Below are 144,179 nucleotides of genomic sequence, written 5' to 3'. Positions count from 1 at the left end.
CCATGGGTTGATAAATTTGATTTCCATTGATAATTTTTGTGTGATTTTGTTTTCAGCACATTCAACTATGTAAAGAAAAAAGTATTTAATAAGAATATTTCATTCATTCAGATCTAGGATGTGTTATTTTGGTGTTCCCTTTATTTCTTTGAGCAGTGTAGTTCAATCAAACTCAATTGTTGTATAGGAAATGAACGTGAGATAAAACAGTGGGTTTTAACTTTGGATGTTGTCTTTAATTATGTGTTTGATGTGTCCCTTCATAAGACAATGACCGGTAACTAACTGGGTTTTTGAGTGCTTGTTGTATTCAGCAAATGATCAGTATTTTATTCATACGAATAATCAGTTATCAGTTTAATGTGGTTGAATACTCTGAAATTCCAAAATGCTCAACATTGTAGTTTCATTTGATCAAAGGATGTGCTAGATGGTGCCAGAGATGCATGGGAAGCACACACAATTCAGAAAAAAGACAACAACAACAAAAATAAAAGTAAGAGACAGCAGGCAGTGATTATAGATCTCAGATTCATTTAATTTGTTATTTTGTTATGTTAAAAAGTCAATTGACACAAATTATGTAGGTTGTTGAGAAAACTGACAAATAAATCTGGTCACAACATCGTTTCATTCCAGTGGTCATAAAAAGCTAAACCAAGCACAGAAGAAAACTATTTACAGGAAACCTCTCTAAAATGTAAACCTCTGACAACAATGTATTTCCTTTAGAGTTATGCGAGTGAAGATTGACTACAGGCTCTTCTGCATGGCTACTTCAGTACACTATGAAAGAGACAGGTCATGTGTTAGTAACAAGGCCTATTTTTGTTTACGAGAACACATGACATAATCGCTTTCATATCATTCATAAATCACCTTAAAGAAATATGAGGGTATTCCCACAAGGGTGGGAGTGTTTTCTCCGTTCAGCTGCCAAATCAGCAAGTGTCCATAGTTTATTGATTATGTCCATGGCACTGCCGCCTATGAATTGTGACGCTAGAACAATATGCCCAACAACCACTGATGCATTTAGATGCAACATACAAGCTGACAAAGATACAAGGAGGATCCCGAGCAAGCTTTCTTTATAGCTGGTTTAAACTTTTCCCTCAAGAGTTTACTCTTTTTTTTCTCTTTTTTTTTCTTCCTAATCCTTATTCGTCAGTGCAGAAAGATAGGAATGTAGGCCTTGTTAAACATGGTGAAGAGTACATGTGAATGAGGGGAGAACAGCTATTGATCCTGGATGAACACATTGATACATTCATTGTTTTCCAGCGAATCACTGTCAAGGCAGTATAATTCAATGTCCCTATTCTTATTTCTCTGTCCTGGGAAGGATTGAAAAATAAACGTAAATACATGTCATCAATCTCATTGCAAATCATCAGGTTCGCTAGACATTCCCCCATCACTTTTAACTCAACAGGGATATTGCTGTGTCTAAGAGTACTGCGTACCACCGTGGATTGGTACAGAGTTGAAGGTCTCTAGAAACGTCTGCTGGAGCTGGTGGATGTCACAGACTTGGTGATGGTGGCACCTCCGCCGCTGCCAAAGCTGCTGCCGCCACCAAAGCTGCTGCCGCCGCCAAAGCTGCTGCTGCTGCCGCCAAAGCCGCCGCCGCCGTAGCTTCCGCTGCCGCCGCCATAGCCGAATCCACCTGAGCTTCCGGCGGAGTAGTCTGGGTACAGAGAGATAGAGTGGGATCAGTTTAATCGGCTGTAAAGCTAAAGGATATTTCGGTTTCAATGATGCATGGCAAAGTCCATGTGTATTCCTCAGCATAACGTAAAATGATCTGAACTAGGGGACACAGTTAGAAATGAAATCAAATGGTACTTACTGCCGCCAGAGGTCTGCTGCACATGGATTGTTGCAGACGTACCACCGGAGGATATTCTGTAAATAGATACGTCCAATGTTATTGAAGTTTGGATGGAAAGTTGATCAAATATGCTAACTGTCATTCATTACATGCTAAGCTAAGAGGCTAATGTCTCAACTATCCAGCTTTAACTCACCTGCTTTCCTCTCCTTCCAGCAGCTTCCTGTAGGTGGCAATTTCAATGTCCAGGGCCAGCTTGACGTTCATCAGCTCCTGGTACTCACGCACCTGGCGGGCCATGTCCTGCTTGGCTCTCTGGAGGGCATCCTCCAGGTCCTTGATGCGGAGCTTGGCGTCCTTCACCGCCATCTCACCGCGCTCCTCTGCCTCAGCGATCTGAGCCTCAAGGTTGGCCCGCTGTGGTAAAAGAGAATGGTGCATTAGCATTAACCTCGAGCTATTAGCAATGCTCATTATCATTAGCCTGTATCCACTGTAGAAGCATGGATTAGCAGCTAATGGTAATACGCTAGTGCTATGAACCATCTTGCTTGGACATCAGCTATTTATGGACAATCCTCATAAAAGAGGTTCTGAAATTAGCTGGCACCCTCACCTGTCCCTTGACAGACTCAATCTCATTCTGGAGACGAGAAATCATGCGGTTTATCTCAGCAATCTCAGCCTTGGTTGAGCGGAGGTCCTCACCATACTGTCCAGCAGAGCTCTGCATCTCCTCATACTGAGAAAAGTGAGGAAGAAATGTAAGAAAATGTAAATGAGGGAGGTGAAGATTGCAGAAGCGCTCACAGTAATTTAGCTTATTTTGGCCAAAAGTGTCCTGGTAAACTCTGTTCATGTTCAAACTCTGCTTACCTTCTGCTTGTACCAGGTCTCGGCCTCAGCTCTGCTGCGGTTGGCGATGTCCTCGTACTGGGCGCGCACTTCAGCCACGATGGAGTCCATGTCCAGGTTACGGCTGTTGTCCATCTCCACCACAACAGAGGTGTCCTTGATCTGGCCCTGCAGCTCATTTAGCTCCTGAAGAACCAAGAGAGGATAGAGACAACATCTGATTCACTGACTATCATGTAGTGTTGAAGCTCTCCAAGATTCAGATATGGAAGACTTATGTGTTGCATGGTAAATGTGAAAAAGTTAATGATTGTTGAAAATGTTAATGAATGTTGAAAATGTTAATGAATGGTTCGTACCGCCTCGTAGATGGCCCTGAGGAAGTTGATCTCATCCTGAAGCGCGTCAACCTTGGCCTCCAGCTCCACCTTGTTCATGTAGGCACCATCAACATCCTAGAGAGAGCGAGAGAATGTGTGTGAGAGAGAGAGAGAGAGAGAGAGAGAGAGAGAGAGAGTAGTTAATGGAATGGAATTGATATGGGTTCTAACTCTGATATGAGTTATGACAAGACATCATGTTATATCCTGCACACCTTCTTCAGCAGGACAAACTCGTTCTCCACTGAGGCACGTTTGTTGATTTCATCTTCATACCTGATGACAAAGCAAAGGGCAATATTTCATGCAAAGTCATCACTCTGGGTGGCTTCTTACACTGAGGTTAAACATAAGTTATTGCTTATACCAATACGGCTACTTTTGAAGCACCGCCGACATATCGACACCTACTTGTTCTTGAAGTCCTCAACCAGGCCCTGCATGTTCTTCAGCTCCCCCTCCAGCTTCATCTTCTCGTTGCCCAGACCATCAAGCTGTCTGCGCAGGTTGGAGATGTAGGCCTCAAACATGGCGTCGATGTTGGAGCGGGTGGTGGTCTGGTCCTGCAGGAGGCTCCACTTGGTCTCCAGCATCTTGTTCTGCTGCTCCAGGAAACGCACCTGCAGGGACAAAAGAGAAATGGTCAGTGAGTGAGTGAATAAATGGATGCGTGTTCATTAATGAATGAGGATGTGTGATGGATGGCCCATGAATAAGGCTTTATAGCCTCTAAATTCAAATTCAATTGTCAGCCTGAGTAGACTGAGTAGATCAGTTCTGTCAATTTTTAAAAGGGAGTAGAACGAATTGGGCTCCAATGGTGTGGCAAAAACATAACTTAGCTGAAGTCAACCTTGTAGCAGACTTGCAGTAAAAGCCACACCAGTACCTGCATAGCTGTGTAAATAGCATCACAGGGTTGGGCTTGAACAGCCGGTCAGTGTCCAAGACCTTGTTAATTTAACCGATGATGACATATGGCAATCTACATGTATACACCCAGGCTGAGAAGCCTACATCCTGGGAGGCAAGACGAAACCTGATCCCATCGATAAACTGCCCTGAGATGTGTAGCTCTCATTGTTCACTCTCAGAACAAAAGATAGGCAAGTAAAAGAGAGTTTATCGGCATGCCAAAGCATATCCAAACTTTCTCTGCCTAGGACAGACTCACAGTGTGTGTATGGCTTTAAAATGTTTTACCTATCTCTCATAGTTATGAGTCATCTCCTTTTCGCTCTGTTTCACTGTGAAGGCCACGCATTCATTCCAACCATAAAAAAAAACTAGGTGTGGCAAATAAACCACAGAAGACAAAAGCAGCTTTGAAGGCTTTACAGAGGTGTTTACATTGTTCTTTGCCTTGCTTGTGAGAGTTGACTCTCTGCCCATTAAGGGGGTGTATTTTGTTCTCTACCTCAAGTAAGGCATATAGGGGGGTGTGCAGGTGGAAATACCTAGAGACTGGTGGAAACATGGAGTTCATCTTTCATTGGAAAAGACAAAAGGGAAAGTTGATTTACTGTACTGCAACTGCACTGGACATGCTCATCTCCCATGACAACGGTGACAGGCATAGACTTTGGACTGTGGGCACTCTGTAGAAAGGTCCACACGACCACACCCCACAGGTATGAGATTGGGTGAGTCATGGGGTAAGAGACGGGTCTCCACCCTTGTTTAGATAGCAGCCAAAGAGACCGCTACAGTCACAGGACGGGCTATCAACTCCTGGGTAGAGACCTTTAATAACTTTTGTGAAAGTTAAACACAGGGCCAGCTTTTGCACAGATTATAAGAGAATCCCAAAGGTCGAAATTCATTGACGGATTCAACATTAGAGATAAGATTCATAGCTGCCCTGGTGTCCTACCTCTCTCTTTCTTTGAACCAGAGTGTAAGATTATTGAGCTCACAAGGGGAGTTGTGACATAAGGGCTTAGTCTACAGAAAAATAAACATTCCTGCATATTGAGATCGTCTTTTCTTAGCTATATACAGCCAGGAAATCCTGTTATATTAGGATGCTAATATGTGAGGTGAGAACAAAGGCTTGTATTTGTTGCCTTTCTGGTTTACTCCATTGATTCTGATCATTGCACAGTGTCCCTGTAGTCAATGTCAAATATCTATTTGGTTAGAGTTTGACATGGATGCCCGCAAATAGTACACACAAGCAAAGCAGTCTACACAAGCAAAGCAGTATAATATAATTCTGCTTTAATACAGGCTTGAAGCTCACTTTCTTTAAGAATAAATTCAGTGCATGAGAAAGTCAATGGAAATGTGTACTGGTACTTATCTGGCTCATTACATAATATATAGTAAAATAGCATGCCATCAATGTCGATGTGAATGCTCAGTGTTTGAAGTGCAGGCGTGGTGGAGTCATATAGAGTTAACAGGAACTGACCTTATCGATGAAGGACGCGAAGCGGTTGTTGAGGGTCTTGATCTGCTCCTTCTCGTGGGTGCGGACCACCTGGATGTTGGGGTCGATCTCCAGGTTCAGGGGGGCCAGCAGGCTCTGGTTGGTTGTGACAGCTGTGATGGGGTATCCGCCACCCATACCACCACCGAATCCAGCGCCGAGACCGCCACCGTAGCCACCTGCGCTGCTGCTGCTGATGTAGCTGAAGCCACCGCCGCTGCCCCCGCCCATGCCCATGCCACCGCCGAATCCGGCTCCGGAACGACGGACGGATCCGCTGCTCATCCTGGTGGAGCCGGGGGCAATCATAGACTGGCTGGTGAAGCTCCTGCGAATGCTGGTGGTGCCGCCGCCCATGCCGCCGCCGCCGCCGCTGGTGTAGCTTGTCCTGCTGAAGCTCATCGTTGAAACTTTAGGGGAGTGTTGACTCTTCTTTACAAGCCTGGAATTCTCGAAAAATTGAGAGGGGTAGAGAGCGAAAGAAGTAGGACAGAGGACAAGGAGGCTTCAAAAGGAGAGTCAAGTCCCTCAAGTGATGATCTGTCTGGCACCACAGCGGTTTTATCCTACTCTAGAGCCGAGGGGAGGAGCATTCACCTGGAACATACCCACTTTTACCTGCACTTCTCTCCCTTTCCCTCCTCCTTCCTCTCCCTTGGTTCCCTTGAGGCTGTGGCTGGCAGGAGTGGCCTGTCCTGTCAGACTGGTAGAAAAGGATTGAGAGGAGATCAGCCCTGACACACCCTGTTTCTGGCGAAAGGGTTGAGAGAGGGAGTTGTGGGGGAGGGGGGGGGGGTGAGTATACACGGAGGGTGAGTCTTTTAACCTTTGGGATTAATTGCATGTTACGAGAGGTCTCTTCAAGAGAAGACAAGTGCACTATCTTACAGAGCTCCGAGAAAGGGAATGAGGAGAAATGCACTAAAATGTGGCTACTTGGAGATAATTTACTGTCGTGTCACTACCGTTTGCCTTTAATATGTATGGCAGACATGTTTGTGTCTACAAAACGTAAATAAAAATAGCCTATCGGAAAAGGCAAGCCTACTGTACAGCCACAAACACACCCATATGCATACACACACACAGACACACATATCCAGTGTTCATCGGACCTGCAGCAGAGTGGCTCATTTGATTGACCCAAACCACATGTAAAGCCTATGTGCATGTTCTTGTTATTTTCAGTCACTTTACAAAACTGCCCTAGTCTCTGACACAAACTGTTATACTATGAGTATACTGATGTAGAGCCTTAGGGGGAGTAAAATAGGCTTGTGAAGGGCGGCACAGAAGGATTTGCTTAGGGCATATGCATATATTATAGTTTCTACATGTCTACAGCGTAGCCAAGTTCACACTCCGGGGAGTACAGTCTTGCACATGAATGAATTACGTATATTACAACCTCTTCCAGTAGTATAATCACTTACTCGCTTCGATTATGCCAACTGGCACAACACCCAGTGGATGATTTTAATGACAGTTGATGCCAGTGATGTGATTTCCAGTATACTGTACTCCTATGGCAATTGGAAACGGTACACTTTATTTTCAACATACAGTAATGTTGTACACCTACTTTCAGGGAGAGGAATTTTTAGCTCTGCCTCTTGAATTCTCGTGAATGTGTGTGAGAAACTGTCTGCAAACCTTGTCTCATAGCAATGTTGGCCAGATATGCGCAGGGCTCTTCTTGGCAACAGATGTTGATGCATGGGTAATATCTCATAGAAGGTGTGTTGTGCGACTCCTGACCAGTTCCTTAGGTTGATTGATTGATTGATTGAATTTGAAATCAAGACATATTCAATCAAACCAAACTGCATTTCAAGTGCATTGTAGACATATGATAGAAACAGTACAACAGGGCCAGTGATGTATGCCATGTTCCTGACTCTTTACGGCCTGTAGGACCTCTTATAGTAAAAGTGACATCATTTACTAACCGTGAGTGAATGTGTTAGTGAGCTCTGACTCAACCTGTCCCAACACGGTTGTATGCGGTCTCGCACTTTATCTGTCTATCAATCTCTCCTCCACTTTCTCTCGCTGACTCGCTCCATTTCGAGTTGTAAATCTCTCTTTCACACACCTAAACACATATGTATTCATGCCTCTCTGACAGCATGACATAGGTTTATAGAAATATTCAAACTAGTGTATGCATGAATGAATCACAACGATACAGTACAGTACATATCTCATACAACTACACCATTCAAAATGCATTCATGCATTACGTAAGGGATAGTCAACGAGGGCCTATGCATTCCATGGAAAATAATGAATGACGTAGGAAGTGGAAGATGTGTTCCATGATGTGCTAGCGGATTGGAATTGACCTTCCATGGAGTTGCATTATTTTCTAGAGAACGCATAGAGGCCCTAGTTGATTATCCCTTTCATACCATGGCTATAATTTAACACATTTGTCACTAGCAATGCGCTCATTTGCCGGTTGAAATGTGTTCAACATCCAGTGAAGTAATGAGCAATTTTACAAGATAGCTACAGTCATTGCTGTGGTAACTAAACAAGCCATCAGCCCTAGCTTGCCATTATGAAAATCTAATTTAACAATGCCAATAATGTTTTCAATTTATGCTGCAGTAGTTTATGTGTCGAGGGGCTAGGGTCAGTCTGTTATATCTGGAGTATTTCTCCTATCTTATCTGGTGTCTGGGTTGGCGCCCCCTGGTGTCTGGGTTGGCTGGGTTTCTGTACAGCACTTTGAGATATCAGCTGATGTACGAAGGGCTATATAAATAAATTTGATTTGATTTGATTTGTCCTGTGTGAATTTCAGTATGCTCTCTCTAATTCTCTCTTTTTCTTTCTTTCTTTCTCTCTCTCTGAGGACCTGAGCCCTAGGACCATGCCTCGGGACTACCTGGCCTGATGACTCCTTGCTGTCCCCAGTCCACCTGGCCATGCTGCTGCTCCAGTTTCAACTGTTCTGCCTGCGGCTAAGGAACCCTGACCTGTTCACCGGTCGTGCTACCTGTCCCAGACCTGCTGATTTCAACTCTCTAGAGACAGCAGGAGCGGTAGAGATACTCTGAAATGATCGGCTATGAAAAGCCAACTGACAATTACTCCTGAGGTGCTGACCTGTTGCCCCCTCGACAACCACTGTTGCCCCCTCAACAACCACTATTATTATTTGACACTGCTGGTCATCTATGAACATTTGAACATCTTGGTCATGTTCTGTTATAATCTCTACCCGGTACAGCCAGAAGAGAACTGCCACCCCTCATAGCCTGGTTCCTCTCTAGGTTTCTTCCTAGGTTCTAGCCTTTCTAGGGAGTTTGTCCTAGCCACCATGCTTCTACACCTGCATTGCTGCTGTTTGGGGTTTTAGGCTGGGGATCTGTACAGCACTTTGAGATATCAGCTGATGTAAGAAGGGCTTTATAAATACATTTGATTTGATTTGAGAAGCAGCTCAAACATAGAACATGGAAGAATGAACTATAGCCATTGAATTCGACCTTGCAAATATAACGCCCTAACTACACCTTGCCAAGATATCCTCCAAACACGGGTTTCTCTGGCATTATCAATTAAATAATGCATGCTTTCAAATGCCCTTCAAGACAATCCGAAACAACTATTCAACAATGCAATGGTATAAACATAAATGTACATTACACACACACACACACACACACACACACGCTCATTTATTTCTCAATGTATGAAGGAATCAGAGCTATACTATAGAGAAAACAAAAGAAGGAGTGTTGTAATGGATGTACTGTATATCACAATGTATATATATCATAACGGTCTGACAAGCCTCGCGGGTAGAAGTATTCACCTCCAGGGCTACATACAGTAAGAGGAGGGAAATGCTCGTAAAAAGAGAGCGCAATAGAAAAAGAAAGGGAAATAATAAAAGCCTGAGTGACACAGAGATAATAAGTGTAGAAAGTAAGCAAAAAGGAGGTCAAGAGAGCGAGAAAGACAGTAAGATGTGGAAAGAACAAAGGAAAGAGAGTAAGAGATATGGGAGGTAAGAGCAAAATAAAGAGAAAAAGATTAAGTCATGCTCATAAATCTATGTGTGGTTTCTGTCTGTTGTGTTGATCCTGTAATTGCAGTCAGTCAGAGCTATGCTCTGGAATCTGGGATTTTCTAGCCCAATGACACACAGAGGAGAGGGTGTGAGGGTGAGTTTCGGCAGGTCAAGACAGAGATGGACTTGGCCTTTCAGGAAATCTAAGAATGGAATTCAAGTGTTGTGCCTAAGGGCAGTGTGTTATACTGTAATAAAGCCATATACAAGAGTAAATGTCTGTGTGTGTGTTTTACAATGGGTGGGTGTGTCTACTGTTTGTATGGGTATACCCTGTGTGTGCCTGCATGTAGGCCTATAATAGATATGTGTGAATTGTGTATGAATTATTGTGGAGACCAAAGCGTCTTAGGCCATCATGCACCAATAGGAAGAGAAAAGAAAAGTAGTGTCCGTGTCCTGACTTGCTTTAGTTTGCTTTGGTGTGTTGGATACAGACCTATCAGTAGTGAATCTCGGCTCTCGGCTCTTCCCAAACAGAAGTCAAATTCAACAAGAAAACAATATCTATTATGAAAACCATGAGAGCTTAATAAAGAGAAAAGATGCCTGCCAAAAAAGAAGATGGAATGAAAACAGGGATGCTTGCCAAAAACACGAGCACACACAAGCCTCCCTTTGGAACAGTGAGAGTGAATGAGTGATTGAGTCCCTTAAGGGAGAAAAGCACTCTTTTATCCATTCATTTTTACAATAATCTCCTTTTCTCTACCCTCCTTCGTTTTGAAATGTTATCCTCCTCAACTGACCTCATCTTCACTCTGCACTTCTCACTAGCTTGCTCATTCTTTGGCACTAATTAAGAAATGACAAATCCTAGTTTCAACTATCAATCTTTGCGATGACTATTGCCTTTGCAGGTGTCGCTCTTTGGTGTGACAGTACTGAATGATTGATTGCCAGCGGCACTCTTTGTTTAAATGCTAATGCTACATGGCAAACTAAAAGCTATGTCAAATCAAATAAATAAATGAAATGTTTGTCACATGCGCCAAATACAACAAGTGTAGACTTTAATGTGAAATGTTTATTTACGAGCCCTTTCCCAACAATGCGGAGTAAAAAAAATACGAAAGATTAGCAAAAAATGTCAAAGGAAATAGTAGCACAATAAAATAACAATAACGGGACTACATACAAGGAGTATTGAGTACTGAGTCAATGTGCAGGGGTACGAGGTAATTGAGGTAATATGTACATATACCGAAAGTTGCTGATAATGGCCAGAATGGAGCAAATGGAATGGCATCAAACACCTGGACACCATGTGTTTGATATGTTTGATACCATTCCACTGATGCCGCCCCAGTCATTACCACAACCCTGTTCTCCCCAATTAATGTGCCACCAACCTCCAGTCACATGTTGGTCAGGGTAAAAATGACTAGGCAATCAGGATAGATAATAAATAGAGCATGAAGGGTTTAAATCCAAAACGCTATATATCTATTTTAGCTTTTATTGTTTAAAGAACTTAGGAAAGCCATGTACGGAATACGCATGGTATATACCATCCAACGAAATGCTTGCTTGCAGGTTCCTTCAATCTAGACAATGTAACAACAATGCATTGGTGCATGGAGTTGTTCAATGACAGACAATGTATTTGTTTAAAATCTATCACTTGATGGTTTCATTTCAGAGAGACAAATAATCATGTTTTGTTGAAAAACGCTCTATATCCCCCTCACTCTCAGAGAAATAAGTAGTACTGCTAGATTTTACCCAGTCAAATGACACATTTGTGACATCAAGATAAAAATAAAATGTTTTAAAATGAATAATTACAGTAATTTGACATCTGTTTGTAAAATACTTACATTTGACATTTTAGTCATTTATCAGATGCTCTTATCCAGCGACTTACAGGTAGTGCGTTCATCTTAAGATAGCTAGGTGAGACAACTACATATCACAGTCAAATATACAGGAAACAAATATTCCAATCAAGCTAAAAAATGGATATACAGTTGAAGTCAGAAGTTTACATACACTTAGGTTAGAGTCATTAAAACTCTTTCAACCACTCCACAAATGTATTGTTAACAAACTATAGTTTTGGAAAGTCGGTTAGGACATCTACTTTGTGCATGACACAATACATTTTAGATTACTTAACTTATAATTCACTGTATCACAATTCCAGTGGGTCAGAAGTTTACATAAACTAAGTTGACTGTGCCTTTAAACAGCTTGGAAAATTCCATAAAATTATGTCATGGCTTTAGAAGCTTTCCAAACGTCTGAAGGTACCACGTTCATCTGCACAAACAATAGTACACAAGTATAAACGCCATGGGACCACACAGCTGTCATACCGCTCAGGAAGGAGACGTGTTCTGTCTCCTAGAGATAAACATACTTTGGTGCGAAAAGTGCAAATGTACATATTAACTGAATTACCTCAACTAACTGGTGCCACCGCACATTGGCTCTGTACCGGTACTCCCTGCATACAGCCTCGTCATTTTTATTTTACTGCTGCTCTTTAATTATTTGTTACTTGTATTTATTATTTTGGGGTATTTTTCTTGATATAGGAGTTGTAAGTACACATTTCACTGTAAGCTTTTCGGCGCATGTGACAAATATAGGTTTATTTGATTTTGATGGTGCTGCATCAGATGACACAATCACCCGACCTCAACCCTCAACCTCACTCAACACAACCCAATTGAGATGTATTGGGATTAGTTGGTCCCCAGAGGGAAAGCAGCCAACAAGTGCTCAAAAAATGTGGGAACTCCTTCAAGACTGTTGGAAAAGCATTCCTCATTAAGCTAGTTCAGAGAATGCCAAGAGTATGCAAAGCTGTCATCAAGGTGGCTACTTTGAAGAATCTAAAATCTAAGTCCGGGCTCTGGCTGAGCCACTCAAGGACATTCAGAGACTTGTCCCGAAGCCATTCCTGCGTTGTCTTGGCTGTGTGCTTATGGTCGTTGTCCTGTTGGAAAGTGAACCTTCGCTGCAGTCTGAGAGCTCTGGAGCAGGTTTTCATCAAGAATCTCTCTATACTTTTCTCTGTTCATCTTTTCCTCGATCCTGACTAGTCTCCAAGTCCCTGACGCTGAAAAACATATCCACAGCATGATGCTGCCACCACTGTGCTTTACCGTTGAGATGGTGCCCGGTTTCCTCCAGACGTGACACTTGGGATTCAGGCCAAAGAGTTCAATCTTGGTTTCATCAGACCAGAGAATCTTGTTCCTCATGGTCTGAGTCCTTTAAGTTCCTTTTGGCAAACACCAATCGGGCTGTAATCTGCCTTTTACTGAGGAGTGACTTTCATCTAGCCACCCTATCATAAAGACCTGATTGGTGGAGTGCTACAGATATGGTTGTCCTTCTGGAAGGTTCTCCCATCTCCACAGAGGAACTCTGGAACTTTGGAGCTCTGCGTACAAATCCTTCGACCTCATTGCTTTGTTTTTGCTCTGACATGCACTGTCAACTGTGGGACCTTATATAGACATGTGTGTGCCTTTCCAAATCATGTCCAATCATTTGAATTAACCACAGGTGGAATCCAATGAAGTTGTAGAAACATCTCAAAGATGTTCAACGAAAACAGGATGCATCTGAGCTCAATTTTGAGTATCATAGCAACGGGTCTGAATACTTGTGTAAATTAGGTATTCTTGTTTTTTATTTTAAGACATTTGCAGAAATGGCTAAAAACCTGTTTTTTTGTGGTATTATGTGTAGATTGATGAGTAACATGTTTTACCTCATTCAGTTTGGAATAAGGCTGTAACGTATCAAAATGTATAAAAAGTAAAGGGGTCTGAATCATTTCCGAATTTGCTGTATTACTATCACATTACTTTGAACTCTTCCAAGACGCCGATTTGCCTGCTGTAACTTTCCCTTTCACTCACTCATATAATGAACATGCCTTGGCTGGCGTGCATGAGTATACTGTCTGTAGACAAGTGTGGTCAGGGTGTTGCGGAGGTGAGGAATGATGGTAGCTGATTTGAAGACTGTTCTCTCCCCGTCACTCACTCTGGTGTGTAGCCACCAGTAAGAGAGGTTACTGTCAAGCAAGCATATCGGGTAGCCCATGTGCCAACGTGGAGTGGGTTATTTATTATCCTCGAGTGGCAATTCATTTTTAGCACATAGTAAAAACAATGGACACATAACAATAAATAGGTAGATTATCCATTGTACACTGTCATCAAAACAGTAGATGTCGTGGAATGTACCATTTGGTCAATGGACTGCACCCCATTTTTGACCTACAGTATTGACATTTAAATCTGCTCAGGAAGGTACTTAGGCACCATAATTGAGGCTAAACACCATCATTCAGAAAAGGTCAGGAAATGATTGCGGGGTTACTGACATTCAGAGAAACAGACAGGCAGAAACTTGTACTATACCTGTTCCATTCACACCAGAATGTGTTCACTCCTGGCATATGTGCCAATAGCTAGATCACAAGGTGCATATCAAACATGATCAGCTTCCCCCAGCCAGTTTTTACATAGCAGAGTGTGGAAAAGGCTAGCAGTGAGAGACTCATGTTGCTTTTGGTAGTGCCACTGTTGAGGTGTTCCCAGATGAGGTGTAAAAGAGACTTAAGAGATGTCATAGATTGCAACGTAAAACAACAGTAACCAAATCCTGAAACAGTATGCACAAAACATCACAAACAACGTATTTGCATGACAAGACTGTCAGACTGGCTTAATATGAATGATTTATCATTTTTTTAATAATTTATCATTTTGAATCACTCATTGAATATTTTGGGACGTTAAAACATTACTGTGAACTTATTGTGTTTTTAGGTGCAATAATACCGTGACAGTGGGACTGATAAAGTATGTAAAAAGTTTTACACCAATTTCTTTTCATCAGAAATTATTGCTCATGAGTACCTTCTTGCGTGTGAAAAACATTACTGTTCTCAAATGTTTTATTCATAGATTTTAGATGTGTATTAAATTGGGTTTTTGTTGCGAAACGCTATACAGTTGAAGTTTACATACACCTTTGTCAAATACATTTAAACTCAGTTTTTCACAATTCCTGACATTTAATCCCAGTAAAAATGCCCTGTTTTAGGTCAGTTAAAATAAAGTGGTGATCCTAAGAATGTGACATTTCAGAATAATAGTAGAGAGAATGATTTATTTATTTCATCACATTTCCAGTGGGTCAGAAGTTTACATACACTCAATTAGAATTTGGTAGCATTGCCTTTAAATTGTTTAACTTGGGTCAAACATGTCAGGTAGCCTTCCACATGCTTCCCACAATAAGTTGGGTGAATTTTGGCCCATTCCTCCTGACAGAGCTGGTGTAACTGAGTCAGGTTTGTAAGGCCTCCTTGCTCGCACACGCTTTTTCTGTTCTGCCCACAAATGTTTTATGGGACTGAGGTCAGGGCTTTGTGATGGCCACTCCAATACCTTGACTTTGTTGTCCTTAAGCCATTTTGCCACAACTTTGGAAGTATGCTTGGGGTCATTGTCCATTTGGAAGACCCATTTGCAACCAAGCTTTAACTTCCTGACTGATGTCTTGAGATGTTGCTTCTATATATCCACATAATTTCCCTGTCTCATGATGCCATCTATTTTGTGTAGTGCAACAGTCCCTTGTGTAGCAAAGCACCCCCACAACATGATGCAGCCACCCCCGTGCCTCACGGTTGGGTTGGTGTTCTTCGGCTTGCAAGCGTACCCCTTTTTCTCCAAACATAACGATGGTCATTGTGGCCAAACAGTTCTAATTATGTTTCATTAGACCAGAGGACATTTCTCCAAAAAGTACGATCTTCGTCCCTATGTGCAGTTGCAAACAGTAGTCTAGCTTTTTTATGGCGATTTTGGAGCCGTGGCTTCTTCCTTGCTGAGCGGCCTTTCAGGTTATGTCGATATAGGACTCGTTTTACTGTGGATGTAGATAATTTTTTACCTGTTTCCTCCAGCATCTGGCAGTAATGCAGTGATGCAACAAGTCAGGATGCTCTCAATGTTGCAGCAGTATAACTTTCTGAGGAGCTGAGGACCCATTGCGAGTCTTTTCAGTCTCCTGATGGGGAATAGGTTTTGTCGTGCCCTCCTCACGTCTGTCTTGGTGTATTTGGACCATGTTAGTTTGTTGATCTGGACACCAAGGAACTTGAAGCTCTCAACCTGCTCCACTACAGCCCCGTCGATGAGAATGGGGGCATGCTCGGTCCTCCTTTTCCTGTAGTCCACAATCATCTCCTATTTCTTGGTCACGTTGAGGGTGAGGTTGTTGGCCTGGCACCACACAGCCAGGTCTCTCACATCCTCCCTATAGACTGTCTCGTCGTTGTCGGTGAGCAGGCCTACCTCTGTTGTCATCGGCAAACTTAATGATGGTGTTGAAGTCATGCTGGTAATGCAGTCATGAGTGAACAGGGAGTACAGAAGGGGACTGATCACACATCCCTGAGGTCCCCCGTGTTGAGGATAAGTGTGGTAGATGTGTTGTTACCTACCCTTACCACCTGGGGGCGGCCCTTCAGGAAGTCCAGGATCCAGTTGCAGAGGGAGGTGTTTAGTCCTAGGGTCCTTAGCTTAGTGGTGAGCTTAGAGGGCACTATGGTGTTGAACGCTGAGCTGTAGTCAATGAATAGCATTCTCACATAGGTGTTCCTTTTGTACAGGTGTGAAAGAGAAGTGTGGAGTGCAATAGAGAGAAGTATGGGAGGTATGCAAATTGGAGTGGGTCTGGGGTTTCTGGGATAATGGTGTTGATGTGAGCTATGACCAGCCTTTCAAAGCATTTCATGGCTACAGACATGAGTACTACAGATCAGTACTCATTTAGGCAGTTTACCTTAGTGTTCTTGAGCACAGGGACTATGGTGGTCTGCTTGAAACATGTTGGTATTACAGACTCAGACAGGGTGATGTTGAAAATGTCAGTGAAGACATTTGATAGTTGGTCAGCGCATGCCCGGAGCTCAAGTCCTGGTAATCCGTCTGGCCCTGTGGCCTTGTGAATGTTGACCTGTTTAAAGGTCTTACTCACATCGGCTCCGGAGAGTGTGATCACACAGTCATCCGGAACAGCGATTGCTCTCATGCATGCTTCAGTGTTACTTTCCACGAAGCGAGCATAGAAGTTATTTAGCTCATCTGCTTCCCTTTATAGTCTGAAATAGATTGCAAGCCCTGCCACATCCAACGAGCGTCGGAGCTGGTGTAGTACGATTCAATCTTAGTCCTGTATTGATGCTTTGCCTGTTTGATGGTTCGTCAGAGGGCATAGAGGGATTTCTTATAAGCTTCCGGGTTAGAGTCCTGCTCCTTGAATGCGGCAGCTCTGCCCTTTAGCTCAGTGCGGAAGTTGCCATGGCTTCTGGTTATGGTATGTATGTACTGTCACTGTGGGAACAACGTCATTGATGTACTTATTGATGAAGCCAGTGACTGATGTGATGTACTCCTCAATGCCATCAGAAAAATCCCTGAACATATTCCATTCTGTGCTAGCAAAACAGTCCTGTAGCTGCTTCATCTGACCACTTTTTTATTGACCGAGTCACTGGTGCTTCCTGCTTTAGTTTTTGCTTGTAAGCTGGAATAAAGGATAGAATTATGATCAGATTTGCCAAAAGGAGGGCGAGCTTTGAACAAGTTTTTTTTCTCTGGTTGCACATCTAACTCGCTGGTAGAAATGAGGTAAAACAGATTCAAGTTTCCCTGCATTAAAGGCCCCGGCCACTAGGAGCTCCCCTTCTGGATGAGCGTTTTCCTGTTTGCTTATGGCCGTATACAGCTCATTGAGTGCGGTCTTAGTGACAGCATCGGTTTGTGGTGATAAATAGGTGGCTACGAAGATAATAGATGAAAACTCTCTTGGTAGATAGTGTGGTCTACAGCATGTCATGAGATAGTCTCAAGGTTTTGCTCGCCTGAGGAAGACTTTCTTAGATATCGTGCACCAGCTGTTGTTTACAAATATACACAGACCGCCACCCCTTGTCTTACCAGAGGCTGCTGTTCTATCCTGTATCACGCACCGGCTGTATGGTATTCAGGTCGTCGTTCAGCCCCGACTCGGTGAAACATAAAATATGTCCCGTTGCTAGGATATACGTGCTTGTAGTTTGTCCACTTTATTATCCAACGATTGTATGTTTGTCCAATAATACCGATGGTAAAGGCAGATTAGCCGCTCGCCGCAGTATCCTCAAAAGGCACCCTGACCTCCTTCCGCCATACCTGCATTTCTTTCTCCTGCGAATGACTGGGATGAGGGCCTTCTCTGGTGTCTGGAGTAAATCCCTCTGGTCCGACTCGTAAAATAAAAATTCTTTGTCCAGTTCAAGGAGGGGTAGTCACTGTTCTGATGTCCAGTAGCTCTTTTCGGTCATAAGAGACAATAGCAGCAACATTATGTACAAAATAAGTTACAAACAATGTGAAAAACAAACAAAATAGCACAGTTGGTTAGAAGCCCATATTTCTTGGTCAAATAGCCCTTACACAGGCTGGAGGTGTGTTTTGGTTCATTGTCCTGTTGGAAAAACAAATGGTAGTCCCACTAAGCGCAAACCAGATGGGATGGTTTATCGCTGCAGAATGCTGTGGTAGCCATGCTAGTTAAGTGTGCCTTAAATTCTAAATAATTCACAGACCGTCTCACCAGCAAAGCACCCCTACACCATCAAACAACCTCCTCCATGCTTCACTGTGGGAATCACACATGCAGAGATCATCCGTTCACCTACTCTGCATCTCACAAAGACATGGCGGTTGAAACCAAAAATCTAAAATCTAGACTCATCAGACCAAAGGACAGATTTCCACCGGTCTAATGTCCATTGCTTATGTTTCTTGGCCCAAGCAAGTCTCTTATTATTGGTGTCCTTTAGCAGTGGTTTCTTTGCAGCAATTCGACCATGACGGCCTGATTTACACAGTTGAGATGTGTCTTGTTACTTGTGCTCTGTGAAGCATTTATTTGGGCTGCAATTTCTGAGGCTTGTGACTCTGTTGAACTTATCCTCTGCAGCAGAGGTAACTCTGGGTCTTCCTTTCCTGTGGCAGTCCTCATGAGAGCTAGTTTCATCATAGTGCCTGATATTTATTTTTTTACTTCAAAATTGCATAGATGCTTAGGGCCTGTAAATAAGCATTTCACTGTATGGTCTACACCTGTTGTATTCGGCGCATGTGACAAATAAACTTTGATTTTATTTGATATTTGCAACTGCACTTGAAGAAACTTGAACTTGAAATTTTCCCGGATTGGCTGACCGTCATGTCTTAAAGTAATGATGGACTGTTGTTTCTCTTTGCTTATTTGAGCTGTTCTTGCCATTATATGGGCATGGTCTCTTATCAAATAGGGCTATCTTCTGTATGCCACCCCTACCTTGTCACAACACAACTGATTGGCTCAAACGCATTAAGAAGGAAAGAAATTCCACAAATTAGCTGTTAATTGAAATTCATTCCAGGTGACTACCTCATGAAGCTGGTTGAGAGAATGCCGAGAGTGTGCAAAGCTGTGGCTACTTGGAGAAGGAAAAGGGTGGCTACTTGGAGAATCTCAAATATAAAATACATGTTGATTTGTTTAACCCTTTTTTGGTTAATACATAATTCCATATGTGTTATTTCATAGTTGTGACGTCTTTACTATTATTCTACAATGTAGAAAATAGTAAATCTAAAGAAAAACCCTTGAACGAGTAGGTGTGTCCAAACTTTTGACCTGTACTGTAATACAATGCAAAACAAGAGATACCACACTAATACATAATTGACAGTATTCTCACGTTGGCATAAATGATTCCGGAGACAGACGCAGGAATGCGTAATAGGCCAATTTACGGCATGCCACGTAAAGGCACAGGGACGAAGACCAAACAAACACATAACAAAAACACAGGGTTGAAACCCAACCAAAAGACAAAGGACCTCGAATAAATACACACACACACACACACACACAATGATTAACACACGGGACGATGCCCGTAATCATCTGCGCAATCCACAATTGCACGAAAGCCAAAACACACAGCACAGGTACTCACAGGCACCAACGGACATTAAAACAATAGTCGACAGCCCAATAGAAATCAAAGGGCACATACAGAATATACAAATACTAATCAGTGGGAATAGGGGACAGGTGTGCGTAATGAAAGTTTTGAAGCGAGATGGTGACAGTCAAGAGCCATTTCTTAAATGGTCAAGAAGGTACCTGACTGTAATTAAGTTTGGTGGGATCATCTTTAATGCCCAATGCTGAGTGTGGACATTCCTATCAGTCTGGTCGGGTATGTTGTAACATTGACATGTGTAGCAACACCAATATTGCACATCCTTACTGGTATTTGTTTATTTAACTAGGCAAGTCAGTTTAAGAACAAATTCTTATTTATAATGACAGCATACCCTGGCCAAACCCTAACAACACTGTCCAAATTTTGCACCACCCTATCACACCTGATTGTGATACAGCCTAGAATTGAACCAGGTGATGCCTATAGCACTGAGATGCAGTGCCTTAGACCACTGCGCCACTAGGGAGCCCCACCCCTTCTCCCATACCCCACCCTTCTCACCAGTAACAAGTTGCACACAAGCAGGCCTATGCATACTCCAAATGTTGCACAGCCCTGGGATGATAGCATTCACTTTAAGTAATGTTCAAACATCACATTTTAGTAATTTAGCATAGGCTCTTATTAAGAGTGACTTACAGCAGTGAGTGCGTGTATTTGTTGTGTGACTTGGACCTACATCCCTGGCATTGCAAACACCATGCTCTACCAACTGAGCAACACGGGACATTACCTCTACTTCATTTAGGCTCCAGAAAATATTGTAAAGTACAGTTATTGTGCCTTTTAAATACTACTTAAGTTGGTCAATGCCCAAATGAATGGGCATATTGTATAATGAACTGACCATGCATTGTATTTGTTCTGAAGTGGTTAAACTGGTGGAACTTACTGAATAATTGGTTGCTTTTTCCATAAATATTTGTAACGGAAAGTTGTTCAAGAGCTCCAGTGTCCATTGGGGGTGAGATTTACACCACTCCAGCCGATGCTTGGCTTTGCACATGATGATCTTAGGCTTGTGTGCGGCTGCTCAGCCATGGAAACCCATTTCACGAATCTCCCGACGAACAGTTATTGTGCTGACGTTGCTTCCAGAGGCAGTTTGGAACTCGGTAGTGAGTGTTGCAACCCCCTAGAAAAGGACAGATTTGAAGGATGCTTCAACACTCGGTGGTCCCGTTCTGTGAGTTTGTGTGGCCTATCACTTCGCAGCTGAGCCGATTTTTCTGCTAGATGTTTCCACTTCACAGTAACACCACTTACAGTTGACCGGGGCAGCTTTAGTAGGGCAGAAATTTGACAAACCGACTTGTTGGAAAGTTGGCATCTTATGACGGTGCCACGTTGAATGTCACTGAGTTCTTCAGTATGGTCCATTCTACTTACAATGTTTGTCTATGGAGATTGCATGGCTGTGTGGTCGATTTTATATACCTGTCAGCAAGGGGTGTCCACATACTTTTGTATATATAGTGTAAATTTCAAATTGTACCATAAAAGGTACTTGTGGAAGTACCGTAGTATTTGGCATTCCTACTGTACTGCCTTCAGTCAAAATTCATTAGATAGAGTAGAACACATTTGCCACTTTGGAGGTGTTAATACCGTTTGTTACTTTAGGCGTGAGGCCATACATGTATTAGGTGTTTCACTTAAGTTGCCCTGAGACAGTCTGGGAGGGCCAAGCTAATAACAAAACCGCTCATTATTTCCAAGAGCCAGGGCAAGTTACCAAATATGCTGTAGCTAGCAGCTTTTCATTCTCAGTGTAACTTACACACGTTTTACAATTACCATTGTCAACATCCAATAATGATCACTGATTAAGGGTTTGATTAGTGGAATCAAATGTGTTAGTTCCTCACTGGAACACACCCTGTGTGTCCCCAAGACCAAGATGAACAAATACAGTGACCCAAAACACTCCAATTACTCTTGCACTGTGCAGAAACAAACCCCTAACTCATTGGCAATTGGATCAGAAAAATGATAATAATCAGCAGCATCATCAGAAGGCAAGATTGCCACATCGATTTAGAGTTCTCTGGATTACAGGGAAAGGCCACACCTGTTTGTATTACCAAATAAGACTGCTTTCCTGTTTAGCAAAACTGATTTAGAAAAAACAAATTACAATGGCTACATCTTGGGGTAGTGCCAGACCCATTGTGAGTACAGTGGGTTGTCCTCAGCCTGCAAACCTCAACTTAACCAACAATATAGTACAATAAAGTCAACTTCCAACCAAAGTACTTGATCTGAATGAAAATAAATCACACCATTCATTGACAATGGGTATTAAAAGCCAACAAAGCCAACAAAGAGTGCTTGAACCCTCGCACTTTCAACACACCCCTCTGAGTTTGCTTTGGCATTTCCCTTATGTTTGTGGGTGTGTATCTGCGGGGGCGTTTTGTGAACTGGCTGCACTGTGGGAGTCATACTGACACCACCTGTAAAGGTACACACCCTCGCACTTCACCCGTTGCAAGTCAAATGTTTCACTCAGCACCATGATAGCACAAGCTATGATAGACAGAGGGAATGCTGTTGAACTACACTCCAATCTATGGCTATCCTGAGTATAAGCTTGGCAATATGCAGCAGAAGGTGGAAACTTGAAAATGGTTCTGGCAAGCGATCTACAAATTCCATTGCAAGTGCAGTTCCATGGAAGGGTTTGGTGTGACAATATGTAAAAACAACTGTGTGTGTGTGTGTGTGTGTGTGTGTGTGTGTTCGTGCATATGTGAACATTAGTGCCCACCAATGCCATGCTGGTATCATGTCTGCTATCTTTGTGGTTGGAATAAATTAGGCATGCTTTGTGTGCTCACACACCTTATCGCTGTGGTATTATCGTGTGACTCATCCCTAATGTGACACTGTGAGAAGGTCAGGCGAGGTGTGTAGTTGCGGTGCATACATATACACAAGTGCCTTCTGGAAGTGTGTTTTTACACCTGCATATGTATGGCTATGTGTTTGTGTCATTGTCTACAAATGTCTTTGCAGGTGTAGCAGGCTGGTGTTCCCATTGTTCAAGCAATGATTTTTATTTAGATATTGCAAGGTACTCTCAATGCAAGTTGAAAGGGACAAATGGTTAGACCATTGTAAATGTAGCTAAACATCAATAATCATTCGGACAGATTTTTCAGTATTTTGGAACATGTGTATGGAATGGCAGTGCACTGATTTACACAAGCGGAGAAGTGTGTTGGTGTGTGTTGTTTCATATCCTGGATATTTTTGTTGTTGTTGCTAAATGGGTCTTTTGAAAAACAAGTTCAGTCCTTGACAGCTTGGTTGAACGAGTCCAACCTCAGTCCAGTCATCTCCTGGAACCTTCTCTCATTTCAGCCCTTCTCAGAGATCCCTCACATGACCTAACCATTACTGAAACCAGCCATCTTGATGAGTGCATCTTTCTCACACTTTTTCCATAAAAGGTTCTCTGTCAAATACCCTGATTTTGATTATATTAATGTCAAGATTAACATAAATATGTATATAATCCACCCACAGCTGCAGATGCTACAACAGTTAACTAGGGAATTACATGGAATGTATAGCTATAGTGCAGCTAAAGGCTATATTATCGACTGGAATCCTCAATCAAATTGTAAAAGGTGAGGCAAAGTAGTCTCGTCTTCCTTACATCCCTGTTATTTATATATAGATTTAGTGCAGTGTTTCCCAATCCTGGCCCTGGGCACCCAAAAGGATGGATGGAATTACCGTTGAGGACAGTTGGGTCTCTCGATCACAAGTGAAGGACCTTTTAAACAAACAAAAATAGTTCTACAAATAGTTGTAACAACAACAAGAAAACACCTTCAAGTGTTCTGTGGAGTCAACTATTAAAAGAATAGACGACCTGACCAGAGAGGTCCAGGACCTGAAGAACAGTTTGTAGTTCTTCCTGGGTCAGCTCGATGAATTTATACATGATAACGGGAAGATGACAGCAATCTGTAAGTCTCGTGGAACAATCAAGGCAGAACAACATTGTTGTGGACGGAATTGCAGAGGTAATAGTTCTGGGAAGAGCCAAGAACTTGCGAGGAACGTATATCTTCCTCAACGAGAACTATCCTGAACCTGTGCGCCAGAAGAGGAACTTATCCCAGCCATGAAAGCTGCCAAAGCGCGTGGGGACATTGCTTACATCTGCTATGACAGGCTCATTGACCACTCTCCCTCCCAGAAACCTGGAAGCGAAGAGAGAGCCAAGCCTATGGGTTTGTAACTTCAAACTCGGAGGACACACCCACACACACACTTACACACACCTGATAAACTGATAAATGGACTGCTGGATGCATATTTTTTCTCTTGCTTTGTTTGCTCTATTCCATATTATGTCTATAGGCTAATAAACTACCCAGGATAAAGAATAAATAAAGAATAAAACTTGCTAACATCAGATAACATTCATATAGTAGCCATTGCTGTGCCTTGTTTTGGTAAATAATTTGATGATACAGCAGTTGCATTACAAGGACATAACATCTATAGAAGATACACATGCTTATGGGCAGGGGTTGCTGTATATATTCAGAGCCATATCCCTGTAATCCCTAGAGAATATTTTATGTCAAGTGTTATGGAAGTGTTTTGGTTACAAGTTCACTTGGCACATTTAAAGCCTTTTCTTTTGGGGTGTGCTAACAGTCAGTATCAAAATAATATGTGTGAAATGCTTGATAGTGTATATTATGTAACCAGAGACGTCTACTTTCTTGGGGACCTGCATATTGACTGGTTTTTCTCAAGCTGTCCACTCAAGAGGAAGCTTCTCACTGCAACCAGAGCCTGTAGTCTGATTCAGGTTATTAATCAACCTACCAGGGTGTTTACAAACACCACATGTATTGATCACATTTTTACAAAAATAATATAACTTTGTTCTAAGCTGTATCTGTACCCATTGGATGCAGTGATCACAATATAGTGGCTATATCCAGGAAAGCTAAAGTTCCAAAAAACTGGGCATAAAATAAAATAATAGATCATAAAAAATATTTAGCTGGGACTCTTATGTGGATGATGTTACACATATTTGTTTGTCTGATGTGATTAGTAAGGAACATCCAGACACTGCACTTGAGGAATTTATGAAATTATTGATAAACATGCACCTGTGAAGAAACAGACTATTAGAACTGTTAAGGCTTTATGGATTGATGAGGAATTTAACATCTGTATGGCTGAAAGAGATGGGGCAAAAGGAGTGGCTAATAAGTCTGGCTTCACATCTGACTGGCTGACTTACTGCAAATTGAGAAATTATGTGACTAAACTCAACAAAAATAAGAAGAAACTGTATTATGAAGCCAAGATCAATTATATAAAGAATGATAAATAAAAAAATGTGTGTACTTTAAAATAAATTATGGGAAGAAAAACAAATTCAACTCCATCTTTCATCGAATCAGATTGCTTATTCATCAGAAAACCATTTGATGTTGCCAATTATTTTAATGATTATTTAATTGACTAAGTGGGAAAACTAATGCAGGAAATGCCAACATTGAACAGTGAGCCATTGTACTCATGCATAAAAAACAAATAATGAAAGAAACCCATTGTAAGTTTCAATTTTGTAAAGTTGGTGTGGGAGAGGTGGAAAAAAATTGATATCGATCAATAATGACAAACCTCCTGGCATTGATAACTTAGATGGAAAGCTACTTAGGATGGTAGCTGACTCTATAGCCATTACTATCCCTCACATCTTTTATCTGAGGCTAGAGGAAAGTTTTTGTCCTCAGGCCTGGAGGGAAACCAAAGTCATTCTGCTACCCAAGATTGATAAAGCGGCCTTTACTGGTTCTAACAGCAGACGTATCAGCTAGCTTTCAGCTCTTAGCAAATTGTTGGAAAAAAATGTTGCCTGATAAAAAAAAAAAGCTATTTCTCTGTAAACAGATTAACAAAACATTTTTAGCATGCTTATAGAGAAGGGCACTCAACATCTACTGCACTGACACAAATGACTGAAATTGATAATAAGATGGGAGCTGGGAGCTGGGAGCTGTACTGTTAGATTTCAGTGCAGCCTTTGAAATCATTGACTATAACAACATCTGTCATATTGTGGATTCAGAACTATCTATCTAATAGAAATCAGAGGGTTTTATTTAATGGAAGCTTCTCCAATGGCAAACATGTATGGTGTACCACAGGGCAGCTCTCTAGGCCCTCTACTCTTTTATATTTTTACCAATGACCTGCTACTGGCATTAAACAAAGCATGTGTGTCCATGTATGCTGATGATTCCATCATATATGCATCAGCAACCACAGCTAATGAATTCACTGAAAACCTTAACAAAGAGTTGCAGTCTGTTTTGAAATGGTTGGGCAGTAATTGTATTTGGTACAATCATTCCCTAAGTTTTAAACTTTACTTGGTGTTACAGTGCCTTGCGAAAGTATTCGGCCCCCTTGAACTTTGCGACCTTTTGCCACATTTCAGGCTTCAAACATAAAGATATAAAACTGTATTTTTTTGTGAAGAATCAACAACAAGTGGGACACAATCATGAAGTGGAACGACGTTTATTGGCTATTTCAAACTTTTTGAACAAATCAAAAACTGAAAAATTGGGCGTGCAAAATTATTCAGCCCCTTTACTTTCAGTGCAGCAAACTCTCTCCAGAAGTTCAGTGAGGATCTCTGAATGATCCAATGTTGACCTAAATGACTAATGATGATAAATACAATCCACCTGTGTGTAATCAAGTCTCCGTATAAATGCACCTGCACTGTGATAGTCTCAGAGGTCCGTCAAAAGCGCAGAGAGCATCATGAAGAACAAGGAACACACCAGGCAGGTCCGAGATACTGTTGTGAAGAAGTTTAAAGCCGGATTTGGATACAAAAAGATTTCCCAAGCTTTAAACATCCCAAGGAGCACTGTGCAAGCGATAATATTGAAATGGAAGGAGTATCAGACCACTGCAAATCTACCAAGACCTGGCCGTCCCTCTAAACTTTCAGCTCATACAAGGAGAAGACTGATCAGAGATGCAGCCAAGAGGCCCATGATCACTCTGGATGAACTGCAGAGATCTACAGCTGAGGTGGGAGACTCTGTCCATAGGACAACAATCAGTCCGTATATTGCACAAATCTGGCCTTTATGGAAGAGTGGCAAGAAGAAAGCCATTTCTTAAAGATATCCATAAAAAGTGTTGTTTAAAGTTTGCCACAAGCCACCTGGGAGACACACCAAACATGTGGAAGAAGGTGCTCTGGTCAGATGAAACCAAAATTGAACTTTTTGGCAACAATGCAAAACGTTATGTTTGGCGTAAAAGCAACACAGCTGAACACACCATCCCCACTGTCAAACATGGTGGTGGCAGCATCATGGTTTGGGCCTGCTTTTCTTCAGCAGGGACAGGGAAGATGATTAAAATTGATGGGAAGATGGATGGAGCCAAATACAGGACCATCCTGATGGAGTCTGCAAAAGACCTGAGACTGGGACGGAGATTTGTCTTCCAACAAGACAATGATCCAAAACATAAAGCAAAATCTACAATGGAATGGTTCAAAATAAACATATCCAGGTGTTAGAATGGCCAAGTCAAAGTCCAGACCTGAATCCAATCGAGAATATGTGGAAAGAACTGAAAACTGCTGTTCACAAATGCTCTCCATACCCCAAGCGACTTACAGCTGTAATCGCAGCAAAAGGTGGCGCTACAAAGTATTAACTTAAGGGGGCTGAATAATTTTGCACGCCCAATTTTTCAGTTTTTGATTTGTTAAAAAAGTTGGAAATATCCAATAAATGTCATTCCACTTCATGATTGTGTCCCACTTGTTGTTGATTCTTCACAAAAAAAATACAGTTTTATATCTTTATGTTTGAAGCCTGAAATGTGGCAAAAGGTCGCAAAGTTCAAGGGGGCCGAATACTTTCGCAAGGCACTGTACCTTAGATTGTTAACTGTCATGGTCAAACATATAGATTCAGTGGTTGTAAAGACGGGGAGAGGTCTGTCCGTAATAAAGAGATGCTCTGCTTTTTTGACACCACACTCCACAAAGTCCTGCAGGCTCCAGTTTTATCTTATCTTGATTATTGTCCAGTCATATTGTCAAATGGTGCAAAGAAAGACCTAGTTCAGCTGCAGCTGGCCCAGACAAGAACGGCACGTCTTGCTCTTCATTGTAATCAGAGGGCTAATATTAATACTATGCATGCCAGTCTCCCTTGGCTGAGAGTTGAGGAAAGACTGACTGTGTCACTTCTGTTTTTATAAGAAACGTTCATGTTTTGGAAATTCCAAACCGTTTGCATAGTCAACTTACACACAGCACTGACACACACTCTTACCCCACCAGACATGACACCAGGGGTATTTTCACAGTCCCCAGTTCCAGAACAAATTCAAGGAAACGTGCAGTATTATACAAAGCCATGACTGAATGGATCTCCCTTCCATATTATATAGTGCAAGTGAACAGCAAACCTGGTTTCAAAAAACAAATATAGCAACACCTCACGGCACAACGCCTCTCTTCCATGTGACCTACGTATTGTGTGTATGTACTGACATGTATGTGTAACAGATGGATGCATACACAAACTACATGTTCATGTTTTTAAATGTATGTCAAATGTAAATATTTGTTTTGGTCTGTAATAGAGGTCGACCGATTATGATTTTTCAATGCCGATACCGATTATTGGAGGACCAAAGGGGGCGATACCGATAATGACAATTACAACAATAATGAATGAACACTTATTTTAACTTAATATAATACATCAATAAAATCAATTTAGCCTCAAGTAAATAATGAAACATGTTCCATTTGGTTTAAATAATGCAAAAACAAAGTGTTGGAGAAGAAAGTAAAAGTGCAATATGTGCTATGTAAGAAAGCTAACATTTCAGTTCCTTTGCTCAGAACATGAAAACATATGAAAGCTGGTGGTTCCTTTTAACATGAGTCTTTAATATTCCCAGGTAAGAAGTTTTAGGTTGTAGTTATTATAAAGAATTATAGGACTATTTCCCTCTATACCATTTGTACAGTGTGTATAGGTACTCCCTTTCCAGGTTCTTGTTGTTTACCAGAGCCTTCATAGCATCGTAACATCTTCATTATCTTCATAATATCATTAGAACACAGATTATGCATCTTTTTCATCTGAGTTGTTTCCTGAAACTGATCAATACAACATTTTGAAAAGGAGAGCTCTCTCTCTTTCCCACCTATCAAGTTGTTTCATCTACGTAAGTGGCTAGGGAGGAGGCATTATGGTTTCTTCTGGATAGTTAAGGGCTTCATTAATACGATAGGTGTGTTGTAACTGTTGAGAAAATAATTACATTAACATATATTGCTAAGAATGTGAGAGCAGAGTGACTCCCCTGGCGGGTCTCAAAATGAGGCCACCAGCATCAATGACAAACACCATAACCATTGTCCCAATAAGGGATATCTCTAGGATAGGTGCTTATTGAGCCAGTATAGTTGTAGCCAGTGCCCTTGCGCTCTGCATGGTGTTCATTACACCCTCGTAGTCCTAACATGGACCATTGGTGCTGTTCAGCGGCCAAGCCTACAGACTGAGGTGGTGCGGTCTTGGATGCCAGATTTCCCCCGGCCTGAGAGGGACCCTTATGTGGCTTTCAAGTCTGCATCAAAGACGCTGGGAGGTCCCGGCTTCAGTCACGGGTTCCACCCTATAATCTCCTGGTCCGGGACGACCATGGCAGCTATCATGGTGTCCATGGTCGGGAACTCCCGGAGGCCGAGTGACTCTGCGCCCGCAACATAACTCCATGGTCTAGTCTCTGCTGTGAATCGGAAGCACCCCCTGGCAGAGGCCCAGCTCTCCTGCAAGGCCTAGCAGAACTCAGCAGAGATGGGGACAGATGGAGAGTCATCACTGTCCACCAGTTTGATGTCCAGTGCAGTGGCTACCCAAGTGAGTAGGGTCCTCATGGCCTCTCGAGCCACTGGAGGCGATGGAGCCCCGCTGCCGGCTTCTGATGGCCTGTCAGCCTGGTAGCACCGCTCACGGTGGTGAACAGTGCCAGCATCGTCCCCCAGGAACAGCCTATCACTGGCCAATAGGGAACAGCTGTCGTCGCAATCGAACTCTTGACGCAGGGCATGTGCCCTCCATTCAAGGTGGTCCCAGAGGTCCAACTCCTGCCCCCATCCAGGACTGCAGCAGATCAAATCTGCCTCCGGTGGCTCCGGCCATGATTCCTGGGAGGGGTACTGGGCCCAGTAGAGGGACTAATAGCTCGCTGGTGCACCACTCCTGAGGGAGGGAGCTCGTCCCCAGCCTGAGCCCGAGCCTGGCCGAACCACACAAAACAGACATCCAGTAGGGCACTCCACCACCATCTCCACATGGCTCAAACCCAGGCAGTGAGTACACAAGGTATGCGGATCAAGAGGGGGGGGGGGGGGGGGAGACCCGTGTGGGAAAAGCAGGTAGACAAAAAACAGCAACCAGATAATGGTTTTGATTTATTTGTTTTCTTCTTTTGTGCCAACTGCAATATTACCTAGCCGGTTTAATATCCAAGCAGTAAATACCGCACCATATGATGGAGTAACTCTGTTAAGGAACTCCAAAGTTAATGTCTCAACGTAGTGGAAAGCCCAGCACCATACTCTTGCACTCTGCAAGGGAAAGAACAAGAAAAAAACCTGCAGGGTAATTAGCAGAGAACCCGCACTTACTGCGCAGTGAGCAGCATGTGAAAGAAATTTACAACACACACATAGAACAAGCCAGTCGACAAGTACATTACAGTTTGTAGCAGCAAGAGTCACCATACTAAAGGAGGCACACAGAGTCATAGTGTAGAGGAGCAGTAACCCACAGCCACTCGGCCCTCCATGAAATGAGTGACACCTGTGGCCTACATTATCATTCCTTTTAATTCCATTTTTTTGTTTACCATAATTTACTTCCTCTTTAAACGCTGTCGCAGCCGTGTGGTTGTTTCTGAGGATCATTAGGAACAGTTGATCATATTAAAAAAATACATGTAGGCTAATTAAATCGTTATGGAGCGGAGTGCAGAACATTCAAAACAGTTTGAACGCAATGCTTGGCCATGTCATCACACAGTTCCAAGGTTAGTGCAGGCAATAGATGAGGGTATAGCCTACTATTGTACACTATTTTCCCTATCATAATTCTATGTACACTAGTCTTCCAACATTACCATGGGTTGAAGAACCGAATGTGTGTAACGCTCATCTGATGAAGAAGGAGTGGACCAAAGCCCAGCGTGGTACGTGTTCATGATATTTCTTTAAATCTGAACACTAGAACAAAAATAACAACGTGCGAAACGAACAGTTCTATAAGGTAACTAAAACTATACAGAAAACAACTACCCACAAACCCAGGTGGGAAAAAGGCTACCTAAGTATGATTCTCAATCAGAGACAACGATATACAGCTGCCTCTGATTGAGAACCACACCCGGCCAAACACAAAGAAATAGAAAACATAGAAATACAGAAACTAGAATGCCCACCCTAGTCATACCCTGGCATAACCAAAATAGAGAATAAAAGCCTCTCTATGGCCAGGGCGTGACAATGTGTCAATTTTCAGAATGATTCAAACCACCGTTTTCTTTCTATTGTGCGTAAAGGCTCACCAAACCATTTTTTAATCATAAATACTTTCCTAACCCTAAATAATCTACAAGATCCGAGTATTTTTAAATCTACCAATTGGTGCTGAAACAGAGACAAATATGCATAAAAACTCAGTCAACAGCATTTATTTTCAGCAAACTTCAAATGTGTAAATATTTGCATGAACATAACAAGATTCAACAACTGAGACATAAACTGAATGTGACTACACAAATGGAATAATGTGTCCTTGAAAAAAGGGGGCTCAAAAGTAACAGTCAGTATCTGGTGTGGCCACCAGCTGCATTAAGTACTGCAGTGCATCTCCTCCTCATGGACAGCACCAGATTTGCCAGTTCTTGCTGTAAGATGTTACCCAACTCTTCCACCAAGGCACCTGCAAGTTCCCGGACATTTCTGGAGGGATTGACCCTAGCCCTCACCCTCCGATCCAACAGGTCCCAGATGTGTTCAATGTGTTTGAGATCCGGGCTCTTCGCTGGCCATGGCAGAACAATTACATTTCTGTCTTGCAGGAAATTACGCACAGAACGAGTAGTATGGCTGGTGGCATTGTCATGCTGGAGGGTCATGTCAGGATGAGCCTGCAGGGAGGGTACCACATGAGGGAGGAGGATGTCTTCCCTGTAACGCACAGCGTTGAGATTGCCTGCAATGACAGCAAGCTCAGTCCGATGATGCTGTGACACGCCGCCCCAGACCACGATCTCCACCTCCACATCGATCCCGCTCCAGAGTACAGGCCTCAGTGTAATGCTCATTCCTTTGACGATAAACACGAATCCAACCATCACCACTGGTGAGACAAGACCGCGAATCGTCAGTGAAGAGCACTTTTTGCCAGTCCTGTCTGGTCCAGCGACGATGGGTTTGTGCCCATAGGCAACGTTGTTGCCAGTGATGTCTGGTGAGGACCTGCCTTACAACAGGCCTACAAGCGCTCAGTCCAGCCTCTCTCAGCCTACTACTTACAGTCTGAGCACTGATGGAGGGATTGTGCATTCTTGGTGTAACTCAGGCAGTTGTTGTTGCCATCCTGTACCTGTCCCGCAGGAGTGATGTTCGGATGTACCAATCCTGTGTAGGTGTTGTTACACATGGTCTGCCACTGCGAGGACGATCAACTGTCCGTCCTGTCTCCCTATAGCGCTGTCTTAGGTGTCTCACAGTACGGATATTGCAATTTATTGCTCTGGCCACATTTGCAGTCCTCATGCCTCCTTGCAGCATGCCTAAGGCACATTCACGCAGATGAGCAGGGACCCTGGGCATCTTTCTTTTGGTGTTTTTCAGAGTCAGTAGAAAGGCCTCTTTAGTGTCCTAAGTTTTCACAACTGTCACCTTAATTGCCTACCATCTGTAAGCTGTTAGTGTCTTAACGACTGTTCCACAGGTGCATGTTCATGAATTGTTTATGGTTCATTGGACAAGCAATGGAAACAGTATTTAAACCCTTTACAATGACGATCTGTGAATTTATTTGGATTTTTACGAATAATCTTTGATAGACAGGGTCCTGAAAAAGGGCCGTTTCTTTTTTTGCTAAGTTTATTTAGATGGCTATCTTTCATTGATCCCTAATATTCTGGACCAGTTCTCTTCTGTGTTGTAGTGAGTCCATCACAAAATCCAAAATAATACACGTATTTAAAGGGATGGCTTAAGATAAATGTACTGAAACCCCTGTTGAATGAGAACTCCAGGTGGATATCTGTTGGCCAGTAAGTGGCAGGGTTTTCAGGACTTGAATGAAATGTACTCAGAGAGCAAGGTTGACACATGCAGAGCACGTTACCGGACTGAATAAGGGAAGTCTGAATACCAAATGCTAAGAGGTGCTTAGGAAAAGCGTGCATAGGAAAGGTGTACAGAATCGGCCCCTTAGTCTAGATAAGAAAGAATTGGCTACTGCAAAGAAATTAAGAAATTATCATAGAGCAGGGTGGAGTTACTACCATATTTTGAATATCTAATTATTTTGGTATTGGGACAATGCCCCACTTCTGCCAGACTTTAATCAGAGAGGCTGAAAGTGTTTCCTGTTTTCAGACCAGCCCCGTTTCAGTTCCCACAGTGTGTTATGACTTTCGGCATCTGGACTCCACTTGTTGTTGTTGCCATAGCTTTGCAGTGCCTAGCAACCACTATGAGCACATGACACTCTTGCAGACTGTGGCACACAGGAGGTGCAGGCTTGTGTTAATGGCTGGAACGGAATGAGTGGAACGGTATAACATACATCAAACACTTGGTTTCCATGTGTGTGATGCCCTTCCATCCACTCCATTCCAGTCATTATTATGAGAAGTCCTCCCCTCCCACTGGCGTGGCGCAACCTTTGGCCGCAGCTGTCTGTAAAGGCGCCCACATACTAGGTTCGGTTTGCTCCTAGCAGAACCCGGGCAAGGCGAAGCAAATGTCTGTGTCTTGCAATACTCCCTTAAAAGACTTTCGCCAAAAATGTTTTTGTATTAATGCTTGTCCCTCTTAAGACAACAAAGCAACAACATAACCACTGAGCATACAAAACATTAGGAACACCTTACTAATATTTAGTTGCAACCCCTTTTGCCCTCAAACAGCCTCAATTCGTTGGGGCGTGGACTCTACAAGGTTTCGAAAGCGTTCCACATGGACACTGGCCCGTGTTAACTCCATTGCTTCTCCTCCCCTTCATCGACCCCTTCATCTACACTGATTGAAGTGCATCAATAAGGGATCATCGTTTCACCTGGATCCAGTCTGTCACTGAAAGAGCAGGTGTTCCTAATGTTTTGTACACTCAGTGTACATTTCCTCAAAATAGTCCGAATGAATCTAAGATTACTCAAGAAATCTGTAATTTTACATCTAACTCAGATGTTTGGTAGAGTATTTCTCAAGTGAAAAAATGTGCATGAAAACGAGTCATCTCTCGTTGAATGACAACAAAGACTTCATTGAAGAATTCCATCCATAGTTCCCACACCTACTAAGAACAGTATTGTTGACCAATCACTGACGAATGGGCATAGACTTCGGCTACCGAACTTTGACTTGCTTCTAGAACAGCCCCCCCCCCCAAAAAAAAACTGCCAAACACCAATAACGGACAAAATGTCCATCAGAATATATGTGCAAACTGTTTCGACTGGGAAGCATGCAGCAGACTTTACACTCCAGCCCCATAGACAAGGTTTAATGGCCATATAGCCAATACTGTATTTCATTCATGTCTATAGCCAACAGACAAATATGGCTTCAAATACTGGTGTAATTGTGAAACTAGGGTCCATTTTGTGATGCTTAAGCATATTGTTGATAGCATTGCACTGCATGTGTACTCTCACGGTTTGTTTGTCCTGGTCTTAATTAGCAAGGAAACTATGGCAAAGTGTTTTGAACGCAACACAACAAAACAACTCAAATATAAATGTATTTAAATTGCATTTAAAATATGTCAGACTGTGCTGTTGAGTTCAGTTAAAAAACAGAGTCTAGAGTCTTTTCTTGGCATAAAGATAGCTTACTGTGCTCCGCCCCTCTCTCTCTCTCTAACACATACACACACACACAGTGAGAGTTGTCAGAGAAACCATTTGTTGTTTTTCTCCCCTCGCAACTCTGTCTATGTCTGTGTTTCCAAAGCTATAAATCCAGTCATTCCAGTACTCACTGAGATAATGTCTCATTCATGTACTGACTCCATATATGGAGGTCCCCCTCCCTGTCTATCTGAGTGTGTTCGTGCCTGTGTGTGTGTGTGTGTGTGTGTGTGTGTGTGTGTGTGTGTGTGTGTGTGTGTGTGTGTGTGTGTGTGTGTGTGTGTGTGTGTGTGTGTGTGTGTGTGCGTGCGTGTCCCTGCACTGCATAGTTACACCATCCCTTACACACATCCCCACCCTTAATAGCCCTATTGGCACAGAGACACAAAGCCCCATGTGGGTAGTTGACTGGCAGTGGGAAGGGAGAGTGAAAAATGATTAACCTCAGTGAGTGGAGACTATACCGTACCTGCTGGGAGTGCCCTTAACCAGGTCAGGGTGTGCCCTTATTGTGCCAGAGTCTAAGCCAGTGAGTAAAGAATGGATGTGACAGTGACACAGAAAAGTTTGTGTTTGATTGAATACATACATGCAATGGACCAGAGTAACTTAACAGTGGCCAGCTTTAATTTCCATAATGTAATGGAAAAACACAATGCTGGTTTGTTTTCCTGTGTTGACAACAGTCTACGAGGGGTGGGCAGACCCCAGTCGACAGTTCTTCTTCTTCTTTAGCCCGTGAGAGAGAATGTTTTTGAAATTTTACCCGTAATGTTCCCTTCATGTTTGAGTGTCCCATTTTCCATCTGTTAGGGGAACATTCTATGTTAGCAAAAACATTCGGAGAACATTTTTAGCAGGTTTTGACCCTATAGTTAGAAGAACATTCCCTTGATGTCAAACAGAACATACCCAGAACATGGTTACCATGGTCGCAGAAAATAAGATATTAATGTTCTCGACAGGTTTCGTGGAAACGTTGAAAGAACATTTTCCGTGTCCAGTTTGATGAGGGTTAGGAAAATATTCCCTTCACGTCAACCTGAATTTAGCCGAAAAAAAAAGAAGAAACCCGCCCACTGCCCTTCAATAAGCTTTTACGTATCGGCCTCGTGGCCTTCGTCAGAGCCTTTGACGAAGGCATGAGGCCGATACGTAAAGCTTATTAAAAAGCAGCAGTACTATCAAGAGAGGTGTGCGGGATTCATATTTTTTTCTCATTTTATTCAACTGTTACCATGCACCTGCAAAAAAAGCTCAGATATATTGTATTAATGAACGTATTACTGTTCTATGATATTAATGACACATTTCATTGGACCGTTGCAAGAACATTCCTGTGTCGAAGGACTTTTGAAACATTGTGTCATGGTCCCCCGGACGTTTTTGTTTAGTTCCCAGCTTGTTCTGGGGACGTCCAAGGTTTTAGGACGTTGCCTGATGGTCCCAAAGATATGTTCTCCCCAAAAAATGTCATTGTTTCATTACACATTTGTCACGTTCTGACCATCGTTCACCTGCCGCCTTCTTTTAGTGTTGGTCAGGACGTGAGCTGGGTGGGCATTCTATGTTGTGTGTCTGGTTTGTCTATTTCTATGTTTGGCCTGATATGGTTCTCAATCAGAGGTAGGTGTTAGTCATTGTCTCTGATTGGGAACCATATTTAGGTAGCCTGTTTTGTGTCGGGTTTTGTGGGTGATTGCTCCTGTCTTTGTGTTTGTGGCACCAGATAGGACTGTTTCGTTTTTTTCACGGTTCTTGTTTTGTAGATTGTTGTATTTTCATCTTTATTAAAGATGTACAAAACTAACCACGCTGCATTTTGGTCTGCCTTTCTTTCACCAGAAGAAAACCGTTACAGAATCACCCACCACAACAGGACCAAGCGGCGTGGTGACAGGCAGCGGCAGCAGGAGCAGCGAAAGGAGGAATGGACATGGGAAGACGTTTTGGACGGCAAGGGTTGTTACACTTGGGAGGAATTACTGTCTGGAAGAGATCGCCTCCCATGGGAACAGGTGGAGGCACTTAGGAGAGCAGAGGCAGCCGGAGAGAGGAGCCGGCGATATGAGGGAACACGGTTGGCAAGGAAGCCCGAGAAATTTCTTGGGGGAGGCGACACCAGGTAGGAGACCTGCGCCAACTTCCTGTGCTTACCGGGGGGCTAGAGAGACCGGGCAGGCACCATGTTGTGGAGCGCACGGTGTCTCCAGTGCGGGTGCATAGCCCGGTGCGGTACATACCAGCTCCTCGTATCGGCCGGGCTAGAGTAAGCATCGAGCCAAGTGTCATGAAGCCGGCTCTACGCATCTGGTCTCCAGTGCGTCTCCTTGGGCCGGCTTACATGGCACCAGCCCTGCGCACGGTGTCCCCGGTTCGCCTGCATAGCCCAGTGCGGGCTATTCCACCTCGCCGCACTGGCAGGGCGACCAGGAGCATTCAACCGGGTAAGGTTGGGCAGGCTCGGTGCTCAAGAGCTCCAGTGCGCTTGCATGGTCCGGTCTATCCAGTACCACCTCTACGCACCAGCCCTCCGGTGGCAGCTCCCCTCACCAGGCTTCCTGTGCGTGTCCTCGGCTCAGTACCACCAGTGCCAGCACCACGCACCAGGCCTATAGTGCGCTTCGCCTGTCCGGCACTGCCAGAGCTCCCACCCCTCATTCCAGAGGCGCCAGAGCCCCTCATTCCAGAGGCGCCAGAGCTCCTCAGTCCAGCGCTGCCAGAGATTTCCTCTCCAGCGTTGCCGGGGGTTCCCGTCTGCCCAGCGCCGCCTGAGTCGCCCGTCTGCCCAGCGCCGCCTGAGTCGCCCGTCTGCCCAGCGCCGCCAGTGCCGCCCGTCTGCCCGGAGCCGCCAGTGCCGCCAGTCTGCCGGGAGCCGCCAGTGCCGCCAGTCTGCCGGGAGCCGCCAGTGCCGCCAGTCTGCCGGGAGCCGCCAGTGCCGCCACTCTGCCGGGAGCCGCCAGTGCCGCCACTCTGCCGGGAGCCGCCAGTGCCGCCAGTCTGCCAGGTGCCGCCAGTACCGCCAGTCTGCCCAGCGCCACCAGTACCGCCAGTCTGCCCAGCGCCACCAGTGCCGCCAGTCTGCCCAGCACCGCCAGTGCCGCCAGTCTGCCCAGCGCCGCCAGTGCCGCCAGTCTGCCAGGAGCCGCCAGTGCCGCCAGTCTGCCAGGAGCCGCCAGTGCCGCCAGTCTGCCAGGAGCCGCCAGCGCCGCCAGTGCCGCCAGTCTGCCCAGCGCCGCCAGTGCCGCCAGTCTGCCAGGAGCCGCCAGTGCCGCCAGTCTGCCAGGAGCCGCCAGTGCCGCCAGTCTGCCAGGAGCCGCCAGTGCCGCCAGTCTGCCAGGAGCCGCCAGTGCCGCCAGTCTGCCAGGAGCCGCCAGTGCCGCCAGTCTGCCAGGAGCCGCCAGTGCCGCCAGTCTGCCAGGTGCCGCCAGTGCCGCCAGTCTGCCCAGCGCCGCCAGTCTGCCCAGCGCCGCCAGTGCCGCCAGTCTGCCCAGCGCCGCCAGTGCCGCCAGTCTGCCAGGAGCCGCCAGTGCCGCCAGTCTGCCAGGAGCCGCCAGTGCCGCCAGTCTGCCAGGAGCCGCCAGTGCCGCCAGTCTGCCAGGAGCCGCCAGTGCCGCCAGTGCCGCCAGGATCCGTCAGATCCGCCAGTCTGCCAAGATCCGCCAGATCCGCCAGTCTGCCAGGATCCGTCTGATCCGCCAGTCTGCCAGGATCCGTCAGATCCGCCAGTCAGCCAGGATCCGTCAGTCAGCCAGGATCCACCAGTCAGCCAGGATCCGCCAGAACTGCCAGTCAGCCAGGATCTGCCAGAACTGCCAGTCAGCCAGGATCTGCCAGTCAGCCAGGATCTGCCAGAACTGCCAGTCAGCCAGGATCTGCCAGAGCCGCCAGTCTGCCAGGTTCCGCCATTCAGCCAGGATCCACTAGTCAGCCAGGATCTGCCAGAACCGCCAGTCAGCCAGGATCTGTCGGAACCACCAGTCAGCCAGGATCTGCCAGAACCACCAGCCAGCCAGGATCTGCCAGATCCATCAACCTGCCTGAGCTTCCCCTCAGTCCCGAGCTTCCCCTCAGTCCCGAGCTTCCCCTCAGTCCCGAGCTACCCCTCAGTCCCGAGCTGCCCCTCAGTCCAGTGGGGCCCGTTGTTAGGGTTCCTAGGCCAAGGTCAGCGGCGAGGGTCGCCACTCAAGGGACGCTAAGGAGGTGGACTAAGACAATTATGGAGTTGGGTCCACGTCCAGCGCCAGAGCCGCCACCGCGGACAGATGCCCACCCAGACCCTCCCCTATAGGTTTAGGTTGTGCGGTCGGAGTCCGCACCTTGGGGGGGGGGGGGGGGGGTACTGTCACGTTCTGACCATCGTTCTTGTGTGTTTTCCTTGTTTTAGTGTTGGTCAGGACTTGAGCTGGGTGGGCATTCTATGTTGTGTGTCTGGTTTGTCTATTTCTATGTTTGGCCTGATATGGTTCTCAATCAGAGGCAGGTGTTAGTCATTGTCTCTGATTGGGAACCATATTTAGGTAGCCTGTTTTGTGTTGGGTTTTGTGGGGGATTGTTCCTGTCTTTGTGTTTGTGGCACCAGATAGGACTGTTTCGTTTTTTTCACGTTTCTTGTTTTGTAGATTGTTGTATTTTCATCTTTATTAAAGATGTACACAACTAACCACGCTGCATTTTGGTCCGCCTCTCTTTCACCAGAAAACCGTTACAACATTACCCTTTGTAACTGGTGCTAAGCCCATCAACTACCTGATTAATGAAGGTAAAGGAATGTCATATGTGTACAGGCATGTAAAATATGCAATGCGCCTGTATAATCAGTTTCGTAGTTGCAAAAAATATTTGCAGACATGACAATAAATGCAACAACACTAGCAAGCAGGTAATGTAATGTGTGAATGAATACAACAATACTTGCAAACATGTAACTTGATATGTTAACAGTTTGCGACCGGTGAATCTTCTATGAATCAAAAGTACCTTTGCCTTTCTCAAATCGGTTTTGGCACTAATTTAGGACTAGCCTGTACCAAAATTGTTGTAGTTACGACGTAATTGAGGCAGCCGTGTAGCTGCAATATGGGCAAAAGTGACTAAGCAACAGGATAGATAGTAGACAGTAGCAGCATGGTGTGTGTGGCGTCAGTATGCATGTGTGTGTTGGGATGTCTGTGTGAGTGTGTGGGTAGAGTCCATTCTTAAGGGAACGTTCTCTCAAGTTGTGGGAACATTTGGGAACCATTGCTTCAACAAGAGTTTGAATAAACAAAAAATACTGCTGAAATTTACAGTACAGTACATACACATATCTTACTCTTTTGCACTGTATGTGCAGCAGGAACTATACTGGACACGCACTCTCACAATCCTCTCGGAGGGGCAGGCGTGGGAGATGTGTGTGACTGACACTCAGATACTCTGCATGCTCCAGTTGTGTGGGGCAGATCGATATGATAGGGAGGCAAGCGATGGGCTGCAAACAATCAGATTCATCTCTTGTCTGAGTGAATTTGCCAAAGACTTGACATGTCCAAGCACATCTTCTCAACACATTTTAAGTTAAGATGTTTCCATAATGTGATCGGGTTTGTAATATTTGACATCTGGCACTTGTTTGGGAAGCATATGCATTGTAACAACATGAATGAAAATGGCACAGAGGTCAACATTAAAAAAGTTTGACTTGACATCTGTAACAAGAATACAGTTTCGGGCATCTGGAAGGTATAAGCTCCCACACACACACTGATAGATATGTACAGTATTTTGTATAAGAGCAATGCATAGATGTTGTATAATATAATTGAAGAGACAAGACGGATGACAACCACATTGTAATGGGCAAAGAATGCCATAAACCTTATCTCACAGTCTGGATGTTATCAGATGCTTTACTTGTGCCTTGGTCTGTTTAGGAGATGGAGATGGTTGTGAAATGGGATGATGAGGGCGGGGGAAATGTCTTTCATGTCCTCCTTATCACCACGATAGGCAGGATATAGGGTATGGCCACAGCTGCTTGTTAGCCTTGCCCTCAACCTAGGCCTTGTTTGTTGACACTTGGGGCGGATGGAGTTGCACAGAGAGAAACAGAGCTGTTCAAACATATTTTGTGATGAGACACTTGTATGTTGAATTCTTTTATGCTCGCTTTTGTTTTAACCCTAAGAATGGAGCCCCAACCAAATGCATTTCATGCTCCAGGGAGGGAAACTTGCAAAACCGTAGAAAGAGAGGAGTTGGTGAGAAGAACAGTGTTGACCCATGTTCCGTGAAGCCTTCCACAAATCTGCTTGCAGAGGTCTAGCTCCCTCAATCTAACTAAAATGACACACCTATTGTGGAGTAAGGGATAGCTCCCCTTGCATGTAGTGAACCTGGGGCCTGTTACACCAAAGAAAACATGCTCTTGAACTAGCTGTCAAAGTGAACTGGACCAGCCAGCTAACAGGCTGAACCAGTTCACTTAGACAACTGAGTCAAGGTGGGTTATGCAGGGACGTCAGTTCAATCCTCTTAGGACAGGTTACGTACTGTAGTCTGTCTGACCATCCATGCTTTTGGGCCATGCTTTAGGCGAAGGCCAAACTTTACCCTTCAATCGATGTCAAAACGAATGTGTTTTCCATTGATACCCCTGCAGAAAGTGTTTTTATCACTTGTGCATTATGTGTTGGTGCTACATGTTGCTTTTAAATCAGATTGTTTTGTTTCAATGTGTGGGATCTGCAAAGGACCACATCATGCAGTGACAAAACAATTACTGAGAATAACGCAAAAGCATCGACCTAGCAACCTAATCTCAACTCCGGCCCCATTGAACATAATTCCCTTTGATTTAATTTGCAGGGCCACTGCAGAAACCAAATGGCATACATCTTAAATGGAAGACTCACAACGTAATGGAAAGCGCTGATCTCTACAACTCAAAATCACTGATTTGATACCCTGACATTCGGCGATCAAACAGACTTTGGTGTAGACTAGACGTCTAAGAGAAAAGGAAAACAACCAGCCTATCCTTTGTTCATTCGGCCAACGTACGCCTCCCTCCGATTTTCTTTTATCTGATTCCACACTTAATGAAAACCTTGTCACCTCTCACCTGATCTCCAGCTTGCTAAGTGAAGGACCCTGCCCCGATCCTCGAAAGACAACTATATTGTACATAAGCTGAGTATTGTAAAAGCAACTCAGCAATAGGGCCTGAGTTTGGACAGGTGTTTCTATTAGGTCATTCAACCCCTGCACATGGGACACATGCTGAGAATTGTAATAGACCTTTGGCTATGCATTTGAGAGGTACACGTTAGTATTAGCTTTGACAGTTACAAGTTAACTCATAGTCATAATGATAGCATGGTGCTAACTAACGCCTGCAAGACGTTTTTGACAAGGTCATCAGGTAGAAGCAGTCAAAAGACCTGCTCGTTTCGTTTCCCACACTGTTGGAATGAGACACACCTCTGCCAAGCATCCAACAGCTTATGTAAAATACATATTTTTTTCCAACGGCTCAGCCGATTGTGTTCCGTCATATGTCAGTGGACTCATGGGGAAGAATGCAAACTTGTTACTACAGCCACAAGGCATGATGGAAAAAAAAGACAGCAAGCAGCCTACAAAGTTGTAAAAAGTAGTTGTCATTGTATGCTTTATGTCGAGTCCTGAGGCATCGAAAGAGCTATGATGATTACAAGTCAACTTGCCAGTGAATTACCAGCAGTATGTCATATTATGCTTTAAAATAAAGCTGTTAAACAAGATTTACAATTTAATGGCCTTGTACATATGTCTTGCTCCTTGTGTAACTCAATGACTTTAGTAGACCGCCACACGCAGTTGTTAGTTAAGTGGAAATGCTAAATGATTGGCGCACAAGTTGAGACAAGGCATAGATTTATGAACGAGTTAGTTGGCTACAAGACAAAAAGAAGTTGGCAAGGAAATTGAATGGAAGGTTTAAAGTGAGTTAGTACATGTCTTTTATGATCTCTACACACATTGCAATTAGTGATACTTAGTCCACCTATTATGGACTAAGAGACAGCTCCCCTTGTATGTAGGGAGCCTGTTTTCCAGGCCCTAGTATGCCCATTGTCATCCTAGGGCCTGTTACACCATCGATAACAGGCTCTTGACCCAGCTGTTAAAGTGAACTGGTATAGCCAGCTGAGAGCCTGGAGGTTTAAAGTGAGTTTGTGCGTGCATGCGGCTTGGATGATGGTCCACGTCGAATACACAAATTGCAATTCGAATGTCGTGGTCATCGAGTGGTTCTTCAATTGACGTTCCTTGATTGCTCGCGCCCTCTCCTCTCGTCCTTCTCAAAGCGCAATGGAAGAGGGGGATCAACTGTGAATCTTCTGGAACAATGTGTTCTGAGAAGGATGCAAGATTCTGTAGTGAGAACTAACCCTGTCCTTCACCTCCGCCTGCATGTATTGTACAGTATACCATAACATTTTCTAAATGCGTACTTTAGCATGTGCTAAAGGCCACAGTGCACAGTGCACAGTAAATCATATAAAACTTTACTGACCTGAAATGAGTATTGAATGAAGGTAAAACGGAGTACTGTATATGTTGTACTCTGGAGCTGGGTTTCCCAAATTTGGTCCTGCCCCCCCAGCTTTAGTGATACCACCCACTTTTTGTAGGCACATACCTGTTCCCCACTGCCCTAAACACCTCTTGTGTAACCTGTGCCCCCCTCCACCCTAAAACACATCAAATCCATTGTGTATGTGCTTAACACAAAATCCTACATATTGATTTTACAATTAAACTATCATCACTTTGTTTGCAATAAAATTAAAATATACATTGTTTGCAAACGTTGTTTGCAAACATTGTGGCAAACGCAACTCAAACAGAAATGGACTATTCCATTGGCATACTACAAGTGCATGATTTATGCCAGTTTCTAGTTGAGTTAGAGGAATCCAATAAGCCCTTAAGTACACCGCAAAGCATGTTGTGCAGTGTTGAAATATTTATTGTTTCGAGTCATAACAAAAAAATAACTCTGTGGAATACACACAAATGTCTTGAGAAAAAAAAACACAGGTAAACCGTGGCGTTCATTGTCATTTGACAAGTCGTCAGGAATGCATGACCTTAAAACATTTAGCATTATAAAGATGATAATACTAGATACTGCAGGACTCATCATTATGCATTAATTGGTCTCTCGGGTTTCTCCCACTGCTAAGACACATGAAATGTCAAATGCAGGCCCAGTTTGGGCTTGTCAGAGGCTGCAGAATGAACTGTGGATCCAGTGTACTAATGAGCGCAATTGTTGGTTGTGCTTAACTCACTCTGACAGTACATGATGACACATTTTCCATGTTAAGAGAGAGAGAGCGAAAGAGAGAGAGAGAGAGAGAGAGAGAGACCTTCATCTAAAATGTATCTAAAAAAAATACATTCCCACCAATCTACACACAATACCCTATATTGACAAAGCAAAAACAGGTTTTTAGAAGTGTTAGCAAATGTATTAAAAATAAACAAAATAACTTCTTTACATAACTATTCAAACCCTTTGCTATGAGACTCGAAACTGACTTCAGGTGCTTCCTGTTTCCATTGATCATCCTTGAGATTTTTCTACAACTTGATTAGAGTCCACCTGTGGTAAATTCAATTGATTGGACATGATTTGGAAAGACACACACATGTCTAAATAAGGTCCACAGTTGACAGTGCATGTCAGAGTAAAATCCAAGCCATGAGGTCAAAGGAATTATCTGTAGAGCTCCGAGACCGGATTGTGTCGAGGCACAGATCTGGGGAAGGATACCAAAATATTTCTGCAGCATTGACGGTCCCTAAGAACAGTGGCCTCTATCATGTTTAAATGGAAGAAGTCTGGAACCACCAAGACTCTTCCTAGAGCTGGCCGCCCGGCCAAACTGTGCAATCGGGGGAGAAGGGTCTTGGTCAGGGAGGTGACCAAAAACCCGATGGTCACTCTCACAGAGCTCCAGAGTTCCTCCGTGGATATGGGATAACCTTCCAGAAGGACAACCATCTCTGCAGCACTGTACAATCAGGCCTAAAAGGCACATGACAGCCGGCTTGGAGTTTGCCAAAAGGCACTTAAAGACTCTTAGACCATAAGAAAAAAGCTTCTCTGGTCTGATGAAACCAAGATTGATCTCTGGCCTGAATGCCAAAGTCACATCTGTTTTCCCTTTGTATTATGGGGTACTGTGTGTAGATTGATGAGCATTTATTTTTATTTCATCCATTTTAGGATAAGGCTGTAACGTAACAAAATGTGGTCAAATTCGGAATACTTTCTGAATGCACTGTATGTTGGTCACTGAAACCTTAAGAAAAGGTAGGGGTGTGGATCAGACAACCAGTCAGTATCTGGTGTGGCCATAATTTGCCTAATGTGGTGTAACACATCTCCTTCGCATAAAGTTAATCAGGCTGTTGATTGTAGCCTATGGAATGTTGTCCCACTCCTCTTCAATGGCTGTGTGAAGTTTCTGGATTTTGGCGGGATCTGGAACACGCTGTCGTACATGCCGATCCAGAGCATCCTAAACATACTCAATGGGTGACATGTCTGGTGAGTATGCAGGCCATGGACAAACTGGGACATGTTCAGCTTCCAGGAATTGTGTACAAATCCTTGCGACATGGGGCCGTGCATTATCATGCTGAAACATGAGGTGATGGCGGCGGATGAAAGGCACGTCAACGGGCCTCAGGATCTCATCACGGTATCTCTGGCACGTTGTTCACAATGTTGACATCAGCAAACCGCTAACACACACAACGCCATACACTGTGTCTGCCATCTGCCTGGTACAGTTGAAACCAGGATTCATCCGTGAAGAGCACACTTTTCCAGCGTGCCAGTGGCCATCGAAGTTGAGCATTTACCCACTGAAGTCGGTTACGGCGTCGAACTGCAGTCAGGTCAAGACCCTGGTGAGGACAACGAGCAGGCAGATGAGCTTCCCTGAGAAGGTTTCTGACATTTTGTGCAGAAATTCTTCAGTTGTGCAAACCCAAGGTGGCTGGTCTCAGACAATCCTGCTGGTGAAGAAGCCAGATGTGGATATCCTGGGCTGGCGTGGTAACACGTGGTCTGCACTTGTGTGGCCCGGTTGGACGTATTGCCAAATTCTCTAAAATGACATTGGAGCCAGCTTATGGTAGAGAAATTAACATTCAATTATTTGGCACCAGCTCTGGTGGACATTCCTGCAGTTAGCATGCAAATTGCACACTCCCTCAAAACTTGAGACATCTGTGGCATCGTGTTGTGTGACAAAACTGTACATTTTAGAGTGGCCTTTTATTGTCCCCATGCACAAGGTGCACCTGTGTAATGACCATGCTGTTTTATCATCTTCTTGATGTGCCACACCTGTCAGGTGGATTATCTTGACAAAGGAGACATGCTCACTAACAGGGATGTAACCAAATGTATGTGCAACATTTGAGAGAAATAAGCTTTATTTGTGCGTATGGAGAATTTCTGGGATCTTTTATTCCAGCTCATGACCAACAATTTACATGTTGTGTTCGTGTGTGTTTGATCTCATGCATGCGCCTGTGCGTGCGTGTCTTTCTGATGGATTTGTGTCGTCGCGTGTGTCTATGGAGGGTGTGGTTAGAATGTGTTTGGTTGATTGCACAAGTGGAGGTTGGAGAGTGACATGCTTCAGGCCAGTACCTGTCTATCAAGACTGATGGCTTGATCACCTTCTGCATTTTTGCAGCTGCACTCTGCTATGCTATGCTCCTTGTTATTATAAACCTCTGTCTATCATTCTGATCTCTTATACAAACGTGTCCCTTTTCGTGTTTTGATCTTTTCCCCATCTCCATTGACAACTATAGAATCTTCATTCTATACTTTGAAAATGCTGTTGTTGAATGACATGGACACATTTCATGAAATTGTCCCTTGGTGTGCGTGGGGATAACAGCATCCACCTATAAAATGACTCTTATGGACACTCATAGAATAAATATGTCACAGCACAAAAATAGTTAGTTTTTTCTCCAAGTACTTTAATGTGTCTCAGAGCAAGCAGAGAGAGAAACATGTGTCACAATGACACCTGCTGGTGACTCGAATGGACACTAGGGGTCGACTTTCAGGGGCCTTTTAAGGGAAATCTTACCCCCAACCTTTCACATTTACCATTTTAAAACAAACCCTTTGTGGGTAGGAAAAGTTACAGTTAGACTGAGGAGACAGTTAGACTCCCTGTGATTCCAGGTGGATATATGTAGCCTGTTTGATATGTCACTGTTCTGTTCAGCAGGTAAATACACTAATAACCTGGCTAGAAAAGTGAAACTAGTGGAAGGGTGAAAGGTAGGTTGGAGAAGCATATATCTGCGACAGATAGATCCACAGTATGCTAATTACGCGGTCGCCCACGATGACGAAATCTCCTCATTTGTCGCTCTCAGCCGCCTGTTCCTCGGCATGGTTGGACGCCGCATCAGAAGCCACATTCGAGGTCACCTCGGCATCATCGGTCTTGACTAAGGTGGTATGGGATTTGTTGTTGGTGACAGTGGAACTGCTATTGACACTGACGCTGGCATCCATGTCTCTGCTAGTAGCCAGGCTGTTGCTGCCTCCCAGGCTGATACTGACATCCATGTCTCTGCTGGTGCCTTTGGCGCCTCCCAGGCTGGTGCTGGCATCCACATCTCTGCTGGTAGTGCCTACCAGGGTGATGCTGCCAGGCAGGTCGAAGCTGCTGTCTATATGGCGGCTCTCATGGCCACTGACGTAAGTGCTGCTGCCGTAGCTGGTGCTGCTGACCTTGTATCCCCCCGTTGAGCCGCTGACATAGCTGGTGGTGCGACTGCTTTCCAGGGGGTAAGAGTTGTAGTTCGTTGCTAGAAGTGGAAATTAACATGTCGGGTTATTGGAGTATACATGGATTTGTGTTATTTATGTACAATGTACATGTGTTTAATGTATTTTTATTATTTTGATTCATTATTATAGATTTTTTTAAATTATTATTTATTACAAAAAACACAAGGAAGCGGTAACATTAAGGTATTAGAACATGAAGGACAAACAATACAGCATCAAGACACTACCAAACGTGTATCAGTCTTTCCGCAACAGAGCCATCCTTATGTGTGAGGGTGCGTGTGCATGATAGTGATATAACATATATGTCATGGTTTCCTTTTCCATGATCACAATCTTGTGAAACCCGAACCCTCCGAGATCCCCCCACAGTTCCCCAATAGCTGTCCCTCAACAACCCCTCCCACAGCCCCCCCCAAGAGAAAAAAAGTTATAATACAATTCATTCCATTCCCCACCCCCAAGAACCCCCCCAATGCACCAACAACCAAGCGAATGAACTAAAGAGAAAAAAGGAAAAGACAGAAGAAAACAGCAAACAACAATACAAAAAAAATATAATAATAATACATTTAAAACAAAGGATATCAAGGACAACTGAAATCATGACAGCAATGCCAACTGTATATGCTTGTGTTCTTGTATGTGTTTATTTGAATGAGAGTGTGTGTATATGCATGTGTACAAACACCTGCACGGCATCAGCCTCAGGCAAACCGGCATTAGTTGTAAAAACACTGCCACTTAGTGTCATTCAAATGTACTTTTATTATTTTTTATTTATACTTTTTCCCCCCTTTATCTTTAGACCATCATTCTCTCTCTCACACACAGCAACTCCACTCCCACTTGTCTCCAATTCCACATACCAACCCTCAGCTTCCCTCAGCCCATCTATCTCTGCTGGCCACCCACTTCGTGTTTCTACACAACACATATCTTTCAACTATGCTGTGATGTTTAACGTAAAATTTCAATCTATCTAATCGAATAGAATCTACAGATTACGTGTTGAAGATAAATACTTTTACTGTGTTTAATGTATTTGATACCCTTCCACTCATTCCTCTTATGGACTCTTATGGACACCCATATCATGAGCCATTATCACAAGTCTGTCCTCCCCAATTAAGGTGCCACGAACCTTCTGTGATGTACATTAATAAGTATTAAGCAACAGGTGAAACAGCATAGCTGTGGTATGTAAGGGCATTCACTTACAAGAAGACTGTTTGGAGATGTTGACCGACTTGATTCCATTCACCAGCCTGGGGAGGGGAGAGGAGAGGAGAGGAGAGGAGAGGAGAGGAGAGGAGAGGAGAGGAGAGGAGAGGAGAGGAGAGGAGAGGAGAGGAGAGGGATATGTTCAGTGAGCAAATTAACTCATTGGTCATCATCAAATTCTCCAAATCTTAGAGTTACATGCCTGAATGTTTTCCTCCTTACTTCCTGTGACTAATCAATAAGAACATGGCCTCAAGTCTCGTACCTGCTCTCCTCTCCTTCCAGCAGCTTCCTGTAGGTGGCGATCTCAATATCCAGGGCCAGTTTGACGTTCAACAGCTCCTGGTACTGGCGTACTTGCATGGTCATATCCTGCTTGGCTCTCTGCAGGGCCACCTCGAGGTCATTAATACGAAGCCTGGCGTCCTTCACCGCCAGCTCACCACGCTCCTCCGCCTCAGCGATCTGGTTCTCCAGGTGGCCGCGCTGTTTTCAGGCAAACAATGTTTTTATGCATGTTCCTATTGGTAGATGTCGGTTACCGTACAACTGAATAGGAGAGACAGTCTAGGCACACCAATGGTGTTATATAAATATACACTGAGATACATATTTACTGAGAGACGTAATGTGGCACTCACCTGACCCTTCATCTTGTCAATTTCAGACTGATATCTCATGATTTTGCGGTTCATATCTGCGATCTCTACCTTGGTGTTTTTCAAATTGTCCTCATAGTTGGTGGCTGACACCTGCATCTGTTCATACTGTTACAGAGACAAAATCACGTTACTGTCACCAGCCAAAATATAGAGACATAACAGTGAAGTCATCCATCAATGCTAGCCTCTAGCTAGCAGTGTGGATACCTGAGACATTCCATTGACTCAATTCCAGCCATTATTATAAGCCGTCCTCCCCTCAACAGCCTCCACTCCTATCCACACTAGCATGCCGTTTAGGCATTGGGCATCCATTCTCAGTGGTATGCTAGTATGTACATTGGAGCATAGCCAGTATTGAATCTCGGAAAGGTCACGATGGCGAGAATGGTTTCAGGGGTATCACGGGAGAAGGAACTTACTTTCTGCGTATACCAGGTCTCGGCCTCAGCTCTGCTGCGGTTGGCGATGTCCTCGTACTGGGCGCGCACTTCAGCCACGATGGAGTCCATGTCCAGGTTACGGCTGTTGTCCATCTCCACCACAACAGAGGTGTCCTTGATCTGGCCCTGCAGCTCAAGCAGCTCCTGAAGAACCAAGAGAGGATAGAGAGAAGCCTTTAGATTTCAGAAAGCATCTACTCTTCACACAAGGTATTCAAAATCCAATGGAATCTACAGCATAGGCTTAGGCCAGGGGTCTCCAACCTTTTCTACGATGTCGCAAGCTACACATGTTTTTCTCGCTTTCAAATAGGTACATTCTTCTCTTCTCTTCTCCAATGCAACTCTTTCCCGGGTCCTTAGTGTACAAGAGAAAGTACTGTTTTCTGTCAATATACCTGGTAAAATGATGGTTAACACTTAGGGGGCCACTATGAAGTCAGTGATTTCTTTGCAAAATGTTGTTTTATATTTTTCCTGGTTTTAGATTTTTGGGGGTTTTTAACTCTTAAAATTACAATTGTTTATAGAGAAACACTGAAATTGAATGTTCTGAGTAAATGTCAATATCATTGCTTAAATAAACGTTTTTTAAAATGTATTTTTGAGTGTAATTCCCCATTAATTGCGCATCTGGACCTTTAATTGTGCATCTAGTGTGCCATCTAATGTGCCTGTCTAGTGATGGTTCTGTACTGTTGCTGCTCGTTTCATGGAAAACTTAGAAAACAACAAATAATAGATACAAACGACGAACTTACTCACGATACACTTCTGCCAGGTAAGCCTACTTTTCCATTAACAGTATTTCTGTCAACGCACAAGACGGTTATCACATCAGCTGGCTCTAGTGATGGAATTCTGTATTTTCTGTGCGCCGGCTCATTTGGCTCGATTCACCTAAAAGAGACGTTCATTTGGCTCCCTTGTTCAGTAATGCTTTGAAATGGACCTAAAACCATGAAAAAATAGTAACTCTCTAATTGAAATCCTAAAACATTGCCTACCATTATGTCAGATTGTGAAATATGAGTTCAAAACATTTTTACCTGACAAACTTATTAGATGGCCTGCAAAAAAAAAATTGGACAACTGAATGAGGCTCTCTCTCCTCATTATATTGTTCCTGCACTGAGGAATTATCATCCTCAAATAATGTTTTTGTAACATATCCACTGATAGCTGCTAATGAAGCAATAGTAAAAGTACGCTAATCAGGGAGCCAAATGAAAGGCTCTTTCACATATGCGATTCGGTTCCCGATGTTCAACAAAAAGAGCTGACTGGCTACACACAGAGTGATAGACAAATACCCGCACCACACAGGCGGAAAGGAACAATAACGCTGGGAATCAATTGCCAGATATTGTTTTAGGTTTGGCTTTGTAAGCTAATATTGGCTAACCAGGGGTGGGATAACGTCAAGTTTCATTGGTTAAATAGTACCTGGGAGCTTGCAGTGTGATACTCGTGAAAATTGCTTATGATATTTTGCAGTGGAACATGTGAAAATTGCATGTACTTTCAGAATTGCGGGTGGTCTTTGAGTTACTGGTAGCTACTGGTAGCTTGCGATTGACCTGTTGGAGATCTCTGAGCTAGACTTTCAAATGTTTTCTGTCAGTCACTCCCTTTGCAATATAGACATGGTACATTACCGCGTCATAGATAGTCCTGAGGAATTCAATCTCATCAGTAAGACAGTCCAGCTTGGCCTCCAGCTCCGTCTTGACAATGTAGGCAGCATCTGCATCCTGAGAAAGCATAGCAGAACATACAGTACCTGGTTCATGTACTTTTCTACTTCAGCCAATTTTTTTAAGTTGTGGTTAAGCAACAATGCACTGTAAGTTATCCATGTTGGGTGGGGCTTGTAGAATTATCGAGTCTACTGACCTTCTTGAGGAGAACAAAGTTGTTTTCAGACTCGGTACGCTTGTTGATCTCATCCTCATACCTGAGAATAGAGCAAGCCCGTCAATCAAAAAAGAAACATTGCTGACAAGCTAAAAGTGAAAGAACATTTAGGATTAAAGATTTATTCAATCAAAAAGAAAAGTTCCTTGAAATCATAACACTGTATTTGAGACTCAGATGTGGGTCCCTCCTAGTCAAAATGGTTTAAATAGAACTGTACAACTTACACTACTTTTAAGCGAAGAAAGTAGTTCAATAATAATCCAATTTTGGCGAACTACCCCTTTAACTTTTAATGTCAAACCCACTCACTTGTTCTTGAAGTCCTCAACCAGGCCCTGCATGTTCTTCAGCTCCCCCTCCAGCTTCATCTTCTCGTTGCCCAGACCATCAAGCTGTCTGCGCAGGTTGGAGATGTAGGCCTCAAACATGGCGTCGATGTTGGAGCGGGTGGTGGTCTGGTCCTGCAGGAGACCCCACTTGGTCTCCAGCATCTTGTTCTGCTGCTCCAGGAAACGCACCTGCAGGGACAAAAGGGAAATGGTCAGTGTCATTGACTGAAACTTGTGAATGACAGTATGAAGGAAGGAAGGGAAGGCCGAGTGAGAGAGAAAGGAAGGGTGGATGGATGGAAGGCACAAACAATGGATGAATGGATGGATTAATTAATGTATGAATTAATGTGCATATACTATAAATGAATGGATGGAGCAAACGTGTGAATGTATGTATAGACTAAAGAATGGCCAACAAACAAATGTGTCATTGAAGCAGAGTACCGTGTTTCAGCACGATGTGGCACTCTTTCTCAATCAAAGTTACACATATGATTCATGTTGTTCCAAGTGCTTTTTGACCTCATGCCCCTGGGTGGGGTTCCACTCAAACACAAGCATGGAGGAGAGAACAGAGGAGGTGTGTATCGCTAAAGTGTGAAGGAGGGGTCGAGGAGTGGTCAAATGTTAATCTGGCGGTAAACATAACTGATTTATGACAGTTATGTTTTTAGGACTGATTTATGACAGTTATGTTTTTAGGACTGATTTATGACAGTTAGAAATTGAATTATTTGATTCTTTACAAATAAGGGACGCTTGAAGCATGTCATCACTGTAGTTGACAGTTGATAAGCTGTGCAGGAATGGGCTGATTTTTCTGACAGTGAACCTGCCATGTCCTGTTTGAGTGTGTGGACCACAATGGCACATTGAGCAGAGAGGATCCTGTGAACAAGAAAATCTATAGTAGCCTACAGAATCTACAGACAACAAAGTGTCCCCACATATCGTTTTGTGGATTTAAGAGTCAGTAGCTAATGCTAGAAGGGGTTTCCAAACAACAAACTCTGTATTCATACAACCAACCTCATCTTGTGCCTCTGGCCCTATTTCGGTCTCCACCCATCTTTCCACTCTTTCTTTTACAGTAAAAGGGTCAGGGAAAGAGGGTTTTCGGTTGATAACCAAGTTTGCATTTCATATTTTTGCATGCCTAAATAGGGCCCAATTAGTCATATAATCTATTTCCATAGTTTTGTTCACAGTGTACGTTCAGTTTTGTGCACAATGTTTCACACAATGGTTATAGCTAACATAAAAAAAATCCTTAAAAGATAACCGAAATCACAAGAGAATCTGCCCCTTCCCAAAGGCCAAGTTAATACAAACCAGACATGGGTCAGGTATTTCACTGTTCAATGCTGTTAAATACCTGAGGTGAGTTAGATTTAGCTTGACCGCTGTGCAGAGTGGGCAGGGTTTGCACCTTCACGACGACTCCATTGGCCCCATTGTACAAGACAAGCTAAGTCAAGCTCAGCTCCAGTGTGTGAAAGTACTTGGAATGCACTATGCATTTGACTCTGGTGTGATTGGAACTCATGAGAAACTGACCTTATCGATGAAGGACGCGAAGCGGTTGTTGAGGGTCTTGATCTGCTCCTTCTCGTGGGTGCGGACCACCTGGATGTTGGGGTCGATCTCCAGGTTTAGGGGGGCCAGCAGGCTCTTGTTCACCTGAATAGCGGTGATCGGAGGGGGTCCCACACATGTCATCTTCCCACCCCCCATCCCCATACCACCCCCCATTCCCATACCACCGCCAACACCCATGCCCGCATACCCAAACTCCATCCCGCCCCCTCTTTGCCCAGTCCCTCCAGCCACGTACCCCCCAACTACCCTATAGCCACCTGCTGCCACACCCCCGGCGCTGCTGCCAACACCCCCATAAGAGCTGCGGACACTGTAGCTCTGTTGTCTGGCTCCGCCGCCATAGCCGTTGCTGGAGTTGCTGCTGAAGTTTTGAGACCCCAGGCCTGCAGAGGAGGACCTCAAAGAGTAGCTGGTGCTCTTCACAGCTCTGGTGGACATGATGACTTAGGTTTTAGCAAGTGCTACAGTAGGTGGTCTGTAGAGCCTGGGAGATTTGCTGCAGAGAGAGAGAGAGACTCGTGCAGATGGAGCTCACTGTTCCCTGGCCCTCTTTTTATCTGGAAAGGGGAGGGACCGAGGGACATTATGATTGGCTAGCATGCAGTAGGGGAGCGCAGAATGGAGGAATGCTGGAGGTAATAGAATATAATCATGTTACACATTTACAGCGCACAAAGTGAATTTGAAAGAGTACAAAACTTACATAACAGGGATTGGAGCTGCTTTTCCTTATTTGCAGCATTATGTGCTATCATAATGATATTCTGAGTATTCGTATCATAATGTATTTATGTTAGAGTCTCAATGCAGTTGACCAGTGCAGAATGCATTCTTTGCATCATGAAAAACCTCTTCAAAATTCCCAATGAATTGTACAAAAACAAAGTCCAGTTCTGGGCATGGGCTCTTGTTAGATGATTGCTATTGAACTTGGTGCTTGGCATCATCATGAACAGTTTGTCACCATTAACAATGTACCTTGCTGCAGCAGGCATTTTGCGTGTGAAAAAAGTAACTTTCTAATACCCAGAACAGTATTAGTGAGCTAACATACAGTATATAGTGCAAAGATATTCAATATGACCAATGAGCAGCCAAGGAGTCTTACACAGACAGACTGCACTTGTAAGCCAGGCCTTCTATACACACCCTTTTCCCCTGAACCATGAAAAGCAGTCAATTACCCGTATTCATAAAGTGTCCCAGAGTCAGAATGCCTTTTAGATTATAATGGATAAAGATTATATGGACAGGTGTGATCTGACCCTAGATCAGCACTCGTTTTATAGATACTGGCCAGACATCTGTACCTGGAAGTCAGATCCTGTATCAAATCAAATCAAATCAAATTTTATTTGTCACATACACATGGTTAGCAGATGTTAATGCGAGTGTAGCGAAATGCTTGTGCTTCTAGTTCCGACAATGCAGTAATAACCAACAAGTAATCTAACTAACAATTCCAAAACTACTGTCTTATACACAGTGTAAGGGGATAAAGAATAATGTATGTACATAAGGATATATGAATGAGTGATGGTACAGAGCAGCATAGGCAGGATACAGTAGATGGTATCGAGTACAGTATATACATTAGGTGAGTATGTAAACAAAGTGGCATAGTTAAAGTGGCTAGTGATACATGTATTACATAAGGATGCAGTCGATGATAGAGTACAGTATATACGTATGCATATGAGATGAATAATGTAGGGTAAGTAACATTATATAAGGTAGCATTGTTTAAAGTGGCTAGTGATATATTTACATCATTTCCCATCAATTCCCATTATTAAAGTGGCTGGGGTTGAGTCAGTGTCAGTGTCAGTGTGTTGGCAGCAGCCACTCAATGTTAGTGGTGGCTGTTTAACAGTCTGATGGCCTTGAGATAGAAGCTGTTTTTCAGTCTCTCGGTCCCAGCTTTGATGCACCTGTACTGACCTCGCCTTCTGGATGATAGCGGGGTGAACAGGCAGTGGCTCGGGTGGTTGATGTCCTTGATGATCTTTATGGCCTTCCTGTAACATCGGGTGGTGTAGGTGTCCTGGAGGGCAGGTAGTTTGCCCCCGGTGATGCGTTGTGCAGACCTCACTACCCTCTGGAGAGCCTTACGGTTGTGGGCGGAGCAGTTGCCGTACCAGGCGCTGATACAGCCCGCCAGGATGCTCTCGATTGTGCATCTGTAGAAGTTTGTGAGTGCTTTTGTTGACAAACCGAATTTCTTCAGCCTCCTGAGGTTGAAGAGGCGCTGCTGCGCCTTCTTCACGATGCTGTCTGTGTGAGTGGACCAATTCAGTTTGTCTGTGATGTGTATGCCGAGGAACTTAAAACTTGCTACCCTCTCCACTACTGTTCCATCGATGTGGATAGGGGGGTGTTCCCTCTGCTGTTTCCTGAAGTCCACAATCATCTCCTTAGTTTTGTTGACGTTGAGTGTGAGGTTATTTTCCTGACACCACACTCCGAGGGCCCTCACCTCCTCCCTGTAGGCCGTCTCGTCGTTGTTGGTAATCAAGCCTACCACTGTTGTGTCGTCCGCAAACTTGATGATTGAGTTGGAGGCGTGTGTGGCCACGCAGTCGTGGGTGAACAGGGAGTACAGGAGAGGGCTCAGAACGCACCCTTGTGGGGCCCCAGTGTTGAGAATCAGCGGGGTGGAGATGTTGTTGCCTACCCTCACCACCTGGGGGCGGCCCGTCAGGAAGTCCAGTACCCAGTTGCACAGGGCGGGGTCGAGACCCAGGGTCTCGAGCTTGATGACGAGCTTGGAGGGTACTATGGTGTTGAATGCCGAGCTGTAGTCGATGAACAGCATTCTCACATAGGTATTCCTCTTGTCCAGATGGGTTAGGGCAGTGTGCAGTGTGGTTGAGATTGCATCGTCTGTGGACCTATTTGGGCGGTAAGCAAATTGGAGTGGGTCTAGGGTGTCGGGTAGGGTGGAGGTGATATGGTCCTTGACTAGTCTCTCAAAGCACTTCATAATGACGGAAGTGAGTGCTACGGGGCGGTAGTCGTTTAGCTCAGTTACCTTAGCTTTCTTGGGAACAGGAACAATGGTGGCCCTCTTGAAGCATGTGGGAACAGCAGACTGGTATAGGAATTGATTGAATATGTCCGTAAACACACCGGCCAGCTGGTCTGCGCATGCTCTGAGGGCGCGGCTGGGGATGCCGTCTGGGCCTGCAGCCTTGCGAGGGTTAACACGTTTAAATGTCTTACTCACCTCGGCTGCAGTGAAGGAGAGTCCGCATGTTTTCGTTGCAGGCCGTGTCAGTGGCACTGTATTGTCCTCAAAGCGGGCAAAAAAAGTTATTTAGTCTGCCTGGGAGCAGGACATCCTGGTCCGTGACTGGGCTGGATTTCTTCTTGTAGTCCGTGATTGACTGTAGACCCTACCACATGCCTCTTGTGTCTGAGCCGTTGAATTGAGATTCTACTTTGTCTCTGTACTGACGCTTAGCTTGTTTGATAGCCTTGCAGAGGGAATAGCTGCACTGTTTGTATTCGGTCATGTTACCAGTCACCTTGCCCTGATTAAAAGCAGTGGTTCGCGCTTTCAGTTTCACGCGAATGCTGCCATCAATCCACGGTTTCTGGTTAGGGAATGTTTTAATCGTTGCTATGGGAACGACATCTTCAACGCATGTTCTAATGAACTCGCACACCGAATCAGTGTATTCGTCAATATTGTTATCTGACGCAATACGAAACATGTCCCAGTCCACGTGATGGAAGCAGTCTTGGAGTGTGGAGTCAGCTTGGTCGGACCAGCGTTGGACAGACCTCAGCGTGGGAGCCTCTTGTTTTAGTTTCTGTCTGTAGGCAGGGATCAACAAAATGGAGTCGTGGTCAGCTTTTCCGAAAGGAGGGCGGGGCAGGGCCTTATATGCGTCGCGGAAGTTAGAGTAACAATGATCCAAGGTTTTTCCACCCCTGGTTGCGCAATCGATATGCTGATACAATTTAGGGAGTCTTGTTTTCAGATTAGCTTTGTTAAAATCCCCAGCTACAATGAATGCAGCCTCCGGATAAATGGATTCCAGTTTGCAAAGAGTCAAATAAAGTTTGTTCAGAGCCATCGATGTGTCTGCTTGGGGGGGGATATATACGGCTGTGATTATAATCGAAGAGAATTCTCTTGGTAGACAATGCGGTCTACATTTGATTGTGAGGAATTCTAAATCAGGTGAACAGAAGGATTTGAGTTCCTGTATGTTTCTTTCATCACACCATGTCTCGTTAGCCATAAGGCATACGCCCCCGCCCCTCTTCTTACCAGAAAGATGTTTGTTTCTGTCGGCGCGATGCGTGGAGAAACGCTGGCTGCACCGCTGCACCGCTGGCTGCACCGCCTCCGATAGCGTCTCTCCAGTGAGCCATGTTTCCGTAAAGCAAAGAACGTTACAGTCTCTGATGTCCCTATGGAATGCTACCCTTGCTCGGATTTCATCAACCTTGTTGTCAAGAGACTGGACATTGGCGAGAAGAATGCTAGGGAGTGGTGCACGATGTGCCCGTCTCCGGAGTCTGACCAGAAGACCGCCTCATTTCCCTCTTTTTCGGAGTCGTTTTTTTGGGTCGCTGCATGGGATCCATTCCATTGTCCTGGGTGAAAGGCAGAACACAGGACACAACAGAACACAACATATTGTTGGTCGTACTGATGGTGAGTTGACGCTGATCTTATATTCAGTAGTTCTTCTCGACTGTATGTAATGAAACCTAAGATGACCTGGTGTACTAATGTAAGAAATAACACGTAAAAAAACAAAACACTGCATAGTTTCCTAGGAACGCGAAGCGAGGCGGCCATCTCTGTCGGCGCCGGAAGTACTGTAGTTGTCGTTCTTGTACCTGCCAATTTCTTTAAAGTACGGTATATACTGTATCTTTACCTCCGGGCTTCACTTCTAGTGTTGACACTGTGATTGACTAGAATAAGACACACACTGTACTTCAATGGGAATAATGCGATTCGGTTGATTAATAGTTAGCAGTTAGAGCAGCGGTGTCGACTGTTGACCCAGACATGAAGCATGTGTGTGGACGTGGCTGTGTAGGTGTTTTACAGGCTTGTTGCTAAGTAACACATGTTAACCCATGGGAAAGGCTTATCAGAATTGAACTGCTGGGTTGAAGAGATAAATAATGTATGTCATGCAATGAACTCAATAACTCACCCCAATTAAGTCAGTTGGGGGGAAATGATATAGTATTTAATTTTTCATTTAATTTGTTTGAGTCATTTTGACTGATCTGATCGAGTAGTAAATCAGCATTGTTCAGTTTATCCCAAGTATTGGAAACTTTAACTCCATTTGTAAACAGTCCCAAATTTGCACTGTGAAGAGCTTACACCATTGGAGCCTTATCTGGCTCAAGCGTTACCATATTTGTCAAAGTGACCAATGACCTATTGTTCCACACATTCATCACTAAACAAACAAAAACAGCTGTATTTCTCTAATCTTATCGACCTTAATAACTGACATATATGGGATAAAATCTCTCTTGCCCTCTGGGTGAAATCACTGCGTTCCTCATCTATTGTCAGAGACCTGAAGTAATTTAAAGAGACACCCTTTTGACATCTGACCCTCTCGCCCTGCAGCCTCCAGAGACGAGAGATGTTTTGGTTTGTGTGCGTCGGTCTTCAAATGCGACACATAAAGATTGGAATGTGCTGAGATAAACACGTACATGCGATGAGTGGGTGAGGGTTGGAGGGGCAGAAGACAACGATTAGCCGCTGAGAAGAAACAGACCCTCTTTAGAAAGAGAGAGGTTGACCTCGAGTTGTATGGGGCTGCTGTTCCGAATAATCCTAAGGGCGTGGCGATATGGGTTGCATAATTGCGCTACAGGCATCTTCCTGCCACCTACATCTGTGTCTGAAGTTTAGTCAACACTAGGGCAACGATTTTAGCATCCCATAAAAACAATTGGACGGGTCCAAGTACGCCTGCCCGTTTGCACCTAGACTGCCACACCCTCTTCAGTTATGCCGGATTGGAGTTGCATGGCTTGAGGCTGGGTCCCCCTAGTGCTCATTCGGAGTGGACTGTAATTTGTACGTAAACCACTGTGCTGTTTTTTGCCTTGTGATAAATCATAAATGCAATAATGTCATGCTTGTTGAATAGGAAAACAAGATCCTTTTCCCAATGGGATTCAATAAAGGTAAGTAAGTAGGTAGTAACTAACTAACTAACTAACTAACTAAGCTTTATTTTGCAGTCCCTGGTGTGTGAATGTGTGTGCGTGAATACTTTCTTAATTGTCCTATGTAAGGATCCTAATAGAAAAGAGGTGTCATTCAAATAACCTTTATTGTCATATTTCTAAATAATTTTTTACTAAATATTCCTATGTTCCTAAAGAGTGTGAAGGCTGACTATGCATTTTCAGTGGAATTGTATAGACTCATGAACTGTAAGTCTACAGGGAACATGTTAAAGGGATAGTTATCGGTTTCCTTACCTGGTAAGCCAGGGTTTCCCAACTGGCGGCCCACAGGCCAAATTTGGCCCAGGAGTGGTTTCATTTGGCCCCCCAAGTTTTCTGAGCAAATAAAAGTATAATATTAATTTTCATTTATGGACATTAAAGACTAAAAACACCAGGAAATCAGGTCCAAGGGATTTTAATTTAAGAAATCTGTTCCCAATATTCCCACATATAATAAGAGACACGTGGTCATATACAAATGTAAGCAAGGTTTGAAATGATCATGTTTTAGTCAAACATATCTACTTGGGCTTCTTGCGGTAAATTTGTAGTTTACAAATGATTGGTAATTATGTTCCGGCCAGCCGACCATCTGCTCAACAAAGAATCAACACTCGGATGAATCTAGTTGATGATCCCTGCTGTAAGCAGTCAAATATAAGATATTGACTTGCATTGGTTTTGGTCCACAAATGTTAAAAAGTTCAACCAAATCAAAGCATGATTGATGTCATCGTTGCCCATAAACTGCTTATTGGGGAAGGAAACCATTATGCAAATTTGTATTTGGGTGAACTATCCCTTTAAGAGACTATTGTGGTGATTGACTGCATTTTCAGTAGAGGGTTTGTGTATTCATTGTTATGTACGTGTCCGTGTTAAAAAGGAGCATATTAATTAAGAGGCCACGTTGCTGACTATGCATTTTCAGTGGTGTGTTACTGTATTTGTGGACATGTGTAAAAAGGGAACATACTGGCACTAAGACTCTAAAGATGGACATGACAACTCTGAGAGAAAATGGCCCGTAACTGTCACATTTCACTCATGTCTGATGAGCGACCTTCACAGACCCACATGGCCACACCTTGCTCGTAAAACTGGAATTCCCACGCAGATATAAGAACGTAAGCAGGACATCCAATAATGTTCAGGGTCCCAGGGTGTCCAAGGTCTTTATCTAAGACTCAAACTCCAAATTTGCTATAAAGAGATCAAAATCCACCCTCCCTTTTCTTACCCTTGCTCCTCTTTTTTTCCTCCCCCTGGCACAACTCCAAGTCATGGGATTGAGTGAGTAAGTGCCCTACTGATATATGACGCTGGCACAACGTTGTAGCACTGTAATTGTCTTAGCTGGGTAAGCACTCACAGGTTCAGGGGTAACAGAGTGGAAAGTGAGTAAAAAAAAAGAAGAGGAGAATAAACAAGTAAAAGTTCATCCGAGAAAGATCAAGCTGGGAGCTTTCATTCTCTGACTGTTGTCCAGAATCCCTGAAGCACATAAGCTCCTGTTGAGTTTCCCAGAATCCTGCTGTTATTGGTATGAGTCAGAGTCTCAAGTTTCTCATCAATTTTTTTTCTCTCTCTTTCCCTCTCTCCCTTGGCCTCCCTGGACTGACGGTCTCCAGAGCTACTCAGGCCTGGATTTCTGCACATGCAGCAGTTTGAAGTGATTGTACCCTCCGGAATCAACGTTTGTCAGATGAGTTCAAAAGAGGTCAAATGTTGAGTGAGATAAGTCCGTGTCCGATGCCATATGTTTTGTAGATCTACCTGGTAGAAGATGTAATAGTAAGTTTGCAGTATAAAAACTATTTTACTATATTATTTGGAGAGATAAAATGACCACTGCACAAATACCACTGTGTTGGCACTTGTGAATTGAGCACTTGAAGTTTATTAAAGTAATATCAAATGTAGTATTTGGTCCTGTGCCGTAATATTTGTGTTGAGCCTGCAACCTTGGCATTGGCATTACCAAACTGTTGTATCTTCCTTGTCCAAGCCTTAGCTGAAGCCATTTTTAGTTGTTGTTTGTTGGGGGAGGCGGGGGGGGATCTGAATTCAGTCTCCTCTTGAGCTTAATGCTCCAATGGATTTAAAGCTAGATTATTGCCTGTATACAATCAATTGTAGAATGTGGATTTCTGGACAGCACTTTCAGAAGTGCATTTGATTCGCACTGACAAACATTCATTTCAATGTGGACTATCATTTCAAACATTTTGTAATGGCGTAGAAGTAGTGAGATAAGTCACTCTGATTCTATTGAGAAGTTCCTCTTCTTCTGCCAATTAAACTGTTTTAAATCATTGAGGTGTACTGCCCAAGCTTTGCATGAAAGGACTGGGCATTGATACATCCTGTATGATATGAGAGCTGTTGTGATGAAGAGGCGAAGCTTTGAAACTTGATCAACCGTGAAGGTGAGGTATAGTCAGAGTATAAAGAAAACAAGGGGAAGTGTATGGGCTTTAGCCGACTTCCCCTGGGTACTGTGTTTTGTTATTTTGTCTCTAGGGTCCATTTTGTGAATCCGCCCTAGCCAGGGCATACAGTAGTGTCGTCAGTGAGGGTCGTTGGGAACCTGTTATTTTCCACTGTGATAAACGCCACCACCTATTAACCTATCTCCTTAAGGGCAGAGGGTTTCATTTGGCGCGTTCTGTTACATTTCCACAAACAAATACCCCTTAATTGAATTATGTCTATGATATATCTGTAGTGAGTTAAAAAAACGCACGTAGCATTAAAGGAATACTACAGGATTTTGGCATGCTAGCCGATACACATAGACTTCCAGTCGTTGCTCTAACACTGGTTATCATTGGCTTGCGAAACTACTTCAAGAGTCAAGATTCAGTGTAAAATGTTATATTCTGCATCTTTCAAAGGTGTCCGTTCATCTATTATGTCATGCTATGTTGTTTCTGACCTTTGAGAGGTAACATTTCCACTCACAGTGCTTTTCTGGTATGTTCTCTTAAGAACAATGGATATAGATGCGTTTTTGTGTACTGGATGAAAAACTCAACTGCTCTTTCTGTCTCTGTGACCTTATTACCTTTCGGGTGACACAATCAACATCAATGAGATACAAACCACTAAAAGATATCATTCAGCCTATCACAGCTATCTGCAAACGTTCAAAGGTATCACCTTAAAGATATCAACTACACAACCAAAGAATTTTGCCACTACCACTCAAATGTGACACAAGAGCACCCCCCCCCCACACACCCCCTTCTCCCAATCCAATCCCTGAATTAAGAGAGAGACAGAGACACTATGTTATCAGCTTACCAAAGTCTTTGTGCACGTCACATCACAGTAACTTTTTCTTGATGTGTTTGTTTCTTTGACATCCAATGACATGGATGTCGATTAAGGCAGCCCCCCGTGTAACAGTATAGCTTCCGTCCTTCTCGTCGCCTGTACCAGGGCTCGAACCAGGGACCCTCTGCATACATCAACAACTGACACCCACGAAGCATCGTTACCCATTGCTCCACAAAAGCTACGGACATTGCAGAGCAAGGGGAACAACTACTTCAAAGTCTCAGAGAGAGTAAAGTCACCGATTGAAACACTATTGGCGCGCACAACGCTAGTCATTTCACATCGGTTACCCTTTTGACCTCCTCCTTTTCCGCAGCAACCAGTTGACCACGGCATTAATGTAACAGTATAGCTTCCGTCCCTCTCCTCTCCCCTACCTTGGCTAGAACCAGGGACCCTCTGCACACATAGACAACAGCCACCCTCAAAGCATCGTTACCCATCGCTCCACAAAAGCCACGGCCAAGAGGAACAACTACTTCAAGGTCTCAGAGCGAGTGACGTCAACGATTTGAAACGCTATTAGCGCGCACCCCGATAGTTAAATAGCCATTTCACATCGGTTACACCCGCACCTCTCTGATTCAGAGGGGTTGGGTTAAATGCGGAAGACACATTTCAGTTGAATGCATTCAGTTGTACAACTGACTAGGTTTCCTTTCCCTTTCTGCTTTCCCTTTCTGCAAGTCAGTTTACTTTATCCCTGCTGCTAAGCGTGTCCGTATCCAGTAATTTGGGGGTTTGGCTGATCAAGTACATAGAAACTACACACTGGGCACAGACGTCAGTTCAACATCTAGTTTTGATTTATATTTGGTTGAGTTGTCAACTAACATGAATTAAATGGGAAATCAACAAAACATTTTACCATGTCATTGGATTTAGGTTAAAAGCTGGTTTAAAAAAAGACAAAATTCCATTACATTGATGGCTTTTTTCAAATCCAATCAGTTTTCCACCTGATACAACCCCAGCTAGCACATCACTTTCTGAGAACCATATGTTTCATAGAGTTTGGTGAGAGCGTAGTTGTCCTATTGTTATTTTACATACAACCTTCTGATAACTTCTTGGGAATGGAGTTCAAAACAGTTAATCTGAACTAAGCAAGCAGTGTTATTAAAAGTCTTGTGGAAATATTATATAATGTGATTTAACGTTATTTAATGACCTTCAAATAACCTATCATTTTCATTCTCAGAATATTAATAAAACTTCCCAGGAAAACTTTAAAGGAACCATAGTAAAATGTTCTCAGAACCTCCCTGCTACCTAAAAATGTACATTCCCAGAACAGGTCAAATGTTTCATTCCATTCTCAGAACATTTAAAAAACATTAATTTTACCGGTCAGGAAACTTCTGGCTTCGTTCCCAGAAACAATTGGTAAACCAAAAATGTACATTCCCACAACTTCCAAGGAACCAAATGTGCTAGCTAGGATGCTATTCACATGTAATTTTTGGGTTGAAATAATGTGGAAACAGCTTTGATTCAACCACAGGAGGCTGCTGAGGGGAGAAAGGCTCATAATAATGGTCGGAACAGAGCAAACGGAATAGCATCAAACACCTGGAAACTATTACCATGAACCCGAGGCATTACCATGAACCCGTTCTCCCCAATTAAGGTGCCACCAACCTCTTGTGGATTCAACACGTTTCTGTCCAGTGGGTATGCAGCAACCATTCCAAATTATGCCTTTTATGGGGGAAAAAAACAAAGAATCTCAAAGCATGCCCAGGATAAAACCTTGCTCTCTTTAATTGTTTTCTTCATCATTAACTCTAGTCTTTGTCTCTTTTCTTCATTTTGTGTGTTTGTTTCTTTCTTTTTTTCTGTTTCACATTTTATTTTTGCAGTGTGAGGAATTTGTAACCTGAATTGACAAGATAGAAAGTTATCTTTTATTAGATGTCACAAACATGTGATTTACATTAGATGCATGTAAAAAAAATAACATAATTAGCTAAATGTTGCATGTAGATAGAAGTTGAGCAGTGTCCATGGGCAAATGCAAATGCTAGGGAAAAGAGTTTGGAATGAGAGAATGAGAGAAGCGGTAGGAGAGTAGGAAAGAGAGGATGGGGGATGTGGATGTAGGCAGGGTCTTGGAGGCCAGCCTGCAAAAGAGAGAAAAGAGGAGGTTTGTTTGGGGGGGAAGTATAAGTTCTCCGGTTCACTTTACCCACGTCACTCTTTCTGTAGCTCAGCTCAGAGGCTCCTTTCTCTCCCTTTCTCTCTCTCCCTCTCTCTCTCTTACATTTGTTAATTCGTTCTGACTACTCCATCAGCAGTCATGAGTTACAGACCGTCCAACAGCCACATCTCCTTCCAACGCACCACGCCCGTGTCCTCCTACCGGGCTGCCAGCACCTACGGCGGGGCTGGCGGCCAGGGCACCCGCATCTCCTCCGCATCTTACGGGGGCCTCCGCAGTGGTGCCCCAGCCAGCTCTTCCTCCTACTCCTCATCCTCCTTTAAGGTGAGTGGCGGTGGTATGGGCACTGGCATTGGTGGTGGCATGGGTGCCGGCATGGGTGGCCTGATCAACGCTGCGGCAGCCGGTGGTGGAGGCGGTCACGTCATGGGCAACGAGAAGGGGGCCATGCAGAACCTGAATGACCGCCTAGCCAACTACCTGGAGACAGTGAGGAACCTGGAGCAGGCCAACGGACAACTGGAGGTCAAGATCCGAGAGGCCCTGGAGAAGGGAGGACCGGACGCCCGCGACTATAGCAAGTACAACAGCATACTGGACGACCTGCGCAAGAAGGTGGGGGTGTGAATGAAATACAGTATCATTAGAAAAGTGATAGAGACAAGAGAGGGGGGTGTTGAGAAAGAATAATGTGTGTAAGAAAAGGGTTAAGTTGAGGAATTTGTGGTTTTGTATTTTGTTGCTTAGATAAGTGTGTTGATTTGATCAACCAGTAAGTCAAAATATGAATGTAATGTCACCACTCCTGCAACTTTTCGTTGGACTAAAACCCATTGTGGTATGAGAGAAGATGTCCGTCCAATAATGAGTTTAAGCATAATGACAATTATTTATTTACCAATTTACTTTGCTTTTGCTTTGACTTCAACATTTCTGTGGGGAACCCTGCATTGGAACAACTGGCTTCTCAAAATTCCTAACTGAATAGAGGGTCAATGATGTATCTAAACCCTGGATTGCCAATGCTGTGTATTGGCCAATGAGAGACTTTGAAGCCACCAGCCGGCCATATTGAAAAGCAGTCCTCCATAGGAATGAATGGAATTCTACAGTATTTAATTTAAATGTTTCAAGGACAAAATGATATGTATTTAAGTATTTTGGGGACAGTAACATTAGTACTTTCAAAAATCACACTTTAAGGAAATTAAATCTTTATATTATTTAATTTGAAATGTTTATGTTTAGCTCACATATAATAGAATACACATTGCAAAAACAAATTCAGACCTTTGTAAATGCATTTCTATAGCTTCCAAAATAGTTTTTATAACAGTGGGGGAGTGCCAAGATGGAGGCTTCCAAAACAGCGCCCCCTGTTAGTCATCTACTGTATATATAAATCATTGTAGAGGGTGTGGCAGGCCAGTCAGATATCCACTTTCCCTCCCCCTCCTTCACTAGTTCCCTCACTTCTCAGTTTGCTCAAATTAATCACCAAATATGGTGGACGCAATGAATCATCATCATCAAAAAACTGAACAAAACCTATAAACAAAGTTCCAAGAGTGTTTGCAAAGCATTTTGACCTCCCCGGGTCAGTGTCTCCACTCTGGGGCATAGTGTAGTGTGAGAGGGACCAGCGGTATGAACCAGATGTGGGGTGACAACACACAAAAATAATTCCCTGTGAGATTTGAAACACATTGCTGGTGGGTGTGTTTTTTCTTTAACCACTATAGCTTTTGAAGCACAGTCAAAGAATTCCAACAAGGGCTCTCGGAATCCCTGCAAAAACGGACGTTTGTTCAAAAGAATTTCAAAGTCCTCTATAGTTTATGACGACACCCTTATGATGAATGTTAGCCTTGTTCCATTTGCCGGACACATAAACCGACAAGAGTTCCCCTTTTTATGTGATTCGCACCAGAATACCATGGTTACAAACACACAGATTGGGGGTGGAAGACAGGAAGCCTGGCCCGTTTCCTCTAACAATGCAAACTGAGAACAGACAGCCATAGCACAGGAACTCATTGTCCTGTTTTTCCGTTCACAGCTTCCTCTTTTTCAGGGGCAGTTGGAGTTATATGCTCGTAACCATAGATTCAGTTGTGTTTTGGTCCCATTTTGTAAATCACTCAGAATCTGCGTTTTCCGGTTTCAATAACACCCCCCTGGGAGGCGTACATTAAAAATACCTGTTTTAGGTTGGTGAAGAGCAGCAAATCAAATGATGGAACATATTAGTTCTTCTTTTTTATTGCCAGCTCATCTATGTATGACACACAAAATTATAGTTAGAATGGGAAGCAAGTTCATATCTATTTGCATTGAGCAGTAAATGGGGGAAAGGCCTTCCTCTATAACTGACATGGATTCAAAAGTTAAGAAAAGTAAAGCATATTATAGCAGGCTTATGTCACATGCAAAAATAGTTTCAGAAAATATTTAGTATTTCATGATAAATAAGAAGTATTGTCATTATATCTCTTTTTGTCATATATTCAACGGAATTAACACTATTTTTCTCCAATAGGTCTTCGATGCGACAGTGGATAACGCTAGTATTGTCCTCCAAATTGATAATGCTCGCTTAGCTGCAGATGACTTCAGAGTAAAGTGAGTTTACCACTGTAAATGACATATTTCTGCACATTGGTTGTGCCATTACTTTGTATACAATACAGGGGTTGTTTTGAGATGTTGTTGTTCTGTCATGAAAAGCATTTGATCTGTTCAATTTCATACTGTAATTGTGCTTCTCACAAAGTTCATTGGCTCAAATCCCCCCCACTGGGCACAGATGTCAGTTCAACGTTTATACCATGTTGGTTCAACATGATTTCATGTCAATTATGTGGAAACAATGTTGGTTCAACCAGTGTGTGCCCAATGGGCCACTATAAAGTGAATTTAGTGGTGTGTCAGCCATTAAGCAAGGAGAAACTCTCAAGAGTTTAAGACATGCCAGACCCACAAGAGAGGAAGTCTTGTGCCGGTACCAGTACGCAGAGTTGGCAGAGAAAGTCTAATCTCTCATAATGAATCTTCATCTTGGCATCTGTACGTGAATGCCTGATGTGCATGTAACCTCTTACATGCAACCCCTATGCTGCATAGCTCTTATAACCTTGGTGAACTGTTCACAAGATAGTAATTGCCCACAGACACAGATCGAGGATCAACTTTCCTCCCCAAATTCTACTGATAATCAATAGGACGAGAAAAATACCAAATTGACCTCAGATCAGTGTTTGCTTCAAATCCATCCTACCCCTAGTAAACTGAAACATGGCAGCCATTTTGTGCCTTTAACCCAAAATGTCAGGGTATTTCATGTCAATGTAGAGTTTAGTGACAGTGTCCCTGTGCCCACAGATTTGAATCTGAGTTCAGCATTCGTCAGTCAGTGGAGGCGGACATCGCCGGGCTGAAGAAGGTCATCGATAACACCAACATGGGCAGGATGAATGTGGAGAGTGAGATCGAGGCTGTGAGGGAGGAGCTCATCTTCCTCAGGAAGAACCATGACAATGTGAGCTATAACATTGAGATTGAATGTCCATATCAAATAATCATTTGAAATAGAACATTTTCCTTACATTAGAAAATATTGAAGATAAGAATTATTCTAGGAAGAACCACAACAACGTGAGCTATTATAGCGCCGAGACTGAATGTCAATGTCAAATAATAATTTGAAATGGAACATTTTTATTATGGAGAATAGAAATAGAATGAAGAACAATACAATTCCATGAAGAACAACGATAATGTGATAATATCAGATTAACCTTATCACTAGCTATGAACTTTTCAAGTTTCACAGTTAGCTAATATTGGAATGCCTATATCATTTTTTTCTCTGTTTATCTCTCCCTCTCTCTTGCTCTCTCTCCCCTTCCCCCTTCCCCCTTCCCTCTCTCCAACAGGAGGTGATGGAAATGAGGACCCAGATCTCCCAGTCGGGGGTGCAGGTGGACGTGGACGCCCCTAAAGGTCAGGACCTGAGTCTGGTCATGGAGGAGATGAGGGCCAACTACGAGAAGATGGCTCTGAATAACGCAAAGGACCTCAAAGTGTGGCACGAAAACCAGGTAGCCCATCATATTTGTAAGATCATTGTATCATACTATCATTACACACCACATCAAACCTATAATTACAGTTTTTTTGTTCTGCAATTAAAACTAAAATGGAGTAACCCATACCCACTGGCCAAGATAACGTTGTTTTATCCACTGAAAGTTTACCTTCCATTGAAAACATGTTTTGTTGTATGGGTAGTCTAGTCACACAAAAAATCCTGAAATCCAAAACATGAATTCAACTTTCAAGATGACTAAAGGCTCTATTCAATCCGCATCACGGAAGTTCAGCTTTAAAGCGTGATTGAAATTTAAAGGCAATGTTCCCACTTTTAGCGGAGACTTCATTCACGGTAAACGCTGCATATGTCAACTCAATCGGAAATTACCATTCAATTTATATTGTGGAATCTGTAACGCTTCAGCATTACAGATTGAATAGAGCCCTAAGCTTCGCTCCTTCCCTTCTTCCCTCCCTCCCTATCTCCTTACCTTCTTCCATCCCTCCCTATCTCCTTCCCTTATTCCCTACATCCCTATCTCCTTACCTTCATTTCTTCCTCTGTGGTATAGATCTCAGACGTACAGGTGCAGGTATCCCAGAACACAGAGGCCCTGCAGGGGGCCCAGATGGAGATGAGCGACCTACAGAGACAGCTACAGACCCTTGAGATCGAGCTGGCATCCCAACAGAGCTTGGCAAGGAAAATTCTTTCAATATGATAACATATTTCCGTTAAATTCCTTAATTCCTCTGAGTAGAAATGGAACTGATAGTAACCCATGCATGTCCTCTATGTACGACCTCCTTTTAAAGTCTGCTGCCATACCTTAGCCATACCATCCATGTCTCCAAATTCCAACATTCTAATAATCACAGTATCATTCAACAAAATTTAGAAGACCATTCCCAACATTCCCCTGTAATTCCCAGCAGAAATCCTCCTTGGAAGACACCTTGCGTAACACAGAGATGCGTTCCAACATGGAGGTGGAGAAGTACAATGCTATCCTCATCCGTCTAGAGGGTGAGCTGACCAACCTGCGGGGCAACATCCAGCAGCAGGGCCAGGAGTATGAGGCACTGCTCAATATGAAGATGAAGCTGGAGGCCGAGATCGCAACATACAGGAGCTTGCTCGATGGGGGAGACTTCAAGTAAGTGGACAAGGGACTAAAGGCTGACTAGGGGTGTGTCTCTATAGTCTAAAGTGAATTCCTTTCAAGAAACTACAAGTGAGTGTATGAGGGAATAGGGGCTAGTGGTTGACTAGGGCTATGTCTCAATAGTCTAAAGTCACTTCCTTTCAAGAGTCTTCAAGCAAGTGGATGAAGGTGAGTGAGTGAATGACTAGGGGTGTGTCTCAAAAGTCTTAACTCTCCTCGGTTTGTTTCCATCATCTGCACTGATCTAAAGACACATGGATAGGTGACTGTTATAGGGTGGGGGCTTCGTCCACCAATCCAGTTCCTTACACATTAGTGAAGGTGAAGGAAAAGACGTGAGAAGGAGAGGAAGAAACTTTTGATTATTGAGATGCACACTCTTTTCTTAGGTTTGAGGATTGAGAGTAATTAAAATGCTTATTATTTTAGCATCTCAATGCTTATGTCAGCTATGCTTCAAGTTCATGTACCACAAACGACCACAGAGCATACTTTATATAAAATATAAGGAGTTGAAACAGGGAATAATGATGGGGAGGTGGTGGTGACACATATCATGATTCAAATACTTGGAAATTGTGACAAAGTGAAATGGGAGAAACACAACATTATTTTGGACATGTCAGTAGCAATTAGTATGGGTGAAGTACAGTCCTTGAGGAGGTTTAATGCCATCTACAGTAAAAACTAGGTATGGCAGTATCATCTGTCCTGTCAATTAATTAATGCCCTGTGTTTTAATACCTATTAATTCTATTCCAGGCTTCAAGACGCTATGGATGAACTGAAACCATAAGGGAATGAGGGCGGAAAAAAGTGCCGACCAATTATCAACTTCATGGAGAGAGAGAGATATACGCACAGACGCGGAGGAGTCAAACCCATCAAATAGGCATAGCATTGTGTTATCATGACAAACAAACAAAAAGCTGCAATAAATACAATGGTTACCATTTAACATGTTGTTTCTCATATTTGTTTCTTTGTTCCACTGTACCATGATGAACTGATTGGCAAGTATTACACATTGTCTCTAGGGGTGCATGACTACATGTCCAGAAATGACCTCAGTGCACAGAAAGGGGCTATTGCAAAACTTATCACCATAAAACAAAGGACGGTGTGGTTTAGTAATGAGGGAAGAAATGTATGAAAATTGATCATGTGTATACCTATACAGTCATATTTTAAACTTTACATCCATAAAGTACTTAATCCTAACACATACAGAAAATCATTAATTAATTATGACTCATTGTGAATAGGCTACTATGGAACAGAATGCTTTAGGAAGCAATTGAGGCTAGTGCATTTCTTTAATATAGGTAGGCTACTCTGTTAGGCTATATTTAAACAATAAGGCCCGAGGGGGTGTGGTACAGTATATGGCCAATATACCACGGCTAAGGGCTGTTCTTAGGCAAAACACCCCCTGATATACCACGGCTGTCAGCCAATCAGCATTCAGGGCTCGACCCATCCAGTTTTTATTAGGCAATAGAATATAGAATATTGATCTATTTGAGGTTAGTTCATAAAAAAAAGATGTGAATCATCTTATTTTTTGCTTGCAGTGAATTATCTTTGAGTGCAGCAAACTTTCAGTTCAATAGCACAAGATGAGATCATGAGACGAGAAGACACAATATTGACATTAGGTGCGACTGTTTTTATTGTTTAGTTTGGTACTATAATGAATTAATCGAATGAATGAATGAGTAAATGAATGAATGGGTTGAAGGATAAATGATCTAATAATGAATGAAAAATAGACATAGTAGGCCTATGCAACGACACTTAAAACACATATCCTGCCTATCTATAAACAACAACAAAAAATCCAAATGGTATGAAACCGCTTTGAGATGCCTAAAATTGGCCATGTGGGCATACAAACTATAACATAATATTCTAATATAAAATAGGCCTAATTAAGCAATAAGGCATGAGGGAGTGTGGTATCAGACCATATACCACGGCTGTCAGCCAATCAGCATTTAGGGATTGAACCACACAGTTCATAATTAAGCAATAAGGCATGAGGGGGTGTGGTATATGTATAATATACCACGGCTAAGGGCTGTTCTTATGCATGAAGCATCGCGGAGTGCCTGGACACAGCCCTTAGCCATGGTATATTGGCCATATACCACGAATCCCCGAGGTGCCTTATTGCTATTATAAACTGGTTACCAACGTAATTAGAGCAGTACAAATAAATGTTTTGTCATACCCGTGGTATACGGTCTGATATACCACGGCTGTCAGTCAATCAGCATTCAGGGCTCGAACCACCCAGTTTATTAGACAATAAATTACCTGGGCAAGGCGGGAGGATTTGAGGCTCGAAACCAAAGATGCGCGTTCTCGTTTATAAACTTCTGACGCCATCATCCGGGAATCTGGTACGAACTCGCTCTCCAACATGGCGGCGGCAGGTGAGGTTTATGTGGGTGAACGGGTTGGGAAATTTCAGAGTGTATCAGCTCCGCACAACTAGCACATATTGTTTGACCGGTGTTTACACCTTGTCGTGTCAATGTCCTATGTGTATAATGGTATCAAATTACTGTTTCTGAGGGATAAAGACCCTCTGGCCGGCCAAGGGATGTAACGTTAAAGCTAGCTATGGTTACGGGAGGCAGCGATTTGCAAGTTGAATCATTTTGTCCCACCGGTGTTTTTTTATTTTTATGTAACGTGTCGCAAATTGACTTTTGAGGTCGTCTTTTGCTTTTATTATATATTGTTAAGCAGGTTGTTATGTTATGATGTTATACATAAACAACCAACGTTGCTGAAAGAACGGTCACACTGTGTCTAATGTTAGATAGTGGACGATTTACTGTGCTCTCAGACAATCTACGCTATTGCTAGAGGCGCAAGTGAATTTATTGGAGTAGGGTTTGATTGAATGGCATGGGATTCCCAATAAATTCCCCATGTGCGCATTTGGGTCCCCGGATTAGAGATGATTTTTGGTGACCGATGGGTGAAGTACGACAGTTTCTGGTGTTGTGCCAGAATTCTCCCCCAATTTCGCGTATTTCATTGCTGCGAATTGCTTGCTAGTTTAGATTTCTGCTCTAAACTCCGTTGTTAGTTTAGCCTACATGTCACTGATCTTAGTAGCAGAAAGCATTTTTGTCTGCAGTTTTTGGGTTGGCTATTTGTTTCAAGTGTATGTGGCGGTTCTAGCTTGTATGGCGCCCGGTGCATCCAGTCCCCGCCCGCACCAGGGCTCGGCAAGATGCTGCACATTTCGCCCGTACCTAAATCCGCTACTGATTTGTATTAGTCTATAAATAAATCTCTTTGCCAAAATTCATCATCTCTCCCATGTCTTATTCGAAAAGTATTTTTGAAAGAGTAAGGATCATAATTCAGCCATAGTTGTTCTGAAATGTTTATTGCAGACCAACATTGTACTCCCACTATGTTTAATATGACACATTAATTATTCATTTCGGTTTTCCTATTCTAACGGGAAGTTTGTTCTATAGAAAATATTTGACTCTAGCCACAAAATTAAGGACATTCGGGGGGGGGGGGATTCTGGCAGTGGGAGATTTTCGGCACAACACCGGACACTCGTACTAACCAGTGGCGTCTCCCCAACTTTTTCATATTTCATTATATCATAGCCACTAGGCCTTAACCTTTATTTAACTAATCAAGTCAGTTAAGAACAAATTCTTATTTTACAATGAAGGCCTACACGAGCCAAACCTTCGCCTAACATGGACGAGGCTGGACAAATATTGTTTATCTTTTGTTTTAATATGTTAATACTATATACAGCATCCTGAAAGTGGACATTATAAACGGCCACACTTTTTCGAATAAAGCAATGGCCAATTAGGGTTGCAAGTTTTTTTGTAAAATAAAGTAGAGTATGTCTGGCCCGCAAATTAGTTTATTTTTTATTTTTTCAATATTGCCCGTGTGCTTGTTGAGTTTGACACCCCTGGGCTAGCGTATTTATGTAGCTAGCTGTTTATTTAGCAAGCTAAAAACGCGGAGCCTAATGTTAGCTATTTAGCTGCCGGGAGGATGTCATGTCATTGGAGGAGTGGGAGAACGACTAACCTTTTCCCCCATCATATCGTTTTTCGTTGGTTACAGCTAGAGATGCGGATGTCATTTGGTTAGCTAGCAAGACATTTGAGTCGCTTCGCTAGCTATGCTGAACTTGAACGACTTATCCACAGTTAGCATATCTCTTAGTTGTCAAATGTCTTTGGCGTCGATCACATGGGCGGGCAGGCAAGTTCTCATTCAGATGTCAAAACATGGGTTGGGACAAGTATGCATTTGTATTTATTATGGATCCCCAGTAGCTGCTGCCAAGCTCTTCCTGGGTTCCGGCATTGGCAGGCAAGCTGCAGAAGGACAAGCAGGCTACTATTCCCCATCGTTTATCAGTGCAATTTGGATGGCCAACTAGCTGAAAAAGTTTGAGAGGGTTTATCTAATGTTCCCTCATTAGATTTTGGCTCATCTCGCTCAGGCTAGCATTAGTTGTTGATCTTGTTGATGTGCTATTTGCCTAGGGCCTACCTTTTTCATGGTTGTTTGCTCAATAGGACTGAAGTTCCCAAATGTAAGAGGACTCCTGTGGTGTTTACATATTTGCAGAAATCTATTCAGGTGTATTTTTTTGGCAAATGTGTTCTAATGATCTGAAGTCACGATGTTGCTACTGCCTGTAAACACACAGTCCAGTTCAAAGTGAATTATGTTAGGCCCATATGACTTATTTGCCTATAGGCCTACTGTAGCTCTGATTGGATATGGCGCACAGGTCTGCATAGTCTCCAGTCCTGGACAAGACAGATTTTTAAAAATGTGGTTTTATTTACTGCAGTGTCAATTAATTGTCCAAACGCATGGCTGCTTTCCAACTCTATTGCTATAGAGTTTTCAGTAATGCCTTACTACACGCATTCCCAAACATTCTATGAATTTATGAAAATGACCATATCTAAGTGCTTACAAAAAAGGTGTCATAGTCTTCCTGGGCGGTCTATATAAACAGATTTGATTAAGATTTAATGTTGCTAAAATTCTGTCAGTTCCACTTTAACTCGAGCAGTCTTCCCCATCAGCAGTCTTTTTTCTGATGAAAGGTGCCTTCATGCTTCCCAGCCAAAACAGTTTGGAACAGTTTGACATTTTGTGACGTTTTGGTCTTCGAATAAAGGTTCTTCCTGTTTTTCGGGCACAACATGTTTTTCTCGAGACAAGCAGAAGTTGGCTGTAGAAGTCTTAACTTCTTGGCACACCCATCCTGTTAGTGGGATAATTTTTCAGATCGCCAAATTGAAATTAAATGACTAAAAATATTAAATTTTCATGAAATCACAAGTGCAATATAGCAAAACACAGCTTAGCTTGTTGTTAATCCACCTGGCGTGTCAGATTCTAAAAAATATTTTCGGTGAAAGCTATCCAAGCGTTTATGTTAGGACATCTCAGCAGACAAAACATTACAAACAGCTAGCAGCAAAGTAGATTGGTCACAAAAGCAATAAAATGAATCGCTTACCTTTGATCTTTGGATGTTTGCACTCACGAGACTCCCAGTTACACAAATGTTCCTTTTTGTTCCATAAAGATTTATTTTTAAATCCAAAAACCTCCACTTGGTTGGCGCGTTATGTTCAGAAATCCACAGGCTCGAGCGGTCACGACGGGGCAGACAAAAATTCCAAATAGTATCCGTAAAGTTCGTAGAAACATGTCAAACGTTTTTTATAATCAATCCTTAGGTTGTTTTTACAATAAATAATTGATAATATTTCAACCGGTCCGTTGCTTTTTCAATAGGCGTGAGAGAGAAAATGTCTGGTCCAAGCTGCTCACGCATGCAAAACTCTGCTGGCACCCAGCCATCCAATTACGCGATGTGATCTTTCTCGCTCGTTTTTCAGAATAAAAGCCTGAAACCATGTATAAAGACTGTTCACACCATGTGGAAGCCATAGGAAAAGGAATCTGGTTAATATCCCTTTAAATGGAGGGAAGGCATGCAATGGAACAGAGGTTTCAGGAAAAACAGCACTTTCTGGTTGGATTTTCCTCAGGTTTTCGCCTGCAATATCAGTTCTGTTATACTCACAGACAATATTTTGACAGTTTTGGAAACTTTAGTGTTTTCTTTCCTATTCTGACAATTATATGCATATTCTAGATTCTGGGCCTGAGGAATAGGCAGTTTCATTTGGGTACGTTTTTCATCCAAACATCAAAATACTGCACCCTTCACTCAAGAGGTTAAGCCCCTTCGGTGATTGGTCAACTGTAGGGATTTGTCAATGAAGTGTCTCGTGTCATTCAACGAGAGACGACTTGCTTTCATGCACATTTTTTCACTTGAGAAATACTGCCCCAAACATCTTAGTTATATGTAAAATTGCGCGACTAAGATATCCTCTGCAAAAACGTATGATTTGACAGATTTCTTGAGTTATCTTAGATTAATGATATTTCGAGGAATGTATACTGGCCACGGCATCTCAAAATGGACAAACAGTACTATTGGCACTTTTTTTCTTGTTTTTCAAGAGAAAGTCTTAAGGGAGTATGCAAGCACACTGGCTAGGCGCCAGCCAAACTGAAGCATGCTGGCGCCATAAGCAAGTGGGTGTAATGACAATAGGTAGCTAGCTGGCCCAATATTGGACTGAAGGAGCTTAACGTTACTCCTTATAGTCCATGGACCTTACATGTTCTGTTTAAAGGTGAATTGGTGCAGATACGTAGGCAGCAGAGGTAGTTGACTGTCTTCCTTCTGTTTTCTGTAAACATTCTCTGTAACATTGAGATATGGTTGTGTGGGTTCACTAACCCTATAAAGGTGTGTAGGTTAAATTACTTTTTTGTATCGCTGATAGATCGCTACGTTCCAAAACAGTTTCTACTTTCAGGATGAACGTTGGGTCTGTTAATAATACTGCCCCGTCCAAAATATACTATCATCAATATGCGCTAAAACCAGTTAGGGTCTACATATGGGTTAGTAACTAGCTAGTGAGCTTAATTTGTGTTGATAAATAGCTACGAACCATCTAGTTCTAAATTGATTTGTATAACTAGTTAGCTAGCTTTGGCATGATGCTTACATTGGCAAGGGGGCTAGCTAGCTTACTACATTGATTGGCAAGAATGACTCACTGGCTATACACTGAGTCGGTATTCATGTCATAATAAGGAATTCCCCTCGACAACGCTCACAAATTTGGGACAACATTTTTTCCCATTAACCCCCATTGTAAAAGAGCTAACTTAGTTGTAGATTTTTATTTAACAATTATAAAACATGCGAAAAGCTGCTGTGGTGTAACCAGGTCAAAAATCCCGACCTACGGTTTGCAATGCTCCCACTTGGGAAATGGAGGCTGTGTGAAGAGCCCTGTTGCTTCAGGCTATTCAGTGTAGAAGGGTGGGTAATTGTGGTGATCTGGTGTCCAAGTAGGCTACACATGGTTGTGTGTGTGTGTGGAAAACATTTAATCACAGGTAAGACGTTTGACTTGTTTAGTATAGTCTGTTTGTAAGTCGACTCACTACTTTAGTTTTACAGTCTGTCTGTGTTGGTCAGCTTCATTTTCTGGTTGGTAGCTAGTTAGCACTTGCGTCGCTAACTGTAGCGCCATCATGAAAAGGGGCATGAGGGAAGCCCTACAATATTATGTTTTTCTAATTAGTGAGAACACTTGGGAGTGTTGAAACGTAATGTTTTATTAAATGTGGTTTTTGTAATTGACTAAAACAAGCAGACAAGATAATTGTATTTGAAAAATGTGAAGTGTTTGCTGTGAGCCAATGAGGTAACCAAGTTGTTATCCGCACAGGTGGGCGGGGCCACAACGTTCTATTTAATACTGACTGGGACTCTCCTTAATAAGTTGGTTTCAGATAATTCATAATAATGATACAATACCTTGCACATAGGCCTGTAGGCTGTTTGCTCGGATTTAATAAAGCTACAGTAGCTAGTTGCCAGGATGGATAAAGCTCATAACTAATACAATTCAAGTGTGCATTTATTGTATTTGTTGCTACTCATTGCACTGGCGCCATCATCCATTGTAAACAGTGTGTGACCCACTGACTAGATACCAATTATAAATGGGCTGTGATGCTCTGTAGTGTGTGTGAAAAGAATGTCCTGCCAGCTGGGATTTTCACAATTAAGCTGCCAGCCCTAATTTGTTTTTCCCAGTCTGCTTCAAACCAAAATAAACAGCCCAAACCTGCTCCATCAGAAGAGCTGGGTCCATTGAAACCCCTAGAACCAGTAGTCAACCATTTATAGGCCACTAAAACACATTTTGATGAGTGTGTCTCTCACACGCCTAATGTACCTTCAGAAAGTAGTCATACCCCTGGACTTATTCCACATTTTGTTGTTACACCCTGAATTAAAAATGTATTAAATATATTTTTTCCCTCACCCATCTACGTACAAAACCCCATAATAATAGTGGGAACATGTTTTGCAAATGTATTGACTCAGTGGGAATACTTAGTAAATTTGATTTCTGTATTTAATATTCAATACATGTTAGAATCACCTTTGGCAGCGATTTACAGCTGTGAGTCTTTCTGGGTAAGTCTAAGAGCTTTGCAAAACAAAATTGTACAATATTTGCACATTTTATTATTTTCAAATTTCTTCAAGCGCTGTCAAGTTGGTTTTTGATCATAGCTGGACAGCTATGTTCAAGTCTTGCCATTGATTTTATTCAAAACTGTAACTAGGCCACTCAAACATCCAATGTCTTCTTGGCAAGCAACTCCAGTGTATATTTGGCATTGTGTTTTCGGTTATTGTCACGCTGAAAGGTAAATTCATCTCCCAGTGTCTGGGGTAAAGCAGACTGAACCAGGGGTTTGTCTAGGATTTTACATTCCGTTTCTTTTTTCATCCTGAAAAACTCCCCAGTCCTTAATGATTACAAGCTTACCCATAACATGCTTCAGCCACTATTATGCTTGAAAATATGGAGAGTGGGACAAAGTAAGGTACTGCATTCAGGACAAAGTTTGCTTTGTCACATTTTTTGCAGTATTACTTTACTAGTTGCAAACAGGATACATGTTTTGGAATATTATTTTTAGCTGTACAGGCTTCATTTTCACTCTGTCAATTAGGTTTGTATTGTGGAGTAACTACAATGTTGTTGATCCATCCTCAGTCTTCTCTTAGCACTGCAATTACACTCAGTAGCTGTTTTTAAAGTCACCATTGGCCTCATGGTGAAATCCTTCAGAAGGATGTCTGTCTTTGTAGTGACTGGGTGTATTGGTACACTATCCAAAGTGTAATTAATAACTTCACCATGCTCAAATGGATATCAATGTGTGCTTTTCTTTTTTTTTTTTTTTTACCCATCTTTGTGAAGCGTTGGAAAACCTCCCTGGTCTTTGGTTGAATCTGTTTGAAATTCGCTGCTCGACTGAGGGACCTTAAAATTACCTGTATGTGTGGGGTACAGAAACAAGGTAGTCATTAAAACAAACATGATTATTGAAACTTATCATGTGACTAATTAAGCAATGTTTTACTCCTGTACTTATTTAGACTGGCCATAGCACAGGGGTTGAATACTTATTGACTCAAAACATTTTCAATTTGTAAATCATTTCAAAAAACTATTCCACTTTGACATTATGGGATGTTGTGTGTGCTAGGCCAGTGACACAATCTCAATTTAATCCATTTCAAATTCAGGCTGTAACACATCAACATGTGGAAAAAGTCAAGTCTGAATATTTTCTGAAGTGACCTTTCCCTTGAAAAACAATCAAACCCAGTTTCTGCAAACAGGAGAAAGTGACATTTTGCGTTGCGCCCTTCTCTAACGCCTACTTGTAATTTGAGTTGTAAAAGCACTGTGATGCCCAGTTTGTTTTGGAACTTTGCAACTTAGTGGCGGTTAATATTCAGCGATAGAGACCACTCCCTGTTTTAGAATGGGTGAGTCGTGCCAAGGCTCATCTGGCCCCACACACACACTATCAAGGCCCATTAGACACACACACACACACACTGTTTCCTTATCATGGTCAGCGCAATGTTGCTCCCTTATCTGAAATGCTGCTGGACCAGAGCGATCCACAACAGCGGTTCAAATTGAGCAATTGTTTGTGCGCCACTGTCGGCATGAGCCCTTTTCTCAACCAATTGGCTATTTTCCTTTTTTCAGAGAATGTCAATGGCAGTATGTGAAAAAGATGCACTTTAGTTTATCCAGCATTTCCATTAGCTGTGTCTTTGTGGTTTGTGAAACAAGGGGATGGGCTGCTAGTAGTTGTTTTTTATTATTATTTTTATACCCTTTATTCTCCCCAATTCTGTGGTATCCAATTGGTAGTTATATTCTTGGCTCATCGCTGGAACTCCTGTACGGACTCGAGAGGCGAAGGTGGAGAGCCATGCATCCTCCGAAACACAACACAACCCAACCAAGCTGCAATGCTTCTTAACACAATGCCCACTTAACCCGCAAGCCAGCCTCACCAATGTGTTGTAGGAAACACCGTACACCTGGCCGCCGTGTTTGCGTGCACTGCGCTCGGCCTGCCACACGAGTCGCTAGTGTGCGGGGACAAGGACATCCCTGCCGGTCAAACCCTCCCCTAACTCGGACGACGCTGGGCCAATTGTGCGCCGCCCCATGCCCCCCCCCCCCCCCCCCGTCGTGGCCGGCTGCGACAGAGCCTGGACTCAAACCCAGAATCTCTAGTGGCACAGCTAGCGCCTTAAACCACTGCGCCACTCGTGAGGGACAAATCAAGTTTAATAGACTGCACGTAGTGGGCTATGGCTTCATGTCATTACATCAGTCAGTGTCTTCAAAATGTACACTATCTTATGTAAGAAGAGCTCTCCATCCACCTGCTGTGTGTCTTCAATTTTGAGGACACTGGCTGATGTAATGACTTTAAGCCATATCCCACAAATATTATTATAATTTATTATTATTTTTAACTAGGCAAGTCAATTAAGAACACATTCTTATTACAATAATAGCTTACCCCAACCAATTGTGCGCCGCCTTATGGGACTCCCAATCACAGCCGGATGTGATAAAGTCTGGATTCGAACCAACGACCCTAGTGACGCTTCTTGCATTTTGATGCAGTGCCTTAGACCGCTGCGCCACTCTGGAGCCCTGACTTAAATTTGATTACAATTATTCCCATGCCTGGTCCTAATACAACCCTTAAACCTGTCCCCTTAACCCTTTGGTTTTCAAATATGTGGAGATGCTCTGGATAGGTTTAAGAAATACACCAGTTGGAGCCATATTGGTTACACCCATCCAGACCTGACCTGATCCCAGATCTGTTTGCCCTCTTGCCAATGTCTGACATGACGGTTCAACAAGGAGTTCTCAAAAAGCAGAAACGGACTGACAACCACACTAATCCAGACCATTCAAACTAGAAAACGCAGAAGGCAGGCAGTGATTAGGGGTTGTTTTTGGAGAGTTCCCCTGTGTTCATTTCACTTCAATGCAGTCCACTTATGTCTCAACTCTATCCCTTTCCAGCTAAGAAAAAGGGGAATAAGAAGGGGAAGACTCTGACCCTCACTGACTTCCTCGCAGAGGACAGTGGGAGTGGGGGCAATGCTCCACCACCGCAACCCAGCTACGCCAAGTCCACCAGCTGGGCTGATGAGACCGATGACCTGGAAGGAGATGGTGAGGGACAACTTGATTCTTGATGAAGATTCATATGGGGGCACATCCAAAGGAACAAACTTTCCAGGGTTTCAAAATGCAATGTACAGGATGTCTCAGATCTGTGAAATATCTTGTAAAGAGCTAACATGCTTCTCTGTCATGTTCCATTAGGAGTCATGTCTTGTTTCACACAATTTTTCTGTAATGTCTCACCTATCCATTGAAATCCATTTGTCTCAGTGTCCAAGTCCTGGCACACAGGGGAGGACAGTTACCGGGCCCCCGCAATAGACCGTAACATCCTGCCCACAGCGCCACGGTCGGCCCGTGAGCCGAATGTGGACCGCTCACGCCTCCCCCGCAGCCCCCCCTACACTGCCTTCCTGGGCAACCTGCCCTACGACGTCTCAGAGGAATCTATCAAGGACTTCTTCCGGGGCCTAGCGGTATGTACTCAGCTGTTATCAAATGGGGACAAAATCTGTGTCATGCTCAGTATGCACAAAGTGGCGCAAAAATGTTGGTCATACCTAGGGCTGCACAATTTGGACAAAATATCTAATTGTGATTTTATTGGGCCTGATATTTTACTTGCGATAATGAATTGCGATTTTCAAAAACTTTGTTAAAACAATTGTCACGGTAGAGAACATCCCTTCTAAAATGAGAAAATATGAATGAATACATGCTGTGTTAATTGAATATAGAACCAATTTAAATAAATATTTTCTCAACATTGTTATAGGCTACATATGATAATAGATTGGATTATTACACCTACTGTACATATTAACAAACATAAATTGTAGTGTGATATAAGCTTAGCACTTAACATTAAGCTTAAGTTCTTAAACTAAGTTAATTATTTATTCAGGCAGCCATAGGCTGCAGATTGAATAGGAAGCTTATGAATCTGTAATTGTGTAATTCGACTTAATCGTTATTATGACTGCACGGCCAGGCATGACTCCAACACCATCAAGTTTGCCGATGACACAACAGAGATCACAGATGATACAGCCTATGGGGAGGAGGTCAGAGACCTGACTGTGCCGTGCAAGGAAACAACCTCTCCCTCAATGTGATCAAGACAAAGGAGATGATTGTGGACTACAGGAAAAAGTGGACCTAGCATTCCCCCGTTCTCATCCACGGGGCTGTAAGAAAGCAGGTTGAGAGCTTCATGTTCCTTGGCGTCCACATCACCAACAAACTAACGTGGTCCAAGCACACCAGGACAGTCGTGAAGTGTGCACGACAAAACCTATTCCCCCCTCAGGAGACTGAAAAGATTTGGCATGGTCCTCAGATCTTCAAAGTTTGACAGCTGTGCCATCGAGAGCATCCTGACGGGTTGAATCACTTCCTGTTATGGCAACTGCTCGGCCTCCGACCGTAAGGCACTACAGAGGGTAGTGCGTACGGCCCAGTACGTCATTGGGGTCAGTGATGGCTTTTGGCCATCCTGGACCTCTGTACCAGGCGATGTCAGAGGAAGGCCCTTAAAATTCAGACTCCAGCCACCCTAGTCATAGACTGTTCTCTCTGCTACCACACGTCAAGCAGGTACTGAAACACCAAGTCTAGGTCCAAGAGGTTTCTAAACAGCTTCTATACCTAAGCCATAAGACTCCTGGACATCTAATCAAATGTCTACCCTAACTATTTGTTTTGCCCCCCCCCCCCTTTCTACACTGCTGCTTCTCTGTTATCATCTGTGCATTGTCACTTTAATAACTCTACATGTACATATTACCTCGAACACCGTTGCCCCCGCACGTTGACTCTACCTGTACCATACCAACGATATACCCATTCATTTTATGTCATTGCAGTATTTCCCCTCTTCTGAGACTGTTGTGGAGTTCCTCTCGCATTCACTCGTCTGTCTTATTTCTGACCTCAGACCAGTGCAGTTCTCCATCAGCCCTCTCTCACCTTCTCACTGGTCCACGTCTCCCCTCTGTTCTCAGATCAGTGCGGTGCGCTTGCCACGGGAGCCCAGTAACCCAGAGAGGCTGAAGGGCTTTGGCTACGCAGAGTTTGACGATGTGGACTCCCTCTTGAGGGCACTGACTCTCAACGAGGAGGTAAGAAACGACACACTGAGGAGAGAAAGGATTGAGGGTCTTAATTCGAGGTCCCTGATCTAGGAACAATGAGATCAATGATGAGAGTGATGAACCACGCGTCTGTCTATAATTAGCATTCATCACATATACATTTGATTATATCAATCACAACATCCATTCAGTTTTGGGTAATAGTTTGGGTTAGTTGACAATGTCACAAATCATGCACACGCTTCAATGGGGCAGAAGTCTGGGTTGTGATTCTGGAAAGCCACATAGCTACCAACAATGACAAACTGCCATGTGGGGAATTGTAAGTGACTCGTTTAATCTTGTTCTTGATACCATGTCTTGTTATGGCAGATTTCATGTCAATACTAACCAACAACTGTGATGTATTTGAGACAAAAGTGCTCATTGTTCAAATGTATTTGTTTTCAGTAAAAGACAAAATATAGTTTACATGTTGTCAACAATCTAAGCCAGCTCATCTGTTTTGCCCCATAGTTGCGCATGCTCCGGTTTTGTTGCTTAACAACCAAACCTGTCTATAGTTTACTTCAAGGGACATACAGTTGAAGTCGGAAAGTTTACATACACTTAGGTTGGCGTCATTAACTTGTTTTTCAACCACTCTACACATTTCTTGTTAACAAACTATTTTTGGCAAGTCGGTTAGGACATCTACTTTGTGCATGACAAGTAATTTTTCCAACAATTGTTTACAGACAGATTATTTCACTTATAATTCACGGTATCAAAATTCCAGTGGGTCAGACATTTACATACACTAAGTTGACTGTGCAAAAAGTGCAAATCAATCCCAGAACAACAGCAAAGGACCTTGTGAAGATGCTGGAGGAAACGGATACAAAAGTATCTATATCCACAGTAAAACAAGTCCTATCGACATAACATGAAAGGCCGCTCAGCAAGGAAGAAGCCACTGCTCCAAAATCTCCATTTAAAATAAGCCAGACTACAGTTTGCAACTGCACATGGGGACAAATATCGTACTTTTTGTCCTCTGGTCTGATGAAACAAAAATAGAACTGTTTGGCCATAATGACCATCGTTATGTTTGGAGGAAAAGGGGGAGGCTTGCAAGCCGAAGAACACCATCCCAACCATGAAGCACAGGAGTGCAGCATCTTGTTTTGGGGGTGCTTTGCTGCAAGAGGGACTGGTGCACTTCACAAAATAGATGGTAACATGAGGAAGGAAAATGGTGTGAATATATTGAAGCAACATCTCAAGACATCAGTCAGGAAGTTTAAGCTTGGTCGCAAATGGGTCTTCCAAATGGACGACGACCCCAAGCATACTTCCAAAGTTGTGGCAAAATGGAAGTCAAGGTGTTGGAGTGGCCATCACAAAGCCCTGACCTCAATCTCATAGTATGTGTGTTGTGGGCAGAACTGAAAAAGTGTGTGCGAGCAAGGAGGCCTACAAACCTGACTCAGTTACACCAGCTCTGTCTGGCAGAATGGGCAAAAAGTCACCCGACTTATTGTGGGAAGCTTGTGGAAGGCTACCTGACATGTTTGACCCAAGTTAAACAATTTAAAGGCAACGCTACCAAATACTAATTGAGTAACTTCTGACCCACTGGGAATGTGGTGAAAGAAACAAAAGCTGAAATAAATCATTCTCTATACTATTATTCTGACATTTTCACATTCTTAAAATGAAGTGGTGATCCTAACTGACCTAACATGGGGAATTTTTACTAGGATTCAATGTCAGGAGTTGTGAAACTTGAGTTTAAATGTATTTGGCTAAGGTGTATGTGAACTTCCAACTTCAACTGTAGATAAAAATAAACAATGTGCTGTTGATTTATTAGTTTGAGCTTTCCATTAATCATTAGTGAAATTACTTTGAGTGCTCAAGACGAATATATGGAATTTAACTGTTAGTGACTGGTAAATAGTATTCAATCTATCATGCTGGAACATGCTATTATTGAAAGGAGATTAGTTGGTCATTTAAGCCACATTACTGGTAATGACTTGCATGTCTGAGTTTGTTTCCTGCCTCTGACCTAATAGAACCTGGGAAACCGCAGGATCCGGGTGGATATTGCAGATCAGTCCAATGACAAGGGTAAGTTACACACCCCATGACCTTCCTTCTGAATTAATGATGCATCGATTTAGTATTTTCAATTAAATATTGAAAATGCTTTTCAGTCCAGGATTTGGCTTAATCTTAATCTATCTTGCAAACCATGTGTCAGGAGGTCAATTCATGCACATTCCACATTTCCCTACCAGTGCCCGGCCAAAAAACACTGCTGAATGCCATTGTAGCCCAAACTTCATCTGTTGTGGTGTACGAATAAAGCATTTGGGTGGAGCATTTACTGTGTGGGCTTTTATCATTTGATCCCTAACCTTGAATGGCCAGAGGGGAGAGACAATGGTCAGATGGGTGGACGAGACCGGATGGGCCGCATGGGAGACATGGCAGGCCCCGACAAGACAGACAGTGATGACTGGAGGGCCCGGCCCACTGCAGACGCCGACGATGGGCCCCCAAAGAGAGAGGAATCCGCCTTTGGTAAGAGTTTCCCTCTAAGCTAAAAGAGCCACATATCTATAGACTATATGAATGCACTCAGCAAGCTTCTTTAAAAGCAGCTTGCTAAAATTGTGAGGGCAACACCTCACAGCTTATCTTTTGCAAGCATGTAAGCACGGGTTCACCAAGGAAGGACAGAAAAGGCACAGTGTCGCTAAAGATGCTGGGGCAGACCTTCTAATGTCCTTTGTGACCCATTTCAGGAAACTAAGCATATGTTGCAAGTCACGACTTCACAGGAGAGACATTTGAGTAAAACCCCCAAAAAATTCATCATTTTTGTTGGCAGAAATACATTCTGGAACATGGCAACTTTCATGTGCCTTAACAAACTTGTATTCCATCTTTAAATATTAATAAAATGTGTTAATTACGAGCCTGGTAAAGCCACAGAAAAAGCCAGCAACCTTCCCACTAGCCATGATTGGCTGAGATGAGTGGGCTGGACATGCCGAGAGAGAAGTTTGGATTGGTCTGCCATATAGAGGGCTTCTATTACAGTCTGTGTTGGTAATCCTGTCGAACACGGGTTTTAAAAAAAATGGTGTAGTGGAGCTGCATGTGTTGCTCTCCACTTTCTGGAGGGTTGAGTTTTGAAATCGGTGGAATAAGAGTATGATAGCTAAAGAGATGGCAAAAACACCTGTCTCCAGATTACATCTTTAAACTAAGGGCAAACGTGGCATTATTTATGTGCCACTATGGTCATTGTTGTTTTAACAAGCTAACGTTAGCTGGCTGGCTCATTAGCTAACATTACGTGACGTGTGTAATCTTACACGTTGTTTAGCGTGCTAGGTTCATGTCTTAACTTAGAACTACCCCTCCCGGATCCAGGAGAATTGTCATCAACTACACTAATTAGCATAACGCAACGGACAAAAAAATCTTACTAGAAAATGTTCATATTTATGAAATCACAAGTGAAATATAGTGAAACACAGCTTTTTTGTTAATCACCCTGTCATCTCAGATTTTGAAATTATGCTTTACAGCCAAAGCAAGGCAAGCATTTGTGTAAGTTTATCGATAGCCTAGCATAGCATTATGTCCAGCTAGCAGCAGGAAGCTTGGTCACAAATCAGAAAAGCAATCAAATTAAATTGTTTACCTTTGAGCTTCGGATGTTTTCACTCACAATAATCCCATTTTTATAGCCGAAATACCTCCTTTTCTTGTTCACGTTTTGAGAAATCCACCTGAAATTGCGGTCACAACAACGTCAAAGTGTACAACACCCGTTGAATATGGCCGGTGTCAGCAAAAAAAACGTAATGAAATTGTTGCCAGCAGAGCTGTTTCATGTTATCCAGAGGTAAACAAATCATCGGCCAGAGCATCAGGTGTGCGTTATGAACGCTCCGAGAGCTAAACAGGGTGGGTGGGGCTAAAGCTTAAGAGGATGTGAACGATGCTGAATGGGTGTAGATACCAAAATATTCAAAGGCAGTTTTCTCAAAAGTGAAATTACAAGTTTATCAACTTTCAAAGCAGAATGACTTTCCCCATTGTCAAAAATGCACTGTATGATATACCATTTTGTAGCTTTTAGTGTCTACTCTTTTCCAATGTAAAAAAAACCCTATTTCAAATTTTGCTACATAAAACCAAATCCAAGTGGTGAGTCACCATTGTCTCAAAGCGTCATGCTTTTTTTTTTTCATGCTACACTTTTTATCTGAAATGTCAAGCACGCATGGGTCTGTTTTATGCCGTCCACATAGTTCCAGTTCTTATCTTGCACTGTGTGAAAAGAAATGCATCCTTTTGACATTTTTTTCTTAATGTTTCTTGATCTCAAGAGACTTGATTTGTATTTGTGTTACTTGATTTGCATCCCTTTCATAGTCCCATTTAACTCATTCGTTCCCTCAGGGTCACGCGACCGCTACGGAGACCGTGACATGCTGCGAAGGGACAACGACCGCGGCTTCGGCGACCGTGGCGGCGACCGGGACCGCGGCTTTGGCGGCAGAGACCGCTATGAAGACCGGGGAGGTGAGAACGGAGGTGAAACCATTGCTCAAACTTAACGTATCGTCATCAATCTAGACCAGGTATTCCCAAACTTGGGGTACGTGCAATGCCTTCGGGGGTATGCCATATAAAAATGTGATTCACCTTTCAAAATATAAAATTCAAAAAAACTTCACATTTAGATTTTCCAACAGGGCTATACATTTGGTTATGTTTTTCTCTCTCACCGGAGTAGCCTCGTTTTACTGCCAAAAATACAATTAAACCATCTAGTGTTGAGCAAAATAACAACACAATGTCAAATACAGGTAGCCTGGTCAAATAATTAACATCCAATCACATTAAATGTTACTCTCTATTGGGAAACCTTCACTCTTGTGCAGACATTTAGAAATGAAACATCCCAATTTGAAAAATAAGCCACGGGAGTTTTTGAGCGAGAGTTAAGATTATTTTTGAGTAGTAAGACATGTATAAAAGCAACAGATACCATTAATAAGAAGGGGCTAGAAGCGTCTTATATGGTGAGCTACCAAGTGGCAAGGACAGGCAAACCCCATACTATTGAGGACTTTATTCTTCCATTCTGTGGGAAAAGGTGAAAAAAAGCTATACAGACAATCTCTTCATCAAACAGTAATTGTTTTGAAACAATTACTGCTTCGCATACAAGCCAGTGAATTATATGCGTTACAGCTGGATGAGTCAACAGACGTTGCGGGCCTGGCACAGCTCCTGGTATATGTCTGTTACGTTTCTGGGGGGGTCAATTAAGGAAGACATCCTCTTCTGGAAACCAGGACAACCGGAGAGGATATTTTTTAAGTACTGGACAGCTTTGTGACATCAAATGGACTTTGGTGGTCAAGATGTGTTGGTATCTGTACTGATGGTGCAAAAGCCATGACAGGGAGACATAGTGGAGTCGTAAAGTGTGAGCAAAGCAGTTGGTCCCGACACCAGTTGGGTACTCTGCAGCATCCACTGAGAGGCTCTTGCTGCCAAGGGAACACCTGACAGCTTGAAAGACATTTTGGACACTACAATGAAAATGGTTAACTTTGTTAAACCTCTCTGGGATATGTGGGATGCTAGCGTCCCACCTGGCCAAAAGCCAGGGAAAATGCAGAGCGCCAAATTTATAAAATTACTATAAAAATCAAACTTTCATTAAATCACACATGCAACATGTCAGATTTCAAAAAGGCTTTTCTGCGAAAGCAAACAATGCTATTATTTGAGGATAGCACCTCCGTAATCAAAGAGAAAGCATATTTCAACCCTGCAGGCGCGACACAACGCAGAAATAAAAATATAATTCATGCCTTACCTTTGACGAGCTTCTTTTGTTGGCACTCCAATATGACCCATAAACATCACAAATGGCCCTCATACCACCCTCATGGAGTCTGTTTCTGACCGTTTGAGCAGACACATGCACATTTGTGGCCTGCTGGAGGTCATTTTGCAGGGCTCTGGCAGTGCTCCTCCTTGCACAAAGGCGGAGGGAGCGGTCTTGCTGCTGGGTTGTTGCCCTCCTACGGCCTCCTCCACGTCTCCTGATGTACTGGCCTGTCTCCTGGTAGCAACTCCATGCTCTGGACACTACGCTGACAGACACAGCAAACCTTCTTGCCACAGCTCGCATTAATGTGCCATCCTGGATGAGCTGCACTACCTGAGCCACTTGTGTGGGTTGTAGACTCCGTCTCATGCTACCACTAGAGTGAAAGCACCGCCAGCATTCAAAAGTGACCAAAACATCAGCCAGGAAGCATAGGAACTGAGAAGTGGTCTGTGGTCACCACCTGCAGAACCACTCCTTTATTGGGGGTGTCTTGCTAAATGCCTATAATTTCCACCTGTTGTCTATTCCATTTGCACAACAGCATGTGAAATTTATTGTCAATCAATCAGTGTTGCTTCCTAAGTGGACAGTTTGATTTCACAGAAGTGTGATTGACTTGGAGTTACATTGTGTTGTTTAAGTGTTCCCTTTCTTTTTTGAGCAGTGTATTATTGGCCCTGGTCCTATAAGAGCTCTGGCACTTCCCACGAGCTGGGTTGTGACACAAACTCACACTCATTCTTATGTTTAATACATGTATCATATAGTGTGGCAAAGAACAACATTTGAGTGTGCTGACCCTGGTGCAAGAGGGTGGTACGCAGCTGGAGGGTGAATGTTTGAAGGGGTACGGGACGATAAAACTTTTGGGAACCACTGATCTAGTCTGCTGTGTTTACTTTGTTATCCAGGTCCCTAATGCCTCCTGTATGATTATGAATATCAAGTAGTGTTGGGCGATTATTGTGATATATCGAAGATAATTGACAGCCATGCGACATACGATCTCGGCCATATGGCCGAAGCCTTTCACATTTTTTTTAATATCAGACTTAATTATTTCAAAAGGTTATTATATATTTTTTCCCCCTCTTCTCTCCATTTAATATGAATATGACTTCAGTTTTTATAGATGCTGGCTTTCTCCCGCTGCCTCCTGCCATGCTACTTCATGACAGGGTTCACACAAGGTGCTTAAAGTACTTGAATTTGGCACTCTGGAATTCAAGTACTGGAATACCTTGAAAATCTTACAATAATTAAAATAGAGAACAGATAATGATCAAATATTTGAATGAAAAATGTATTGGTCTTGCAACTTTCCATGCAGACAAGTTTTATTTCCTCACGTGTTTCGCACTGTGCTTGCCAGGCAAGCTCGCTCATTCCACTCGCACTGCCACTCAGCCAGGCAGGTGCAGAACTGACTTATTAGGCACTGCCAAACGTCACATCCATAGCTAAAATGCTAGGCAAATGTAGTTTTAAAATGGTGTTTTCCAGGCCTGGACAAGTTTTGGAAAATCATCCAATCCAAAAGTTTTTGAAAAAGTAATGGAAATTGTAATTTCAGTTCATTTATTTATTTAGGCACAGTTTAAAAAATATATTTTATCAATCAAATAAAAATCAACTTATCAGCCAGGATCGGAATGACAAAGTTTGCACGCATCACCTGCATAGTGGACTGTTGCTCAAGTAGAGAGACAGTTGGACATTGCAGCAGCAGGTCTAGCCTATAAAATGTTATCCTGAATACTGACTGGTTAAAGCATTCCAGCCGGTGTCTTTTCTACAAGTTACCACCAGCAAAATGTATGATTAAAATGCCTATTTGCTCTGTTCCATTTGAGAACGCAATCCACCCTCTCATTAGCCCAGGCAAGCAATTTATAAACTTAATGTCTAGAAGCTTTTGATAGTGGAGATAGTCTAAAAGAAATGGGAGACTAACATTTAGTTTTCAACAGCAGAGATTTGTATAACCTTGCTATTTTTCTGACATTTGCAATGTTGTTTCAGTATTCGAACTCGATCTCCAGATGTTCAATAGTAATGAACATGTCGAGACGAGACAAACAGGCAGGCAGCGTTTCTCAGCCAGTCGAAATCATGAATTGGCAATTTAAAAAAGTTCAAACGAAACAAAGTGCAGCTAGTTTGCAGTCTTTCCAGCTTCAGTTTGAAGTGATTGTGTTGTTGGCTAGCTCCTCTGAGCAACAGTGTCCTGACGAGTGAGCATATTTTCTATTCCAGGTGAAATCGCTCCTTATTAGCTCATATTTATCGATGTATCCAAATAAAAGTCAATAGAAACAGCACAGCAAGTAAGTGAAAAGTAGGTTTTGATTTTGTTTTGCTGGTAATGGGGACATACATAAATGCCAACAAAATAACTTTTTGGTCAGTGTGTAACCTTTTTTTAACTAGGACTAATCACGGCCGGATTTGATACAGCCTGAATTCGAACCAGGGACTGTAGTGACGCCTCTTGCACTGAGATGCAGTGCCTTACACCGCTGAGTCCATGTTTGTCTGTAACCTATTTAACTGTACTAGAATGCTTAAAAGGCTGCAAAAATCGTAAATATCGGTATTGTTTTTTTGGCAAGGAAAATATTGGTTATTGGTCAAAAATGCGGTGCATCACTAATTCTGATGTTTGCCAGGTCTTGCAGTCCCAAGATAGAAGGGGGGGATGGGGGAATTTCAGCAGGCAAGAAAATGGCCTTGCTGAAATCCCCCCCTCTCCCTTCTAATTTCCTTAATTTTGTCACTTTCTATAGAACGAACTTCACATCAGGATAGGCAACCAAAACAAATAATTAATGTGTGTGTTATATTAAGCAGAGGGAGTAAAATGTAGGCAAGCAATAAACATTTCAGAACAGCTACTAGTTGAATAAGACATGGGAGAGATGACGATTTATAGACTAATACACTTGAAACAAATAACCAAACTGCAGACATTACTAGTGCCTCCCCCGCGATCAAACCACCATAAGTCTAATGAAACGCAGCCTAACATGATCATTGACAGCTGCCTTGAAGGACACACATAAAAAATGCTTTCTGCTAAGATCAGTGAAATGTAGGCTAAACTGACAACAGAGTGAAGAATAGAAATCTCACCTAGCAAGCAAGACGCAGCATTGAAGAATTGAGTGCGTTCACGCGAACGGGAGGGAGAAGTCTGTCGGGGGAGATTTTCGGCACAACTTCGTCTAAGGCCGAACAGCCGTACCAATATATCCTCCAGACACCGGCTTCTCGGGCACTTTCACTTAAATAGAGAACAGATTAACTAGGTAGCCAATTCAAAACCGATTTTGTACCGTCTAGGTAACTGTTTAGATATTATTTGCATGTATGAATGTTTTCGTCCTGTCCCCAAAAACATTCCACTGACACTAGCAAATAAGGCCATACAAAGTTGATTTAACTTTTGTGAACGATTCATTCTGATTAATCTAAATGGTTCTTCTTGATGAGACAATTCACTGCCATTGTATTAGTTGGGATTCGATTCAATCGCTGTGAATCGAATCATGTTAATCAAAATAATAATTTGAGATTTTTAAACATTAGGAAAAAAATATTAAATCTAGCCTTGTTTTTGGATTATGTGTCTTAACTTTCTTTCTTGATACTTCCATTTGATTTGGGCTGAATATTTTGTGGGCTGAATAAAAATATTTGTAACCTACTATAGCCATTTGAGCTTTTGTTATATTGATTGAGCAAATTATTTCATTTGTCATCAAACGTATTTGGTTGTAATGTTTTACATCAAGGGTGGTCAGCCATCCTCCAGGAAAGCTAATGTGAGTCACCTGTACAGGCTTTTATTCTAGTCCCCCTCTAACAAAACATCTCCAGGCTCAGGGTTGACCACATGTTTTATACAGTTGCCTAACAGGTATTTTACTTTTGGGGGCGGGGTTAAGTGCCTTGCTCAACAAGAAACGGGAGATGGTACATGTGATCAGAGAGCAGCCTCCCAGTGTCTACCACATTGCGCTTTACTTTTTTTATACGTACATTGACACTGCCAATTGTTGGCCATGGAAACTTAATTAAAAGTCAATCTATATGAACCCTGTATGTATCGGTATCTATGCAAGGACCGGTTTTGTTTTTTACTTTACCATCTATAATGCTATTTCACTGTTTTGGTTTGTTAAATGTGATACACCACCCCTGCGTGTGTAATGTCAGTTATTCTGTTTTCTGTTGATTGTCTATTAGTTTGTGTCTTACTGTCTGCAAACAGCTTGTTTGTTAGGAATATTCTGGAAAAGTTGTGCCTAAAATGGATTGTATTAGCCGCTAATGCTAATTGCTAGTTAGCTGGCTAACTCCCAATGGTTAAATCAGACTTTCCCAAACTCCACGAGGTGCAAAAGAGGGTAGTGCGTACAGCCCAGTACATCACTGTGCCAAGCTTCCTGCCATCCGGGACCTCTATACCAGGTGGTGTCAGAGGAAGGCCCTACAATTTGCCAAGGACTCCAACACCCTAATCATAGACTGTTCTCTCTACTACCGCACGGCAAGCAGTTCTGGAGCACAAAGTCTAGGTCCAAAAGGCTTCTTAAACCCCCAAACCATAAGACTGCTGAACTGCTAATCAAATGGCTACCTGGACTATTCACATTTTATACGCTACTGCTACTCGCTGTTTATCTATGCATAGTCACTTTACCCCTACCTACATGTACATATTAGCTAAATTACCTCTACAAACCTGTACTCCCGCACATTGACTGGGTACCGGTGTGCCCTGTATATAGCCTCGTTATTGTTATTTTATTGTTACTCAATTTTTTTTTTTTACTTTTGTTTATTTTGTAAATATTCTCCTCTCTTATTTGCATCATTGGTTAAGGGCTTATAAGTAAGCATTTCACGGTAAGGTTTACAAAGGTTGTAAATGTGACAAATGGTGCCAGTGTGCCACATGTGCATGTGACAAATAACATTTGATTTAAAGTGCAACGCTTTGTCAAATTTTGCAGTAAATCAGATGTCTTTGACCCTGCCACAATGTGCGATTCATGAGCTCCAGTTTTTCGACCTAAAGATAATGAAAAATAGTACATCACGTGAATTGTTCCAGTATTATTCCCCAAACTTGCACTGTGAGTGCTTGGCGTTAGTCAAGTCCTTTTTTTCAACCTGACACTTGCGGAGTGGCAGAGTTTTTAGATCCTGCAGTTGCATTAATCTGTCTGCGGTTGCTTGTGCTAAACTAAACAGAATAAGTGCTTCCCTGTGTTGCCCTCATATTTCAGTTAGACAGCGGTATGCATAAAGCGACTAAGTCTTGGCGCTTGTACTCCCTCTACTCTACCGCAGCCTTTGGCTCCCGCAGGGATAGGGATGACGGAGGGCGACGTGCCTTCGGCAGTGGGTACCGCCGTGACGATGACGATCAGAGTGGCGGAGGTGGTGGTAGCCGCTATGGGGCCCGGGATCGCTACGGCGGAGACCGGGAGGGCCGGTACGAGAGGCAGGACGAAGGGCGCGAGGAGAGAGGTGAGGGTAAACTACCCTCAAATTGTTCTCAATATTTTATTTATTACAGTTTATTATTCTGTGTGTTATTCAACCCTGTAACCACATGTCCATCCTGCTACCCCCACTGACACCACCCTTCCCTCAGGTTCCCTGCCTAGATCCCCTTTAAATAATTAGCAGTGCTATATTACATCTCACTATGAACAGGACTCCCTTGGGGATTATGCCAAGGTTCAAATTAAGGTTAAATATAGACAATGTAACCCATGTATCTCCCCACCCCGCACAACCAGTTGGTCCCACCGAGAGGCCCAAGCTGGTCCTGAAGCCGCGCAGCATGGCCAAGGAGGAGCAGCAGGCCGGCAGCGGTGGGGCTCCCCCAGCTGCTCCGGCAGCCGCCCGCAGCTCTGGTCGAGCCTCCATCTTTGGAGCGGCCAAGCCCGTGGACACAGCGGCTAAGGAGCGGGAGGTGGAGGAGAAGCTCCAGAGGCAGCTGGAAGAGGACCAGTCCAAGGGCTTCGATAGGAAACCTCGCGACAGAGACAGGTGAGGGGTTGTGGGTATAGCAGGAAGCGGCAGAGCTGAATTGAGCGTGAGTCTGGTAGAGTTCTTGAGTGATTTTTATGGTAAGCAAAACACTATGCAAGAGCAACCTGGTGCAACATAAACAGCATTATAACTCAGATTTTGTGCTTGTATTTAATGTTTTCAGCTCTAAATTATTACACATTTTGTAATATCTACAGCAGCTGTTTATTGGTAATTTGGTCATGGGCCCTCTGGAAACAACCTTTCCCTGAATTGTGTGTGTTATAAACTCAGCAAAAAAAGAAACGTCCTCTCACTGTCAACTGTGTTTATTTTCAGCAAACTTAATTTTTGTATGAACATAAGATTCAACAACTGAGACACAAACTGAACAAGTTCTACAGACATGTGACTAAAAAAATGGAATAATGTGTCCCTGAACAAAAGGGGGGGGGGGGGGGGGGGTCCAAATCAAAAGCAACCGTCAGTGTCTGGTGTGGCCACCAGTTGCATTAAGTACACTGCAGTGCATCTCCTCCTCATGGACTGCACCAGTTCTTGCTGTGAGATGTCACCCCACTCTTCCACCAAGGCACTTGCAAGTTCCCGGACATTTCTGGGGGGAATGGCCCTAGATCCAACAGGTCCCAGACGTGCTCAATTGGATTGCGATCCGGGCTCTTTGCTGGCCATAGCAGAGCACTAACATTCCTGTCTTACAGGAAATCACGCACAGAACGAGCAGTATTGCTGGTGGCATTGTCATGCTAGAGGGTCATGTCAGGATGAGCCTGCAGGAAGGGTACCACATGAGGGAGGAGGATGTCTTCCCTGTAACGCATAGCGTTGACACTGCCTGCAATGACAACAAGCTCAGACCGATGATGCTGACACACTGCTCCAGACGCTGACAGGCCCTCCACAGAGTACAGGCTTCTGTGTAACGCTCATTCCTTTGACGATAAACTCGAATCAGACCATCACCCTTGGTGAGACAAGAACGCGATTCGTCAGTGAAGAGCACTTTTTTGTCAGTCCTGTCTGGTCCAGCGACGGTTTGCCCGGTAATGTAAGGCAGGTTCTCACCAGACAACAGGCCTACAAGCCCTCAGTCAAGCCTCTCTCAGCCTATTGCGGACAATGTGAGCACTGATGGAGGGATTGTGCGTTACTGGTGTAACTCAGGCAGTTGATGCCATCCTGTACCTGTCCCGCAGGAGTGATGTTCGGATGTACCGATCCTGTGTAGGTGTTACACTGGTCTGCCACTGCGAGGACGATCAGCTGTCCATCCTGTCTCCCTGTATCGCTGTCTTAGGCGTCTCAGTTCGGACATTGCAATTTATTGCCCTGGTTACATCTGCAGTACTCATGCCTCCTTACAGCATGCCTGTTTTCATAACTGTTCACACAGATGAGCAGGGACCCTGGGCATCTTTCTTTCTGTGTTTTTCAGTCAGTAGAAAGGCCTATTTAGTGTCCTATGTTTTCATAACTGTGACCTTAATTGCCTACCATCTGTAAGCTGTTAGTGTCTTAACGACCGTTCCACAGGTGCATGTTCATTAATTCTTTATGGTTCATTGAACAAGCATGGTAAAGTGTTTAAACCCTTTTACAATGAAGATCTGTGAATTTTTTACGAATTATCTTTGAAAGACAGGGTCCTGAAAAAGGGACGTTTCTTTTTGTTGGTGTGTGTGTGTGTGTCACACAGTATCAGTCAAGTTTGGGCACCTACTTATTCAAGGGTTCTACATTGTAGAATAATAGTGAAGACATCAACACTATGAAATAACACACATGGAATCATGTAGTAACCCAAAAAGTGTTTTTAAAAAAATCAAAATCTATTTATGTAAGAGCATACCAGATGGGATGGCATATCGCTGCAGAATGCTGTTTTAGCTGTGCTGGTTAAGTGTGCCTTGAATTCAAAATAAATGACTGACAGTGTCACCAGCAAAGCACCATCACACCTCAATGCTTCACGGTGGGAACCACACATGCGGAGATCATCCGTTTTCCTACTAATCAGACCAAATGACAGATTTCTGTCGGTCTAATGTCCGTTGCTCATGTTTCTTGGCCCAAGCAAGTGTCTTCCTCTTATTGGTGTGCTTTAGTAGTGGTTTCTTTATGTGAATCAGGCCTTCATGGTCAAATTGCTGCAGTCTCCTCTGAATAGTTTATGTTGAGGTCTGTTACTGGAACTCTGTGAAGCATTTATTTGGGCTGCAATCTGATGTACAGTTAACTCTAATGAACTTATCCTCTGCAGCAGAGGTACCTCGGGGTCTTTCTTTCTTTCCTGTGGCGGTCCTCATGATAGCCAGTTTCATCATAGCGCTTGATGGTTTTTGCAACTGCACTTGAAGAAACTTTCAAAGTAGTTTAAATGTTTCACTTTGACTGACCTTTATGTAATGATGGACTGCTGTTTCTCTTTGCTTATTTGAGCTGTTCTTGCCATAATATGGCTTATTTGGTAAAAGGCCATCTTCTGTATACCACCCCTACCTTGTCACAACACAACTGATTGGCTCAAACGCATTAAGAAGGAAAGAAATTCCACAAATTAACTTTTAGCAAGGCACACGTGTTAATTGAAATGCATTCCAAGTGGCTACTTCTTGAAGCTGGTTGAGAGAATGCCAAGATTGTGCATAGCTGTCAAGGCAACGGGTGGCTACTTTGAAGTATCTCAAATATAAAATATTTTTATTTGTTTAACACGTTTTTGGTTACTACATGATTCCATATGTGTTATTTAATAGTTTTGATGTCTTCACTATTATTCTACAATGTAGAAAGTAGTAAAAAAACAAAAAAAAAACATGGAATGAGTTGGCGTCAACTTTTGACTGATACTGTGTATTTTCATGTTTGTGTGGGTCATTCCTAAAACTAACATGCCAATCATTTCATCCAAACTTCTTGTGTGCATCAACTGTCTGCGTAGCCAGGCGCTAAAATAGAACTTGGTTCTTTTTTTGATGCTTGATGTGATGCAAGTCCCACCTCTCCCATCTCCTCATTGGTTTTTAGGAGCATATACCCACTTGAGTGATTGAAAGATTAACGTCCAGTTGGTGCCGGTAATGCACCTTAAAGTTGGTTTCTAGGTTTCCCCTTATCTGTGGATTAGTTGTTGGAATAAAGAACACACGATTTTGTGTGACCCAAAATGGGTTCAAATTTAGCAAAGATCCAGATAAAATTTACCTTGTCCAGTTCAGGTACAATAACAACCCAATGTTTATATCCCATGACAAATTAGCTAGCAACAGTAAGTTAGCTAGTTAAATGTCCATGAATGTTTCATGTGTTTTATACCTGTCCCCAAATGAATATTGTTGGTTTAGATTTCGTTTTGATATTTCAACATGCGTGTCCAGATCGCGTTTGGTGAGCATGTTGATTTTGTCGATCCACACACGGACGTGCCTGGTCTAGTCAGCATGTTATTGATATAATTCATATCGTCTTAAAGTATTTACTCAAAACCTTTCTCTTCTGTCCTCAGGGACCCAAGCTGGAGGAATGAGGAGCCACCTTCTGAGCGGTCCCGCACAGGAAGTGAGTCATCACATCCCGGAAGTACCTCTGGAGGGAGAGGTGAGGGTCAACCTTATTTTGTTTCTTCTGAGTTCAATCCGGTTCTCTTTGTAGTCTCTTCGCTTGTGGTGTAAGCACTCTTAGATGATCAGTTTTAAGTTTTACCCACAATATTCAATGTATTGTCACTGTATATATTTGTTTTCAGACTAGTGGTCCCTTTTAAACAGCCACTCTTTTTCAGCAGTATTTCAGGAAATGCATATCTATAGTATATACAGTCCAGTGGAGGTTGCTGAGCGGTGGACGGCTCATAATAATGGCTAGAACGGCGCAAATGGAATGGCACCAAACACATGGAAACCATGTATTTAATACCATTAGTCTTATTCCGCTCCAGCCATTACCACGAGCCTATCCACCCCAACTAAGGTGCCACCAGCCTCCTGTGATACATTGGGGTATGAAATGATTGACAGCCTTGAATAATACAAATACTGAGTTATAGTATCGCAATGCTCATTAGTATCGTGGCAAGTAGGGTTGGGCTGATGTGACTAAATTAAAATGCAAGACGATATATTGTGACGTGCAAGATTACGCTATTTTACGAATCAAAACTGCGGTTTTATCAGTTAGGCTGTATCAATATGTTGAAAATTCTAAATTAATTAACTAAGCCTTTATTTATTTTTTTGCCACCAATGATTTATTTAATGAGAATGTGACTATAATATTGTTAATATTTTTTTTGTCCCAGCCCCCGTCCTCGCAGGAGGCCTTTTTTGTGGGCAGTCATTGTAAATATGAATTTGTTCTTAACTGTTGCTTAGTTAAATAGCACAAAAATGGCAGTCTCAAATAATTTTGTCATTAACGGCACTAAATGATTATCGGATATCACCATATTTGGAGTAGTATATCGTAGAAGAGGTCTCCACAAATTTTGCCCAACCCTTGTGGCAAGGTAACAAAACATGAAGCGGATTTAACTGATTTAAGAAAATGGCCGTAATGTTGGAAACAAACAACTGTCTTGTCATCCAGTCATATTTTTTTTCCCCCCAAGCTATAACGCACAATATATTACATAAAGCAGTTTGGGAGTTTGGTCTGCTTTTTGTCATTTTTGCCATGGAAAAAATATTGGCATACTGGTAATAGAGGTCTACACTGGTCCAAAAAGTTGGACCCATCCCGAAATGGACCTGGGGCTTTCCCACCTGGACCTGATATGCATAATTGAGCATTTTTAAACATAGAAAACTTCTCCGATTTGGTCCCGAGAACAACTAAACCCGTATAGACCTGTTTGGATCCAGAACCCTAAAGTAAAAACATTTTTAAGCTACTTTATTGACCGGAGCTGATAAAGCGCAACAGAAGATAAGCCTCTCTAGAAGGAGGGGGAATGGACGTACTGTGAGCGAGTGACATTGGGAGGGAGAGAAGAGAAACGGCAAGTAGACTTGCACTTTAGAAGACTAATAGCTGCCGTAGCTTGGTTATTTATCAATAAATATGATTACGTAGTACTTTTTCTTAACGGCTTCAAACCGGGAGTCGCTAGTTAAACTAGCTAATAGTAGTTAGCTAGCTAGGCTAATTGAGGCTGCTTTCTCATCCTACAGTTATAAATAACTCTATTCAGAATATTAGTGCCTTCAGAAAGTATTCATACCCCTTCACTTATTCCACATTTTGTTACAGCTTGAATTCAAAAGGAATTAAATATATATTTTTCAATGTCTGCTTTTTTCATTTTCCAATAGGTGCCCTTTGCGAGGCATTGGAAAACCTCACTGGTCTTTTGTGGTTGAATATGGGTTTGAAATTCACTGTTCGGCTGAGGTACCTTACAATTATCTGTATTTGTTGGGTACAGAGATGAGGTAGTCCATTCAAAAATCATGTTAAATACTATTATTGCATATTTGATTTGTTTAGCACATTTTTACTCCAACTTATTTAGGCTTGTCATAAAAGAGTTTAATACTAATTGACTCAAGACATTTCAGCTTTTCGTTTTTAATTTATTCCACTTTGACAATATGGGGTATTGTGTGTAGGTCAGTGACCAAAAATAAAAAATGTATCCATTTGAAATTCATGCTTAAACACAAAAAATTTGCAAAAAGTCTAGGGGTGAGTACTTTCTGAATCCACTGTAAGTAGCAGCCTACCTGTTGGCTCTTGTTCGTTGACTATCCTTCACAAATTTTTATTTGTCATTTTATTTCCATGACTAGCCTATTAGCTGCTTTGATGACTTCTGATTGGCCAACACCAAGCTGAACGCCACGCTCAACTCTGGTGAAAAAATATCAAATGGCTCTCTCGACTGCCGTTGTCTCGTTTGGATCTGTACGGGCCCTTCTGGACAAGTCAGTTAAAGTTACACATACCAGTGGTGGATTTAGGCATAGGCGGCATGGGGCACCCTAACACAATTTATTTTATTTTTTTTCAGAATGGCGATATTTGCACGATTGGTTTTCTATCGCTCATTTGCACTAGTTTGTTTCTTGTTTGATGTGCAATTGTGTAGTAATCAGGTTATCTTCTTTATAAGTGTGTTATTCTATTTGTGTGATATAGGATTTGTGCAATTTTGTTTTATTTGTGTGTTAGCAATAGGTAATATTGTAATTTGATTCTCTTTATTTGTATTTATATACAATTTGTTTCTATTTGGCTTTGTTACTACTTTTTGATATTTTGGTTATTTTTGTATATATTATATTTATAGTTTTAAATGTTATGATTTGTGTTCCAAATGTCTGAATAAGAGCCCGTTTGCACTGTGAAGGGAGCGTTGTACGAGATCTTATGTTTGTTGGCAATTTCTCGCATGGAATACCCTTCATTTCTCAGAACAAGGATAGACTGATGAGTTTCAGACGAAAGGTCTTTGTTTCTGGCCATTTTGATCCTGTAATCGAACCCACACATGCTGATGCTCCAGATACTCAACTATTCTAAAGACCAGTTTTGTTGCTTTATTACAACAGTTTTTTTCAGCTGTGCTAACATAATTGCAAAAGGGCTTTAATGATCAATTAGCCTTTTAAAATGATCAACTTGGATTAGCTAACACAATGTGCCATTGGAACACAGGAGTGATGGTTGCTGATAATGGGCCTCTGTATGCAAATGTTGATATTCCATTAAAAAATCTGCCTTTTCCAGCTACAATAACAATGTCTACACTGTATCTCTGATCAATTTGATGTTATTTGAATGGACAAAAAAAATTGTTTTCCTTTCAAAAACAAGGACATTTCTAAGTGAACCCAAACTTTTGAATGGTTGTGTGTGTATATATGCTGTGTACCCATATATATGCATACTGTGTATACACATACAGTTGAAGTCAGAAGTTTACATACACCTTAGCCAAATACATTTAAATTCAGTTTTTCACAATTCCTAACATTTAATCCTAGTAAAAATTCCCTGTCTTAGGTTTGTTAGATCACCACTTTTATTTTAACAATGTGAAATGTCAGAATAATTGTAGAGTGATTTATTTGAGCTTTTATTTCTTTCATCATATTCCCAGTGGGTCAGAAGTTTACGTACACTCTAAGTATTTGGTAGCATTGCCTTTAAATTGTTTAACTTGGGTCAAACATTTTGGGTAGCCTTCCACATGCTTCCCACAATAAGTTGGGGAATTTTGGCCCATTTCCTCCTGACAGAGCTGGTGTAACTGAATCGGGTAACTGTAAGCCTCCTTGCTCGCACACGCTTTTTCAGTTCTGCCCACAAATGTTCTATGGTATTAAAGTCAGGGCTTTGTGATGGCCACTCCAATACCTTCACTTAGTTGTCCTTAAGCCATTTTGCCACAACTTTGGAAGTATGCTTGGGGTCATTGTTCATTTGGAAGACCCATTTGCGACCAAGCTTTAACTTCCTGACTGATGTCTTGAGATGTTGCTTCAATATATCCACATAATCTTCCTCATGATGCCATCTATTTTGAAGTGCACCAGTCCCTCCTGCAGCAAAGCAATCCCACAACATGATGCTGCCACCCCCGTGCTTCACGGTTGGAATGGTGTTCTTCAGCTTGCAAGCATCCCCCTTTTTCCTACAAACATAACGATGGTCATTATGGCCAAACAGATCTATTTTTGTTTCATCAGACCAGAGGAAAAGTACAATCTTTGCAGTTGCAACCCGTAGTCTAGCTTTTTTTTTTTTAGGTTTAGGAGCAGCGGCTTCTTTCTTGCTAAGCGGCCTTTCAGGTTATGTCGATATAGGGCTCGTTTTACTGTGGATATAGATACTTTTGTATCTTAACTCCAGCATCTTCACAAAGGCCTTTGCTGCTGTTCTGGGATTGATTTGCACTCTTTGCACCGAAGCACGTTCATCTCTAGGAGACAGAACGCTTCTCCTTCCTGAGCAGTGTATGACTGCGTGGTCCCATGGTGTTTATACTTGCATACTTTTGTTTATACAGATGAACGTGGTACCTTCAGGTGTTTGGAAATTGCTCCCAAGGATGAACCAGACTTGTAGTGGTCTACAATTTGTTTTCTGAATTCTTGGCTGATTTTCTTTTTATTTTCTCATATGTCAAGCAAAGAGGCACTGAGTTTGAAGGTAGGCCTTGAAATACATCCACAGGTACACCTCCAATTGACTCAAATGATGTCAATTAGCCTATCAGAAGCTTCTAAAAGCTGTTTAAAGGCACAGTCAACTTAGTGTATGTAAACTTCTGACCCACTAGAATTGTGATAGTGAGTTATAAGTGAAATAATCTGTCTGTAAACAATTGTTGGAAAAATGACTTGTCATGCACAAAGTAGATGTCCTAACCGACTTGCCAAAACTATAGTTTAACAAGAAATTTGTGGAGTTGTTGAAATGACTCTAACCTAAGTGCATGTAAACTTCAACTGTATTTGAATACTGTGTATGGTCTTGCTTTGCATGTCTCTTCACCAAACTAAAATCACAGCATCCCATCTTTACCACAGCCTCACGGCGCAGAGAGAGCGAGCGCTCAGTGGAGAACGAAGTATTCAGCGGTAAGGAGGACGACCCTCCCTCTCCGGTGGCTCGGCCCTCTTCTGCCAACTCTTCCACCTTCTCCTCCAAGGAGCCCCTCAAGGTGATGCCTGCACCGCCACCTAAGGAGAATGCCTGGGCCAAGCGGCCTGCATTGAGTACCGGGTCCAGCGAGGGATGCGCCCCTATCTCTACCAGTGACACGGCACCTCCCAAACTGAGGTCAGAACATGTTCTTATACGTCTTCTATATTGTATAGCATCTCTAGATAATGAAGTGGCCAATTATGTCTCATATTGATGTCACATCCATTACCAAAAGCCTGTCTATTTTAGTGACAGTGGCTAAGAGTAGTTTAGAATTGTTTTGTTGCAAGCTAGTTAGTTAAACGTCTGAATGTCCCATCTCTTTTCAGCTTGAGTTCTACAAATGAAAGAGGATCGAATAAGGGTAAGCCTCTCGGAGACCGCAAAGGCCTTGCTTGTGTGTTGTATTAGTAGTTCCTTCCAAAGGAGTAATGGAGACTTTGTCCTAATCTAATCCCAGAGTGGACCGACTAGGCCTTTCGGTCGTACTCTTAAGAGATTCTGAGTGTGATTGACACTTTTGGGTTCTATTCACCCCCTCACCGTTCAATCACTGCTGGATAATTATATTTTACAAGATCACCAGGACTTGACGTTGACTTTTATATGTACTTGTCCTTTCGACAAGTAGGATTTTATTTATTTATTTATTGTCCAAAAGCCCTAGTCACTTGTTTCAACAACAATAAGATTTAACACAGAATGGGACAAAAATGTAGGCTACACTCTACCTATAGGCTTGAATATGCAAAGAAGCAACACTGCCTCTAAGGCTCTCCTGGAGAATGGTTGGCATAGCCTGACAACGTACATAAAATGATTCTGCTGCTCTGTCATTCGCGGCATACTTTGGTCTGAGACTACCATCATTGAAGCTGTTTCTGGTGACGCTAACGAGGGGTGTCAGCTATTGGATCTGCTCTAACCAATCAGAGTATCAAAGCCAAATTTTCAAACCGCCGCTTTGCCCAAGTGTGTTCTGGGTCTGGCCCAACCCATTGGTTACTGGACCAATCAGACAGCCACGAATATGTTCACATTCGGTGACGGGTCGGGGTTGTTCTCAGATCTAGACTCATTGAGGAGAAGAAACAAACGTCCATGGGTTTAGCGTTTAGCCAGAGCAAGGAGTCTGGGTAGCCAGGCAATGGTTCGCCACTCATGGGTTGCGTTTACACAGGCAGCCCAATTCTGATATTTTTACCACCAATTGATCTTTTGACCATTCATATCAGATCTTTTAACATGTGATATTTTTCAGAGCTGATCTGATTAGCCAAAGACAAATTGGTGGAAAAAATATCAGAATTGGACTACCTAAGTAAAACGTAGCCTTGGTGGCCTATAAAATATTGTAACATAAGCACAACCAAATCATTTTTGTCTTTATAAAATAATTCCTTCCACGGCTCAGAATTAAGGTTGTCTCTATAAATATGTCTACGGTTCATAACTCTCTGGGACAGTTCTGGGAGCACATTAAAACATTTAAAGCAATGAGGCTGATGTAACACTAAAATGTTAGTTTTATTTCTTCATATTATAAGCTCAACAATACGCACATGGCTTTAGGCTATGCACGAATGTTCCAAAATGCTATTAACGGGAAAACACTAATCAAAAGCCCACCGCATGCCCTAGCGGTTTCAGGTGAAAATACCCGTTAGAAATTAGAAGGGAGATCTAAAGATGCATCAACTAGCATGCATTTCGGCAATGACGAGCTGTGTCCGAATACCCATACTAACATACTGCATACTTAATGAGTATATACTACATACTATATACTATTAGTACATTTTAGTATACTGTAAATAAACGGTATCTTTTCAGTTGTGCACTAGTGCTTTGCCTGTCTACTGGAAATGGATGATTTTGCTCTGCAAGCTCTTGCTAGCTTGTTAGCATAACAAATGACAAGCTAAAAATGTTACGATTTTGGGTGTGTTCATAAATTCAATCTGGAGTGCCGGAGTGCGCTCTGGGCGTTCGTAACTCCAGAGCGTTGTCAGATTGTCTGTAAATTCAGTGATTCGCTCTCGGGGTGTTCACACTGGATGCTTTGGAGTAAAGCATTCAACGGCAGTAAAGCACCCAAGCGAACTGTCTAGCGTTAGCTAGCTACTTCCAGACACAAATGAGAGAACACCTCACTGACAGTTTTACTCGCCCTTGCAGAGCTGATTAGGCTGTGTTCATGTTATACAGATCGTAGGTGACTAACTGTGCTGCTGGCAACAATTTAATTTAAAAAAATGTTAAAAGTCCAACTTTTACTGACACCGGCTGTATTCAAAGTGGTGTTGAGCGTTGGTAAATTCATCAGGTATTCTGCGCGAGAGTGCTCTGAAATCGGAGTGGATAGCCAAAATGAACAAGGACGACTATACCACTTAGCTGTGAATAATTAAGTCAATAAACGTTGGGTTAGTTAATATACTGCCTAGCAACTTCAATGTATTAGCCAACTAACGTTACGGAACTAGCTAACATACAAACTAGCTAACGGTACATACTGCTGTAATTCTATGCGGTTCGTAAGGATAGCGTAGCGAACAAATTGTCAGCCAACATAACATGTAATTAAGTAATGACATCAAATAAGTTACATTGCTCAACATTTTCTTAACATTTGTCATAATTAGTTAAAGCAATTAATTTGTATTCGATCTCGTCAGACTTCAGCTGCATATTTTCCACCATTTTCTTCAAATCGGAAAATGTTTTGAAGCCACGCCCATTTTCTGAATTGCATTATGGACCCTAAAAGCACAGAAATGGTGTCCACTACATGTATAATTCATTTTTGGGGGAAATTTTGTGCGACATCCGGGAACTTATGGCATACTAACTATATCCACACTGACCAATAAGCATACTATATACTCAATTCACGTCACAAATAGTATGGTTAGTATGAGTATTCAAACAGAGTTTAGGATTATGCCTTTTGGCTGCTGGACAAATAAACGTTGATTTTTTAAAACTAATAGAACATGAGAAATGCTTGTGTCATATTAAGTGTTAAAATAATTCTCTCAATATTTCTGTGGTTGTTTTGCTTAGGCTAGGCTACTTTGATTGAACCAAGCTAAGACATGCTTAATAAAAATTACATAAACCTCCAGGTTTAAAAAAATTAAAGCTGGAACATGTCACTTTTTTGGTGATCCAACAAAATTCTCATAGAAATGTGCGTTATACGGTGCATAAAGTATTCAGACCCCTTCACTTTTTCCACATTTTGTTATGTCAGTCTTATTCTAAAATTGATTGAATACATGTTTTTCCTCCATCTACATAACACACAATAATGATGAAGCAAAAACGGGTGTAAACATTTTTGCAAATGTATTAAAAATAGAAACACCTTATTTACATAAGCATTGCCTGTCAGAGCAAAAACCAAGCTATAAGGTCAAGGGAATTGTCTGTAGAGCTCAGACAAACTTCCAAAGAAGTTTGGAACCATCAAGACTTCCTAGAGCTGGCCGCCTGGCTAAGCTTAGCAATCGGGGCACGCTCCAGAGTTCCTCTGTGGAGATTGGAGAACCTTCCAGAAGGACAACCATCTCTCCAATCAGGCCTTTATAGTAGAGTGGCCAGATGGAAGACATTCCTCAGTAAAAGGCACATGACAGCCCACGTAGAGTTTTCCTGAAGGAATCTGAATTCTGAGAAACAAGATTCTCTGGTCTGATGAAACCAAGATTGAACTCTTTGGCCCGAATGCCAAGCGCCACGTCTGGAAACCTGGCACCATCCCTACGGTGAAGCATAATGGTGGCAGCATCATTTTGTGTGTGTTTTTCAGCGGCAGGGACTGGAAGACTAGTCAGGATTGAGGGAAAGATGAACTGAGCAAAATACAGAGATCCTTGATGAAAACTTGCTCCAGAACGCTCAGGACCTCAGACTGGGGCAAATATTCACCTTCCAACAGGACAACCATCCTAAGCACACAGCCAAGACAACGCAGGAGTGGCTTGGGGACAAGTCTCAAGGACCTTGAGTGGCCCAGCCAGAGCCCGGACTTGAAGACCGATCGAACATCTCTGGAGAGACCTGAGAAAATTTGTGCAGCAATGCTCCCCATCTAACCTGACAGCGCTTGAGAGGATCTGCAGAGGAGAATGGGAGTAACTCCCCAAATACAGTTGTGCCAAGCTTGTAGCATCATACCCAAGAAGACTTTAGGCTTTAATCTTTGCAAATATTTCTAAAAGCCTGTTTATACTTTGTCATTATGGGTTATTGTGTGTAGTGATGAGGGGAAAAAAACTTTAAACCATTTTAGAATAAGGCTGTAACAAAATGCGGTAAATGGCTATGTTGACAGAATCAAGCCTTTAGACATTAATGTTAATTGTCCTATATTATATTTGTCAAACATGCCTATAGTTATGTTAAGTCTCATTAAAGTAGCCAATATGCATATCACCTACACTCTGTGTAGGCTTTTTTATTTATATACATGAACAATATATTTGAGTTTTATTCCAATGTTGGCCTCTGATGATCCATTTCTGATCTGAGTAATTGTTTTATTTTGATTTTCATTAATTGTCCATTTGGACAACTTAAATCTATATTCTTCTTGTCAATAAATAGTTTTAACCCTTGTCCGGGACAAGCGTTAATGTCGAGCCCTGATCACGTTCCAATTCTAAAATATACTGAACAAAAATATAAACGCACCATGCAACAATTGCATCGTTTCTCTGAGTTACAGTTCATATAAGGAACATATGACTGGCTAGGTGTAGAGGCACACCCACTTAAGTCAACTACTTGGGAGCCAGACCCAGCCACAAAATGGCTTTATTACAGACAGAAATACTCCTCAGCAACGTTCCCTTCAGACAAGCTGTCGCCATTGGCATCGGCTTATGGGGAACGTAATATTTCAAATCAAAATCCCTCTCCTCAGACGATCCCTCAGGTGAAAGTAGCCGCATGTGGAAGTCTTGGGCTGGCGTGGTTGAGGCCCGTTGGACGTACTGACAAATTCTTGCAAATGGAAGAGGCTTATGGTAGAGAAATGAACATTCAATTCTCTGGTAACAGCTCTGGTGGACATTCCTGCAGTCAGCATGACAATTGCACTCTCCCTCAACTTGAAACATCTGTGGCATTCTGTTGTGTGACAAAACAGTACATTTTTTGTGGTATTTTATTGTCCCCAACACAAGGTGCCCCTGTGTAATTTTATATATATATAAATAAAACTAGGCAAGTCACAAACTCCTATTTTCAATGACGGCCTGGGAACAGTGGGTTAACCTCTCTGGGATCGTTCGGGACGCTAGCGTCCCACCTCACCAACAGCCAGTGAAATTGCAAGGCGCCAAATTCAAAACAGAAATCTCATAACTACAATTCCTCAACCATACAAGTATTTTACACCATTTTAAAGATACACTTCTCGTTAATCCAACCACAGTGTCTGATTTGAAAAAGGCTTTTCGGCGAAAGCAGAACATATTATGTTAGGTCTGCAACTAGTCACAGAAAGCATTCAGCCATTTTCCAACCAAAGAGAGGTGTCACAAAAAGCAGAAATATAGATAAAATTAATCACTAACCTTTGACGGTCTTAATCAGATGACACTCCCAGGACTCAATGTTACACAATACATGTATGTTTTGTTCGATCAAGTTCATATTTATATCCAAAAACCTCAGTTTACATTGGCGCCATGTTCAGAAATTCCTCCAACATCCAGAGAAATTGCAAATAACAGAAATACTCATCATAAACTGATGAAAGATACATGTTTTACATAGAATTAAAGATAAACTTGTTCTTAATGCAACTGCTGTGTCAGATTTCAAAAAAGCTTTACGGCAAAAGCACAATATTCAATCTAAGGACAGCGTTCAGCCACAAAAGCAAGCCATACAGTTACCCGCCAAATTGTGGATTCAACAAAAGTCATAAATAGTATTATAAATCTTCACTTCCCTTTGCTGATCTTTGTCGGAATGCACTCACAGGACTTTCACAAATGTTCGATTACGTCCATATTTATGTCCAAATACCTCAGTTTTGTTCACATTTAGTCCACTATTCCAAAGGCACAATGCGCGAGCGCAAAATCCAGACAAAGTCAAGAGTTCCATTACAGTTTGTAGAAACATGTCAAACGATGTTGACAATCAATCCTTAGGGTCTTTTTATAATCAATCTTCAATAATATTCCAACCGGACAATAGCGTATTCATTACAGAGGAAATGGAAGGAACGGCGCGCCCGCGTGACCGCTTAGTAAACAACTGATTGGCCTCAGCCTAGTCCACTTGTTGAAACAGCTTTTATTCGACACCCTTCCACAATAGAAGCCTCAAACTACTTTCTAAAGACTGTTGACATCTGCTGGAAGCCTTGGGAAGTGCAATCTGGCCCCATAGACACAGCATATTGGATAGGCAATCACTTAAATGAAACTACAAACCTCAGATTTCCCACTTCCTGGTTGGATTTGTCTCAGGTTTTCGCCTGCCATATGAGTTCTGTTCTACTCAGACATCATTCAAACAGTTTTAGAAACTTCAGAGTTTTCTATCCAATACTACTAATCATATGCATATATTAGAATCTGGGACAGAATAGCAAGCAGTTTACTCTGGGCACCTTATTCATCCAAGCTACTCAATACTGCCCCCCTGTCACCAAGAAGTTAACTGCGTTGTTCAGGGGCAGAACGATAGATTTGTACCTTGTCAGCTCGGGGATTCGATCTTGCAACCTTTCGGTGACTAGTCCAACGCTCTAACCACTAGGCTACGCTGCCATGCGGTTTAATCAGTTTCTTGATATGCCACACCTGTCAGGTCAATGGATCATCTTGGCAATAGAGAAATGCTCACTAATAGGGATGTAAATAAATGTGTTCACAAAATTTGAGCGCAATAAGCTTTTTGTGCGTATTGAACATTTCTGGGATCTTATTTCAGCTCATGAAATACGTTACATGTTGCGTTTTTATTTTTTGTTCCATATAAATTGGTGATTTGTTTCCCCTTCTAGCTCTTCTACCCTTCTAGCGTTTAATGATTAGCAGAGGATATGGGAGCGATTAGGGGGATTTGGACGAGGAGGCCACATCTTGACTGAAATTAATTGAAGAGTAGCACTGCCCAATTCTGGTCCTGGATCATCTCTCCTGTTGGTTCTCTTGTCTTGTTTCATTGGCTAGCTGGTCTGGAGGTTTGACGACAAGCAATGTGGAAACTCGCCCACCAGTACTTCACTCACACACAATATCTTCAAATTAATGTGGATGATGAGATGGGACAACGGAAGTAACTTTGAATAATTGGAATCACTCTAATTTACTGAATTGTCAGTTGAAACAAAACCCAGGAAAGAGGAGACGGCAGGAACAAAACTGGGCAGCCCTGTTGTAACGCAAAGTGGGGAACGCTTGGTCCTGTACGGGTGCAGTGTCTGCTACTTTCCCAGGGTAGTATTTAAAAGGCACCAAAGGACCTGAATTCAGTAGAAATAACACTCTTTTCCAGAAAACGTGTTCTCTCGTTTGTTCCTTGTGTATACACCCCTGGTGTTATCAAGCAGTTGACAGATTTTGTCATGAATATGACAGTAACTCATGAGAAATTAAGAGCAGTAAATATTTAATGGCTCTAGTTTCTTAATCAGGTGACTGTTGTCATTCAGCAAAAACAGCAGACCCTGTGGCTATTAAGGAAAATAGGTTCCCCAGGCCCAGGTTGTATTCAAGATTACAAAAGTTTGAACTGTGAACCTCCCAATCGACACTAGATGTTTTGTATAACTGCGGAAATGTAATGATCTGGAACGCAACCTGGGCTGTTGGCTGTGTGGAATGCAGTTGTATGCAACCTGGGCCGTAGGCTGTGTGGAATTCTGTTGTAGCCTTTAGTGGAGTTCCCGTCACCCAAACCCCTCCCTCAATCCTCACTGTTTGGGCTCTCCCTTCCAGACGAGAATAAAGTGGACGGTGTGCATCTGGACCGGGGCCCCCCATGGGGGAGAGGGCGGGCCGTAGGGCGGGGCCGAGGAGAGGGGGCCAACAGAGACCGACGAAGGGAGGAAGACAGGTCAGCCCAAAACGAATGGCATTAGTGGAATAGGCAGGGTATTGCAGCCAGGGCACCTCTAAAGGTTGGTTTATGGTTGGTGCGTCAACCATTGTTGGGAAAGAAGAAAGTTAAAAGAAATGCAATTGCTACCCTTATCCTTCAAAACAAAGGTCCTCAAATGCTTGCTAACTAAGTGGAAGCACCTTCACCAGGGCCCAATACTGTTCTCAGTGAGGAGAATGTGGATGCAACCGCCTATTCCCTCGACTCATGGCTTCCCAAAAGGTGACTGCACAGCATGAGACAAGAAGCAAGGGCTAGCTTGCCTTCACTACATAAGCACAACATGATAATTTGGAAGTTTTGAACATTAAGTTACCATGACTGTATTATGTAAATATTAATGATAAAATAACAACCGCATCCAAGGGTTGTAGTGAATGGTTGTGGGGAGTAAAATTCACACTTTCAGACTTTGTTTAGATAGCTAATTCCAGTGTGGGACTCCACGAACTGTGAGCGCATTTTATGCACTGTATACATCTTACACTCCAGAACAGTAGTTAGCGATGTATATACCAGTTGTCAGTGTAAATGTAAGAAAACGTAAAAATGCTGACCGTGGTCGCAAGCTAGCAAACTAGTTTTGTTCCAGGACCTTGTGTGCGTTTGACTAATTAGTGAGAATTATTTATTTTTTTACCCCTTTTTTTCTCTCCCCAATTTTGTGGTATCCAATTGTTAGTTACATTCTTCTCTCATCGCTGCAACTCCCGTACGGACTCGGGAGAGGCGAAGGTGGAGAGCCGTGCGTCCTCCGACACACAACCCAACCAAGCCGCACTGCTTCTTGGCACAATGCCCACTTAACCCGGAAACCAGCCGCACCAATGTGTCGGAGGAAACACCGTACACCTGGTCGCCCTTGTCAGTGTGCACTGTGCCCGGGCCGCCACAGGAGTCGCTAGTGCGTGATGGGACAAGGACATGACGCTGGCCCAATTGTGCGCCGCCCCATGGGTCTCCCGGTTGCGGCCGGCTGCGACAGAGCCTGGACACGAACCCAGAATCTCTAGTGGCTGGCACAGCTTGCACTGCAATGCAGTGGCTTAGACCATTGCGCCACTCGGGAGGCAGCAGCTAGCTCACTTGTTACCTTGCCAGCAACACTCAGCATTCTTGCTAGCTTGTTGGCTAACCATGCAAAGAATAAATATGATTAGAAATATTTCACTAGTATTCTAGTATTTGCTTGCAAGGTGTCTAACTTGGCGATCCAAAATATGTTTGGTAATAGTACTGGCTGATTTCGCCTTGGTTTTCCTCATGAAAAAAAACCCCCACTGAAATAGAAGTTTGTGACTTGGAGGTGTGCGCTCATGTGGGTGTTTTCTTGCATGTGTCGTTGCAAGTGGAAACATTTTTTTTTCACACTTCTTTAAACTGGATGGAACTGGTTAAAGTTAACACTCCTGTTGGGTGACTTAGACGTATGTCCTCAACATGACACATTTCTGTTTAAGGCCCACAAACAAGCATTCCTGATTTAACTACTCAACTAATAGTCAGGCTCAGGTGTGCTTATGTTATAAGTTGGGGATACTGACCAACATCTCTGTGAAAACACCATGAGAACGTATGCAATCTTAACCAGCCTTTAGAGGTTATTCAAGAGATTGTGAGGGTGAATATTATTAGTTTTCTCCTGCATATCCACTTATGAGTGGATTATATTGGATCAATTGGAATTATTTGGTGTCCTACTGTTGAGCAGTGTGCTAGTGCCAGTTTGTGCACTCACAAGCTCTGACCCGCCGCAAGACTTAGCTGGACAGTGAAGTTTATCTTGGTCTTTATTCTGTTTGTAGAAAGTCTAAAAGAAGAAGCAGAGACTCGAGACCTGCACCAGAGCCAAAGAAATACGAAGAGTCCCCCACCCTTGTGAGTTCTGGTGCCACATAAAGTGGTCTTGACACACCCCATAGTGTATTTTCCCCAAACCCCCATACACTTCCCGCCTCCCATGTAAAGTTTTGATGATACAGGGGTAGTTTCAGTTTCTGAATAATCAATCTTCCACTGAAAGTCTTCAGTCCTTTACTGCATTTATCCCTTCACATTGGCTTCAGTCCTCTACTGAAACTGCTAACCCGTGTAACCGCCCTTTCAGTATCCCTTATCCTCGCCAGCCTTTTTCCTCAATGTTTCCTTTTTTGTTCTTCTGTCTTTTTGGCTTTTATTGCAACGTCATATAACAGAAAAAACATGGGTCACATTTTGACACGTTTTCTAATATCTATATACAAAAGTGTTATGCATACATATAATGCATAGGCAGGTACAGTGTAATTACAGTTTAGGTGCACAGTGTGATATAGTTCTAAGACCGTACCCAAACCGTCCACGTGCCATTGTGTGCAAATTGATTTTGTCCCCCCACACCAAATGCAATCACGAAACGTAGGTTGAAATATCAAAACAAACTCTGAAGCAATTACATCAATTTGGGGACAGGTCGAAAAGCATTAAACATTTATGGCAATTTAGCTAGCTAATTTGTCCTATTTATCTAGCTTACTGTTTCAAGCTAATTTGTCCTGGGATATAAACATTGAGTTTTTATTTTACCTGAAATACACAAGGTCCTCTACTCCGACAATAAATCCACACATAAAACGGTCAACAGAATAGTTTCTAGTCATCTCTCCTTCCATGCGTTTTCTTCTTTGTACTTTATATTGCGATTGGCATCTAACTTTCATAGTTACCACGACTGACTGAACTCGGTTCATCTTTCAATCACCCATGTGGGTATAACCAATGAGGAGATGGTATGTGGGTATCTGCTTCTATAAACCAATGGAGGAGATGGGAGAGGCAGGACTTCAGCGTCACAAATAGAACTGACTTCCAATTTAGCAACACAGACGCTTGTTGGCGCTCGCAAGCAGTGGGTGCAATAATTGAATAGCATGTATGTTTACATTTATTTTGCGACGTGAGCGGTGTGGTCAGCATGTTACGACAACTGTTATATCCGTTACCTGTAGTTGCACTGTACCATGTAAATGCAAAAGTATTTAGAACTTTTATTGTAAAGTGGGACCAAGTGAGCAATGTTCGGATCTCTCCTGCTCTATTTTGTTTTTTGTTTCAGAAATTCAGCTCAGCCAGTAAATACGCTGCTCTGCTAATGGACAGAGAGCAAGGAGATGACGCAGAGAATGGTGTGGAATAAAACCAGAAGGGGAGAAAGAAGAGGAAATCCAGAATATCATTAAATATGAACATCTCCTCACCTGGAGTAGAGGCACCTGGGAAAGTCATCACTCCTTCCTTCTTTACTCAAAACCCATCCCAGACCCCTTCCCTACCCCATCTCTTCAGGACTTTTCAGTTTCTAAAAAGAGTAGTCACATACTGGACTTGTTTTAAATGGAAAAGGTAAGGGGAGTAGTCGACACTCAAGAAAAGAGAATTTAATTAATTGTAATAAATAAATAAAGTGGTGTAAAAATTATTGCTTATGTTTATGGTATTCGTTGGGTTCCATCCCTCTCCCCAGCGGAATAGGAAGAAGTTTGTTACTGGATCCTGACATTCCAGGCTGACCTACCTGACCTTGTGTGCAGTAAAAAAGCCAGTATTTATTTAACTGACAGAATAGGATAAAGGTACAGTACAGTGCCTTCGGAAAGTATTCAGACCCCTTCACTTTTTCCACATTTTGTTACGTTGCAGCCTTATTCTAAAATTGATTAAATAAATAAAGTCCTCAGCTATCTACTCTAGCCCACAATGACAATTCAAAAACAGGTTTTTAGGAATCTTTGCGTATTTGTATTTATTAAAAATAAAAACCATACCTTATTTACATAAGTATTCAGACCCTTTGCTGTGAGACTTGAAATTGAGCTCAGGTGCATCCTGTTTCCATTGATCATCCTTGATGTTTATACAACTTGATTTAGAGTTCACCTGTGGAAAAATTCAAATGATTGGACTATCTATATAAAGGTCCCACAGTGGACAGTGCATGTCAGAACAAAAAATATCTGCAGCATTGATGGTCCCCAAGAACACAGTGGCCTCTATCATTCTTAAATGGAAGACATTTGGAATCACCGAGACTTCCTAGAGCAGGCTACCTGGCCAAATTGAGTAGCCTTGGCCAGAGAGGTGACCAAGAACCTGATGGTCACTCTTGACAGAGCTCCTCTGTGGAGATGGGAGAACCTTCCATGAGGCCAACCATCTCTGCAGCACTCTACCAATCAGGCCTTTATGTTAGTGGCCAGCCAAAAGCCACTCAATAAAAGGCACATGACAGCCTTCTTGGAGTTTGCCAAAAGGCACCTAAAAACAAGTTTCTCTGGTCTGATGAAACCAAGATTGAACTGTTTTGCCTGAATGCCAAGTGTCACGTCTGGAGGAAACCTGGCACCATCCCTACGGTGAAGCGTGGTGGCTGTGGGGATGTTTTTCAGCGGTAGGGACTGGGAGGCTAGTGAAGATGGAGGGAAAGATGAACGGAGCAAAGTACAGAGATCCTTGATGAAAACCTGCTCCAGAGCGCTCAGGACATCAGACTGGGGCGAAGGTTCACCTTCCAACAGAACAACGACCCTAAGCACACAGCCAAGACAACGCAGGAGTGGCTTCAGTACAAGTCTGTGTCCTTGAGAAGCCCGGCCAGAGCATGGAATTGAACCCGATCAAACATCTCTGGAGAGACCTGAAAATAGCTGTGCAGTAACGCTCCCCATCCAACCTGACAGCGCTTGAGAAGATCTGCATAGAAGAATGGGAGAAGCTCCCCAAATAAAGGTGTGCCAAGCTTGTAGCGTCATATCCAGGAAGACTTCAAAGCTGTAATCGCTGCCAAAGGTGCTTCAACAAAGTACTGGGAAAAGATCAGAATATTAATGTCAATTGAATATTTATTTTTTATTTGTAATAAATTTGCAAACATTTCTAAAACTGTTTTTCTTTGTCATTATGGGGTAAGTGTAGATTGAGAGGAGGGGGGGGGCAATTGAATACATTTTAGAATAAACTAATTTTAACAATGTGGGGGAAAAATCTAGCTCTGAGTACTTTCCAAATGCACTGTATATATTGTCAGAGTACCCTCATTGGTCCAGCCAACACTAACGATGACATGGTTCTCAATGGGTGTGCCTGTTTTGACCCGTCTGGAGTGGGGCGTTCGGCGTTTGCCACTGGGCTCCTAAATTGCAAATCGAGTGCGAACTCCACCTACCCGGCCAATAACCAGGTGTCCCCCGCAAAACAAGCAGGTCCCCTCCCAATTAAAATCTAGCATTGCTATGGGGAAATGTGATGTCCAAGGATGCTACTACAAGTGTAGCATAGCTAACTTTAGCTAGCATGCAATGCTACTGATCTGTTGATGTATTGGGAAGGTGTTTCCATGGTAGTGTTTTTGAGAAGTAGCTTTTATAATTCTTATTCATAAAGGGGTTTTGATTTCTGAGGTTGTATGCATAGGCTTTGGGGAGAATACTTGTTTAATCCCTTTGGAAAAAGGCCCATACTGACTGTCCATGAGGAATGACAATTATTGTCTTCGCAGTCTAATGGAAACCTTAACTTGCAATCTTTGAGCCTTTTTAACTTAACTACTTGGAATAATAAATTGGCTGAAAATGTTATTTGAGCTTTTGCTTATACCAGAGTTGATGTGGTGTGAAGGTTTTCATATAAACTGCATCCTAATTCCCAATTTAATCAGATAAATGAATATTTCTCCCATATTTTGATAAGTTTCCATGTAACTCAAAGCTGTGAAGATGCTTGCACATCACTTATTCAACAGGGATCTTTAGGTGGTTCTTAATCCTGACAGAATTTGGCAGCCAACGGCAACAATGACTCACTAAACCAAACTAAATCTGGTCACCGTTATCCCCTATCACAGTGCAGATGTTTGTTTTTCAACACAGTGATGCAATAATGACATCAATTAAAAGCCAAGTTAAACACATTCCGTCCAGCTGTTGCAGTTTGAGCCGCTCAAGACAGGATTTAAGGATTACTCTGAGATTACATTTTCTCATTTTGAAGTGATTGATCAATTGGGCCTGTGCATGACAGTACATATGTGGTCATGTATTTACAGTACATCTGGTGGATGCACTTAATACTTAAATACTCTACTTAATTGTGTTGACATGTACATTGGGGGTGTTTGGTTTTTTATTACATGAAATTAGCTTTAAAACTGCAACATTTTCTAGCAGGAAACTAGCTCTAGGGATTAACTAGGGATTCTTGATAGTCGGGACAATCCTTGTCTGGCAGGGAAACTTTATATATAGTTGTGTAATTTGAGATTAACATTTACTTTAAGGGAAATTTTGTTTTTGGAATTTTCTAATATTTTCAATAATAGTAATTCTATTCTAATTTTGGGTCTACAGTGCATTCAGAAAGTATTCAGACCCCTTGACTACGTTACAGCTTTATTCTAAAATTTCTGAGTTTTCCCCCAAAATCAATCTACACACAATACCACATAATGACAAAGCACATTTACAAATGGTTGTATGATTCAGACCCTAGCACTCTGTACTTTCGTTGAAGCACCTTTTGGCAGCGATTACACCCTCAAGTCTTCTTGGGTATGACAATACAAGCTTACCACACCTGTATTTGGGGAGTTTCTCCCATTCTCTAAAGATCCTCTCAAGCTCTGTCAGGTTGGATGGGGAGCGTTGCTGCACAGCTATTTTCTGGTCTCTCTAGAGATGTTTGATCGGGTTCAAGTCGGGGCTCTGGCTGGGGCACTCAAGGGCATGCAGAGACTTGTCCTCAAGCCACTCCTGCATTGTCTTGGCTGTGTGCTTAGGGTCGTTCCTGTTGGAATGTGAACCTTTGCCCCATTGCTCTAGAGCAGGTTTTCATCAAGGATCTCTGTACATCTTTCTGTTAATCCTGACTAGTCTGTCTGCTGCTGAAAAAGATCCCCACAGCATGATGCTGCCACAACCACGCTTCACCATAGGGATTGTGCCAGGTTTCCTCCAGATGTGACGCTTGGCATTCAAGCCAAAGAGTCTAATCTTTGTTTCAACAGACCAGAGAATCTTGTTTCTCATGGTCTGAGAGTCTTTAGGTGCCTTTTGGCAAACTCAAAGTGGGCTGTAATGGGCCTTTTCCTGAGGAATGGCTTCCGTCTGACCACTCTACCATAAAGGCCTGATTTGGTGTAGTGTTGCAGAGATGGTTGTCCTAATGGAAGGTTCTCCCCTCTACAGAGAGGAACTCTGGAGCTCTGTCAGTGACCATTGGGTCCTTGGTCACCTCCCTGACCAAGGCCCTTCTCCTGATTGCTCAGTTTGGACAGGCGGTCAGCTCTAGGAAGAGTCTTGGTGTTTCCAGACTTCTTCCAGTTAAGAATGATGTAGGTCACTGTGTTCTTGGAGACATTCAACGCTGCAGAAGTGTTTTGGTACCCTTCCCCAGATCTGTGCCTCGACACAATCCTGTCTCGGAGCTCTATGGACATTTCCTTTGACCTCATGGCTTGGTTTTTGCTCTGAGATGCACTGTCAACCGTGGGACCTTTTTTATATAGACATGTGTGCCTTTCCAAATCCTGTCCAATCAATTAAATTTACCCAAGGTGGACTCCAATGAAGTTGTAGAAACATCAAGGATTATCAATGGAAACAGGATGCGTCTGAACTCAATTTCAGAGTCTCATAGCAAAGGGTCTGACTACTTATGTAAATAATGTATTACTGTTTTTTTATTTCATACTTTTGCAAACATTTCTAAACCCCTGTTTTTGATTTGTCATTATGGTGTATTGTTTGTAGATTGAGGAAAAACAATATCCGTTCTAGAATAAGTCAAAAAAAAAATGGAAAAAGTGAAAGTCTGAATACTTTCCAAAAGCACTGTATGCCTGGAAATGCCCTTGTACTGAGCAAAGGATCCCAATTTGAAGCTCTCCAAAAAGTGTTACATTCAAAAAACAGGTAATCATGGATATTAATTGGCCTACACACAACCCCATAATGTCTGTAATTGTATTACAAATACATCAAATTAAGAATTCAACACTTTTATGGCAAGCCTAAATAAATTCAGGAGTAAAAATCTACTCAAGTCTCGTAGGTTGCATGCACTCACTCTGTGTAGTAAGAGTGACTGACTCATCTCTGTACACCCCCCCCTCCAAACAAAGAACCACAAAAAGCAGGGAGGTTTTCCACTGCCTTGCAAAGAAGGCACCAAGATGTAATATTTTAACCAAAATTCATATTCTATTTAATTAGGTTTTAGAGTTGTAAAATAACTGAGGAAAAACAACATTGCTTCTGTGTATACAACTTGAATGAAGAAAAATTCAAATTGTCAACTCTGTAAAACATGAACTCTGTCAGAGTGCTGAAAGATCTGGGAATGTTTTTTTTTATTGGGGATATTCAAATTCATGTTTTACAAATGTTTGTATTTAACTTGTTTTTTGAGGCAAAAATGTCTGTCAACTCCGTCACTGAACTCTAACCCCCTTAAGATCTTTTTATTCTGAAAAAGTATTTTAATCCCTGTTCTGCAACATACTCTTAAACAATTTAAGTATTTGCTGTGCTGATGGATTGTTTGCTTTATAAATGTTTAATGTTCTAAATCTAGAAAAAAATGCTAAAGAAATTAGCCCTGGAGTGTGTTATAAAACAAAATAATATGTTTGGAGATTTGTATTACATATTTGAATAACCAAATGTTAGAATTAAACAAAGGCCTTTTTACAATTGTTCACCAACAGTTTAAAATGAAATGCTTTTTATGGAAAACAAATTAATTCGATTTTTCCTTTACTCAGTGTGATTGGGGATACTTTGGTCTATCAAAATATATAGTTCAAATGTACATTTTTAGACATATTAGTGGGGGGGGGGAAGTTGAGGTTGTCTATCAATGTATCCATGAACTCTAAAACGGCAAATTTTCTCTCTGGTTCATGGCAAAATGTGTAACATAGCATGAGATTAGCTTTCAAACTGCCCCATGGCACAACATTTGTTGATAGATAGACTTATTTATAATTTTGAGCGGTTGGGTGGCGCTTTGCTCGGACCTTGTGGTGGGCCGCGAAACTGCGATACACCATTGTCATTAAACAACAATTTAACATAGTTTGCATTGTGCCACAGTTAAAACAATATAAATTATGTAGAACTGGTAATTGTCATGCAGAATGTAGGGAATTGTTCGAAATATTTCTCAAACCATTGTTTCACTTTTTTTTGTATACGACAAAGCAAGACTAATTTGGACAGCTAACTTGTTTTTTTTGTAAGTTTGAAATTGGCATGGTCTAATTGATTCAACAAACGAAAAACACATCTGTTTAGCTTTTAAAATAATATATTAACCAGAACATTTAACATTTCTGTGGGGCATCATATATTATGAAGACCGCTTGATCTACTCAGGGTTTTCTAAAGTTTACCAGCTTCAGTTAGCTTCACGTTCCAGCTCCATCTTCATCCGTAGTAAGACGGTTGATAACTGCGCATGCATATGTCGCACGTGGCTAGACGAACACTGAACTCTTCATTTACAGTGAGGGAAAAAAGTATTTGATCCCCTGCTGATTTTGTACGTTTGCCCACTGACAAAGAAATGATCCGTCTATAATTTTAATGGTAGGTTTATTTGAACAGTGAGAGACAGAATAACAACACAAAAATCCAGAAAAACGCATGTCAAAAATGTTAGAAATTGATTTGCATTTTAATGAGGGAAATAAGTATTTGACCCCTCTGCAAAACATTACGTTGTACTTGGTGGCAAAACCCTTGTTGGCAATCACAAAGGTCAGACGTTTCTTGTAGTTGGCCACCTGGTTTGCACACATCTCAGGAGGGATTTTGTCCCACTCCTCTTTGCAGATCTTCTCCAAGTCATTAAGGTTTCGAGGGTGACGTTTGGCAACTTAAACCTTCAGCTCCTACAGATTTTCTATGGGATTAAGGTCTGGAGACTGGCTAGGCCACTCCGGGACCTTAATGTGCTTCTTCTTGAGCCACTCCTTTGTTGCCTTGGCCGTGTGTTTTGGGTCATTGTCATGCTGGAATACCCATCCACGACGCATTTTCAATGCCCTGGCTGAGGGAAGGAGATTCTCACCCAAGATTTGACGGTACATGGCACCGTCCATCGTCCCTTTGATGCGGTGAAGTTGTCCTGTCCCCTTAGCAGAAATACACCCCCAAAGCATAATGTTTCCACCTCCATGTTTGACAGTGTGGATGGTGTTCTTGAGGTCATTTGCAGCATTCCTCCTCCAAACACGGCGAGTTTAGTTGATGCCAAAGAGCTCCATTTTGGTCTCATCTGACCACAACACTTTCACCCAGTTGTCCTCTGAATCATTCAGATGTTCATTGGCAAACTTCAGACGGGCATGTATATGTGCTTTCTTGAGCAGGGGGACCTTGCAGGCGCTGCAGGATTTCAGTCCTTCACAGCGTAGTGTGTTACCAATTGTTTTCTTGGTGACTATGGTCCCAGCTGTCTTGAGATCATTGACAAGATCCCCCTGTGTAGTTCTGGGCAGATTTGTCACCGTTCTCATGATCATTGTAACTCCACGAGGTGAGATTTTGCATGGAGCCCCAGGCCGAGGGTGATTGACAGTTCTTTTGTGTTTCTTCCATTTGCGAATAATCGCACCAACTGTTGTCACCTTCTCACAAAGCTGCTTGACGATGATCTTGTAGCCCATTCCAGCCTTGTGTAGTTCTACAATCTTGGCCCTGACATCCTTGGAGAGCTCTTTGGTCTTGGCCATGGTGGAGAGTTTGGAATCTGATTGATTGATTGCTTCTGTAGACAGGTGTCTTTTATACAGGTAACAAACTGAGATTAGGAGCACTCCCTTTAAATGTGTGCTCCTAATCTCAGCCCGTTATCTGTATAAAAGACACATGGGAGCCAGAAATCTTTCTGATCGAGAGGGGCTCAAATACTTATTTACCTCATTAATGTGCAAATCAATTTATACTTTTTTTGACATGCGTTTTTCTGGATTTTTTTGTTTTTCTGTCTCTCACTGTTCAGATAAATCTACCATTAAAATTATAGACTGATAATTTCTTTGTCAGTGGGCAAACGTACAAAATCAGCAGGGGATCAAATACTTTGTCCCTCACTGTATACAGTGCTGAAACATCAATCAATGGGCAAGTCAGTGCCACATTTTTTCATTTGTGCCGAAATCAAAATGAAGGAAAAGTTATATTGCTAATAAAGCAGGCTATGATGTGATAGTACCATCTCTATTTTATTACTTATTGTCAATGCCATCTTTTGGTGTGCTTATCAATGCATAAACACCTTTTTTCCAACTCCTATCAATAAACTAATTTGAACATAGTAGTAATAATAATTGTATTTGTCCATACAAAAGTTTTACTGTGTTGTAACCTACAATTTACACTGGTGTTAAATTTGGGTTTTTCTTTAGTCATATTGTAATTCCCCTAGGGGGCGTTATAGTATTGTAGATCATAGAATATTCAATCAGGCGGTGAGTGAGAAACCGCGCCAGTCAGATACCATCACGAGCTAGCAAGAGTGATATACCATAGTTAACCAGAGCAAAAACTGAATTCTATAGTGTTTTGAGTGATATTACTTTTCAAGTTTGTTTTGTTTCAAGACAGTGTTTGAAGATGTATTAATATTGTCAAAATCATGTACTCCGGTGAGTTACTTAGCTTGTTTTCTACTAGCATTCTAACTGAGAAAAGCCATTGCACTAGCATGTCATTAGCAGGGTTTTGTAGAATAATTATATTACTGTCATGTTCATTTTGAGTTTTGTAACTAAAAACCAATTGGAGTTAAATGTGAAAATGAGAAGGTGAAAGTGTTAATTATGTCTAGTTACTTGTATTGCTGATGGGGCTAGCTCTTGAGTGATCATTCTAGAATGTGTTGTCATTTTTTCTCGCTCATGGAACTAAGCTAATTTTATTGAAATGGTGTTTAAATTAGAGATGCTATTATTCCTGTTGTGAATTTTGAAAAATATATATTTTTAAATGGAGATGCTATTGTATGTAAATATGTTGTGCTAAGCTCTTTACTTTAGCATTTACTTGATGACTTTTGTACAATACTGTTGCTACCAGTTTTTATGGCAGTCATTGTAATGTTTGTATTGAATTGAGACATTTTACCACTAACTATGAGATTCTGACTGAGATCCTGTGCTCTCTGCAGATTTGTATGTTTTTATTGGTTGATTCTAAGACCAGAACGAAGGTGATTCAGTGATCTCAAAGAAGAATGGCGAGCAAACCACCAACGACCCATTTGACTCGACTGGCGCATGCAGGCTGCACCACTGTATTTGCTTCTTCAACCCATCACTTTGAGGGTGCACTTCTTCATTGGATCCATCTTGGATACAGATAAGCACTCCAACCTGCACTCACACACACACACTACCCGGATACTAGGCCTACAAACTGAACACACACTGATACTTTTCTATTTGGGACAGACACCATTTTTACTGTTTATATTTGTGCATTGATGAATTTGTGATTGTGTCTGTAATAAATGTGACATTTTTAAAATCATTTTTAATACAACCCTTGTGCCTGTCAAAGTCAACTACAATAGATTCTAGTCCAGACACTACAGCATAGTGTGATAAGTGTTACATCATTTTGTGGCAAGCTAGCCAGGATAATTGAAAGCGGAGCACATATTTAGCTGGTGTTTTGGAGTTTGGTACAGTCATATTTCAGACATTGAAATTCAATTTATTTACAAGCAGTATGGGTAGAGTTACAGCCCACTGACCAGCCCCTAGTTACCTCTTATGACTTAACTACATCTGACAATGACCGTGTCCACACGATAGCGACACACTCTTACTGAAATGATCTGCTGAGAAGAGGTATGATCAAACCCAGACCACCCCATTCCAGCTACCCCCTCATTCAGACATGAAGTCCACGGTAGGAGGTGAACAACCCCAACCAGGACTGATGTGCAGCTGCATTATGTCATCAACTCACCTGAAGTCCATCGCATTGTGCTAAAGCATGTCATGACGAACAACACCTCCATAACACGGAACCAACTCAAATGGCTTCGTTCCTTCTCAGGCAAAGTACCCAAAGCCCCCAGTTTAACCTGACTGAGACATGGTGTCATGTCAAACTGATGTTACAAGATTGCACCTCTAAATACAGCAGTGGAGGGTCCTGGAGATTCTGCTTCCCCCAACCTCGGACCTGGTGAGGCAGTGTGCCTCTGCATCCCCAAGAGCCTATTTGAAGCTACTGGAGTCCGCTTATGGCCTCGGAGGACAGCAATGAAATATATTACAGATTCCTGAACACCCACCAGAACTCAGGTGAGAGGGTATCTAAACACTTAGAGGCTGCAGGTACTCCTCAGTGCTGCTGTGAAGAGAACGTAAGTGAAACGGGCTGATGCTGACCCTGAGCTGGGGAAACGGTTGGACATCAAGACAGACACCCCCTGACTTTGCAGAGCTCCTCCTATAGTTAAGAATGTAAGAGGACACCTCCCAAGTGGCGCAGCGGTCTAACAGGCTGACTACAAAATACATTTAGAAATCTATTTTATTCAATTATTGCACCCACACTGCTCGCGAGCGCCAACAAGCGTTGCCAAGGGCTAAAATCAGTTCTATTTGAGTTCTACAGTTCGCACTGCAAGTCCTGCCTTTCCCATCTCCCCATTGGTTTATAGAAGCAGCTACCCACGTGCCATCTCCTCATTGGTTATACCCACGTGGGTGACTGAAAGACGAATGAGGTCAGTGGCGGTAATGCACCTAATTTATGAAAGTTGCAAATCGCAATATAAAGTCAAGACAAGAAAAAGCCTAGCAGGAGTAGGGATGTCTAGAAACAATTCAGTTGACCGTTTTATGTGTGGATTAATTGTCGGAGTAGAGGACCTTGTGCGTTTCAGGTAAAACAACAACTCAATGTTTATATCTCAGGACAAATTAACTAGCATCAGCAAGCTAGCTTAATAGGACAAATTAGCTAGCAAGTGCAAGCTAGCTAGCTTGCCGTAAATGTTTAATGCTTTTCGACCTCTCTCCAAATTAGTGTAATTGTTTGAGGATTGGTTTTTGATTTTAACCTACTTGGTGTGATCGCATTTGGTGTGGGGGGGGACAAAATACATTTATACACGATGGTGCGCATGCGCGCAGCTGGTTTGGGTTCCGTGTAAGACACAGCATCACAGTGCTAGAGGCATCACTCCAGACACGGGTTCGGAGGTTTTGGAAGCATACGTCTCTGAGACTGAGAGCGTGAGGTGGCTGATTTGAAAATGTAGAGCAGCTGTGAGCCCAGAGCAGCCCAAAAGCCAAGAGCAGGGACTAAGGCACACCACATAACGCTCCGGCCAAAAGCCTGGTTTTGCTTCAGGTGTAGTGAAGATTGGCCGCATATCCAAGATGTGACAACCCCATCAACAAAGTTGTGTCATGACGTTGTTCTGGGGGGTAGGTTTATGACAGTCATAAATACCTCTTTCCCCCCCCCCCCCCCCCCCCCTTTTCCTCTCTCTATCCTACTGATGTTACATTTGCAAAACCATTGGTTAACATAGAGATTCTGGGAACTTCAGAAGGTGGGGGGGAATGAACTATATTCTGGTAATCCGAACAATTGAATATATGCGGTGGTACTTAATGAATATGATGTCAGTCATCTGAGACATTCTCATCAATGATAAGATGACAAACTCTACAGTGGAAAGTCTAAACTTCAGAGTTATCGGATTCACATGGAATTGTTCAGTTTAAATGTTTAAATATGAAAATATTTGTGATTGGATGAAATGTGATTTTAGCTTCTAAAATGTGAGATTTGGGTTTTCATAGGGCTCTGCTCAATCAGTGGCCCGCCCCTGTGAAGGGACGTGGGCTATAAATCTTTTCAAACACGTCCTTCTCTCCCTTCCTATATAAGCCCTGGACGACAATATAACCTTCTGTTCCGAGGACGTGAGGACGATGGTCCTTTGTCAGAATGGTTCAGATAATAACTACAGAACGAAGCCAACATCAGCGTGAGCTTTGGTTGCGAATAGTATGAACTTTGAACTCTTATTCACTACAGAAGTGATACCTCCTAGCCGTTGAGTTAGCAACCGCAGCAGCAATCGCAGCTGCGAACGCAGGTTAGGAAGGAACAGACAGTGTCCCGTCTACCACACAACGACGTTACTACAACGTATCCAATTTACCAGCAGAGACATTCTTCAAAGGACTCGGTTGGGCAACACGGCCTTTCATCTACGACCAACCTACCAAAGCGCAGCTCAGAGTAAATATTTATTGTATTTTCCTTTTCCAATTGGGCGGTAATTTAGAATGCATAAGATACTGTATTTACGATAGCACAGCTTCTTCCCTTTGTTCCTCAGTCTTCCCGCTCTTTCACTCAAACCCAGCCCCTTTTCTTTTGTGTAACAAGCTGTCATATCGGTTCCGCCCGCTAGGGACGTTTTCCTTTATGACGTAATTTGTAATTAAGTTATGATTTAATTATGTGTATGTGTAATTCTGTGTGATTAGTTAGGTATTTAGTAAATAAATAATTAAACCCAATTTTGTATTGCTGATTCAACTTGTGAGCCAGGGTTTGTGCAGATAACTAAGAATTTACAACTTTCAGATGAGACTGAATTAAAATGACAATTAATATTGACTGCTATTGATGTAAAATATTACTAGGTCTTTAAGAGTTTATTCGGAAGATAACAGCTCTATAAATATTATTTTGTGGTGCCCTGACTATAGTTAATTACATTTACATGATTAGCTCAATCAGGTAATATTAATTACGGATAAATTATTTTATAGAATAGCATGTCATATCACTTAATCCGGCATAGACAAAGACACGACAGTTGCTATCGATTATAAGTAAAGGAGCTACGAGCTAAGCAGTATAAATAAAAGTATAAATGACTTTCTTTAAACGGGACAAGGTTTTAGTAGAGGGACATACTGAGGCTGACAACACTGACAAATTCATTGGCTTAGTAGGGCCAAGATAGCTGTCGTCATTATCAAAGGAAACCAGAGCAATTCCCTTCTCGATTCAGGCTTACAAGTGACAACATTCACTAAGTCCTTCCATGCCAGCCTATTCTCCCCCTGGACAACATCAGAGGTTGGTGCTGGAGGTCAAGCTGTGCCCTACCTAGGCTACGTCGAGGTCAACATCCTCTTTCCCGAGAACATCCCTGGAAAAAACAACACATTAGCCCTAGTCATCCCAACATACTGTACAAGCATGTACAGCCGACAAAGATGGCAGAGATCGTACCAAGCCAGAGACGAGCCCTTACGTGCCACTCCAATAGCCTGTACAGAAGATGCAAGACAACAGCAAAGTGGGGAAAGTCAAATTGCAATGCAAGAAGAGTGTCACTGTTCCAGCAGCACAGAAGATGGTGTTGAATGACTGCACAAGAAAAGTACTCACTGCTGGTGGAGCCTCCCACTCATGCCAGGTGGTCTGCTCTTCTGTAGCTACATCCTGTCAAGTCCAAGAACGTCATTGTTTAAAGTACCAATCCTACTCAGGAACGAGACGGCTCATGACATCAGTGTCAGCAAACCGCAACATTGCAGAACTCTCCATCCCCTTGTCCCTCGCCTCACTGTCAACACCCAGAAACAAAGCTCAAGAACAGTGTCTCACACTCCCACCACTGCTGAGTGCAACACTGAATCTGACAGGTTCTGAGAGCACCATCACTTTCGACAAGCAAGCTGAGCTCCATCCTTGAATTGTTTGCCATGGGTGACCTTGACTATAGTCACACAACTGCAGTCAGGCACTGCATTGGTCTCTCTAATCCAACTTCAAGCAGAGAGCCAGATCCATCCGTCTGACTACCTAGCCATACGACTTCACCTGCAAGAGCTCTGACATCAACTACAGGTTGAACAACCAGACCATCAGACGTATTCACCTTATCAAACATAGAGGAAACCTTATCAGCTCTGACGGGCTCGATGTGATTCTCTGTCATGGACTTGCAGTCGGGACACTATCAATTTGAAATGGAGGAGCAAGGCAAACACTGCTTTTCACATCCATCGGATTCTGGGGGTTCAACCAGATGCCTCAAGGAGTCACAAATGCACCCAGCACTTTTCAGCTGTGACAACTGTGGCTAGCCGATCTGTCCAACTTCAACATCCAGTACAGATCTGGCAAGAGGAATCGAGACGCAGACGGTCTGTCCAGAAGTCCACACGACCAAGCCTAGACTGACCTCGGCTCCAAAGCTGAAGACCACAAAGTCCAGCAGTTCATTGCTTGATTCATGAAGGAACACCGTGAACCCTGTTCCCAAGAGAAGCTGTGAAAGCTGTGGTTCAGAATCGAGATCTTCAAGCTCAGAAATGTCAGTACTGACTCTCCTGTTGCTGTCCAGTGTCTCTCCTGATCTTCTCCCTGGTTCAAGCACTTTTCCCAAGATGTCACCGCAAGATTGGGCTGCAAAGCAGAGGAATGATCCCACCATCAGTAGAGGGATTACCATAGTCACCACCGGGAAACGTCTGTCCTATCATTAGGCAGCAGGACGAAAGAGCAGAACAGAGACATGGATCAGCCTGTACTTAACAACGGAGTCATTGTTGGAAACTGATCAACAGAGGGGACTCATTCTACTAAATCAATCTTCAAAAGAAGTACAGAAAAATGGCTCTCGAAGGTCTCAACAATGCAGTTCACACAGGAATCAACAGGACAACGGATCACATCGGATCACATCGGCGACTACCCAATCTACGCTGTAGCACCGGAAACTAGAGGGCTGCGAGTCCTGACAGAGATCCTTGCGGTGCGATCTGCATTTTTCATGCTTCAGTTGGGAGTGTTCACTCAGATAAACAATTTTGGGGTGAAAATATTTTTGTCCCACAGATTATTTGGAAATGGTAGTCTTTTCTGCTTTGTATGCTTTAGCCTACGTATTGTATTAAAAGCAGCTCTTTGGCGCATTATTCACACACACAATTTGTTGCTTCAAGCTAAGTAGCCTGCCTACCTCTCCTAGTTGGGCGTGCAAGATCAAGTGTGCCTGGTATATGTGTAGTCTCAATTAAATAATGTAGGCTGGATATGCCTTGGAGGAGAGTCACGTGGCAGTTATCTTTCCAAGGAAATGTAATTCATTATGATTAGACTATTGTTGGCTACAGTGTCCCTAAGTAAATATTGGTAATGGAAAGAAGTGGAGGGCACTCAACCAATGAGTCGAGGTGCATTTAGAAAATGTGATCATTGTAAGAAAAATCCGCAATGTGCACATAGGCTACCATGGTGAGCAAGCGTTGCACCTTTTCATTTTGAATAAATATTGATTACCCATTTATTTGTTTCTGCCTGCAAATTGTCATCCTTAAATATGTGCTATGTTTTGCATACAGGATATAGCCTAAGAGAAAGTGCAAGTGTCTGCTCTCATCATTCTTGCTGCTTCAAGTTGTCGCCATATGTGCGAGATCAGGTGTGGTCTCAATTAAATAGAATAGGCTATAGCCTATGCTTGGCTATAGATATGATTACAACACCTTTTCCCCCTTAAGAGACTGATAATATTTGGCATGCATCCCCAGATCCTCAAAGTTCTACACCTGCACCATCTAGAGTATCCTGACCGATTGCATCACCGCCTGGTATGGCAACTGCTCGGCATCCGATCTGAAGGCGCTACAGAGGGTAGTGCGTAAAGCCCAGTACATCACTGGGGCCAAGCGTCCTGACATCCAGGATCAATATACTAGGCGGTGTCAGAGGAAGGCCCAAAAAATTGTAAAAGACGAGTTACCCAAGTCAAAGACTGTTCTCTTTGCTACCGCATGGCAAGCTATACCGGCGTGCCAAGTCTAAGTTCAAAAAGATCCTTAACAGCTTCTACCCCCAAGCCATAAGACTGCTGAAGAATTCATCAAATGGCCACCCAGACTACTTAAAAAATGTTCACATACGCCCTAAAATAACATTGCGGGACTGCAGTTGGGTTCAGGACCAGTTTATGCGGGTAGGAGTAGGACAGAAAGCCAGCAGGTCTGGTATGAAAAGCTGTTGCGGAGAGGAAGCTACACTGCGATCTGCTCTTGCCCTGTGGATTCCTTGCGCCGTCTGCTTAAGTTGAAGAGGACCAAGACCTGGAACAGAGACCCAAACTAACAACTCCTCAGCAAAGTCCAGTATCTGAAGAGGAAGATGAGCAGAACGACAATGTGTAAATGACGAAGAGGTGGAGTACTACAACCCTCAGTCTGCTCAGAAAAAGATCAGCTACCCGACAATCCTCAATGTCCATGAAATTCCTCGAGCAAGAGTCAACCCTACTCCAGAAGATGACCATGCTGAGATGAATCCTCTCGAAGAGCTGACTTACATATCCCTTGGTAACCCCTTACTCTTAGTTATGAATTCTATTCTAAATGGTTTAAACAAAGCTTTCTCCCAAGCCCTTGAGTTTACGCATTCCCCCGACATAAGCCAGTTGAATCCGACTTAAGACGTCTAGTACATGCAGGGACGCATGCAGATTCGGAAGGGGAGGATTTAACCCAGACAATTTACAGCCAGATAAAATTAGGGTATTCCTGATTCAATATAGAGAATTTGGCCCTAGAGGGCGCTATAGTATTGTATATTATATCATTTATCAGCCCTTGAGTGAGAAGCCAAGTTTTATTTGTTTTGAAGATTGGTTTTGTTTCAAGACGGTGTGTCTTGAAACAAAACCAATCTTCAAGAACAGTGTTTCAACATTTCTTTTTTTTTGTCAAAATCCATGTGGAAACCGGTGAGTTACGTAGCTTGTTTTCTACTGCAGTTGCATGGTAACTGAGAAAAGCCATTGAGCTAGCATGTATTTTCTTCAATCCATCTCATTGAGGACACACTTATTAATTGGATCAATCTTGGTATCTATAAGAGCTCCAACATGCACATGGGCTCTACCCGGGTAGTAGGTCTACAAACTGAACACACACAGATACTTTTCAATTTAGGACTGAGACCATTTTTTACTGTGTTATTATACTGTATGTGTGTTGATGAATGTGCAGTTAAACATTTTTTTTTTAATACAACCCTTGTGCCTGTGTCAAATTCTACTTTAGTGAACCTAGAATAGATTCTAGCCCAGACACTACTGCTCCTAGAGAATATTGTTAAGTGTTACCTGTATGAAGTTTCAAATGCATTCTGTTATTAATAAATAATGTACTAGGTATTTTAAACATTTTAATTAAACAACAATTATTAATCAAATATTTAATCGGTCTTCCTGAAATGAAGGGGATAGTGATGCAATCGTTGCGAGAGAGAGGGAATCTGATTTTAATTTGTTCTCAACTTGCAGGTCAGACTCAGAATAAATGGAGTTAGTGTTGACTGAGCCTGCTCGGGAGCAGGTTAGTTCTCAAGGATTTGTTGCCATAGAAATTTACCTGACTAAAAAGTTAACCACATTTGTATGACTGGTTATCACGAGTTGAACTCCGAGTTGACCAAAGTTGCCTCGCTAGAGCTCCTTAAACCTGATTTGTAGAATACCCCTCTAGTTACTTAGCAAAATTAGCTAGCTACCCCTCAGGTGTGGTCCTGAATAGAGGTCGACCGATTAATCGGAATGGCCGATTTAATTAGGGGCGATTTCAAGTTTTCATAACAATCGAAAATCTGTATTTTTGGACACCGATTTGGCCGATTTTATTTATTACACCATTATTTAATCTTTATTTAACTAGGCAAGTCAGTTAAGAACACATTCTTATTTTCAATGATGGCCTAGGAACGGTGGGTTAACTGCCTCGTTCAGGGGCAGAACAACCAATTTTTTTTTTTTTACCTTGTCAGCTCGGGGGATTCAATCTTGCAACCTTACAGTTAACTAGTCCAACGCTCTAACCACCTGATTACATTGCACTCCACGAGGAGACTGCCTGTTACGCGAATGCAGTAAGCCTAGGTAAGTTGCTAGCTAGCATTAAACTTATCTTATAAAAAACAATCAATCATAAACACTACTTAACTGCACATGGTTGATGATAATACTAGTGTATCTAGCGTGTCCTGCGTTGCATTTAATCGATGTGGTGCGTATCGTTGCTCCAATGTGTACCTAACCATAAACATAAATGCCTTTCTTAAAATCAATACACAGAAGTATATATTTTTAAACCTGCATATTTAGCTAAAATAAAGGTTGGCAGGCAATATTAACCAGGTAAAATTGTCACTTCTCTTGCGTTCATTGCACGCAGAGTTGGGGTATATGCAACAGTTTGGGCCGCAGAATTTTACGTAATTATGACATAACATTGAAGGTTGTGCAATGTAACAGGAGTATTTAGATTTATGGATGCCACCCGTTAGATAAAATACAGAACGGTTCCGTATTTCACTGAAAGAATAAACGTCTTGTTTTCGAGATGATAGTTTCCGGATTCGACCATATTACCCAAGGCTTGTATTTCTGTGTGTTATGTTATAACTAAGTCTATGATTTGATAAAGCAGTCTGACTGAGCGATGGTAGGCAGCAGCAGGCTTGTAAGCATTCATTCAAACAGCACTTTTGTGCGTTTGCCAGCAGCTGTTTATGACTTCAAGCCTATCAACCCCCGAGATTAGGCTGGTGTAACCGATGTGAACCGATGCTCGCTAATAGCGTTTGAAACGTCACTCGCTCTGAGTCTTGGAGTTGTTGTTCCCCTTGCTCTGCATGGGTAACGCTGCTTCGAGGGTGGCTATTATCGATGTGTTCCTGGTTTGAGCCCAGGTAGGAGCGAGGAGAGGGACGGAAGCTATACTGTTACACTGGCAATACTAAAGTGCCTATAAGAACATCCAATAGTCAAAGGTTAATGAAATACAAATGGTATAGAGAGAAATAGTCCTATAATAACTACAACCTAAAACTTCTTACCTGGGAATATTGAAGACTGATGTTAAAAGGAACCACCAGATTTCATATGTTCTTAGCAAGGAACTTAAACGTTAGCTTTCTTGCATGGCACATATTGCACTTTTACTTTCTTCTCCAACACTTTGTTTTTTGCATTATTTAAACCAAATTGAACAGGTTTCATTATTTATTTGAGGCTAAATTGATTTTATTGATGTATTATATTAAGCTAAAATAAGTTTTCATTCAGTATTGTTGTAATTGTCATTATTACAAATAAATGAAAAAAATCTGCCGATTTAATCGGTATCCTCCAATAATCCGTATCGGTATCGGCGTTGAAAAATCATAATCGGTCGACCTCTAGTCCTGAACATGATTTTTCTTTTGTGGAGAACACTCTTCACCCCCTGCTGGGTACAGGACTCTTGGTGGCAGGTGTGGAGGGTCCTGCTGTGTCCCCGTCCCCTTCCCTCAGGCCTGTCTCGACAGTGACAGGAGGGTCCCAGACCCCTCTGCTAAAAACAACCTTCAGCGTGTTTATGTTTTACCTCAGGAATGCTGACAGGCAATAGGTTGTGTGTGTGTATCATCACTCCAGGGGGAGGTGTGTGTGTGTGTGTGTGTGTGTTGAATGTTCTCTTGCACTCGGATGCAATCATTTTGTATTTCAACCTCTTGTTGCCCCGTACCCTGCGTGGCTGTATGTATGTGCGTGTGTTTATTGGGCTAATTTGAGACTAGTCTGTTTGTGTATCTCACAGTTTTAGTAGTTCTCTACTGCAGCAGATGCAAGTCAGTGTGTGTGTGTGTGGGGGGGGGCTGATCGTGTGTTAACTGTGTTTGTTCTCCTGCTCTGCTGTGGGGTGTTATTCCTGATGGCTTGGCGGAATACCAGCTGGCTCTCCGAGGAGGTCCTAAATCCCTGTGTTACTCTACGCAGATCTAAAGGAACAGAGCCTATTATTGTTTTCAGTTGAGAGGGATGTTAAGGCAAAGTGTGTCTTCTCTCCTCATGCAGAGTTGCTGGGTTGGTGCACAAGGTTTTGGCTTGTGAGGTACTATCTAGTCGCTTACCCATGACATGAGAGGAAAAATAGTAGGATAGAACCATTGCACTGTGTATGCCCACCCCTCATGTGCTAAGTTGCAGAGTCCGGTGGGTCGACAGGGTGTCGCACTGAGCGGCGCCATCTAATCTCAGGGGGAATGATGGAGGAAAAGAGAGAGAGAGAGAGGCTGAACACAGCAAGAAAAAGGGAAGGGCCTGAAGTCAGCCTGACCTAAACAGCTGTGTGGAAAGGGGGGGGGTGGAGAAATGAGAGAGAGGGGAAGAGTGTACTGTTTGTGCAGCAGGCTGGCAGGGTGAACAGCTAGTGAGAGGGTTGTAAGAGGAGAGGGGGAATGAGAGAGCAGGGTGTTTCTTTGAAGGCGGAAAGGGGAGAAAGAGGGCAACCAGAGAAGAGTGTAAGTGCAGAGAGTGAAGGGTCTGTGCATGCTGGGAGGGAAAGGACAACCGCTAGCGAGGGAGAGAGAATGGTGTAAAAGTACAGGCTGACAGAAGAAAGAAGGGTGCAGGAACGGCAAGAGCGACGGCAGGAGGGTGCGAGAGAGCGGGCCCTGTGCTTTCTGAAAGAAGAGGGAGAGACGTGTGGTGAAGGAAAGACGGGGGGCTGGACTGAGTTAATGTTGTGACGGTTCCAGTCCTGGCTGAGTAGAGAGAGAGGAAGATCAACTTGGACAGGGGTGTGAGGGCTCACAGGGAGGAAAGGAGTTTTGGGGTGTCAAAGAAGCAAGGTAGGACCCAGCTTCCCTGTACTAGCGTGAAAAGGAGGAAAAGAGTGATTCCCTATTGAAAAAAACTAGGGGAGCCTAAGGAGTAAGACGGAAAGCAGGTCCTTGGGATATCCGGACAACTGACTTGTGGATCAAATCTGAAAAAGGAGAAGACAGAACCAGAGGATCAATGGGGTGTATTCACAGTATCCAGCATTGCAGCAGAAAGAGATGCGCTCCGGAACCTGAGGGATCCCCGAAAGTAGCAATCCACAATATCCCCGTTGAAATCCTACAGCTGGCTGAGGTAAGCGCGGCACTTGTTGACATCTCTGTCTGCAACACTCTAAAAGTGTAACCCTTCTGTGGCTCAGTTGGTAGAGCATGCTACATACGTCAGGGTTGTGGGTTCTATTCACGCTGGGGCCACTCATCCAAAGATGTATGAATACAATACTGTTCGTTGTTTTAGGCGCCTGCAGATGTATATTCCCCCTCAGGAGACAATATTTTGAGGATGAATAAAAAGTACAAAACTTCCAAGTTCTTGATTGATTGTAACGTGAGTGACTCGCCTACTGCTTTTTGGAGTTGTCTGGTGACCCATCATATGTAAACAGAATCAATATTTCTAGCCAGGACCCGGAGTCTCAGCCCATAAGGTGTCACCTGAAACCTACCCTATGGAAATGGGGCATGTGGATAGTGTCATGATGTGCGATATAACAGAAACACACTCTCAAATGGTTTGGATTGAAATTCAAATCAGTGGTCTCAACGTCAGATCCTGGAGGCTTAGGAGTGTGTGCAATAGTGTGTTTGTTCCAGCCCATGGGTACCACACTTGATCTAACTTATCATGGTCCTCAATCAACACCCTGATTAGTTTAATCTGATATTGTTAGTTCTGGGTTGGAACAAAAACCTAGAGTGCATTTGGAAAGTATTCAGGCCCCTTGACTTTTTCCACATTTTATATTGCCTTATTCTAAAATTGATTAATTTAAAAAATGTCCTCAATCTACACACAATACACCATAATGACAAAGCGAAAACAGTTTTTTAGAAATGTTGCTAGTGTATTACAAATATAAAACATATCTTATTTACATAAGTATTCAGACCCTTTGCTATGAGACTTAAAATTGAGCTCAGGTGCATCCTGTTTTCCATTGATCATCCTTGAGCTGTTTCTACAACTTGATGGAAGTCCACCTGTGGTAAATTCAATTAGGTCCCAGAGTTGACAGTGCAAATCAGAGCAAAAACCAAGCCATGAGGTCAAAGGAATTGTCCGTAGAGCTCCGAGACAGGATTGTGTCAAGACACAGATCCCCAAAAACAGTGGCCTCCATCATTCTTAAATGGAAGAATTAGAATCGCCAAGACTCTTCCTAGAGCTGGCCCAGCCAGAACCTGGACTTGAACAAGATCAAACATCTCTGGAGAGACCTGAAAATAGCTGTGCAGTGACACTCCCCATCCAACCTGACAGCGCTTGAGAGGATCTGCAGAGAAGAATGGGAGAAACTCCCCAAATACAGTGTGCCAAGCTTGTAGCGACATACCCAAGAAGACTCGAGGCTGGACACGCTGCCAAAGGTGCTTCAAAGTTCTTAGTAAATGTTCTACTTATATAAATGCTTTATCGTTATGGTGTACTGTGTGTAGATGGATTAAATATAGAAAAATATATTTAATCCGTTTTTTGAATAACGCTGTAACATAATGTGGAAAAAGTGAAGGTCTGAATATTTTCCAAATGTACGTACACCTGTTGGCCTAAAAAAACAGCAACAGTTCTACACCGTAGACACTATGATCCTAGTTTGGCAGAGGTCTGGTACATTCTACCTGGTCACCTCAATCAATACCCTCTGCTGACTTCCGACCAACCGGATGTTCCAGTTTTCAGTGAAAATGGAAAGACAGACTGTGACGTGACTTCTGCTTTTAGACGTTAACAATGGCAACATTCCATCTTAACTCCTCCTCCACATTTACTGGATTGGTTGAACAGTGCAGAAGAGAACCTCCCCCACGTTTTTTCGTGATGATATAACATTTTAAAATGCAATTTCGGGGAAAGATTACAACTTTGGAAGCAACTACTTGTCCACACCAAAGAGAGGATGGTCTCAGCTTTCTGTAGGTATAATCTATAATTTCTCAACGATCAAAGCACACTTTTTTTTTTTGTTTTGTTTTTACAATCAAGATGTTTGAAATGGCTTAGAAATGTGGAGTATGAAAATGTGCATTGGTCAATGAAAGTGCACTAGGCCTCATTGCAACGTTTTAGTTTTTTTGTATGACATTACATTAACTGTTAGATTTATACATAGCTACTAGCAGTAGGTGTTATATTTAGAGTTAGTGATCTAGCTACTATGTTTTGAGTTGGCACTTCCTCAGGTGGGGAATTGGCACAAATTCTGGAGCCCTATTGTGACAGTAAAATATAACTAATATGGCCTGATGTGGTGTTCTGCCCCTGAGCAATGTCGATTAAGGCACCCTGCACCTCTCTGATTCAGAGGGGTTGGGTTAAATGCGGAAGGCACATTTCAGTTGAAAGCATTCAGTTGTACAACTGACGAGGTATCCCCCTTTCCCTTTTTAATTGTCAACCCAAAATTCATGACAACCCTGGATAAGGTTGCTTATCAAAATATATTTGAGTCATGCATTTCTGCTTGAACATGTTAGATGTAAAAATGTCTTCATTGAATCTCTGTAGTCTATTGCACTTCTTAATAAAGCATTGAGAATTGCTTTATAAAATTATTAGGTCTACTCAAATTGTTTGTTGTGTGACGCTGTGCACATTTTGGGGGGGGCGATTGCCACCAAATCATGGGCTGGTGCCACCAACTGAAAAGGTTAGAGGCACCAAAATGTTAGCCCTGCCGTGTTTAGTCAAAGGTATTAAAGTATCCCCAGTATTCGCCGCACGCAATGTCAGTAGTCCCATTTAGTTCACTTTCAGATGGGGTCATATACCGGTCAGGATTAGAGGTCAAGAGAGAGAGAGCGGGGGATGATAGTTGGAGGGGATCGAAGGGGGTTAATCATGTCTGTTCCCTGGTGATCAAAGTTGAAGGGGAAGTGGTGTCCGTTACTCTCCTATGCGTCGTGTCGTCTGCATGTCTGCTGTAGCCGTATTTAGGAGCAGCCACATTGCAACATGGCTCCAAGTGTGTCTTTACTAGTCTGTTCCAAAAATGTGAAGTGCATGTATGTACGATTTCTTTACATGATTAAGGCCCGTGTCATCAATCAGAATTCAATCATTGAATACGATCATCTGTGTGAGTGCTGTTCTATTGTTTTTGTTTTCCTGATAGCAGTACAGGGAAAATACTATGGTATGAGGGTGTGGTTGTGACAGTTGACCAGCTCAGCTGCGCATGCTGTTAATACTTGTATCAATACCTGGCTGATGCTCTACAGCCCTCAAATTCAAACCTGGACCTTGATGCCAGTTCAACTGCTTTGCTTTTATTCTTCCCCTCTAATCAGGGACTGATTTAGACTTGGGACACCAGGTGGGTACAGCTAATTATCAGGTAGAACAGAGAAGCAGCAGTATACCCCTGCCCTAGAGAAAGAAACATTGGCATGGGTTTATACATGCATCATTTGTTTGTATAATCATTTGTTTGTATAATGTGTCATGTTTGTTGGCAAAGTTGACATTGCAATACTCCAATCCACAGGTATTGCATTGTGTCCAATGCACATTGCTCTCTTGAATGCCATTGACATTTTTCTTTTGGTGCCATGCGTATTTAACCCCAGCCAAAAATAAGGTGCTCGTTGACCAGGCGGATTCACACGCGCCCGTGTTCCTGTACCTATTCTGGGAGTTTCATGGCTCTTTTCGAGGTGTCACTCTTCTGCTCATGGAATGTGGGGATATAAATACACATCGTAGGATCGTACCTCTGGTTTCCCCACCTGCTCCTGTCCCTTCCGTGTGTGTTACCCAAAGCCAGGACCCATACTTCAGCATGTCGTCAGCAACAGGCTGTCACTGAGAACACACACACACACTTTGTGGAAAGGGGAGTCTCTGGTAGTGTATTTGGAGAGGTTTATGTAGGCCTGTGTGTGCATATGGTGTGTGACTATAGTGTAGCGTAGTATGTGTGCTGCAGTGTGTTTGTGTGCATGCAAGAGTAAATATCCAAGTGTGTGTGGGAGAGATGTGGATGCTGGCTTGCTGTTCACACACCAAAAAAAACACATCTACCCGACGGTAATAAGGACATCCACTATGTATGAATCACTGGCACCAGCCGCTCCTCTCCCATCTCCATATTAGAGGCTGTGTGCTTTGAGGCTGTAATGGTTGGAGATGCCTTGGGAATGAGCTAGCCTTTGGCTGGAGTATGACGAAAGGGGTGGGGTGCTCAAATCCAGAAATTTCACAAACAGTCATGCAAGTCTACTGGGACAACTGGGGTGTACAGTTCCTATAGAAAGTATTCACACCCCTTCACTTTTTCCACATGTTGTTGTGTTACAAGGTGGGATTAAAATCTTTCTGTGTCAACGATCTACACAAAACACAAACTCTCAAAGTGGAAGAAAAATGTGAAATTAAATTTAAAGCTACTCTTGATTGCATAAATATTCAAACACACTAGTTGACATGCCCACACAAAACACTCACATATTCGCATACACTACATACACACACAAACATACGAATACACTCACATAAATACAATCATTGTCACTAGTGCTGCGTTCCTTGTTCAACTCTTAATATTAGCAATCCTGATGCATAGTCACTTTACCCTGCCTTCATGTACATATCTAGCTCAAATACCTTGTACCTCTGCACATTGATCTGGTACTGGTACTCCCTGTATAGAGCTCCATTCTTGTGTATTTTATTCCTCTCTTGTTACTCTTTCATTTTTTAAACTCTGCATTGTTGCTTTGGGCTCGTAGGCTAGCTTTTCACTGTGAAGTCTTCAGCAGTTGTATTCGGCGAGTGTGACATACGATTTGATTGGAACCACATTCACGAAAGGCCCTAATTGTACTCTTTTGTGGGGGATTTAATACATCTTCCTCATGCAAAACCAGTCAAATCGATCAATATAATTGAAAAGTTTGAATCCCATGGAGAGAGGTTTTCTCTACATTGTTTGGTATGCAATGTGGCTTCTCTGGTTCTCTTCTCCTTTCTCACCACTAGGTGCCGCCCTTGTCTAATATTTTGTACTCGTAGTCTTGTGGAAAACAGTGACATGACATGCAGAGATGATAGATATAGTGTGAATAATTGATCGTATTTTTTATGTTTTAAAAATGTACACATGCGGTAATATTATTCACATTGGTTCATATAAATCTACATCGTCAATCAAACACATTTTTATGCAACTCCCTTATTAGTATGACCTGGCCAATAGATTTAGTCAAATCTGTAAAACAATCCTCTGGGGTTTGTTGTGGCCCTAAATCCACCTACGTCGGGAATAGATCTGAAAGAGGATGAGTAATGACAAGACGAATATTTGACACTGAGGTAAAGTTGGTTTTATAGTCGGATAGTCAACATACCATTCAACAGACCATTCAACAGACATTCGCCAGACATTCGCCAAAAGCCATTTACAAATGTAAAAATCAATAACTAATTCATCGTTTGTCACAGAATCATTAAACTAGATATGATTTATTCTATAAATGTCTAGCATACTTTTTACAACCTTTATTTTGAGCACAAATTCCAGTTTTGATTTGATAGAAATACATAACATCTATAAAATACCTTTTGTTTTGAGTTAACATTAGTTTTGATTTGATAGAAATACATAAAATCTAAAAATGTTGCATTGAAAGATGAAGAAATCAATAACTAATTGATTGTCGCAGAAAAAGTGAAAATATGCATTTATTTGCAATAACTTTAAAGAAATGTTCATTTCAAGTGCAATTTGTTCTATATGAAGTTAGACAATGTTTACATAAAGTTGTACAATGTTTACAACCTTAAATTGTATGCCAAATCAATGTTTGCATTTTTAGTGCAACAGTTCCACCTTTTTAAAGTAGTTACAAGGCACAACAGTCATTGATTAATACGTCTCTAATTTAACAGCAAAGAGGCCCCTTCCAATCATTTTCTATTTTGGCTTTGTTGAAGTCCTTTGTCATCCCCAGACAAGCTTGAACGGTACCATCTCCCGAGGTAATAGATTCAACACTTACAGCCAAATGCTTCATACCCCGTATTCCCAGAACACATTCTGGAAAGTCTATAGTTTCAGTGGTCCCTTTATTAGGTACAACCCCCTTTGCATCTGGAACAGCGAGAATTCAAAATTGTTGATGAAACTGGGAAAGGAGATGGACTGTTCGAGGTAAGTCCAGTTGGAGTTTATTACAGTCAGTACAAGTTTTGGAACTTTTCTGAGTTAGAAAAGACCATCAGACTGCTGTCATTTTGCACATTCTAAAGTTCAAACAGTAACAGAATACCTGAATACTTCTCTGCATGCTTTAGTGTCTAGCAAGCCAAGACCATGGGACTTGGTGTATATAGGAGCAATGTATTTTTGTGAATAGGGTGGTGAACCTAATAAAGTGGCAACTGAGTGTAGATATCACAAACAACTCATTTTGAGCAGTGTCTGTCTATTATACGTTTGATCAATGGGTATAATGGTCAATCTGATCCCCAAGGTCCTCATAGGCTCACTTGGATATAGAGTTGGAGGTAAATAAATAAAAAAAACATGAAACTAGGACATTAAAACACTGGCAGAATTCTTTCATCCACATCCATTCACATAAAATATGTATTTTAAAGTATCAATACCCTTCTAAGACCCCTGTCTTTCTGGACATTTTAAAAGGTTTGTAAATAGTTGTTTCTGTAAGGAATGTGAATTGAAAGGGATATGGTAACATCTATGTAGATGATGTAGTTTCTCCACTGGTATAATGTGTGGTAGTTGCACACCTCCCTGCTGAATTATGTAGAGCTGATTTGGGCCAGTTTATATATTTTTTTAATTATCT

General features: G+C 42.5%; 5 protein-coding genes across 16 annotated transcripts in view; 3 read left to right on the top strand and 2 right to left on the bottom strand.

Annotated features, from left to right (window-relative positions):
• Positions 1-517: 517 nt before the first annotated feature.
• e3 (type II keratin E3) lies at positions 518-6,017 on the bottom strand. The gene is given in 9 exon segments (NM_001129986.1): positions 518-1,690; positions 1,853-1,908; positions 2,031-2,251; positions 2,451-2,576; positions 2,711-2,875; positions 3,049-3,144; positions 3,285-3,345; positions 3,481-3,689; positions 5,483-6,017. Coding segments are annotated over 9 exon segments (1,548 nt in total). The 5' UTR covers positions 5,903-6,017; the 3' UTR covers positions 518-1,496.
• A 40,855-nt stretch (positions 6,018-46,872) lies between these two features.
• Positions 46,873-54,545, bottom strand: LOC110493956 (keratin, type II cytoskeletal 8). Its single transcript, XM_021568582.2, has 9 exons — positions 53,861-54,545; positions 52,281-52,489; positions 51,948-52,008; positions 51,710-51,805; positions 50,031-50,195; positions 49,588-49,713; positions 49,212-49,432; positions 48,944-48,990; positions 46,873-47,739 (listed from the first exon to the last, which is right to left on the bottom strand). The coding sequence occupies exons 1-9, from the start codon at positions 54,338-54,340 to the stop codon at positions 47,285-47,287; spliced, it is 1,860 nt and encodes a 619-aa protein (XP_021424257.2). The 5' UTR covers positions 54,341-54,545; the 3' UTR covers positions 46,873-47,284.
• An 11,115-nt stretch (positions 54,546-65,660) lies between these two features.
• On the top strand, positions 65,661-71,852 carry krt18b (keratin 18b). Its single transcript, XM_021568581.2, has 7 exons — positions 65,661-66,251; positions 68,176-68,258; positions 69,018-69,174; positions 69,572-69,736; positions 70,301-70,426; positions 70,665-70,885; positions 71,657-71,852. Exons 1-7 carry the CDS (start codon positions 65,775-65,777, stop codon positions 71,688-71,690), a joined length of 1,263 nt encoding a protein of 420 aa, XP_021424256.1. The 5' UTR covers positions 65,661-65,774; the 3' UTR covers positions 71,691-71,852.
• Positions 71,853-73,186: 1,334 nt separating this feature from the next.
• On the top strand, positions 73,187-125,987 carry LOC110493954 (eukaryotic translation initiation factor 4B). 7 transcript variants are annotated; one of them, XM_021568577.2, is made up of 15 exons: positions 73,187-73,332; positions 82,459-82,611; positions 82,834-83,039; positions 84,567-84,683; positions 86,717-86,771; positions 87,075-87,227; positions 89,124-89,246; positions 95,932-96,117; positions 96,387-96,639; positions 100,148-100,239; positions 105,174-105,426; positions 105,621-105,655; positions 113,259-113,376; positions 115,227-115,299; positions 116,516-117,232. In XM_021568577.2, exons 1-15 carry the CDS (start codon positions 73,320-73,322, stop codon positions 116,594-116,596), a joined length of 1,911 nt encoding a protein of 636 aa, XP_021424252.2. In that variant the 5' UTR covers positions 73,187-73,319; the 3' UTR covers positions 116,597-117,232. The 7 variants fall into 7 exon arrangements, with proteins under 7 accessions (XP_021424252.2, XP_021424251.2, XP_021424250.2 ...); XM_021568576.2 differs by having other exon boundaries at positions 89,124-89,258; positions 95,932-96,111; XM_021568575.2 differs by having other exon boundaries at positions 89,124-89,258.
• Positions 125,988-136,695: 10,708 nt separating this feature from the next.
• LOC110493953 (tensin-2) overlaps positions 136,696-144,179 on the top strand; it is an 80,773-nt gene continuing 73,289 nt past the window's right edge. For all 6 annotated transcript variants that reach the window (XM_036949975.1, XM_036949974.1, XM_036949971.1 and 3 more), the window contains exon 1: positions 136,696-137,442. In XM_036949975.1, the coding sequence (XP_036805870.1) occupies positions 137,326-137,442 (117 nt within the window). In that variant the 5' untranslated portion in view covers positions 136,696-137,325. The remainder of the gene's footprint in view (positions 137,443-144,179) is intronic.

This window comes from Oncorhynchus mykiss, chromosome 17 (assembly GCF_013265735.2).
Source record: "Oncorhynchus mykiss isolate Arlee chromosome 17, USDA_OmykA_1.1, whole genome shotgun sequence".
NCBI classification, from domain to species: Eukaryota; Metazoa; Chordata; class Actinopteri; order Salmoniformes; family Salmonidae; genus Oncorhynchus; species Oncorhynchus mykiss.
Note: the sequence above shows the minus strand (reverse complement) of the source record. Positions and strands in the feature narration are given on the sequence as shown.

Excerpts from the sequence above, each read along its gene's own strand:
- LOC110493956 (XM_021568582.2), bottom strand. The coding sequence starts at position 54,340 with ATGTCCACCAGAGCTGTGAAGAGCACCAGCTACTCTTTGAGGTCCTCC. Across the intron at positions 52,490-53,860 it reads TCGCGTCCTTCATCGATAAG|GTGCGTTTCCTGGAGCAGCA; the intron begins GTCAGTTTCTCA and ends TTGTCCCTGCAG. Across the intron at positions 47,740-48,943 it reads CATCTCCAAACAGTCTTCTT|CAACGAACTACAACTCTTAC; the intron begins GTAAGTGAATGC and ends TTCCACTTCTAG.
- krt18b (XM_021568581.2), top strand. The coding sequence starts at position 65,775 with ATGAGTTACAGACCGTCCAACAGCCACATCTCCTTCCAACGCACCACG. Across the intron at positions 69,737-70,300 it reads AAGTGTGGCACGAAAACCAG|ATCTCAGACGTACAGGTGCA; the intron begins GTAGCCCATCAT and ends TCTGTGGTATAG. Across the intron at positions 70,886-71,656 it reads CTCGATGGGGGAGACTTCAA|GCTTCAAGACGCTATGGATG; the intron begins GTAAGTGGACAA and ends ATTCTATTCCAG.
- LOC110493954 (XM_021568575.2), top strand. Across the intron at positions 100,240-105,173 it reads AAGTACCTCTGGAGGGAGAG|CCTCACGGCGCAGAGAGAGC; the intron begins GTGAGGGTCAAC and ends TCTTTACCACAG. Across the intron at positions 105,427-105,620 it reads ACGGCACCTCCCAAACTGAG|CTTGAGTTCTACAAATGAAA; the intron begins GTCAGAACATGT and ends ATCTCTTTTCAG.